Below are 144179 nucleotides of genomic sequence, written 5' to 3'. Positions count from 1 at the left end.
GATACGCCGTGTATAGTCAACTGATTCAAAATCCATTTCGAGACTAATAGCTTGTTTTGGGCTAAAAATAATACTGGGAAATGCGAGAATTTCTCACGCCATTACAATATGCAGCCTAGCGGTAAATGTGGTAGTTAAGTCTGTTGTTCGAGTCCCGGGGAAAGGACTGGCTGCATGGACGTTTTCGTGTTTTTTTCTCTACGTGTAACATAGACATGAGCCAGTTTCCCTTAAAAAGATCTCCACTGGGCATCCGTCCCTGGTCGTGTAATGTCTAACGGCGGAGCAAGTAATAAATAAAAGAATAGTATAAGAAACTTCAGCGTTTCACTTTTACTTATTATAGAAAACCCTCTCTAAGGGTCCTATCGATATGCCCAAAAAAGGATTTTGAAGGGTGATAATATACACACAATGAAAGGGACACGGAAAATTAAATACTGATTATTACTGAACACCTTTTCTTCAAACGTAAACAAGTCTCTAGGCTAAAAGAGGAATTTGTCTCGAAATATTCTTCCCATTGGTAATAAAGAAATTTCTAGCCCAGCCGCAAAATTCAACAGATGTAGTCACCAGGATGTGTAGATATAACTTCGATAATGCTCCGAGACGGAAGGGAAAATATATCTATAAAAATCATCAACTAAGGAAAGAACTTAGGCAGGACAAAATAAAGGGAAAAAAGAATTACCAAACTATCGAAAAAAATATTCAAATTCTTTTTCCCATTCGAGGTCGGAACGTGACGGTTTCATTCAATTTGCATCGAGAAACGAAAGAAATGTTTAATTCAATCTTGGTTAAAAGAGACAATCTACGATAGAGATGTCGTTTCCTTGGGTATATGTCCTTTTTTCTTTCACTAGTTGTATTCTTATCATCTCTTCGTTCCTTTATCTAAAGTTTCTTACCATCTACGTGCCCAGCATATCAAACGGGGGAGGAGGACGATTGGTTTGGATTAATTCCTTTCTCTTTTGTGAAAGGAAGCTATTTTAGGAAAGGAAAGATCTGTGAAACTAATAACCTCTGAAGAGTGGTTATATTTGAGAAACCGTTTGGATAAATTAAATTATTATGAAATTTTTGCTGGTTTTATCAGTGTCTCTTTGAATACGAAACTATTCGAGGAGTTTGATTGTTTAATATTTAGTTTTATGGAGCGATTAAACTATATTGAAAGAATTTCTCGACTTTTTTCGTATTAGTTTCATATAGTAATTTTATTGTTGTTAAGAAATCATTAAGGAATATCATATATAATGTTAAGCTAAAATTTAAAGTCATATCGTATTTAATCTGAGGAAAATAACTTTTCAAAGTTTAATTGTAAAGAAATGAAATTTTATAATACCAACAAATAATAAAAACAGTTTAATAATTAACATAAATAAGTAAACATTTATGGTTTACTTGGCGCAATTATGTATCATGATTAGCACATCCGTAAGAAACAGATAGCACAAATAAGCAAAAATTTGTCACTTGAATATTAATTAGTGCAAGTAAGTAAACATGATTTGTTACTAGAAAAAATAAACAAAACTTTTATAGATATATAGTTATTAACACAACTAAGCAAACACTTATAGCTTACTTAGTAATCAGCATAAATAATCAAACCTTTCTCATTAAAAATTATTAACACAAATAAGTATAAATTAGTCACATAATAATTAGTATACAAACAAAAATGTATTGCTAAGTAATTTTTAGGAGATTTTCATGACGTAGACACGGAAGGTAGGCACGACGATGTGAAAGAGCTTTTAATGAAAACTAGCTCGTATTTACGTTCCGTATAGAGAAAGCATGAAAACTTCCATATAGTTATCTCATTTAATGAGATTCGAATATTAGTGTTCATCGACATTTTAAACTGGCAGCTAAAGAGCCTATTGTTAGGTATTAATTAGCTCAAACAGGTAAACATTAATCGGTCTTTAGTAAATAGCACAAATACGCTAAAATTTATCGTTTAGATTTATCGTCAGTGATAATATTTTGCTTAATTATTATGCTGAACATTTTCCGTTAATGCAATAACATGTTTATTGGAATAATCTGAGTATCTTTTTCCTTCAAAATTATTTAACCAAATTTAGGATGCAAGATTTATTCGAAGGCGTAAGATTCTTCCAAGGAACACTTTATATAATTCATTAAAATAAATTATTTGAGTGTGTCAAAATGTCATCAACTTTATGAGCTAAATTTTTCTATTCCCATCTGGAAAACGTGTATTTCGGAAATACTTTGAAAACAGATGAAAAGAAAGAATAAGTAACAAGCATTGTTCTTTACTTATTTAGGATAGCAGTTGAAGACACTAGAAATAAGGTTGCTATTAATATTTAATTAGCCTTATAAGTAATTAGAAGTTTGGTGAGTTTAATCATCTAAATAACTCATGTAAATATCAATGCCTAATCTTCAGAGTATTATTTGGGGGTGCGGATTCTTACCCTTAATACAATATGTTACATTATTAATTAGGTTGTTTTAAAATTTCAGTACAGTTATCACTTTTCTAATTTCAAATTACAGAAGAAATATTCCTATTAAAAAACCATATGCGGGTATTCTCGGCGAATTATTTACCAAAATTTATAGCATGGTAAGTTATCAAACAAAGTGATCCAGGTATGAAACCCTTATTTTTAGGAACTACTGTTAGAAAAATTAGAAAGACATTAAAGGAAGATTGCGAATTCTGTTGCGGAAGAACTATTTAAAATCGCTTGTTATTAAACTTTACGAATGATAATAAAAGAAGTTGACCATAATGCGGCAATAATGCGGTTGACCATAATGCGGCTATAAGGTGGCGAATTACGGCACCTGCTAATGATTGTTGTAAAACACAAAACAAAATTAAATTAATTAATTAACACGAAACTTACTTGTTATAGTAAACTAATAGTAGTAAGGAAACAAATAATGAGACTTCTCGACGAATATCAGCTGTAGCGAGTGGCTAGGAATCTGCAGGTTTTGGTGGATTCAAACAAAAATGCACTTAGTTTCTGCACTATTAACCTCTATTCTGAGTTAGTAACCCGACGAAGCAAGGCATAAGGCATATTAACGTAAAGTCAGCTGTAAACAAAACATAAATCATAAATATCCAAAGATTACACAAGTAGATTTTATAATAAATGTTCTAAAGGGGAGCTATCAGTAGTATCGCAAGATATTTATCAACAGCGCATTTTCGACTTGGAGAACAGTAATTCCATTTCCAAGATGCTTAGAGTCCTGCGAATCCTTGGATGGCATTTGGTAGTTATGCTGTTTGAACTGTCTAGTGAAACAGCCGAATACTAATATACATCGAAGCTAATCGACACATAAAATTATAAAATAGATTTAAATAGAGCAGACCATTCCATGATAGCATTAGACAAACCCAACTGATGCAGTATGCGGAAAGTGAAAATGCTGCAATACTGCTGGAAAGTGGGTAAACACTCCAGCTTCAAACTATTTGCTTCAAAGTACAGCAAGTGGAACATCTTCCAATAGCAGTGGTAAGTCATGTTTCCATAACACCATACATTATGTGCTTCAGAGTTAGCGAGAGAAACATATCTCACTAGCACCGGTAAATCACATCCTAGGCGCACCGTAAAATGCTTATTTCAAAGGGTAGAGAGCGCAACATCTTCCAGTAGCACCGCTAAATCATATTAAAAAAACATACATTAAGTGTTGCAAGCACAGGGAGAGGTATCTAATCTAGTATTATCATAAATTATGTACTTAAGTGTAGAGAGAGGAACATTTTACAGAGTACTTGTAAATAATGTCTGTCAGTAGGCGAGCAACGTTCATAGCAAAGAGGTAAAGTATGAAGAAATTGCAATTAGGGTCGAAGCATTCTTGGTATTGATTCTGGACAATGGTTTGGTATTATCCATTTTAAAGTTGACTGATTGTCTGATTAGTTAGATAGATTGTTTATCCTCTCCTGCTGGAATTGATCTCCATGGATAAGCAGAACGCCGATGATAAAAATGAAAAACTTGCATATAGTTAGAAAGGAATACAATAGGTTTTCACGCCTTCATTTGAAATGGAGAGGAACCTGCATCTTTAAGTAGACTATTGTGTACAAAGATTTCCAAAGCTTCTATAAAATTCAAATGGAAAGGCCCCCTTATAGCGGCTTTCGAAAAGCAGTAATTGTAATTTGTATCCCAACACTGGGGCGGGGGGAACTGAAAGCCTTTCTACTTACTTTTTTATGTACTTAATGTAGTCCTTCTCTCAAAACTTCAAAGATCTGAGAGTTTTTTCATGCTTTGTATAAAGCCGGGCAGGGAATGCGGGGGTTGCGCCCGCGAGGACGAGGTGCCCTGGACCATAGGTAATCCAAATTCCGTATGGGTCCACAAGTCGGACCTGGGTCGAGGATCTATGATTGTCTGCTGCGTCTGTATATTCAAGAGTAATTTTCTCTAAAATAATTTTAGAAAATGCTCCATGAATGAACATTTGGAATTTCGCCTTTTACAAATGAAAATTTGATTTTATTGATAAGAAACCTTTAAATAAAATTGTAACTTTCAAGCGCTTTGTAATTACGTTGTGAGTTATAAAATCAATTTGTCACTTTCAACTTGCACGTGAAGCATTAACACTTCTACTGCTTTTACCGTAACAGCAGTGCTTTGTCAATGTTTTACTAGTTTCAATAAAGTTGCAATCAGCAATATTTTCCGTTTATTTGTAGTAAATTTTGTCCTGATTTACTTTTTATTTACTTTAAACTGCACAATGTTATTTTTCTTAAGTATTTAGCATTCAGAGTCAGAAGGAAATTTATGGGCATAAATAACATTATTTATGAGCAAATAACTTTTAAGAACTTACTCGGGTTTAAATCAAAAGTACCCTCAATAAGATACCCTCCTTAATAAATAAAAACTTGTAATTCTGCTGAAAACTACTTAAGATTGACGATGTTTTGTTTCCGTGTACAGCAATCTTAAATTTTTGAAGCATTATTCAGTTTTTTTACAGCCATTGCGTTTTCCCTTTTAAATGTTTTCGCAAATTAACCCACGTTAAACACGTTCGGGTGCTCGGAGTGCTTGGTACTAAAAGAAGCCGCTCATTCTATATTTTTAATCACGATTAATTCGCCGAATGATTTTTCGGCTTTGCGGGCTCTCGACACCGAGACTTTCGATAATCATGCCACCGATTCTAACGTGAGCCAAATTACCAGTATCTTTTGGCTGTTATGAAAAAACATAAAAGGCTCTGACAAAATAATTTTACTTCAGCAAAAATCATTTAAGCCCAAAAAAAACCATGTTTCCTTTGTGAAATATAGATTTTCTATTAGAACAAAGAGGTGGAATTTTCTTTATTAAATAAATTAATTAACTATTATTATTGAATTAAAATTAATAAAATAATCACCAAGAGAGAAAATAAAAGAATAAAAGATACAATAAAAGGACCGTTAAATTTATGTAATTAAGATTTCCATTGTAATCTCAGGAGAATGCACATAAGAGACAAATTTTATTTAATATAAGTTTAAATTGTAAACATAAGATTATTTTTTAATTAATTAAAATAATGATTCAGGGATACTTTTAGTAATATATTACTGAAAAAGAATTGCAGAAAATTTCATATCTAAATTTTAATGCCATCTCCGGCTGAGAAGTAAGTGTATCATTAAAATCTAAAACTTAGTACTGAGTAAATGAATTAAACAAATTTTAAGAAAGGAAAATAATAAAGATGCATGGCAAAAGCTTGTTATAACTATTTCTTACTAATATTTATATAACCTTGGTAAGAAATATGCTGCTTTTAAAATATGTTTTAAAAGCAATTTCAAATATTTTAAGAAATTGACTTGTTTAAACATTGTTACATTTTAAAATTATAATTTTCATTGTTTTACTAGTATATATATATAATACTAAGATGTTTTTAAACGTACTGCTTTTCAAAACTGCAACTGTTCTAAAGCGGTACCTAATGTTGTAAAAAACTGAAAACTGTTGCGAAATATATATGAATAAATAAAAAAATGGAACATAACTGTACAATAAAAATTGAATATTGCATGTAGAAGAAGTTTTAATGGCTTCATATTTTCTTTTGACAAGATGTTTCAACAAGCAACATATTGCGGTTTATGGTAAATTAACGGTGAGATAATATTTATAATTTTCATCACTGTAAAATCTATTTTTCTTGTTACTTGCAATCCAAGACGTAGATGATTCCATTAGTCGTAACGTATCGTATCGTAATGTACTTATTTGGTATCGTAGTCGTCTCACTGCGCTTTGCTACTTATATAAACCTAGTATACTATAACGAACTACGAATTTTTTTTTGTGTGTGTGTAAAGGGGATTGTGTTTTAAGTAACTATGGAAACCACTGATGTAGTGCATCGAACTGCGTAGACGCCTATCATGGCAACTAAACCAAAAGTATACGATAAGACAGCATGTTTTTTTGGGAATGAGTTTCTCATGGCATTACAAACAAGTTATCAAAACTGACTTGACGCTGTGAGTAATAAGAAAGACTGGAACAACAGATCATATGACGTTTGAAGTGACTTGGGAATAACATCTTGCTAATTAATAATTATGGATAACGGATTAGAGTTATACTGCTATCAAAGCACATTCCAATCATGGTAGCGTTGGATCACGCTTTGAGAATTTCGCCGTCAGTTTAATAATAGACAGCATGGTCATGTTCCATCAGCACATAGTATTAACACAGAGTGTCGTAAGTTGAAAGATATTGGTTCGTTTCTAAAAAAGAAAAATGTGGGGTCATCGAAATCTTCTTTTACGCTCGATTGTATGGATGCTGCGTAAGCTGTACACAAAAAAAAATGATAAAACATATTTCCAAGATGAGGTGGCAGTTCATATAGCGCAAACATGGTAAAATTTACCTGCGATGTACTTGAGTTAGAATTTGCTAAATCAAAATGCCTACTAAGCGTTTTTGACTTTTAATATGCTTTCCATATATCTTAAATAGCTATGATGGACACTTTATTAACTGAAGCTTTACAGAGTTGCCCAAATTTTTAAAGGAGTTTTGCTACCTGTTTACGATTCATAAGATACGAACTTTACTCTTACCAACATACTTTAACATTTTAATCCTATCTGTTTTGCAATCGTGTTAGAATATCACGGAAATCCTTTCTTCCCTTCGTGCTAAATACGTTTTATACATATTTTATGAACTCTTCATTCGCAAATAATAATAATAATAATAATAATAATAATAATTTCGAATTGCTTATTTTTCGATTGAGGCAGGCCCTTGTGCCCAGAAACTCGGCTGTCGCATCACCTTACATTAGATTTGGAAGCACTAAAACCATTTAGCATCTGTAAATCGTTTCATTTCAAGGAACTGTAAAGTAGCATGGCTAGCAAGGTACTTGACCTCCCATCATGCGATTTCTTTTTGTGAGGTGCTTTTAAAATCAAGATTTATCGTACTTAGCCTGCTATGATAGAAAACATATCTGAGAGAAAATTGCAAAAATTCCTAGCGAAATTTTTATACAAATTAGGTGATACCTATATTACAACGTCCTATCTCAGCCAAAAAATAAACAATTCAAAATTATTTCCTTTTGTGAATTAAGAGTTCGAGTTCATAATATATTTATAAAATTGCGCAGAACGTATTTTTGTCTTTGCTGTCACATCAATTTTCGTCGGGATTTTCAAGATGCAGGTTAGTAATGCATATACGTGTATAAGAGCAGAGATCCTGAAGTGAAGGAAGAGTTTAGTTCGGGCGCCACTGTGCCATCATTTGGATTGTTTTGAAGCAGGGGACATGAAAAATGAGCAATGGCCTCGAACCCGGATCTATCAAATGCGGGCCGAGTGTGCTACCGTTACACCACGAAGGCATACAGAAAGGAAGGAGACAAAGGAGACAATACCTTATATGCTCCCCCCCTTCGATTAAGGGCACTTGGGGATTAGGGGACCCAATCGCCAAATACTGTTGGTGACGAATTATTGTCCACCACCTTTTAGTTCGGGAACCACTGTACAGTCATTAGGTTATTTTGAATCAGGTGTACATGAAAAATTAGCAATACCCTCGCCGGGAATCGAGCCTGGACCTCTCGAATGCGCGCCGAGTGTGCTACCGTTACACCACGATGGCATGAGGAAAGGAGGGAAGAATACCTTATAAATAACTTTTGTGAAAAAGGTTTCAGCATGCCGCTTTTCACAGAATTATAAATTAAAATATGTTGCAAACTAATAAATCACAAAAAATATCGTTGAACGCCATATCAGAGAAAAATCATCCTCGAATTATTTTAATTTAATTAATAACTGACTCCTGAAAACAGATGAATGTAGATCTAGCAGTTTTGTGAAATTAAATATGACCCTGTTTTTGTCGTATGGGAGTATATTTTCTGTATTTATGATACATTAATTTACAAAAAAAAAATAATGTAAGTCTTCAGTGCTGATGCAATTGTGTGTAACAAGTTAATAAATGAAAGGAAATGTATTAACAAGATAATTTGCCTTAGGAATACAACAAAATACTATGAGATGCACAAATTAGTTTCTATAAAAGATGTTTAATGTAATTCGATGTAATTAGATATACTAATGTAAATATATTGTTTGTATCAAGCACAAGTACAATATCCGATGTACAATGTAAGTTTGTATGATGTATGTTCGAAGAGGTAATAATGTTATATTAATCTGCCATAATCCAACTTTTGTTAATAGGTTAATTTTTTTGTAATAATTGTATAATGTGCTTTTGTAATTGTATATTCAATACGTAAGTCTAGTATTAATGTAAAGTTTCTATGTAAATGTCTTTTTAGGCTGGCATCCGATGCGGGCCAACCGAAAGCACAGCGGGTACAGTAGTGCGGCGGAGCAATACCTGTAAAAGTCACTGACGAAGTTCTGGTGCTCCGTCATCTTTTCCCTATCAATGTCCTGATCATTGTATTTTCAAATGCCCGTTAACGGCAGTATATCACAGCAACCTCTCAGAGACTTGACTTCCTATCTTTCAAGAGGTACACTGCGAAAAAAAAATTGCACAGTTCTATATCTCTCGTTCTACTGGGCTGATCGAAGAAATTCAACTTGGCGTTTTCATGTCTCGAAAGCGCGACTTAGGATATGTATTATATTTATGTATAGCATTGAGCATTGTTCTAATAGCGGTATTTTGACACAAAATAAGACTTTTTCTGAAATAACATACCAATTGTTTTTCCATATTTCGGTTCTACAACTCAACTTATGCCAAACTACCAAGTTTCTTAAAAATCGCACGAGTAGTTTTTAAAAAATTAGCTCTCAAAATTTCAGCTTCTCAATGTTAATTAATTCGATTATATATATATAGTTTTTTATATTTTTAATTAGAAGAAATTGTTTTGTCCTCTTCGATCATTATTGCTTTTTAATATACAAACTGTACTTTTCATTTTTTATTAAAACATAAAATTTTTACAATTTGTAGTTAATAATTTTTAAAATAACATTTGCCCTCATCATTTTTTAATAAAAATTTGATTTGTCTTCGTTATTTTTAAATTAGGTTTTTCATCATCATGTTTTCCGAAAATCCGAAAAAATTACTAGTTTGTTTTCATTTTTATGCGTACTTCTTTGATTTCTTCGAAGGTATCCTCATTTATAAAAAAAATTTTACAGATATTTTTAATACTTCATTTTCAAGGCTTTTTTATTAGAAAATTTGAATCTGCCTCAGAGTGTCCTCACTCGGGTATTAATGATTTTTTTAATACGAGTACAGAATTTATTCTCGTTATTTTTACGGATATCTTTAATATTCGTTTTTATCAGAAAAATCTGAATTTCTGTCAAAGCTCTAGTTTGAAGGTTTGAGCCTCTAAATAATGGGAAATTTTGAAAATCATCGAAATTGCTAATATTTGTTATTTTTTTATTTCTTTTGTTTGTTTTCTTATTAGAAAAATTAGATTTCCTTTTTCTTACCTTCAAAGTGTCCTGTTGCGGGTATTGTCGTGTCCATCATTTACACAGTATGAATCTCGCGCTCCAAATGTTCAGTACGTAAATTGCAGAATTTACGTAATTGTCATATCGGAAAAAAATTCTTGAAACGTTTTTGGGTATGTGTAACTAATTAGTTTTGTCGTTTTTAGAAGGAATTATTGCAAAATTATATTTCGGTCCAAAATTACGTCTGAAAGTAAGAAAATATTTTTAAAAAAAAATTAATTTCTTTAGAGATGCAAATAGAAATTTTGAATGGAGGAAAGGCATCTGAATTTGCGAAATATTTAAATTTAAATGAGGCAACAGTGAGAACTATTGAAAATGATTTTGTTTTTAAATGTTTTCGAAGCGCGTCTCCACATTTAGTATTGGTTATTCATTTTGTATATGATAGTATTTTGTAGGAACCTATCAGCGGTATTACAAGAGGGATACTTGTATTGGTGAACTTACTTTTGTGAAGGCCTAAATTAAAAATGTGGTCAAATCTTACTCTAAATTTATACAAAACCTATCATTTCAATGAAATCTAAATGCCTTTTTTGTTGCTCACCAGGAGACGAAATACTGGTAATTCAATACGGGTTTAAATTCAGTGAAAAAAAGATTCATGATTTTCTCCATGTGTAACGTAAATAGAAGCCAGTTTCTCTCAACAAAATCCTCCACCAAGGCAATCCTTCTCCTAAGCTACGTGTACCGTTGCCGAAGTGCAGTCCACTCCAAATCTTAGTACCCTTCGAGATTTAAAGAGCTCATATTTTTAGTAAAACTTTTTATCACTGAAAGACGCTGTGTGTCGTTTGGAAAAAAATTAACATTTTATTCTAAAAGCGAACGAGTTTTCTCCTTGTTTCCTTTTAGATTTCATTAATATCAATTAATCTTTAAAACTTGTTCGAGCGTAATCAAAGATTTTCAGGAGCGTTTTGGAATTCTATTTCTTTAGAGCATCTTCTTTTGAATACCATGATGAACTAATAAATAAAGCACTTTGAATAAAGCGCTTTGACCAGAGAGATTTAGTTCCCGAAAGAACTAAGAAATATTTACCAAATGTTGGACAGAAACAACTTCAAACATTCGGAATTTTAATTAAAATGCCTTTCAAAGGACAAATCATTCCTTGTATATTTTTAATTTGAGAGGTCAAATTTACTTCAGATAACTATTAGAGTTTGTGAAAATATGTACCTGGAAATAATGTGATGCTGTGATGTCTGAATAAACTAGCAACTAAGAAAAAATAGCCCTTGGTGAGAAAATATTTAAATACATACAAAGTAAATATTTACTAGGAATTCCAAATCCTTTTTTTTTTTTTTTTTTTTTTGCAATTTTTTTATTAACAGCGTCCCACATTTATGTTTATTTTGGGGAAACAATTTTTGTTTTTTTGAATTAAATGTTTTATTAAATATAAGTATATTTTGTTTAAGGTAACTCATAACTGCAGTTAAGTTACCAGCAAACCTTTTACATATTAAAAAAGGGATAAAATCTTACCTTTCTTAAAGAAAAACATGTTACTTATACACACATACATACGCATTATTTATTCTTAAACAGTGTCTGTAGTGTTTCTAAAATATAACTTTAATATATCATCAACTAATAATACAATATTTCTCAAACTATTAACCATTAGTAAAGTAAATAATCTAATTTAATTTAAAATCATCAATAAAGAATGAAAATTTTCCTCATTTCATAATTATAAATGTATATAATAATTACATAGGAAAATGTTTTTCATGTTATATAAACATCTTAAAGAAAACAATCTTATAAATCTTTAATAAAATATATTAAAGAAATATATATTTGCAGCTGGTTAGCAGTCACATTTACTAAAGCCAGTATTTAGGGATTTTAGTTTGCACCAGTAGATACTGTTTAACTTCCAGGCCTTTTTACTTTTTTTTATTTCCCTAAAGTATTCCTAAAGTATCTTTCCTTTCAATTATAACGCAGCCAGCTTAGAAGTATAGTTAATTTCCCAATCTGGTTTAACTTTGTCCCAATCTGAAAAAAAAATGTGATGTAGACATAATTTGACTTCCTTGTACACTTATTAAATAATACACATTTTTTTCGGTAATTCATAAAAACTTATCTCACTTTCAAGTGAGATAGGAGATTCAAAATACGCTTTTGGAACTGCCGATTGCAATAAAAAAGAGAGGTGCCCAATTGGATGTTATAGCAGCCATATATGCAAAGATTCAACATTCTACTGCTAATCGTTTTTCAGTTGTGTGAGATATGTATACGTATGCACATATATCATGCATAATCTAGTCAGAAGTCCAAAATACAAAATTTTTACATTTTTAAGATGAACCATTTGTGAGCTATGCAACATACATACGGTCAAATACATACGGGAACGGTCAAAACTGATATTTCCGTTCAAATTTGAAAACCGAGAAAGGAAAATATTTTTAATTTACTATCAAATATTTAAATTAAAGTTTATTATTTTAATATTATTTCACGTTCCAGCTTATTAAAGCATTTAATTGCTTAAAAATTAAATTTTGAGAAAGGAAAAACGCCAGGTTATTTCTTCTCTACAAATCTTCAGAGCTATAGTTATATTATTTTTGTTATATTTTCTGAAACTTGAGCATTACTGGAATTAGTGACGTTAGTTCAAACATCGATCGTTTCATTTTTCCTTTTATGTTCTCTAAAAAATTCGATGATACGGCATACAAAAGAGGTTGTGAAGCAAAACTTCATGTATACTATTTACATCAAAATTCCTCTCTTTCTTTGCACCTGTGAAACGAAATCTGCTCAATGTTTCTAAAAAAAAAACAAGAAAAGATTAAGAAGGGAGCTTATTGATAGTATTGGACGGACATGCAGGGAACAGATGGACATCCTGAACATAATACTGAAGAAGTTCCCTATGATTTATCAGTACGGTTTCAAACTAGAAAAGTTAAATTCTGAAGTATTTAAATTGTAATATAACGCCTCGAAGAGTGGTTTGAATTCCAGAAAATGCAAAAGAATATAAAAATAAGATATGAAAGAAAAAATGTCTAAGAACTTTTATATTTTAATGGTCTCCGAAACGGTTTTCATGGTTTTCTATACTCTCGCTGAGCTTGCAATCTACTAGACTGCTGTTGCACCCCCCACTAACCCTCGTTTTTGCCCTTTTGGCTTTATTATTAAGCAGCAGTTTCGTCGCACGTACGACATGTACAATTCAACAGCAAAACCACAAAAATTTTAAAATCTGCATAGCTGCATATTCAATGTTAAGCTTTCATTAAGCATTGGCATACATTTTTCCATTTTTTTCAGTCTTTTCTCTGGTATCAATGTTAAGTTTTCTTAGCAAGATGGCTCACAAAACTTTTTTTTTCTTTTATTACCAACGTTTTGTGTGCTTACTTTATTTATTAGATATCACATTCTTCTCATTTACTTCACATAAAATTCTATTTAACGTCAAAGTCGCAAAATATTAAAACAACAGCATACTTTAAAATTTCCAATAGACAGAATCGCACACTGGAGATAAAAATGTTTTATTACGTTGCTACTGCTGGCTTTCAAATCGTTGAGTTTGTTAATCAAAAATTTATTAAAAGCTTACAAAATATGAAATAAATAAATAAAAATATATAACGTCATTCCATGAAAATATTGAATATTGTATTTAAATAGATCATTAGTTTAATGACGTTTTATTATTTAAATAAATCCGAACAAAAAATACGAATCAAAGAAAGCAACGAATATTCTTAAGAACTGAATTTATTGCTTTCAGATAGCTTAGTTTGTTAATCCACTAGAGGTAGATTTAGTCTGAAAGATAAATGTCTTGCATTTTGCCGAATGGCAGAAGATTCGAAAGATAGGTAAAAAGTTGCATTTATAGTGATTAGACGCAAATTCCATTTAAAGACTTATAGTTCCTTTTGGACTAAAAAAGAACCTTTTGTACGTACCATATAGTGTTAAAAACTCTTCAATAAATTAAAAACCAAATTACAAAAAATTATTAATTGGATGCGTCAAGAAACAACTGCTTTTTTTAGATCAGTGAGATTAAACAGTAAAACAATATAGTTAAGAACTGCGGTTACTGTTTTTAAACATAGCTTAGTTTTTTAAGCAATAATGGGCGGTTTACATTTCTTCTTTGCAGAATGCTAACACACTGCCACCTTGAAGATAAAATAATTTTATTTGCATTGACGCATTGCTTTTGAACAGCCGTGTTGGTTGATTAAATTTGAAAGATACCTTACGCTTTGCTTGACTGCAATGTATTCATGGGCAGAAGATAAAAATGTTAGTTCGAGTAGTGATGACATGTTGCTTTAAGAACGCTGGCCCTTTTCAATCAAATAATCATTAAATGATCTAAAAATGAACAATGAACGTATGTGTTCGGATGAAGGATTAATTAAACTCTTTCCTCAAGTTCTATAGTTTCATCTATTAAAATACCTCTTTATAAAATGCTACCGTGTTCTAGAATAAAATTATAGCTTATTAAGAGAAAGATATTTTTGATTAAATACTGTATGTTTTACTCTTATGTAATTTTTCCGAAATCATCTTTTCCTCTCGTTCATGAACACTTTCATACTTCCATACTTTTACTAGAATGATATCTGTCTCTAGTCTCATTTACTAGCTGTTATGGATGTTTGCAGCTATTTCTCTCTATGCAATTGATTCACTGAGGTACCTACGAATAGATTACATTTTCACTAAATAATTGTCCTCCATCCCATCAATCCATGGATTTACGAAGATTGCTCCCAAAGTCTCATTCGCGTTCTTCTCGTAATCCAAATCAATTTCCTGGACTTTTCTACTTGATAACGAAACTGATCCAGAAAGGCATTGTTGTTTTCAGTTAGGTGAGAAAAGCTGTTAGTTACCGAACAGAATTATATTTACCGAGTTATGCGTTAGTTTTCCCACAGGTTTGTAAGTCTAATTTAAAATGTATTATATGAAACTAAGAAAATAAAATTCTTTAGTACTGGAGAAATTTAAATGTTATAGTTAGTATTAAGATAATTAATTCCTCTTCCTTTTCGAAAGTTTTACATGAAAAACTCTCCTTTTTCTTTTTCTTTTTTCCAAATTTTTCAATTCTACATGATCGTAAAATCGTTAATTCTTTGAGTAGGTTAAGTTATTTACTAATTCGGGAAAAACACACATGGGCTTTCTGCTAATGGGATGTGGGATGCGATGCATCCATCGAGGATTTCCTAATTGGGAAAATGGGCTCTTATTCCCATTATATGGGAAGGGAGACCATGAGAAACCGCTACGAAAGCAGACCCTACGTCTCGGTTCGAACAACGAGTATTAAACGTCCTTAACCACTTCTTTGAATTGGAGATAATTTTGCGCAATACATTTCCGACGCTATTAAACAGGTAGTAAAGAGGAAGCATTCACAACTAACTGAAAATCTGCGCAAAAAGAGTCATCATGTGTATTATTATTAACAAAAAGTACTATAATTGTAAATTTCACATAGTAAGTCCTTTCAATAGCACTGTGTTTACCTTTTGTGTATTGCTGTGATACTTTATATTGTTTTATTAATTTGTTTGTTTGATTGTGTCATTTTGATTAATAGCTTTAAGATTTATTTTGTGTGTTATTAAATTTCGGGCCATTTGTATTGGATAATTGTAGATCTTTCATTTGTGAATTCAACAATACTTAATACAACACTCAATACGTAAAAACATGCTTCTGAGGAGCATCGGCGATATTTGACGACTTCTCACCAACTCGGTGATTTTCTAAAATATTCTGAAAAACGCATGTTTGAAGCTCTAGAAACTATTTCTCTGCAGGATCCCGTGCAACACTATATAGCCACGAGTTGTTATTATTTGTTTGTTCTGAGAGTTTTTTGCTCAAAGAGAATTGAAAATATCATGAAATAAATTTTTACTTATATATACGCGATCAAAAATGTCATTTATTGAAAAACGCAACAAATCATTACATATTCTGTAGTAAACAAATGTACATATAAGTACACTGATGGAAAATCTTAAAGAAATAACCAACTCAGGTAACTTGAATGATTTCGCAACTAAGCGCATGAAACTTGAACAAGATCTTCAATTTGTCACGCCTGGCATAACTTCAAAATGCGAAATTCCCTGCAGCAGGAATTTAAATAAGAGCGTAAATTTAAGTATGACATAAAGTGTAGTAGGAAAAGTTATTATATCAAGTTTTTAGATATATATATATAGAGAGAGAGAGAGAGAGAGTATATATATATATGCCGCAGCAGTGTTGATGCGTAGTTATGCTATATTGAAAAGGAAATATCCTGATTGCGTCGTAAGCTAATGTGTTGACTTCGTAAATAAAACTTGGCAGTCGAGGCGATTTTAATTCCATTTTTATTTCCAATTGACATTATTTGGCCACAGATCCCTTGGCACCCTAATTGGGCCTTTCCACAGAAGATTTACATTTTTGATATTGTTGAGATAGAAAGCAAGCCAGCGGAATTACATCTTAGCACAGTAGAGAGCAAAGCTGAAGTGCGTAGTTATGGAATTTGGAAGCACGCGAAGAAAAAAGTTTTGGTTTACAATGGTAGTTTAAGTTCCCATTTATTACATCATCAGAGCTGCGCAGGTCATAGAATGATCTAGATAAGTTATTGCGATTTTTAGAATGGAGAGGGAGAATTAATGTTTTACCGTTAGTTTAAATTATAATTTTGTTTCACATATTTTTTATCTTACACATATATATATATATATATATATATAGCTGTAGCTGATCTAATAATAAAACTTCAGTCCTATAATCTTACTAGATAGGTAGCAAGTAACTGCTGGGTATTAACTGAGTTTTTAACATCTAAAGATATCTAAGATTTGTTCGATGCAGATAATTAAAACAGTCAAATAAGGTTAAACTTTGATCAGCAGCCTAAGAGTACACACTTAAATGCTAGCTATTATCTGGTTCAAATAAAATAATGGCGAGTAAGTTTAAAGTATCGCTTGAGAGAGCATATAAGGCCGAGATGATTACGTTTAGCTAAACCTGGCAGAATTCTGACAACGCTGCAGGAATGCAGAAACTCTCTTTCTTTTTTAGGATCCAAAAGTTTTCAGCATAAATACAATACAAGCTATTTTTCATTATGGTAAGGGAAAAGTAAAAATCAAAATCATAACGGCTGGCTGTTTTAATATAAGAACTATACCCACAGAAACACGTAAGAGTATGCGTCAAAGATCTTTGACAAAGATGACTGTCAGAGAGTATCTCCTGACAAAGATGCAAACTATGCAGGGATTTTAATGCTATGCATTATATTGTTCAGAGTTCCTGTGGTAACGAAGCGTATTCACAAAGAATATAGACTTGGAGGGTGCTAGGTGGAGTCCGTAGCGATGAAAGTCGGCGTCCTGAAGTTAGATTTAATTATGCTCATTAGGAAAACGCTATTAGAGATTGACCCAAACATTTGCAAGGTTTATCTATTTATTTTTAACTAATAGTTCATTTAAGTTGAAAAGCCATTCCTATTACTCTGGTTTCACCCAGGCTTTTCATGCAAGAATGTAAATGAGATAGCGAGAGGTTATTCAGATTAAGGTAGAATGAAATGCTATTTAGAGTTTGGATGTTAATTTTAGAGCATGTCTGCCTATTCCAGGCCACGTTGTGCTATGATTATTAGTGACTTGCGTTAGAGGCGTTAAGAGTTCTAGCCACTGGACTTGTTTCGCCGGTTTACTACAAACCAGAGCTCTTCGTGCGCATTAAGTCATTGTTAATTTTATGTTTGAATAAAAGGGTCTTATACACCCTTCCTTCCGATTTTTGTTTTCCTTCACAAGGCTAGAAGATAATTCTTAATAAGTCCTTTTAAAAGTTTATGTTCGCAAAGAGATATAGACTTTACAAACTATTTGATATAACGATCACGAACCTCATTTGTGTGTTTCAGCATTCATAGTTGCCCTGGTAATATGTATAGGTAAGTGCTGGCATTTAACCAGCCCATACATCGATATTACCTTTTTAACTAATAATTTTTGAAGGATATTTTCAGTTTTACTGCGTGTGGGGTTTCTTACACCATACTTTAGTACATCTGAATTAACTTACATGAAGAAAGAGACTCATAAGTAGACAGATCTAGGCTCCCGTTCGTGGTATCCAATCACGATAATCTCTGCAATCGGTCTCATCTCTCAGCCAAAGTCAGTGGTTCAGAAATCACAGATTTCCTTGCATACAGTTTTCTTTTACGCAAACTGTCGGTCATGGTGTATCTGGATAGTAGAGTTTCTCAACCTGTAGCGAACTGCTTTGCAGTCTGGGCTGACATCAAGTTTCTCTTTCGTTTAGCAATCGTTACTAAATAATGGCTCTTAGAGTCTGCTATGGAACATTTTCAGTGTGGATCCGGTTCGCTGTATACGTAACTAGTCACTTTAAACCGTTTCCAAATCCCTGACACGAACCTTTTGGCTACTTTAGGTACTTCATGATCTGTGCCAGTGTCTAGTCTGCTTCCCTCCACCTCTTTCACGATATTCTCATAATCCGTCAAATGCTCTCCCAACGACAAGTTCCACCTTCCACAAGCGAAACGTTTTTCCACGTACTCAGTTAATCGTTGTAATTAGAATTTGAAATATGATCTTGCATTCCTTTCCACACGTATCGAAAGAATAGGGGTAACATTTTGCAGATTTTTGTGTAACGAAGGTGAATCTCATTGGATTATATGATAACGTTGACCTTGAGCTATTAGCTTATAGGATCTAATCTTCTTTGGCCACACAAACTAATCTAGATCCTATTAATGAATTAATGAACTGGCGATTTCTTGCACAGGCGTTAAATAATACCAGCACAGAAGAAGGGTGAAAACGACCCTTTATTATTTTCAACCATGAACAGAAAGGCACGTACTTCGTGCTTTATAATAACACCTATCACTTGCGGTGGAACTTAAACGTTATAATATAAATCAATTAAATCTAATGGAATAGTACTGGATTAGCATGTTATGTTACAGTTAACTTAAGTTGACTCGACAACCCAACAAGCGGGGTAATTATTCAGGTGGCTAAAAGGCGTATCAGCGTAACAGCAAGGTCAGAAAAGAAACGTGCGCTGGCTAGCGAAAACACGTTCTGAATAAACTCTGAGATTTACTCGTTTAAATACTCACTTCACTTAACTTTAAATTTACATCCTGTCGAGGAAATGTGAGGGTAAGTTGAAGAGATCAGGAAAGATAACAAAAATTTGAATAATAGGTTAAATGAACTAAGGCAAACTCTACAAGCTAATTAACTTATGCGTAATATCAACACATAACAATTAATAGAATTAATAGAAACATATTATTATTGTTGTTCCTTTAATTTTCTCCGGCAGTATAAAAGTAATACATAATTTTATAAAATATATAAACACCAAATAAACAATGCAAATATTTATATAAATTTAGAATATCATTAAATAGAATGAGCATTTTGAGTTTTCTGTAACTCAGAAGGAACCGAGACAGCCATGGATCTTGTATAACTGTAAATGCTGCTACACGACACAGGTATCATAAATGAAAGAAAGACATTCAGACACAACGAAAAGGGATAACAGATTCGTAGCAATGCATTCGTTGTAATTTTAGTTTTGGTGTTTAACATTTGTGTGCATTTAATAAATGTATGAGTACGTTTAATAACATGCTTTTGTATGCATTTAATAACCATAAAGTCAACACTGATGAAAATTAAAAATTACATACCACACACCGGTAATCATAAAATACGATTATTTAAGCATACAATAGTCTTTATATTAATAAAAGGAGAATTTCACATTTATGACAAAAATATTAGTAAACACTTACTTAAATACGAAAAGATATAAATCGCAATCTGAAAAGACAGCATTTGCTGTTAAGTATTAGTTTATAACAAAAGCATAACAATTATGCATTTTGTAGCTAATATACAGATAAATAATTCGTTTAATGATATTCTTAACCACTATTTATCTTATGACCACTTTTATCTGTATTATTATTATTATTTAAATATATCTTGTTAAATGAGAAAGAAATCATTAATACTCTTATTAATAATATAAACGACAATACAATTAATATCCTTTCCTTGAAATATTTTAAAATCAGAAAATTGAGGTTAACGCTCTGTGAGTCTAAAACGAAATTATGAAGAAAACTCCAAATTAAAACTTTCATTTCCAATATTAAGTTTCAGAGGCTTTACACCCAAAATGTAAAGATTAAGATTAAAGCACTTTAAATTTCAAAAGTATGTTTGCTAAACACTTTGCTTGTGTAGTAAGCTTACAAGCAATATACAGGATTTCCGAAAACCTTTGAAACTGACAAACTGAGAGTGTGTTTAAATTAGTACGTTTTTTGATAGCTTATACAAGTAACGATATATTAACTACAGCTTTTATCTTTGTCAAACGGCGATAAGATTAAAGGGAAATTTTAACTTATACATTGGAAACGATAATTCTGAATAAAGGAAGCCTAAATGGAAAATTTTGGGGAAAGTGAATGATTTATAAAATGCTGTTGAAGAGATACCGACATCGTCGCTAACGCAATACAACGAATTATCTCTGATGATTAAGTATTATAAAATTTTTTCCAATATTTTTAATTTTAATTTTGTTTTTAGTAAAATAACTAAAATATATCTAATGAATAATTCTTAGAAGCTTTTGTAAGAACGGAGTTGATAAGTAATATAGCATTTTAAGCTTGTCTAATGTTTGTTCATATTCTAAGAAAAAACAAACCATTGAATCAGAAGAAAAGTGATAAATTTATAGTAATTTTTAAATTCTAACATAAACGGAATCTTGTTTATTCATAAAAACAAATTTCCAGATTAAAAAAGTAAAAATTAAATAACGGATGACGTTTAGAATCACATATAGCCTAAGCGTTTCAATTTTCAGTCATTTTACGTTACCTTACCTTTGCATTAATCTATCTTAATGATTAGTAAGTTGAGCGATGCAGGTTCGAGTCCCGCCGAGCATTGCTCATTTCTGTCGTATCAAAATAAACTAATACTTTACAATGACGCCCTTACAAAAAGGTTAGAATGATGATTCTTCACCACCAGGATTTGGCAACTGGGTCCCCTAATACCCAATCACCCTTTGAAAGGGGAGTATATAAGGTATTTTCTATCTTCTTTCTGCATGCCTTCGTGTTGTAATGGTTAGCAAACTCGGCGCGTATTCGAGAGGTTCAGGTTCGAGTCCCAGCGAGGACATTGCTCATTTTTCACGTCTTTCGTATCAAAATAACCTAATGAATCTACAAGGTTTATTCCAAACTATCACAAAACAGGAGCAATACCTTCTTAGGAATTTGAAATCTCTATCTCCAGATTCTAGCCAACGTGCTTCCAATTACACCACGAAGGTCCGCGATAAGGAAGGAGAAAAATCCTTTATAAATATGACAGATTGCAACAATATTGCGCACATTAATGTAAATAAATTTTATCATTATAGTATAATAACTTGATATATTTCATAATATATTGGTCGGATAATTAAAAAAAAATCCACACCGTTGAAGCAATTAAAAAAAACACATTTCTAAAGAAATATATTGTTACAGAAAAAATTACATTGACTTGGTGTAATACTTACTGCCACATTTTTTATCAATTGCAATAATTTTCAAAATGTTTTGAATCATTATATATATATTTATATATATACACATATTATAAATACAATATTGTAATATCATTCATCGAAAACAAATTAAAAATTTTAATTATGCAAATTCAATTACAAACAAAATAAACTGATTAAATTTTGCTTCGAACTATTTTGCAATATCATTAAATTCAGAAAACAGAAGTAAATAAAGAGCAAGCATGTAAAGCATTGGCGCAAGAGAATTATTTATTTTTACTAGTTAGTTTTTAATGAACATACATATAGCCTCTGAAGTTATGAGGTATTTCTCTCGCCTTCCTAGCGTGCCTTCGTGGTGTACTGGTTCTGCACACTGGGCCGGTATTCCAGAGGTCCGTGGTTCGATTCCCGGCGAAAGCGTTTGCTTATTTTTCATCTCTCCTGCTTCCAAAAATACCTAATGTTTCTATAGTGGCTTCGAACTAAAAGGGTGTTGGATGAGGTTTCTCCACACCCAAGATTTGGCGATTGATTTCTCTAAAAACCCGTCGCCCTTTAAAAGTGGGAGTGTATAAGGTATTTCTCCCGCCTTCCTAGCTTGTCTTCGTAGTGTAGTGGTTCTGCACACTAGACCGGTATTCCAGAGGTCCATGGCTCGATTCTCGGTAAAGGAGTTTGCTCATATTTCATCTCTCCTGCTTCCAAAAGTACCTAATGTCTCTACAAAGTTAGTGCTCGTATCTCCGCAAAAAGCGATAAGCTTATCCATGGAAAGATTTCAAGAGCTATCTTAAATTAGGCGGCGATGGGTTCATTATATTAATTAAGCCCAAATTAGTAATTTGGTCTAATACCTATCGTTTTCACTGAAGAATTATATTCCCAAAGGAACATCTTTTCAAACATCTTTTCAACATTATGGTAACTGGCATCCGTAGCTGTTCTAAAAACCCATGCCTCATTTAAATCTTTTGGAATCAAAACAAGGCAATTCCCTAACAATATTAATAATTGCAACCGTGTATAAAATGTCTAACATTGTAGCAAAAGCAATCAAAATTATGTAATCAAAAAAAGTAATCAAAATTATTATAAGAATTCATCAGCAGAATAAAACCGAAAAATAAAAAGGACAAATGGTAAAAGAAATAATAATAATAAAAATTAATCTCCATTGCATGAAACCCTAATTCAGAACTGACCAGGGAAAAATGAGTTAGTTTCATAAAGTCGATTAATGTGTCTCGAATACATGTTTCGTTCTTCTGAATCATTTGAGATCAAAAACCGTTAAAAGGTTAAATTTTAAAAAAAAAATTAAACCTGAAAAGTCACATCTCAAATGTATTCAGAATTTTTCCTACACGTATTCGAACTCTTGGAAAAAAGAGAAAATGAATAAAAAATACTACAACTACATTATGCAAAAAGAACTACTCTAAAAACAAAATAAGCTTAACGTACATTAAATGCAAGTCAGACTTTTAAAAGCAATTACAAATTAATGAGTAAAAGAATTTACGTTTAAATCAACTGCTTAATGTAATTACAAAATTTTGAAATGGTCAATTATTTTATTTTTACGAATAATGAAAATTAACATCTTAAGTAACATATGTAACTGATGTAATTAATAATGATTTTAACAGATGTAATTTATAAAAATATCTAAGGGATATTTTTTTATAAATATTTCCTCTTATTTGTAAGATTTATTTTAATTACCATGTTATCTCTAATATTTCCTACATTTTCCAACACATTCCTTTACAACTGTTTCGTGTTCTCCACCAGAATATGTGAAGGAAATGTGTTTGATTACGAGCGAGAATGAGGAATTTAGAAATTTCAAGGCTAAACCCTGAACGGTCGGAGGATTAGACTTGTGTATGAGTTTACTACTAGATAACCTGCTAAGTATATTAACTTACTGCTGGTTAATACGTTACCTGCTAGTGCTATGTATAGTACTGATGTTAGGGCTATTGTGTTTATTATTACTATTAAACTACTAGTGTTATGTCTACTATTAGTGCAAAAATTACTATGTTTAGCTTAAACAACTAATATTTAGACTAATTACTAGTTACTACTAGTATTTAAACTGCATTATTTACTGCTATTTAAGCAATTATTGTGTGTTTTTTACTAGCTAAACAACTAGAAGTATGGTAGTTTATTAGTAATTGATATAATAGAAGAATGCCAGTTTGTTTTTTGTTAAACTATTAGAAGACTATGAGATTACTGTTCTTTAAACTACTAATATTATGAGTAATTACTAGGTACTGCTAGTTAATCTCCATTTACTCTACTACTATGGTTCATATGACTATGTTTACTAACAGATAAGCTATTTAAGTTTAGAGTGCTATTTAAACTACTAAATGTGTAAAAGACTGCAGAGACATTAGGTTTCTTTAGAAACAGAAGACATGAAAAATGTGTAATGCCATAGCCGAGACTCGACCCTGAACCTTTTAAATACAAGCCGAATGTGCTACCGTTACACTGCGAAGGCATGTAGAAAGAAGGGAGAAAATTCCTTATATACTCCCCCTTTTAAAAGGCGACTGAGGATTAGAGGACCCAATCGGCAATACCCTGGTGGTGAGGAATCATCAGCCACCCCCTTTTCTTAATTTGGGCGCCATGTAGAGTCATTAGGTTTTTTTTTAGAAACAGGAGTCATGAAAAATGTGCAATGCCCTTGCCGGAACTCTAACCTAGACGTCTCGAACACGCGGCGAGGGTCCTACCGTCACACCACGAAAGCATGCAGAATGGAGGGAGAAAGTATCTTAACTATTTAACTTAAACTATTATATTAACTATAAGTTACTGCTATTTAAAGTACTAGCAATAAATTACTAGTAGTTTTAAATTAGCTTACTACTGTTTAAACTACTAAATTTCAGTCTAGTATTAGTGTTGAAATTACTCTGTTTGCTGTTAGCTAAGCTACTCAGTTTAAACTACTAGTTAAACTACTAGAGGTGTGAGACCTTATTGCTAGAAAAGTACTAATATTTAGACTAACTCATGATTAAAACTATTTAAACTACTGGTGATTAGTTTAAACTTCTATATTAGTTCTTAAGCTACTGAGTTTATTTCCGGATAAAAAACTAGTATTTAGGCCATTAACTCTTCCTCGTTGCCATCAATTACATGGGAAAAAAGCTTTAAGAGTATGTATTTATTATTAGATAATAAATAATTAGTATAATTTATTTGTTCTCATTGTAGAAAAACTGCGAAACCTAGAGCCACCAAATTTTGAACCTACATAGTCCTCCACCCGAACATGTGCACCGTGACACTTCGGTAGTTGCAAAATTAAACAATTCTTTCTTCTCACATATTCGGGACCTCTGTCAGTCGTACATTTGTAATGTGAACTATGTTCGTTTGCGCCCACTGCGATACGTACCTAGAATGTAAATTTAAATCGCTGAAGACCATCTAAAAACTAAAAGTCGAATTTTGAATTTGTTCTTTTAAAGGTAGTGTATTGTCACTCAGAAAAATATAAGATATTGATCTTGCTAATTTTAATTAGAAATCTCTACGCTAAAGAAATATATTGCCTCTTTTAGCGAACCATAAGATGTTTTTTTGTTTATCAAAGTTTCAACAACCTCGGCGATTAAAAGAAATGAGTTGCCACTGTACGTGTTGGTGTATTTAATTATGGCAAAGCACACGAGGGCTATCTGCCTAAAGGGAGGGATGCCTTTCGTGGAGGACTTTCTAAGGCAAACTGGCTCGTATACACGTTACACATGGGGAAAACCACGAAAACGCCCATGCAGCCAGCCCGTTCGCGGGATTCGAACCTCAGACCGAACTACCAGTGTTCAGCGTCTTTACCGCTCGGCCGCTGGTGGGCCGCCACTGTACGAAATAAAGCATTGTTATCTTCACTGCCCTGCGCCAAAGTATAAGATATTTAACTTTCTTTTCAAATTCTTAAATTTCATCCATCTTTTATTGATTAACAAACTAAGGGTTTTAAAAGCAAATAAATGCCTAAATGATGCTACCTCTTTATTGCCATTAATTTCTAACTTGACATTATATACTATTTTAGGACTTTAGTAATGTAAACAATTCCCCATTTCTTTCTGCCGATGTATTTAATGAAAATGTTATCATTAAAGAAAGATTTGCTGCTCACTTTGATTCTTGATTGTATTTTCACATGGGATATATGCAATTAAGCGATATTCTTCATATATTAAGCTTCATTGATAAAGCTAAAATGAAATCGTATATGCATACTCTATAGAAAAGCTTTTTGAATCGTGAGCTTTCTAAGTGGTCATGGCCAACTTAACAAAAACAAACTTTCCTTTAAAAACATGAACGTCTGCGTCATAAAAAGTAGTCAATAAATGGATACGTAAGGGCACAGGATCAAATGTTTTCCCTTGAAATAACAACAGCTACTGCCGTTATTTATTTCGCCAAAGCTGCGGTCTATTGCAAATCAATACCGAAGCACTTCTCTGCGTCATTAATCGAATATGATCTAGTAATTGCTCATACGTTAACGAATTTATTTTACACTATTACTAGAATGTTGACAAGAATGGTACCTGCTTACAATTCTAATAACTCTCTAGGCAGCTGAAAATAAAATCGATTATGTACATAACGACTTGCAATTGCATATTTTTAACACTTATTATTTTTATATTTTTGGTTGTCTTTGTTATTTTTGAGGAGAAAAATAATATCGATTAATACTTCTTTGTTTTGGAAAAATGATAATATTTTGTATTTTTAAAAATTTTTAAATGAAGCTTCCGAGTACACTTCTCACATCTCACATGTTTAGAAATGTGATTTTGGCAACAATTTTCCTTTCTTATTGTTGTTGATAGATTTTTGATGAAATCGCACCATTTTGAATAGTTTCACTCTTTTAGAAATATAGGTTTGGCAGCAATTTTTCATCGTATTTCTTATTGGCATATTTCATTGTCATTTTTACTTCCTTGTACGAAGTAAAAAGGAAGTATTGTAATCGCGAAAAGTTTCAGGCAGCATATTTCAACGAAAATATCCATTTTGACCGCTATCGAATGCAATTTAACGATGTTTTTGCGTGATATCTGTACGTAAGGACAGAATAAAATACTCTTTTCCTTCAAAAAAATTATAAAACTGCTTTAAAATTAATTCTGAGGAGAATTTTTCGTGGCGTCTGTACGCACGTACGTACGTTCGTACAGAATTCGTGAATTCGTTCGTGAATTTTAAAGAATGCATTTATTCTATTGTGGTTTATGCGCTGTCGCCGAAGTAGATTTAATTCAATCCAATTTAAATGAAATGCAAGAAAAAATGCGTATAATTTAATATTCCAATACAAGAAAGTCATGTGGTGTACACATCAGAATTTTTTTAGATATATAATGCCTTTTTTTAATATATATATATAGAAAGTTATTCTGCAGAGAATTCTGCGCGGAATTTTTTGTTTTTTGAGTTTCATGTTATTTTTTGCTTATTTCACTATTTGTAAGATATTGAAATGTATTGCCTGATTTTTTTTCTTCAACGAAAGTTGGTTAATTTTTTTTAGGATAATTAATATTTGTATTAAGGGATATAACGTATTTCATTGTAATTTTTTTCTCTTGAAAATATAAGATAAAATATCATTAATTATACTTTGCTTTTCAGAATTTTTTGTTTTTTGTATTCTTTTATGTTATTTATTGCTCATTTCACTGTCTTTAAGATATTGAAAAGTTTTGAGTGATTTTTTTAGGAAACAAAGTTCTTAACCTCCTTTATACCATTTGAGTTCTTAAGATTTTGCAAAGGGAAGTTGGTTAATTTACTTATTAGGATAATTAATATTTGAATTAAGGAATACTGCTTATTTCATTGTAATTTGGTTATACGTAATAACTTTTTTTTATGAAGTTGTTCTGCAGAGTAAAATTCTACGCAGTTTTTAAATTTAACGTTTGGTGCTCCCTTCAGCTATATTTCCGGTACATTTAAAAGCCAGACGAAGGCTGGCAGCGAAGCTGCTAGTATGTGTATATAAAACATAAAATTAAGCAAAACGGCAAGCTCAGCTGTGTGCAGAATTTGAATAATTGACTGTCTAATTTTGATTTTTACACTGGCATTTTTCATTTTCAATTTGATATAAAATATATTTTTATATTAGACGGTTATATATTTTTTAATTAAATTAAATAGTTTAAAATATTTTTGTTTTATTATCATAATATAACCAAATAGAAATGTAAATAAAGTCGTGGGGCCCGCATTTTAAATTAAAAATAATTTATTTATTATTTATTTTGTACTTTGCGCGAATTTTGTCAAATTTTGGTTAATTAAATGATTAAAAAGCAATGTTTTTCCATTCTACAAAGATATTTATGTTTAAAATTTAATAATAAAATTCAAAGATTTAAAAGACGTGTATTACCATTAGGCAAATTATAAGATATTTGCTTTTCAAATTTCATCAACAAACTCGTCGATTTAAAAATATGCGTTGCCACTGGTTGAAATAAAATATTTTATCTTTCATGCCTAAATATGTTGCCGTTCGTCAAAGTTTAAGGTATTCATTTTTCTTTCAAATTCTATCTGTCCTTTATCGATTAACAACCAAAAGGAAAGTAATAAAGGCAGTTCTTCTCTATTAATTACTAGTTAGACTAATGAAACTACAGTAATTTAATTTATTATAATCATTAGATACTTTACCTTTTCATAATAATTACTTCGGGTGCCTGTTTGTCTAAGCGACTAATTTAAAATAATTAGAGACAATTAGAACATAACTAAAACGAAAACGAGATTAAGTTGAAAATATTTACGATCATTTTCAAAGAGCAGCCAAAAGGATTAGCATCAACGCAATCAGGTAGTTTTGTTAAGAGCTCTGATCCGACAATAGTGACAATACGTATACGTGCCAGTAGGGAGGACATCAGGTGATCCAGGCGTCTCTTCCTACTAACTGTCCCGAACAACCTGCACACTTCGGAACAGAAGATGATTGTGTCATACCACACCGGGCACTACAACTGCCAGCAGCATATCTGGGGGTTCAGCTGCTTGTCCGCGGTGGTTGATTTATAACTGTGAGTAGTTAGGTTATCACATGTACATGGTTATTACGTTTAACTAAGAGACATAACTATTATTATATTATTGTTACATATTATTATGCCACATGAATTAAAATTGTTTTCACATTTTGTGGCATACAGTATTTTGTGGATTCAAGTTCTACAGTTCTTTTAACTAATTTTCTTTTATACACATTGCGTGTAAGCAATCGTTTTTACATAAAGCACATTTTCACATATAGTTCCCTTAAGAAGTACCACTTTTGTATACGTCTTATGTTAAGTTACCTAACATATATTTATGATACATGCTGACAAATTACACGTAATATGTAATTAAATAGTTTCCTGTAGTCCCTGTTATTACAGTTATACCTTAGTTAATTCAATTTTACATTTCATTGTCATGAATATATTATAAGGTATTTCTGCCGCTTTTTTGGCGTGCCTACGTGGTGTGGTGGTCTGCACGCTCAGCGCGTAATTGAGAAGTCCGTGGTTCGATTCTCGGCGAAGGTGTTGCATATTTTTCATCTCTCTGGCTTCCAACAAATTACCTAATGTCCCTACAGTGGCGACCGAACTAAAAGGATGTTGGATGATGATTCTCCTCACCCAAGATTTGGCGATTGGGTACCCCAGTTGCCCTTTAAAATGGGGAGTATAAAAGGCATTTCTCCCGCCTTCTTAGCGAGCCTTCGTGGTGTAGAGGTAAGCACAGCGCAGATCCGAGGTTCGATTCCCGGCGAAGGTGACTGCTAATTTTTCATCTTGCCTGCTTCCAAAAAATACCTAATGTCTCTACAATGGCATTCGAACTAAAAGGGTAAAAGGGTGTCGGATGATGATTCTTCTCACCTAGGATTTGGCGACTGGGTCCCCCCCCCAAAAAAAAAAAACTAATAGCCCTTTAAAAGGGGGAGCATATAAGGTATTTCTCCCGTTTTCTTGGCATGCTTTCGTGGTGTGGTGGTCTTCACGCTCAGTGAATAACAGAGAGGTCCGTGGTTCTATTCCCGGCGAAGGCGTTGCATATTTTCATCTCTCTAAATTAAAAAAATTACCTAATGTCTCTATAATATATGCAATAGTAATTATGCATTGTTTATTATAGTTTACGCTTGTCTGAGTAACTAATTAATACATACTAATTTCTATGAACGTCATTGATTGACATTGAACGACATTTGATTGCTTTATGCTTCTTTAACATATTTGTGGGCTTCCGCATCCCTTTGTGTTCATGCATGTGCTTTTCCTCATTTCAACAGTTATGTTATTTTTGCATTGGCATTGGGGTTTCGTATTAAAGAGATAATTAATTTTTAACTATAAGAGGTTTGTGCGCCTTGTTTCCAACTGCGTAGATGCTTAATAGTGAATCTGTTTTGATTTTCACTAGAAACAAGTTGTTGTTGATGTTATAGGTTATTGCTTCTTTGATGGCTAGCGCGTTTGCTTGAAAATCTGTGCAATTGCTGTTTAGATGATACTGCGAATTACTGATGTTATATATATATCTAATGGTTGGTGCATTTGATGTATTACTGTTACACGACAAACTCCTTCTTCACTTTTACAGCCATCTGCGGATATTTTCGTATTGAATACTTTTTCGCCTTTGTGACTGAATCTTAGGCGAACATTTTGTTCTGCAGTAAGATGTATTTCGATAGCCAAGTCAAAGCCATGAACTATGAACAACCAGAACACCCATCATGAAAATATGAGTCTTTGAAACCGATTGAAAATATTTTATTTCTGAAAAGCACATTGTTAATTGAATTACAGAGTGAGATAAACAAAATCTCGGGCCCATTTTTGACATATTTGTGGCTTTCGCAGAGTTATGGAAATTCAATTGATGAAAGAGAGTTGAGCAGCGACATGTTGTCAGAGAAGCAAGCACAGAGCAGAAATGGGACTTGTCTAAGGTGAAAACTTTCTTCAGAATAAATTGGTTTCAGTTCGCATTTAATCGCCATTAGCTAAATAAAATTGTAGATTACAAGATTGGAAATCATTAATGGCTAAAGTTTAATGTAAGTATCTTCGGTATGATAGTTACGTAAGAATAATTAGAGAAGAATTAATTTTTAACTGATGCAGTTAAATCGTTTTATTGTAAGCTTTTGCTGCTTTCAGGGTGCAAAATGAAAAATACCCAAATTAAAATGGAGAGATAAGGACTGTTTAAACCTAAAAACAGAATTTTGCTGTATATACTTTTTATCTTACACGCACATGCGCATACATACACACACACACACACACATATATATATATATATATATATATATAATGGAAACTTTGAGCCTATAGTAACTGATGGTGATTTAATAATAAAAGCTGGAGTTTTCCAAAGTAGGTCGAACATTACTTTTCTCTGGGTCTGCGTTTCATCAAAAGTACAATTAAGACGCGAGATATGTGTAGTATATTCCATAACTGTTAGCTTACTTTTAACATATTTACAGAACTGTGATTAGCGTTCGAATAGAGAAGTAGAGCAATACGTTAGCAATGCAGATATGTGCGAGAAGAGAGCGAAGACTGATACTAGATAAAGAATAGGGAAGTTTGTGGTTCCGTTTTGCTTCTATTGTTGGATTGGATTTGGATTATTTAATTATGGCAAAGCACACGAGGGCTATCTGCCTAAAGGGAGGGATGTCTTCGTAAAGAACTTTCTAAGGGAAACTGGCTCGTATACACGTTCCACATGGGGAAAACCACGAAAATGCCCATGCAGCCAGCTCGTTCGCGGGATTCGAACCTCGAACCGAACTACCAGTGTTCAGCGTCTTTACCGCTCGGCCGCTGGTGGTCTGCTTCTATTGTTGAGTTAAAGTGGTTTTTTTTTTTTTTTTTTTTTTTTTTTGTAGATTTTTCATTTATATTGAATAAAGGACTTCACTATGCATTTACAATAATTAAAATACTTGCGTAGTTAGCTGAGATTAAGTCTGAAAAGAGAGAATTAATTTTGAAATGAAGCACTTGTGAAAGATTAGTACTACATAAAGCAAAATGGAAAAAATTAGAAAAGTTAATGCAAATTCAAATTCAAATGTTATCTTACATACATATTATTCGATGGAATCTGAGATAATAAATTTATAAGCTAAGTGTTGATGGAAGAAAATGAGCTTACAATAACTCTGGGATTCGAAACTCTCACAAAACTGTTTAATGTTTTTAAATCTCTGTCTGACGTTCGGTCGCATAATGCAGATTCCAAACAATTACTTTTAAAAGCTTGTCTTTTAAACATCTTAGGTTATTTTCTGACGTCATGCTTTGATGAAAAGGTCAAGTACTGAGTTGGATTAAACTGCAACATTCATGGAAATTTATCGAATATAGTATATACTCTTACTTATATTCTTTATTTGTTTCATAATCCTTAATCACTTTCCATTTAATACGTACTGAAGTCTCAAATGATTATTTCATTTACATTTTTTAGATCAATAATCTGCAAAATATATTGGCAGATGATGTAGAAAATCATTTAAGTAGTGGAGAGAAATAAGATGAGAATAGGATAAAACGAAATATGATGATTTGATGCTGAGGAACGATATAACATATTTTCAAATTTTGAGATCTCAGCAAATATTCAAATATAATATCGGCTGCAATCGCTTCGAATATTAATATAGCTACCACATATTTCAGAATATGTCGAAAATAAAATTTAAATGCAAATGACATAAATGAAATTAGTAAAAACGTCCAAATGTATGAAGAATAGAATTCATGCAGAATAGAAGGAAAATCTAATACTTACGTGTTAGTAAATATGTTTGTCAGTGAAATTACATAAATTATTAATAATGTTGACGGGTGAAAATATCATAATCATCCACTGATTTACTTTCGGAACAAAATGAAATTAATTATAGAAAATAATGATGAATTATTTTCCCCTTTATTTCTCTTTCTTCCATTATTTTAAACGGATCAGTCTTATTTCACAGCTATTATTAATCCAGTTATAAAGTTGAAAGGTTTAAGTTAAATAAACAAGCTTTGCTTGCTTCTGCTGTTGTTTGCACCATGCTTGAGATCTAACTCACTTAAGTATGCAGATTTAATAAGTGGTGCTACGCTGTGCGAATAGATGCTCTCGACTTTCACTATCTATACCAAACATTTCATTAAACTAACATGTAATGTGAAGACGCAGTTAAACCTCTGCCAGAAGAGTTAATTATAAAGTTGATTTATAGAGAATATTTTAATTTTCGGAGGCGAAAAAAAAAAGAAAAGAAAATTCAACTTGCCTCACTAATATGCGAGGAACAAATATTCCAATGTCTAGTTAGATTTTCTATTAGGTGTTATAAACCTTTACACTACAACAACATGTGTGAAGAATATATTATTCCTTTTATTTTCCTCTACGTGAAGAGCGGCGGGATAGAGGGTGAGGCAAGAGATCCATTGGGCGAATCCATGAGACGACGAGTTATCATCGACTATATACAAGCATCACTCTTAGGACAGTCAAGGACTTGTGAAGAAGAAAACGTAAAAAATCAATTGTACTTTCTCCAGGATTCTAATCACAAATATCCCGGCTGCGCATTTTAACTACCTCTGCCACAATGGGCTCATAGGAAATGACATAATTAATTACATTTTATCTCAAAATGAGCAAGGACACTAAATACAGCAGAGAAAGTTACTTTAGGAGTTATTAAGTATTACAGTTTTAGTTCATGCACCAATGCGAAAATCATTAGGATTTTGCAAAACAAGGAAACTTCAAACATCAAAGATAACTTCCTCGAATTCGAACCGTGAATGTTCAAACTTCTAACCGCTTACACTAAAAAAGAGGAATACGATATCTCCTTACATTGCCCCCTTCCCCCCGATTAGCTACCAAGGAGACTAAAGATCCAGATGGCCAGATCCAAATGGTGACGGGTTATCGTTGCTTCATTTTAGAGAATATTATAATTTATAGAGCGGGCTATATTACAAATCAAGTGTACTTTGACCCCAGATATGAACCAGGATCTTCCTCACTTTCGAGATCACAAACGATGCGTTCGACATTATCAGGGGGAACACGCTTGGATACAGGACTGAGGCGCAGGATTTGAGCCCGCCATTTGTTTACGTTGAGAGGAATATATAAACATACATACACGTATATAGGTTCTCCATTGTTTAATAGTAGAGACAGTAACTATTTGCAATCATTATGCGTAGTATTTTTATCATAATATAGGAATTCAAAAATAAGCAAACCCAGTTACATAATATTAGAGGTTAAAATGATTAAAACTTCCGAGCTAAGATGTCCAAACACGAAAGCCGGCACTCTGCTAAAATGGAGTTTCTATTAATAAATCAGAGAACTGCTATAAAAATAATGAATAAGTTCCTAGCAAGCGATGGTAAAAATACAAGCCTCCCTTGCTAAACAAACTTCATCTAAATTAAATTAAGGCGCTATTAGTAAAAACATTTGCTATAGAGTTAATTAAATCTTCCGCTAATGACTATGGCAAACTTGCGAAGCCTGATAAAAATAAATTGTCTGATAAAAATAATAATAATAATTTTGTCTGATGAAAATAAATGAAATGAAAAATGCATCATGTTTTTACACAGAATAAGAATGAAAGCTTTAATGCCGCAACAAGATAAAAAGGAAAATAATAGAAATTAGAATGCAATTACATAAAAAATAATACGATGTTAATACTAACAGCAAACCGTTTTTTTTTTTTTTTTTTTTTTTTTTTTTTTTTTTTTTCATTTCTAGTCCGGGGTTTTTAACTAGGGATTCAAAGAGTACTCAATTTCTGGTTTAGGTTGATAGGGGCAGCAGGATATATTACATATATGTAATCTAAATTATTCTACTCAAACCGTGTTACGAGGTGCTATCAAAACGTTTCGAGACCAGCTCTGTTTACCCGTCGTAACACACACCTAATTTTCGTCATCGGTAAAGATACTCGATAAGAAGGACATGTCATTCATGGAACTCTGACGGTTTTTGGTTTTCTATGATTATGTCAAAGTCTCGAGGGCTATCTGCGTAAGTGGAGGGATGCCTTCGTAGAGGACTTTCTAAGGGAAACTGCCTCGTATGCACGTTACATATGAGGAAAACCACGAAACTCCCAATGCAGCCAGCCTGTGCGTAGGACTCGAACCTCAGACCAAACTACCAGCGTTCAGCGACTTACCGCTCGGACGCTGGTAGGTCTGCACTCTGACGGAGTTTTTGGCAAATTTCGACGCTGTGTTCCTTCTGCTTCTAGATCAGCAACCTGGGAACAAACTTTAGAGCTACACGGCACATATTCGAATCATATGAAGATTGCCTGTATTGATTCGTATGACATAACGACAATGACAGCAATGTCGTGGATTGTTCTCCGACACAACAACAACCACAATAATTCTCATGCATAAATCACCGAATGCTTTCGACATTTTCGGGTGTTGTGCGCGTTGAAGTTTTGTGATTTTCATCGCCTTCCAGTGATGTTCTTCCGATCTTGAAGCGCGCGTATACTCAATATACCTCGAACGACTCATTGCAGCATCATCGTACACATGTTGAATCATGTTAAGCGTCTCTCTGGTGGAGTCTCCCAGTTTTACCCAGAATTTCACGCTCACTCATTTTTTTTTAAAAATTGTCTATACATGATGAAATCTCAGACGTGGTAACGCACGTGATCAGAATAATACCAGTTGCACAGCTCCCTATGTGCACAGGAAGATGTCTCTTGGCGTACTGTCTTAAGCCGGTGCTTTCAGTGCCTATGTATGTAGACTTGTGTTGCTATCTGTTATCGTGTAACAGAACTAGTCTCAAAGTGACCGCCACGTATGTCGGTTTGAAAGAGTTAATTATACACCGTGTGAGATTCTAGGTAAGTTAAAATTACTTTGTTGGCTAGATCTTTACTTGAACTATGAAGCAACTATTCGCTAAATTCAACTGCATCAGTTTTCACTCCTATTGCTTACAGGGCCAAGTCAATACTTTGAGCCGCAACTAAAATAGAAAAGTAAAATTAAAATTAAACCTAAGTCGCATAACCAGCCGAAGCTGCAGAACGATATTTAAAAGTGTAGACATAGAGAAACCATTGACATAGACAAACAGACAATTAATATGCATGAATCTTAAATAGCAAAGAAACAACGTGACCGAAAGGCAGAACATGCTGTGTCTGAAGTAACCCAGACCCCAGCTTCAATGGTAGCTTTTACCCTACTCTTGTAATATGCGCGAAATTGAAATCTCATTCTGGCACGAAAGCATGGGTTGATCATAAGGGCTATAGGAAAAGTTGCCTCCAAAATAAAAATAAGTGCTAATTAAATTAAGCAAACACAAAGGTATCTGCATAATTTTTCATCTGGTCTTTACATTCACAGATGTTAGGGTAGACAAATATTTCCAGTTCCAAAAATATTTTCAATGGCTCAAACACGCATGTTTGGATATTTTTAAATTTAAAAAAATAGCTTTTCAAAACATTACAAAATTTAAGATTTTACACATTTTCCCTATCCTCCATACTCTTGTTCAGGAAAATAGCATATTTATTACAAAAAATAAAACTCAAATGGTATGACTCTTTCGACAAAAAATTGACTGAAGTATTTCGTTTCAAATTCGGATATCATATTAAGCGAGCCTGCAGAGAATAAAGAGCGAAATGCTTCAATTTGTATATAATTAAAAGCGAAATATCAGTTTAGGAAAACGTTTCTGTTATTAATGATTAAATGACAAGATTTTCTGCCAAGATTACGGCGAAAAATACTGACAAATATATATTTTTCCGAAAAGGAGGTTTTATTCCCATAATCTCGTAGAATTCGTGTTTCGTAAAACGCTGGCAGCATACTGAAAATAAAAAAGTAGTGAAAAATAAATGGCAGTTATAATAGACGATGTTATAATTTGATAGTTGTTCTTATCCACAACAGCAAATAATTTGATAGTTCGTAACAGGAAATACAAATACTGTGCTGTTAAGAAAAACGGCTTGTTTTGCGAGAGTTTCAGCCCAATAATGACTATGTTCAAATTCTTTCCAAATATTATTCTTTAATGTATTTTATTGCTTAGTTTCTTTGTTTCTATAAGCAACGAAAGAAAATATTCTCTACAATCAGCTACTTTAAAACACAAGTAAATTGATAGAAGTATCTTCTTATTAATAATAATACGGGTTATTTCTCTTTCCTGTTTTTTTAAACTGCTATAGTATTAAGTGCGCTTCCCAGTTAACCGTGGACGTCGTGTCTGTAACCGTGGACCGTGCTATCCCGGTTAATAAGGAGTTGTTTTTTATGGAATAAAAATTTATTTTTTTCATTTTGAGCGCCCATTTACAGTGACTAAAGCGCACGCTTACTACAGTAAAACTTTCGACATTTCCAGGGCATTCGTAGCAAATTGTCAGACATTTTAAAAAATTGCAATCTGTTAATCAGGAGCAGATTTCAGTTTAATATCTGAAACAATTTCTATCTGAACTATAAGTTTTCCTGATGGGATCCAATAAATACGGCTCATATGTGCACGATAAGATACATATGCTTACGATAAGCGTAGTAGTTAAAGAATGAATACCAGAAATTCAAAATAGTGAACATAAAATCATACAAAGTGGTCTTAAAAGAACTTCCCGATATATGAAGCTTTAGCGCTCCGTCCGCTCAACCGATCAAACTGAAATTTAAAATATTGTTGTTTGAAAATATGCGCTCAACATTGTGATGATTTAAAACAATAGAGCTTTCACAGTTACGATTACTGTGAAAACAATTTGGAAATTTCGAACGGCAACCACATTTTTTCTACGCAAATTGATCAGCGCAATTGAATAAATATGCAATTAAACAGAAACTCTAAAAATTTTGAGTTCAAGAAGCCCTACTTTGTTGTAACTGCAGTGCAATATTTCCCTTAAAATGTCTGCGTCCAGTGTCTGTTTTTCTTGCTGTCGAATAAAGCATGTCTTTACCTACAACACAACACAACAACAAAAACAAACAAACGAAAAAAAAACTGGAAAGAGTACTTTATTTTAAAAGCTCGAGCGTCTGCTTCTGAATTTGATTTGCCAAAGTAAGAAATGTAAATAAAATAATATCAAAACAGAATTGAAAAATACATTATCTTTCAAAAACGTTAAAGAAAGAGAAATGTTTTGGAATCTACAGATTACCAGAGAATTTTACGGTTGCCTGTAGATTTCACACTGCTGGCTATGAAAATTGCAACAACATGAAGGAAAGCAAATGCAAAAATATATGCACGTAAACAGTATGGCATGAAGACAAAATGATTAAATTTGTCTTCGTGCCATACTGTTTAAGGTTCACAGGGGCGCGAAATTAGTAGAAACAGCTGCCACCCCTGTCAGCAGTCAAACTGGGCTTGAATGAAGAAATTGGGAACTCATTCCATGCTGGGTTAAGTCTGTACCACACTTCATCAACCGTGTTAGCTGGAGAAAGGTGGCGGTCCAGTCTCTCGGCGACTCATGACCAGATGTTTTTCAATGGGTGACAGATCTGGAGACCGTGCAGGCCAGGGCAGCAATCGAATATTCTGTGTATCAAGGAAGGTGCGACACGACGTACAACACATGGTCTTGCATTATCTTGCTGGAACATGGCATTTGGGGGCCTCGAAGATAGGGCACAATAACTGGACGTATGATACCAGAAATGCAGCCATCTGCGTTCAAATTATTGTCGATCCGAACTAGAGATGTACGTGTCGTGCACACAATAGCTGCCCAAACAATTACGACAGGTGCAGGGCTTGTATGCCGATATCGAATGCATGCAGGCGGCGTGCGGTCTCCTCGGTCATTCCAGACACGCATGCGGCCATCAGAATACTGCACATTGTTTAAAAGGCGACTCGTTTAAAAGGACTCGTTTAAAAGGTGACATTGTGCTACTCCTGTACCCAGCTTTGTCATTTGTCGCACCAGAGTCGTCGTCTGTCGCTAGGATGCATTGCAAACGGAAGCCGAAGTAATGGTCACCCTGCTGATAGTCCACGCTCCTGCAAACGTCGACGCACCTTACGAGCTGATACTGTGCTCGCTACAAATATGCCCATTTCCTGACTAATGGTCCATGATTTGGCCGAAAGGTTTTGCAGGACTGATCTCACAATATGTCTGTCCTCTCTGGCGTTAGAAGGCGTTGAGATTCTGTATGCTGTTCAGTATGATCTTCAGCAATTCATTGATTCTATATTTACATGACAGTGGTTGGATGTCGGCCAGTCCGACCGGCAATATCACAGAACAATAATCTACACTTTCGATCGGCAAAGATCCTGCCTCTATCGAATTTCGAAACATGCTGGTAAACATTTCCTCTTCTTTCTCGAGACATAACACGATATTCTGAACAAATTCCAACCTTACAAAGCATTACCGAATGAGAAATCCACTACACAACGTTTCCTTTTTGCAGTACTTCAGAGTCGTTTCTCCTTCCTGCGAGCGTCTAAATGACTGAAATACTAATCATTTGCATATCCCAACTTGTTTTTCCTTTCATGTAATTTTGACGTTCGCCAGAATATTCCTTCCTGGTGTTGCAATTTTAATGGCCAGCAGTGTATTTTGGTGCATACGAAAGTGTAACAGGACACAGAACTCCTGCAGTCGGGATATATATTATGAAGCGCATGGAATAATTTTACTAATTATACTAATGGTAAAGAGTAAGTAACACTTGTTGCAAAATGTTATTAAGAATTCAGTTTGCTGTTAAATAATTTACTTTGTTATCCTAATGAGCCATGGATTTTATAAAATGGAAAACACCTAAAAGTCTTTAGGCTGTTCTCGATTGGAGACAGTTATTATTTTCTTCTTCTTAAAGTGAATATTTACTTTGCGCATAGCGCGAACATCATTAACCGAATTCAGATCTAAATGTTTTTGTGTTGTTGAGACTGTTTATCAGCCTATCTGCAGGGATAAGGGGCATCCTGATCATTATATTTTTATATGCCCGTTAACGGCAGTACATCACACCAAGCTGTCAGAGACTTGACTTCCTATCTTTCAAGAGGTACACTGCGAAAAAAAAAAACCGGTCCGATCGACGAAATTCAACTTGCGTTTTTTATGATCGAAAGCGCGACTTAGGATATGTATTAGATTTATATATAGCATTGTTCTAATATAGGTATTTTGACACAAAATAGAACTTTTTATCACAATAACATACCAATTTTTTCCCATATTTCGATTCTACGGCTCAAATTACGCCAAACAACCAAGTTTCGTAAAAATCACACGAGTAGTTTTTAAAACATTAGCTCTCAAAATTTCAGCTCCTCAATGTTATTTAAGTTTGGCATATATTTATTAATCTGTCTTTTTTATTAAACCTATTTGATTCTTCCTTTCACATTTGGAAATTTAGGTTCATTCCAAATAAGATTCACTCATTTTTTATATTAATTTTTTAAAATTTACATTTTTGTATTATAATCTAAAAATTTTTACCATCATCCTAAAGTAGACGTATTTCTAAACATGCCTGCAAAACATTTATAGTTTGTTATTCAAAATTTCCGAAGATATACGTGAATTTATATATATTGGTGCGCATATTTGTTCAAATTTGGCATATTTGTTGAAAGTGATAAAATATCAAATGTGGATTAGATACTTTTGTAAAATTATTTGGAAGTAGAAACGATGGAACTTTTTTTCCACTCCTGCACAACGTAAAAAAGGTAGGAGCAAGGTGCCTTTTTTTTCGCTCCAGCATATTGGAAGGGAAAGAAAAATTGGTTCCTACATATTAAGAAGTTCGCCAAGTGAATTTTATTCTTGGCAAAAACTTAAAAAATTGTGCCAAGATAAATGTTTGAATTTCTCCGTAAATTTCGCACTAAAGTTTACAGAATTTAATATATAGGCATAATTTAAGTCGTAGAATCGAAATATGGAACGAAATTGGTATGTTATTTCAGAAAAAGTTCGATTTTGTGTCAAAATACCTATGTTAGAACAATGCTATATATAAATCTAATATATATCCTAAGTCGTGCTTTCGAGACATGAAAAACGCAATTTGAATTTTGTCAATCCCAGTAGAATTGCCCAGTAGAACGGAAGATATAGAGCTGTTCCGTGGGTTTTTTTCTTTTTTTTTTCAGTGTACCTAATAGAAACCAAGAAGATAAAGTGCAAAATAATTAAAATAACGACCTTTCTCCAATCCTAAGGCACTGAAATGTATCACTCGTAAACATCATTTAAACAGCTCTTCTCTCATCAAACCTATGCCGCATTCCTTAGAACTTATTTAATATAATTCTTAGTAGTAATAACAATATTTAACATGAACGAATAAGTGTAAAACAAATTGTATATATATATACTCCGCCTAACAAAATGAGAAATTTTTATATATAAAATCTAAAAGTTTTCAGATTTTACGTTACGTCCAAAGGGCCGTTTTTTTAACGTTTTCTGTGCTATGTTTATTTATTAAATAATATGTTCTTCAGAAATAAACCATAAAATTCAATTCAACAGCAACATCGCAAAATAATTTTAAAATGAGCATATCTTTAGAATTTCTGATACACAGTCTCGCGCGCTGAAGATAAAAATTATTTTTTTCGGTACAGTGTTGTAATTGCTAGCTTTGAAACGTTGAGTTTGTTAATCAAAAATTCGCTCAAGTGTTACAAAATATGAAATCGATAATAAAACAAATTCCAAATTCAGATTGGGGCTTCTAGATGCCAATATTCGTTGGAAGATTGCGTTATTCAAAATTGGATGACTCTAGGTACCGTTGTTTTATCACAATGCGAGAAACATACATACATTTATGCAGATTCTTCATTCTTCAATTTCTTTAAATATTATACAGGGCTCTAATATTTGGTGGCAACAATTTCAAAAGTGACTTTTGCACGTTGAATTTGAGTTTGTGTTTTGCACGTTTTCTTTACTTTTACGATCCGGGAAAGTTCAGAATATTTTCCCATCTGAATTTTAAAACCACTGAGATTTTTGAAACAGGAAACACTAAAAATCAATTCTCTTCTTACGAGCAACTGAAACAAAGATTTTCAAATACTAACTTGACATACTAAGTGCAAAAGTAGTATACGCGAAGCAATGTGATAATTCCTCTCATTTCCCCACACCTAAAATGCGACAGTTAGAGGTACGAGATCCAGTCTATTGAATTCAAGTGGTGACAGGCTACCATCAACCCTAAGTTATTTCGGTAACCACAAAAAAGTCAATTAGGATTTCCAAAGCAGAAAACATGAAAAATTAACTGTGCCCTCACAGGGAATTGAACCACCACATTCCACCGTTAGCTGAACGCAATAACCACCTATATTATGAAAAATCATAATTCCTCATATAACCATTAATTCCTCATATGCTTCTCCAGTTAAAATAAGACTGAAGAGAAGCATGAGACCCCCCCCAGTCAACCAAATTCAAGTGATGATGAATTATCGTCCCTCATATTTTTATTTAGGGCGCCATTGCAGATAGTATCACAGTTTGGGAACCGGGAAACGTGGTAAGCATTCAGCTATAATCTCAATGAGATTCCCATCATATATCTGAAATTTGCAAATGTTCTCAATTGGTTCTTCGGTGTCGGTTCCTTTGGTTTTCGCTGTACTTTCCGTAGAGCGGCAGAAACATATATCTAGCAAATTTGCAATTGTTATCTAGCTCTTACGATATAAACATTTAGCAATAATCATATCAAATTTATGATGAATTACATTCAGTATTTCCTTCATTAAAATGGTGATTGGTTTAATAATTAAATTTCTTCAAATTTAGAAAACAATAATTTGACAAATGAAACATTTTTCTAATTCTCTCCTTGTTGAAATATTTCTTCTTTCTTCTTTCATCTCCATTTGGTAACATTTGTTGAGAACTTGAAATGAAATAAAACAGAAATTAAATTACCCCCCCCTTCGCCGAGAGTTTATTGAAATTATAAAAAATAAAAAGCAAAGGAAAGAAAGATGAAATGTTCTTTTTTTTTCTTCAAAAGGAAAATAAATTATTTAGATAGAGTTTTATTTAAATTCTGGCTAAAATAAGGTTGCTGATTTGTTCAATTTTAAATTTTCTATAATGTTTAAAATTAGGCAATAAAGCAGTCTTAGATCATCATAGAATTTAAAAGAAATCCTGTCAATTTCGATGGCTATCAAGTACCAGTCTCTCGTTTTTAGGAACGAAAGCAAGTTTGCAAATTTATTTTTTCCTCTGAAGAAGAAGGACCTATATCTGAAGGCTTTCGAGATCCACGAATATGTTTTCAAAATCTACTTTGATATCTTTTTTGCCTAATTTTAAGTTTTAGAATGGGTTATTCGCTTTCAATCATATGCTTATTTTATACTATTTTTATAAGATTGTAAACTTAGCAAATATAATATAAAAACTCTGTCGTATCATTCAAAATTTGAAAACTTTGAACAAATTATTTCCAATGCATGCTTTAACTTGGCAGTTTCCAACTAAAAAAATTCTGATATTATAATTATCACGTCAGAATTTACTGTGTAATTTCATCCTGTTTTACTCACGCTAGATAAATGTCAGAATTTATCCGATAATAACTTCTTATTTTAACAAATCTCATTACAACGTATTCACGATCTTAGATATCAAAACAATATTTAATTTCTTTTACATTTCATGATCACTGTCCGTAGTTTTGTAACACTGTCGAAGCTGATGAACTATGCAATAAAAGGGAAAGGACACCAGAATTTAGCGGAGGCGGAGCCAGGAAAGCCTTGTTTCACTTTCTATTGGACAAGAGGAATCCGTTACGTCACAGACACTTGAGAAAACTCTGGTTAAATGAACGAGATCAGAGCGTGGTCTTTTCAAAGCTGACGGCAAAGAGCAAAGCTGATACAGGTCTTTGGAAAAATTGCAATGTGCAGAATATCACTTGCGGTCATTATTTTTTGTTTTCTTGTCACATTAGTATCCTGCCACATCAGGTAAGCTAATAATTTTTGTCTATTACGTGAAGCTGTACTAAAATGCTTTATGATTAATTTTTCTCTTTCGATAAAGCGGAACAACAAATAAAATGAACTGCAAATTTTCATTTCTACACAATTTCTAAATTGTTATATGTCATTGTATTACATTGTCATGTAAGGAAATTACATGTTTGGTTCATTTTATGAGTATTGTTCCTAAAAAGAACAATACGTATAAAATTTAGATTATTCCTAAGGATTGAAAGATACATTTTTCATGCTAAAAATCAGCAATCAGTATATTTAAATAAAATTATATAACTGATATTATTTTTCATTACAATATGATTTTATTACAGATTTGCGTCAAAATTACACATATGTTCAGGAAATAATAAAAAATAATCCAAAATGTATTACTTTTCTTGGGACTATCTCTTTGGTAAGAACAATAAAATGTTCTAGGTGGTTCCGTCATACCAAAGATACAGGTTAAAAATACAAAGATATGTTGGACCCCCCTCTTTAATCATGTAATTATATTGAATTAATTAAAAATATCGTCTTAATTTTTATTTCCATAACAATCAGTCAAGTTAATAAAAATTATATTAGTTAAATTTTATTTCGGCAGTAATTAATCAATGTCATAAAAACCAGACAAATTCTTTAAAAATAAGGAAAAAATGCTTCATTTAAAAATATAATTTGATACCATACGCCGTAACAGACGAATATAAAAATAATGAAATATGCTACTTTTTGACAGTATTTTATTTTTCAGATACATACTTAAATTGTTTGGATCTATGTTAGTTATATTTTATAAATTTTTGTATTGACATGTGAGAAAAAGGTATATTTTTAAGGTGTAAATCGCATAAAAATGTAGTAATTCCCATGCCAAGTATGCTAATATTTTTTACAAGAGCACCTATTTATAGGTTCATCACTTAGAAATTACAGTTGGTCTTATATGAAGAGGAAACTCTAGACTATGATAATTATAATTTTCTTAGTTAAAAATGGCAAAGAAAAGAAAATTCTAATTTTTTTAAACAGAGGAAGCTTATGTGTATTTAACGTTTTCCTCATTTAAAAATAATAGAAATAATTAAATTAAACTACAAATTTACCTAATTAACGTTGTTTTATTATACACTTACGTCAAAATAGCTGATTAGTATCATTAAAAATCTTTTTTTTTTTTTGGATGACTTCCTGATCAAGAGCAGGATGAAAGGTCTAAATGAAACCTTATACTGGAAATAAAGAAAGAAAATTACAATGTCGTTTTATACTCCTATTTAATAATTTTATTTTTTTAAATGTATTAAGTTCAAATGCTTACCTTTACTTCGATATCAGTCAGTCTGGAATCATAAAAATGAAAGATAAATTGGTTAAAACACGAAAATTATCCTATCTAAATTGTGTGATCATGACATTAAATGAAGTTTAAGTTTACGAACTCAGATTGTTTGGTGATATATTTACTAAAATATCTATATTAATAAAATAAGTAAAAGATAAAAATGACTTATTTTTTAACACATCGCTCGAGTTCTTCTAGCGCCATGACTTGGCGCTAACTTTTTTCTACTTCATTTAACGAAGTGAAGTACGTACGTATGTCTGTATCTCGCATAACTCAAAAGCGAGTAGCCTCAGAGAGTTGCAATTTTGTATATGGGACTTCTATAACATGTAGTTGTGCACTTCTCTTTTTCGCTGCACTTAGCTTTATGCCCTCCGTTTTTTTATTCTTATATGTTGGTAAATTGTGCATTTTGTGCTTTAAAAATGATTGAATTCTGTTTCTCTTATGTTCCGCTTAAAGGTTTTATGCCTTTAGTTAATCTACAGGCAATAGTTGCAAAAATTACCAGCAATTTAAACGTGATGCTAAGCTTAAAGAGACCACCTTTTTTACATTTGAAATTCTTAGTAGAGTAGTAATTTAAATCATATGATACACCAACTTCCGTGTCTTTTTGCCCAGTGTGACCAAAAGCTAACTTTCAATTGTGTGCACCGAAAATTCCGTCTTCCTGCCCGCTGGCCGAGTTGCTTGTTCTGCGTTAAAACTCTAATTTTAATTGTAAAAAATTTTGTTTTTTTAACTGTATTTGGTATTTTAAGTTTTCCTACATTTTACAATTTTTAATGGAGGTTCAGTGTTTATGTACTTTTGCTTTGCCGCGAAGTGAGAACTGAAGTGCTTAAATTAGAAATATATCTCTAATGAAATTTGAGGAAATAAGTTTAAATGAAGAACAGCAAAAAAGGTGCATAATTTAATACGCCCTACAAAAAGTCATGCGGTGTCTACATCAGATTCCTTCTTTCATGTACTCCTTAATGAGGCTTTCTAATTATGAGATACCTCTAACCTCCCTCACCCCCTGTAGTGTTACGGCAACGGCAGTATAGTTTACTTTTCTTAATACCATTAAATTAAAAACTGTAATGAAAAGTCAGAAAATGTAATCAATAGGCTGTTTTTTCTCAAGCATTAACACATTTGACGGTGCCTTCAGTAAATTATTCAACCTTAAATTCAGTTGCCCTCGTCACTTCGTTTGACAGAAATAATTTTCAAGAGCTTTGAAATCGTTTTAGTGCATTATTACATTCCTTTCACTTCATCACTTCATTTGTAACTTGAAGATCATTTTGTGACAAGATGTTTTAAAGTACATCAAATATTTCCCTCTAATTTTTCTTCTTAACACCTATTTCCAAAAGTCTAACTTTTTGATAATAGATTCAATTTGTCAGGCACTTTAAAACAATTATGGAATTATTCCATAATCCATTAATCTGAGTCTGTGAGAAAATATATATTTTAGCAACTTATTCATTTTTGTTTAAACACTTTATTTTTACAAACTTTAAACGAAAACAAAGTAATTTAAAACAAACTCCACGCTCAGACTAGTCTGATAATCACAGTTGCAAAGAAATGCAGGCTACAGCGAACTCATTTTATAACGAACCGCCGGATATAACGAACGACCGTTTTGGTGTCGTCTTAATTTTTTTACAGTTAATGTTATTTTGTATGGCTATAGCGAGGCTCCAAATATATGAATTCGGATATAGCGAACTATATGAATATTTTTGAGTGAAACGTTTTTTGTAATTTTCCTAATTTTGTCCAGAATTTCTGCAATTTTTGACTGAAATTACTAGCCCGTAAAATCATCCACGTTTTTGATGGTAGGATTCTATACTTGTTAGAACAGCAAAAATCGTTTGTACATCGCTGTATACATGTAGTTCTTTACCTCTTTCATCCTCATCTTTCTCTATATTCTAAACAAAAGCTGGACGAGGTAGCACTTAGATCTTAGAGAACCAGAACACGCAATAAAGCACATTTTAGGGTATCATATGGTTTGGGGAACTAATGAGACCGTAAATATGTTCTCGTATTCCACTAAAGGTTTTCTTGTGAACTTTTAAACGCAGCTGTGTTCAGGGCTGATTGTTTTTATAAATCGTTGGAAATTTTTAAACGGCAATGTATGACGTCATTTTTGCTATTCACGTGTTTTTGCTATTCACGGATTGTTTGCTATTCATAGAAAGCGAGTTTTTTAAATATTTTTATTTAAAATTTAATATGCACATTTAAATGTACTACAGTATTTAAAATTCTTTTAAAGTTCTATCTTCGAATGGAGAGATTTGCATTCCTTACATCTTCTGTAAGATTTATAGTACTCTTTATAATAGTTACTGCACTTTTGCTTTGGCACTAAATATCTTGCGTAAAATGACTGAATTTTCATTGGGCATTGAATAGAAAAGACTAGTGACGAAATTATCTTATCTTATCACTCTTTTTGTGAGAGTGGAACGTCACATATTCTTTTACCTAACTAACTCACTTTACACTGAACTGGGGAAACTTTTGGTGTCAAATGTACATCCGAATGCCAAGTATAGACGTTTAGAATTCTGCATTCAAATTAAAATGAGTATTTTTCGAAAAACGCAGAATGGATATAGCTAAATCTATACCTCCCAGAAATGCAGTTTATGCAAACCTACCCTATGGAAAAACCGAAATTCGATTATTTCTGGCCATCGAAAAAAATTGGATACGAGAAATACGTCAAGATGTGGCTAGTTACTTCTAGTAACAATTCATTTGTTTTTATAAATTTCATTATAATCATATTTATAAATTTGTTATAAATTATAAATTAAGAAAGGAATGTTTCTAATAACATTCCTGTTTTTTAAAACTGACCAGTGACGGTAACACCTGTAAGTTTCATAACTGGTCAGTAATGGTAACATCAGAAATCCTCGCAATTGCTCTCCCGTTTATTTATTGACAAATTTAACCTTTCTGGAAACTTTCCTTTTTATCAGCATTTATTACAGCATTTTTGCTCCTATTATGGATAATTCTTTCGCATACAACTGACTAAGTCAATGTTATCATTGTGCACAATGTTCACAAATAATCCTGTAGTCGAACATGTGCAACTTCAAGCTTGAGTTTTAAATTTCGAATTTGTTTTATTTGTTTTATATTTTGCATGAATGAAATTTTGATAAATAAATTCAGGGGTTTAAAAACAACGCGATGTAACTCGGCAAAAAGAAAGATATATATCTTTGAAATTTAACCAGAAAACTTTAAAAGATTTAAAAGAATTCATTTTAGCATTCTGCAAAGCGTAAGATATTCAATTTGTAGGGTTGTCGTTGATCGGTTGATATTAATTAGTCTAAAAGCTCTAACAGACATAAAGCGAATGGTCTCTATGTCTGAAATATTTATCAGTCAGTAGAAGGTTTAAATAAACATTTTTATTTAAACGGAATTTAGTATATAAACCTACTATCTTGTGGTGCAATAGTATCAGCCACAGCCCGTGGTGACGCAACTAAGTACAAGAGCTAAATTTACATCAAGCATGAACAGCAGGCAAAGATTACCCAATTAAATATTACTATATGCTGGCTCAGTAGGCCTACCGGAGAGTCAAACACAAAATGTCGCTAGTGATAGAGCGTAAAGCTATCAGAGCTGGCAGGAAATTAATATGCAGCGTGCAAGCGAAGGCAGAAACAGTCTCAGTCTCAAAATAGAAAAGCCTCAGTTTAAATACTGGCTACATCTTTTGCATTCCAGTGAGGAATACGGAAAGGAATAATTATAGTAAAGACCAAAATCATAATAAATGGATAATTTAAATCATAATATTACAATTTTTTCTCGCACATTCTGTCTATCTGTTACTGATTAGCAAGCCAAGCTGTATAAAAGCAACAATCTCAGTTCTTGATCTTTAGTATTATTAATTACTAGTTGGAACCTGACACTAGCTGTGCTCATTAAAATAAGTGTATATTTTTTCTTTTCCTAACAACTATTTTAGATGGTGAACAGGACTAGCGGCTAGTAATTTGAAATCTATAACGATAAAATGGTCTTCAGCTTTTATAAACCGAACTGTGCACTTCCCTGACCTTTTAGAGTTTGATCTTGTAGCTTGAAATATTTCTTCAACTTCTATTATTTTTACAGTTTTCTTCTCTTTTATCGCAATCAATGCTTCACAAGCTCTTACCAGAGTAGATTTATTCTAAATTTCCTGAGAAAATATGATCTGGATAAATTTTATTGCAAAGTTTATTGGTGCAGAACTGTTTACGAATCTAGAATGCTAAAGAAGGACTTCTAAAAAGACAAAACAATGGCCAAAGTTTGCTTGTTTTAGAAGCAATGTAGGGAAAATACAGTTTCTCACCATATTTATATTTCTAACTGTCAAATGAAAACATATTACATATCATCACTAGACGAAGAAGTTTTCAAAATGAAAGCGTGAGAATTAAATAAGCACAGATTCTAATGATGGACATTTCAAGATGCGTACAGTGATTTCATAAGCAATTGTTGTCTTCTATTAATTTGCTGTTACTAATTGCGGTAAAGCTTTCTGAAATATAAATGCTTCGGAATTCTGAATTTTTGTTGCATCAATAGTTATACAATATCTAAATTTGAAATAAAACAAAAAGTAGCATCCCAGAGGTATGTTGGTTAAAGAAGGGATTGCCATTGTGTGGGCGAAAGTGTGAATCCCGGAGGAGCCATGGATATTTGTTTAAATCTTTACAGTGTCTCTGTGGCATATGGGAATTGAAGATCCTCGAATTAAAAACAGTTATAGAGAGGTTAGTAGTAAAGAAAAACGTTCGGATTCTTCGCGCGAATTTTTATTGATTGAAATTTTTAAATTTAGTTCGTCAAGATCTATGTCCAGGAACGCTTCGACCATGGTTTTTTTTTTTTTTTTTTATGAGGTTAACCTGGCAGAATATGAAAAATAATAAAAAGAAGAAAGAAAACATTAGGGAATAATAATATTTATCACTCCTCAAAGCTCCCGGCTAATCAATATAACAATACATATTGTTACTTTTCTCAATCAATCTAATATTAACTTTTTGCTGTCTGTATTAGAAAAATAAGACTATTTTAAAAATCTTATTATAAAAGTCAATAATATTTTTACAAATTTCTTCAAATGATCTCCTTTGTGAATATGTAAAGCAACCATAAAAAATATTTAACCTTAAGCTTTGACCATCTTACTCGAACAGTTGTTTGTTTTAGTTACAAGTACATTTTATCTATTATATTGCAGTTTTTAGTCAATATTTTCATCCCTGCAGAGAATGAATATTTAGTTTTCTTATTCTTGTAAAAAAGGTGTATTCGTGCGGCTGTTATTTAAATTCTTTTCAATCGAAAATATCAATAATAATAATAAATAAAAAAGATTAACTTCCACTTTTCGGCGTGCCCTTAAGCTCTATTTGTTGAATAACCCTTGAATGCACAAATTCTGCTGCCTTTAATACCACATTCTGCAATAAGACACTCAAATTATCGAGTCCCACGAATCTCGATCCAGATTAAAAAAACACTGCTCTTCGTGCTTTTTTCATTTTTTAAATCTTTCAAATCGAAATCTTTAAGTAAAGGGGAAAAAAAGAGGAAACGAAAAGGAGGAAATACTTAAATAATAAATTAACAACAAAAAGTAATTAAAACCCAATCAATAATAATATTCATGTTATAAATTTTCTAGCCACGGAATTATTTTGAAAGAAAAGATTATAAGGTATTTTCTCTCCCCTTTCTGTATGCCTTCATGCTGGAAGCATACTCGACGCGTATTCAAGAGGTCCAGGCTTCGAGTCCTGGCCAAGGGATTGCATTTGTTTCACGTCTCCTACTTCAGAAAAATTTAGTGACTGTACAAGATCATATGCTACATGCAATCGCGGAAGAAATATGACGTTTGTCCAGACATTAATAGTGCCTCTGTGGCATATGGTCATTGGAAATCTTTCGGCCTGATAATTTCATAGGGTTGTTGATGGCAGAAGAGGGCTGCAAGGGCCTCGGATTTTTTTTCGCGAGTTCTTTGCGAGTTCAAAAGGCTATACTGTGAGAACTATGCGGTTGGCAAATCTCAAAAGTTATTAGATTGATTTATTTAAATTATAATCGTTAAATAAAAAAAATAAAAGAGCTATCTGCTTAACGGAATCGGTGCCTTTATGGGGGGGGGGGGGGACGTTTTACAAGAAATTGCCTCGTATGGATGTTACAAATGGGAAAACTACAAAAATCCACTCAGCTAGCTCATTCGTTTGGATTTGAGCCCGGGTCTATTTATAATACATTAAAGATTCTTGGAAGATAGAGCAAATAGAGGAGTACACAAACAATATTGTTTTCTTAAGAGACGTTTTGTCAGAGCGTGAATATATCTTGGATAACTCCCACGGCGAGCGAGATTAGATAAATACTCTATTCGCCTTTTCTTAGAGCAACGTCCTAAGATATGTACTATGTACAGCCCCTAATTTCAACTGCGATATGGTGGTAATTCGTTCGGAAAAGGTTGTGATTGACCAATTAAGTTCAGGCCTAGCGTCGGTGCATAAGAAAATGGCTTCTAATTATGTCTGAAACACAGAAAAGATTTTGTCGGTAAAAGGGCTTTTAGAGACGATTTTTTTTTATTTCGTTTAGCTGGATCAGCAATTTAAAAGCAATGTGTTGCACTTCTAAGAAGTTAAACATTTTTATCTTCTGCATGCCAGTATTTTGCTATATGGTAAAGTGTAAGATATCTAACATTCAATTTAATAAACTTGGCTATTTAAAAGCAATGTGTTGCCACTGCTTAAAATACAATTTTTTATCACATAAATAACTTTAGCTGTCATATGAAAGAAATTGCACAATAAGCTGTAGTGCTCGCACAGTTCATTGCATAATGTCTGTCTCATGTAAAATTCCGGATCGTTGATTCTGGATAATTGATTCAGTTAGCGGAGTCAAAAAAGTAAGAATTATGGTTTTTTATTAAAATCAGTAGATAATTTTTCGTAATTATATTATTTGGACTCAATAAAAGCGCACTAACTAGAGTTAGTGAAATTATCATTTTTTTTTCTTTTATATAAGAATTATTTTAGGGAGCGCCTAGTTAAAAATAAATTGATAAGACGGAAGAGGCACAGTAAAATGGTATTGCCGTTCTCAAAACGGATTTCATGCTCGGTCAACTATTAACCTAAAACATCATTAGGTAAAAAAGAAAAGAAATAAACCATTTACTTGAAAGAAATGGTTAAATTTGAAATTTGCTTATGTTTCAAACTATTTCGTGCTTATCTGCATAATTAAAAGAATAGGAAAGAAAAGAAGAATCCGAAGAAACTGAAGTTAGCATAAAGCAAAATCTCCACAACGAATCGAAAAATTACACAGCAAATGGCATACAATCTAATTAATGGACAACAATCTGAGAGGGAAAAAGGAGCCTCTTTTATCTCAGTCCAGATTTGTACACCCACTCATAGACATTCCTTCCAAATGGCATAAGTCAGTCCTCTTCTTTTGCATATGGCTAATCATCCCAATCAGGTTTGACTAATTAGTTAATTAAATAAATTATTGATAAAAAAGCAAAGTTTCAATAGTCTTTGCACTTTTTATCGATAATTTAGTTAGTTCATGCTGTGGTAATTTCTGTACATTTTTTTTACATGCTTTCGCATTTTTTAAACATTGGAAGGATAACGGTATCACTTATTCAATCATTACCCTTTTTTATAGTTTAGTTTATGATGATTTTGAATTATGCCATTTAAAAGAAATTGGTGTATATTGAGACATGTTAAATTTCTATAGCTGAGGGGAATAAAATTTTTGAATAATTAGCGAAAGTAACTTTGTTGAAAACAGTTTAAATGAAACTTTCTAAATATCATCTACGTAATAAGCATATAATAAAAACGGACAAAGTGCAACATTTCACCCTCCTTTACATTCCAACTAATAGACTTATGAATACGGATAGACGACGTGCAGTCCCGTCTTCCTTCTCAGTACTTGTTAATATATCAGCTCCCATAAAATTTCCAAATAAACGTTTTTGATACTCCAGCCCAACGTTACATGAAAGAGATAACAATAACAGAAAATCTAATCTCCGGAGCTTGCTTAAAATTCAAAACAAATTGAAATATGAAAACATAAAGTTACACGCCCCTAAATACGCATTGATTAGGCCTCAGTATTTTCAGAAGGCAAACATAGCTGGCGAACTAAAGCCGGTAATGAAAATCAATAATCGCAAGAAGTAATAGAGTAACCCTTCGATGGCTTTTTCCGAAACTCTAAGATTTGGCGCTTATACATATTAAAAACTTTTTATTTTAGTGGAAGTTGGCGAAAATGTAGGTATAGGTGAAAGTAAAGGTAAAATAATAAAATAACTCGCTTTTTTTAACATAAAATTTCTACAAAAGACTCGTGATTCAAACTTCATGTACACAAGCAGATTTCTATGCTCAAAATATTTCTTTAAAATCCAGATGATCAGACCCATGTCCTATCTATAGTAGACAATTTTCGTCTCGTACATTCATTATTAGAGGAACTTAAACTATATCCAACTTAACGCCAGTAAATTTACATTTACCGTCATTGTAAATCCAATTAATTTCAATATATCCAAAGTCTACTACTTCATCATTGGATTTGTCTCAGAATGATGTCCATCTATGCCAGTAAAATCGAATTTGGGGCCACTGTTAAATATATTTCCAATCAGATCTTTTTTTTTTCTAAAATTAATATATAATTTCTAAAATTATTTCTAAATTTTCTAAAATTAATATAAATTCTATATTTAAACATTCTTTTGGCATACTACTTCTAAGAACATTATAATTTAAAGAATGTTGCACAGTTATAAATCACAAAAGAATCTCATTGATCGCCTTTAAGGGGTAAATAAACCTTCAATTATTATATTTTATTTATTAACCGAACCTTTGGGCATCAAATATAAAAATTTTGAATCTGAATATTTCAGTCAATTTTTACCGTATCTCTCTCGAATTTATTTTATTTTATAATGAATATCCCATTTTCTTTTCCTAAATGTAAGAGCAGCGATCGAAGGATCATGTAAGAATTTAGATATCATAATGTTTCAAAAAAATTTGTTAATTTTCAGTTTCAAAATGTCGAAACGTGCTTCTGTATGTGATTAAAATATTTCTATTAGAAGTACATATCTACGACAAATGATTGAAAACATAAAGGCTGGAATACGATTTTTAGGGACCCGGTGATGCCCATGTATATACACTCACAACTATTGGAATTATCCGGTTCCAAGCCTAAAGTAACGTCCTATTATCAGCTTGTTAAACTAACAGAAACTTCTCCGACATTAAGATCCCATTACAAGCATCGCCGAGACGAAGCCGCTTTCTCACTACTAAGTATGTTTGGTGAGTTTGTTGTTGAATATACTACAAGAAACTGCTGATGCCCCTCCGCACGTTGGAACACCGCCAACTGCTTGGTGGAGGGCCCGTTAGCCTCCACCCGTCCGAGGAACGTTGCTACCCTTCCACGGCGCCGAAACGAACCCGCAGAGGGGACACATTTATAAAATGAAATCCAACAGGAAGAATATGACTCCAATCAAAATTAAATCAATTAAATTAAATTAGTCAAAGATTATGATTCTGGTCAAATTCCTGGCTTTCGGTGAGGAATCTAATCAAATCCTTGACTACGTGAAGTTTCTGGTAGTTTATGATGAGGCACAAATAGTATCCGTGAAGGGGATTCTCTTTGGCATACCTTCGTCAACAACTTTTTAAAAGGAAATAAGTCGTATCTAGGATATACATGAAAAAACCACGAAACCTCGAAAGCCGTGATTTCAATGCAGTTCGAACTATCAGTGTTCCGAAGTTTTATCATTCCATTGCTCTTGGGCCTCCCAGTGTACTTGTCGTATTTAATTTTAGATATGAATAACAAATCTGCCAACCTTGAAATATGAAAATTTGGCACATTCTGGCACAAAGAAAGGAAATTTTGGGGACATATTTCTCTCTAAAAGGAGACGCCATTTCAAAATAACTTGAAACTGGCTTATATTCACTTTATGATACATGATTTAGGTTTTAAAATTATTTATGACATGAATCTGATGTATATTAGATTAATATTTAATTCGATATTCGAAATTGTATGTTCTTTGGCTAATTTCATACTGTAATATTTTTACATATTTATGTCACAAATGTCCTAAGTAGGGAAGTAAAGTTTTAATTTATGAAATTTCTTTCAAATACTAGGAAAATAAAATTAATAATTAATGTACATGTTAACTGTGTGAATATATTTAGTTGTTCACTATTTGTTGATGCAAAACAAAATGAAATGCAACTATTAACGGATTAAACATGAGTTGAATCTTAAAAACAATTCCTACATATGCCTACAGTAGACTTAAAAAGTGGCAGATTAAATAAAATTTAACGAAATAATAATGCTCAAAATCAGTAGAGAGGGAAAACTAATATGTACAGTTTACATTTTATTAAATCAAAACATTTTATTTATTTATTTTTCGTAAATATTTTCCCAAGTAATTTTTCTCAGTAAATGTTAAGGATTAAAAATCGGAAGATGTGATGAAAAATCAGGAGAGTTAGCAGTTATGTGCACGTAAAATATATTAAAGTGACATCACTAAGATTCTTATTTTAAACCCATCTAAAATACACTTTTTGAGATAAATTAATATAGTATGAATTTGCAGAAAAATTATGACTGCAATTTTTTTGCCTCTTAAATATCTCCAATTCTCATCATTGAAAAATTTTAAAAATAAATTATAATTAATTCCCTAAAATTGCGATCTAAGACGTTAATGGTATCTTTTAAAAGAAATAATAACGACATCCATTAAGAATATGAGTATCTTTGCCCATTCATTTAATTAGAGTGTATCTAATTAGCTGATTGCATTGGTCTAATCCTTTGATTCAACCGTCCTGCATGAAGATATTTAATTAGAAATTGCTACATTAGAGAACTAATTAATGAAGCTATTTTTTTAAGTTGCCGATTAAAAAAATACATACGGTAAGTAATAAAATTATTTATATCCTTTTGTGGACTTCAAATGCAATATATACTACTAATCGGCTTTTTTTAACAAATTCTTGCAGATCGGATGCCTAACATTTTTCTTTCTGTTAACAAAACTTAAACGACTCGAAATTTTATTTGTTAAAAAATACCTGTTTGTGTGAATCGAATTTATTATACTTAATAATTTAACAATGCTTCAACTTAGTTTCGTAAAATGTAAGACACTTAATAGAACTGTTTGAATTATCTGTCAGAATATTCTAACAATTTTAAAGCCATGATAACAATGATGGTAGCAATATGACATATCGAAAACTGTATGCACACATCCATAGCTTTAATTATATCATTTTAAGAAATAGCAGTGCTCACACTAAAGAAGTTTGTGATAATGTTTTATCAAAGTTGATAAATTAATTACTTAATTCACTTTTTAGAGAAATTGTGCATCACGCAACTTAATAAAGAATGCGAAAAAGTAGCTCGAATTAAAATGTGGTGGCCCATTATTCACCACTACCTGTATCTGGCAATTGGAGTTTCTCCCTCCCCAGACACCTTTAAACAGGTGGATATAAGGAATTTTCTCCCGCCTCACTTACTGCTTTTTTGATGTAAACCGAAATCTCATCTGATTAGCAATCGGAGGTTACGAGTTCGAATCCCGGGGAGGACATTCCACGTTTTCGCTGTTTCCTGCTTCGAGAAACCTAACGATTCTACAATACTAATTAAATTACTAGCGCTTAAAATACTATGGTTATTACGAATTAAACTAGTAAAGTGTTAATTTACTACTGGTGTTTTATAACCTGTATTTACTATTAGATAAACTTCTAGTGTTTAGACTACTAGCGTAAGATTCTGAGAAATGTGTGAATGTATTATTCTTTAAACTACTAATATTTACAATAACTACCAGTTACTGCTTCTTAAACTACTAAATTTAAATCTATTACTACCATTTGAACTAATAAGTTTATTATTAGTGCAACTACATTCGTGTAAAAACGTAAGAGAATTTACAAATTATGTCTACTTTTACGAAAAGTATCGAACCAAGGTAGTAATTACACCGCAGAAGATTTATACAAATATTCAGAGTCGAATACGTAAGCGTGTGTGCGGAGCTGTGATTGGGGAGGACATAAAAGCTCAAGGAAGGTTCTAGGTGATTTGTGTTGTTGGTGGACTGGAGGCTACAGCGCTCAATGTAACGCCCAATGTCATCTGCCCAGTGCTGTGGAAACAGTTTCAAGACACTGGATCTATAGCGAGAGGACCTGGACAATATTGAACCAAATCCACAACGACGAATGACGATCGTTACTTTGCACTTTCAGTGCAGCAACGCAGGACTGCTACAGCTTCACAGCTCTCGCATGAGCTGTATGCTGTCACTGGAGCTCACGTTTCACTCTCCACAATTGCTTGAAGGTTTCATGAGAGAAGGATGTATGCCAGAATACCCTGGAATGTGATACCACCACTCTCTTTTCCGAGGAAAGGATCATTACTGTGGTATAGGTATAATGGTTTGGGCATGCATTAAATTGGACGGCTGCATAGCCCGCTTGCGTTTGAGTACAGAGAAAACATCTTGAAGCCATATGTTACACTTTTCGGAGGCACAGTTTGGTCCTGGGTACCTGTCAATGGAAGACAAATTTCATCTACATAGGGCTCAGCTGTCTACAATTACTTGGAAAGTTAGGATATTAACCTTATGGATCGGCCAGCCGGATTTCCTGACCTTAACCCTATAGATCATGTCTGCGAAGCTTTTGGGAGAGCAATTTCATTTCGACATGTTCCTCAAAAAATCATCTCGGAGTTGAAAACTGCCTTGCTGCAGGAGTGGGATCGACTGCCAGAGGGCTCCTCATCCACCTTCTGTCTAGTATGACATCAGGCTGAGCGACCTGCCTATCTGTGAAAGAGGACCATACTTCATATTAGATTCATTTTCATTTTGATATCACAGCATGAATTTTGGACATCCCTGCCCTATGAGCTTCGCTTATAATCATGCGTACATGGCGTTTGATTAATTCAACTCTTTCTCTGTTATAAATGCATATTCATGCTAAATTTTATTAAAATTTGTCCATTAGTATTTGAGAAATTCGACATAATGTGAAAATTCTCTTAATTTTGCACAGGAGTTAATGTGGGTTTACTACTAGTGCTTGAACTACAATGTTTATTCTAATTAAATTCTTATGGTACGAGTTACTACTAACATTAAAAAACTACTCTATTTGTTACTATATAAAATAGGTTTTTTAAATTCTAAACTAACTAGTGTTTAGACTCTAAGAAATGTGCGAATTTACTATTAGTTAAATTTCTAATATTTAGGTAAACTACTAGTTATTAGTATTTAAAATAATAGTGTTTATTCTTCTTCTGATGTTAAGCTGCTATGTTTAGGATTAATAAATTTATTAGAGTGTGAGAGTACTACTACTTAAACTACTAGAAATGTGTAAAATATCAATAGAAAGGTCTGTAGCACTGCTTCTTGTAAAGACATCACTGTTTCCTCCCGTTTATTGATTCCAAAATAAACCTAATGACTCTGCACAACTAGCGTCGAATAGCTCTTACATAGGCAGGGACTAAGCTGCCACCCTGGTACGAATGGCAGTTAAAAAATGCTAACTCTTATACGTTGGACCAGGCTACAAGCACCGGGAAAGGCATAGATATTCGTATATGTGTAGTTCTTTGCGGCGCGGAGGTACTTAAAGTACTGATGATCTTAAAACCTAGTTGAGAGCTAGACAAGGTAGGGAAAAAGGGATAGAATGGGGGGGGGCCTATGGGCGGGCCAAGGTCAACAACAGGCGCTGCCTCTCATTTTTGGCCCTTATAAAATGTATGAATCAGTTATAGGTAAGTTTAAAATCAGGAACAACAGTAAGAATTAAAGTAGAATATTATTTATAAGGTACATATTTTTAAAGAAAAATAAAATAGCTAATTAAATCAAAATGATTTAATGAAAACCAATAGAAGTGCTTTTAAATACGAAAACATATAACCAATAATTATTCTATATACTTATTACGTAGATAAACTTGACAATGAACCCTATATTGATGTAAAACAAAAATAAAATTCAAATATTATCTGATTAAACATGGGCCAAATGTTTAGACAAATTTCTATAAATGTCTGCAGTAGATTGAGACAAACAAGATCAAATAAATAAAAATAATTATATTGAAATTCTCTACGGGTAGAGGAATGAAGTTTGAGCTATTAACGTTTCATCAATTCCATACATTTTATTTAATGCTGATAAACGTTTTCTTCAGTAAATGTTAAAAACTAAAAACCCATGAGATTCGTTTATGTACTAGGATATGTGATGAAACACCAGGAGAGTTGGAAACTGTAGGTTAAAAGAGTTCTTATAGAACTGTTAAACAGACAGTAAACGAAATTAATTCGTGAATGAAGGACCTTAGAATCACGTTTGAGTTCGACATTTGGATTTCATATGAGCTTAATGACGCTAATCGAAGAAAACGTGTGAACTTTGCGCTGCCATTCATTCACGTGAAAAACATTCTGTTTTTATGAATTGTCTGGAAACTGATGGTTCGAAAACCATCCGGCAACTGAATAAGACCTTCAAGACATTTTCTGAAATAATTCGGTAAATTTCTTTAGGAATGGCATAAAAAATCTATTACAGGAATAGAAGAATATCATTGATTCAAAAGCAGAATGTACACTGAGGCTACAAAAGCCAGCCATGTGAGCTCTATAAGAGAAACATTGACCGATGTGTTTTATTCCAGAGTTGAAATTCACATCCAGAGACCCTACGCGAACTGAAAATCGAAATGTTTGCATTTGTACGCAACTAAAAATAAAATATCAGTTAAGGGAAAGGTTTCTGGTATTAATAGATTATGTGATGAGCATTTCTATGCAGAATGTTTTGAAGAATTTTTACCAATATATGTAGAGATCTTAGTCACAGAATCTTATAGAATTTGTATTCTAGAAAACACTGTGGCAGTCTGCAGTATTGTCAGATGGACAATTCGAAACATTATTTTACCTGAATTAAAAATGAAAAATAGTGATAGTTTAATGAATTTTGTTATGAGTATTAAAGTATGATTCTAAAGTAGCAAATTTTAATGAAAATATTAATAACATATTTTTAGCGTTGGAAAACTTATGAACTACTTCTGTTGAAATTATTTCAGCTTGCCAATTCTTACAAACTTATCAATTAAATACTGTTACATATTAATAAATCAGTAAAGAATATCAATGTATGGCACTCGAGGTGGAAAAATGAATCTCGGATTATCTTACTTTTTTTTTGTTAATCAACCTCTCAAGTCAAATTGAAAATGATGTCATATGTCCAAAATTCTGAATTAAATATCTCTATCAATTCTTGTCAAACGGGGACGAACATTTTGGTTTTTTACCTTACATAAAGCGTATAAAATGTTTCTGAATATACGTATAGGGATCCAGAGATCCATGTAGGTAATTAGATTTCGTATTTTTTATAAAATTGACTTTGATTTAGTCTACAAATGTAAAATTTGAATATTTCCATCATTTAAATTAATTTTGTTCTCAGGAGCATATATTTATGACAGCTTTTGAGAAAAAAGAGGACGGGTAAGGAATGTTAAGGACATTGTCAAAAAGTTATTAAATTAATATCTAACTTTTTACTTACTATCAAATTCCTGCTTCCAAAACGGCATTACTCATGGGATAATTTGATTGCAAAATTAATTTTTCAACGATCGGTTTCTTTCATGACTTACGAAACACTGGGGAAGTAACTGCTATCTGTTTGTCTTTAAACCGAAACGTAATAGCAATGATTAACATTAATTCCAATGGTTTCCAACTTCTTGAATTTGAGACCAGTTTTGGCTCCGTCTTAGAATATGATTACATAAATTCATAACAATAAGCGTAAAAGCAATTCAGAGATTCATTTGCATTTTTAGTTAAAATTATGATAGCTAAACGCAAACATATCATGTTCTTTTGTGTACCGAAAGTACAACAACAGTTCAATTATTTATAAAGCAAATATCAAGTTGAAGACTAAATACCAGGATCTTTTGGATATTCTTAACAATGCATGAAAGATGGAGGAACTCACCAGCAATTAGCACAAATTTACACTACTTACAATGAAAGACAGAGCCCTGCTAGTCTAAGATATTAATCCTCTCCCACTTAGGTTCTAGGTGGTTATTTAATACCACTATGAACTTCTGATTAAGCTTATGGAAAGCAGAAACTAAGAAACTGCTTCCCAAACTACGAAGCTGAAGCTCTTCTTTACGTTAATAAAACGTAAGGAAATTAAGAACTGAGTATGGTGCTTGCCGAAAACATACTGAGGGAAGTAGGCAAGTGAAAACATCGTCATACAAAACATCTTGGAAGAATAAAAGGCAAGAAGAGAACATCGCAGTTCAAAATATCGTGGTAGATAATATCACGGTGAAAAATAAATCACTTGAAAAACGTTGCAATATAATAAAATCGTAGACATGGTCTCTAGAAATTTTAAATGCATATTCGCACTACCAGTCCAATTTTACAAAAGCGACTATTACTAATTCAACTTTATAAAAGAAATTAATTAAATACTAACGTTTAATCTTTAACTACATAAGCTTAAAATTATATTAACAGCCAAATATAGCATACTCGTTTCCAGTTTTTAAATGGTTAAATTTCCTTCTGCTTTTTCAGTAAAAATTAATCAGTTAATTCAAAAATAAGAATTTCAGAGATAATAATATTCTTCATTCCTTTTAGCTCTCTAAGTCATAAATACGAACTTTCATTTAAAACTTTTAAAGACAGAAAACAAATGCCTACGATATTCTTACCATACAGTGATTTCTAAGTGCTTTAATTTTTCCCACAATATTTTCTACGATTTTAAAACTGCGAAGTGTTTGAATCGATGTATTTTCAACAATGGGGTTTTGTATAACGATGCTTCCTTGCTCTATTTTCTCTACGATGTTTTCTTCCGCAATTTTTCGCTCATAATCTTGATCATAATATATGTTACGTAACCATTTCTAGCAAATTTAATCAGTAATTATTTGAGGAAATATGAAAAAATTGGCTCCTAGCTCTTCAAACATGTGCTTTCTAAAAATTTTCAGAATGTCGCCAAGTTGGCATTAAGTCATCAACACGACTCGTTAGGAGAATTTTGAGCTTCTAATTGAGCTAGCATTACAATTCAGACATCGATCGACTCAGAATAAGGACTTTCTTAATACGATACACGAGAAAAACCTTTACAATGAGAGTAAGTAATTGGCCATAGATTTCATTAAACAAAAATACACAATAAGATTATTATATAAAAGGTCCTAAATATATAAATACTCAAATAAAAAGAAACCATAACTATACAATTTTATATAAAACATAAATTTAAAAAAAGTAAGCACACATATTTGCCGAAATATTTTACAAATACCGAAGGCTAATCACATGAAGGCTCACGAATACGAACGGCTTATAGCCACACGAGTGATATAGGCATAGGCACATTCAATTTTTCTTCTGATTTTTGGATGCATGGTAAAGAATTCGGTTCTAAAAATTCGTGCTTGACGCCACTTTATCATAGCTGGCGTTTTAAGCATGTAGAGACATTAGGATTTTTTTTTTTTTTTTTTGGAAGCTAGAAAAGTGAAAAATGAGCAACGCCTTCACCGATAATTGAAACAAGAAGCTCTGAAATACGCGCCCAGGTGCAGACCACCACACCATGGAAGCGCGCTAAGAAGGCGAGAGAAATACCTTATATACTCCCCCTTTTAAGGGATGATTGGGGTTTTAGGGGACTCATTCGCCAAATCCTGGGTGTGGAGAATCATCATCCAACACGCTGTTAGTTCGGGAGCCACTGCACAGATAGGATTTTTTTGGAAGCAGAAGAAGTGAAAATTTAGCAACGCTTTCGCCGGGAATAGAATCACGCCCAGCGTGCAACCACCACACCACGAAGACACGCTAAAATGGCGGCAGACATAAGCATCTTCATTAAAATGCAAAAAGTGCTAAAATTAAACTAATTTTTATTATAATTATTTGTTAATTAATTAGTATTAGAATGTTTCTCATGTTCTACAATGTGACTTCTATCAGTTACTTACTAAATTTCATACCGTACTTTTCGTGTAAGCAAACTTAAGTCAAGCGTGTATTAAAAGAAAGATGACATTTAATATAAAGTCCATGTCTAGACAGTTCTTTGACTATGACCAAAACTTATCTTTGCAACATGACAATCATTGCGTCATGCCAAAAACAGCCATACAAAGGTTAACGATTGAGCTTAACAAATGCTTAGGTGTCTAATTAGCAAAACATAACAAAGCAGATTCCTTCTACATAACAAAGCATATGATAGTACGTATATAGTTGAGACAGCCGTTACATATTCGAGATAAAACATACATATTTTAAACCATATAGTCATTCATTATATCAGTACGTTATTACCGTACTCACAAGAAAATTTCCAAAACTTACGCAACAAGTTTCATATCGATATATTCTAAAATTTATGTTTTACAAATGCTTTTAATATCTTACGTCTATTATTAAATAAAGGAGAATTTGTATGTAGGTATGCATGTATGTATATATGAATGTCCCTCATACTGTAGAGAAATAGCGGCACTTGTATCCACCATATTTTAATTTACCTCAAAGCCTTAATTTTGAATTTAGAATTTTTTTTTAATTTATTTAATATTTTGTGCGAATTTGATGAAATTTTGATTGGCAAATTGAGCATTTTGAATGAAATGTATTGCCTCTTGGCAATAAAACATTTATGATCCAAATTTAATCAACAAATTCAGTGATTTAAAAGAAACATGTTACCACTGCTCGGAATAACATATTTTTATCTTTCATGTACTAGTGAGATTCCCTTCGGTAAAGCGTAAGATATTTAATTTTTTCCCACATTTAATTTGCCCGTTATTGATAAAAAACTAAGTCTTTTAATAAAAATAAAATGAGTAATTTATCTGTCATTACTATTCATTAGTGGCTGTTCTGTAAAATAACATCATAATGTTTTGAAAAGACAATTTTTATACGAAATCTAAATTTTTATACAGTCTGTACGATCAATGTGGTTATAATTAATAAATATTTATACTCAATGGAAGCTAAAAATATTTTATATCGGATACCTTTAGAATTCCCGATTAAAGTGTTAAATTGTGTCATGTAGTTCTTATATGTTCGCTATATCATTTCTTTAAAAACCCAATGCCATTACGATGGCAACATCCTTTTATTTGTGATGCTATAAACTTTTTATGTTAGCTATATTATTTCTTTAAAAATAATACATAAATATAATATTTATAATAATGGATGGCCACTACATTTGATGGCAAGATTTGAAAGTGATATGTGCAAGAAAAGAGGTTTGAGTCTAATAGCTCCTCTGGTGCTAATACAAAATATCACTTCAACACATGAAAACGGCAGTTCAATCACAATGATTTAAATATTTACAGAAATTTGCAGCTATAAGAATATTTGTGCCATCTAAAACATTTTTAAATTAAAAATACATATCCTATGATTAAGAGGTTTGAAAATAAAAACCACATAATAACATTCCCGCATACTATCTAATAAAATTCAATATGATTTTATTTTGTGTCATAAAACAATAGATAAAAAATTACCAGAACTAACATTTGAATATCAATGAAATTCAAAAAGTATATGCATTACACAAAAACGCACAACTCATGCTTCAACGTATTTTTCTTTAATTAAGTATTCATTGAGTTTTAGAGTTCAAAGACCGGCGACTAATTTATTAAGTAATTTTCAAGCTTTTTCTCCTAGCACTGGAAGGTAAAGAAATTCTTTGTCGCGTTAATAGGCACGTGGGGATTAGAATAGATTAAGTGTTTCTTCAATGTCGTAGTTAACCCTATTTTTATCAAATGATTATCCATCTGTCTTGCCTTCCAAAGATCACGAAAATTCATTATGACACCAAGTCTGAATTCCTGGAAATTTGCCCTCGTATACGATCCTTATCATAAGAATCTATAATATGGATACAAGCATCGGCATTGAATTAAGCCAGTGCTTTGTCACAGGCGAATTTACATATTTTAATGAATTTCACATACCCGTTATTTAGGCGTCTTTAAAAGTAATTAAAGTATCAAAATACTATTATAAGATACATGAGGTGATGTTATTATATTATATTAAACTGTTGATTATTCATTTTAATAAAGGCTACTAGAACTGGATGTTAAGGCGCATTCCAGAAAGGGCCTTCTGTGATGTAAAAATTGGATTCGTTTAAAGTATAGAAGAATTATTATTTAAAACAATGTTTTGTTGAAGAAATTTAAATTAGACTATAATTTAGTGCTCTCTATGATTTTTATAAACTGATATGACTGCGCGGATATGAGACGAAATCGTCATCGTTAATTTAATGAAATGAATGAGCGACTCTCTAAAAAGGTGAAAAGATGAAAACTCTTCTCTTTAAGTATATTATAGTATTCTTGAACACAGTTTTAATAGGCACAATACATGCACTCACAACATACATATTCATAAAACGCTAGAACTCAGTTCCGTCATTTTATTGTCTTTAGATTCAACAGATTCGTTTCCATGCTGCGGGGCCTAAAAGACATTATTTACTTATTTCTTATTTTTTAAAACAATAGATAAGCGATAAGCAACGGAGGACGTGGGCACTGTCCCTTTACCAAAAGGTTAATCGGTATAGCACCACGTCCACCTATATCTAGAGCCTAAAGAGGAATCACAAGACGCCACGCTCCAGACGCCCAAACCCAGAGCCAAATTCAACCCTGGGGCAGTCCAACAGACCAAATGCCGACGAAAGACAGTCCCAACAACCGCCCAGGCCCCACATTTATTAAATAAAATAACAAAAGCATTCGGGGCCAAAAAGGGCGAGTTTTAACAATAAGCAAAAATTTTACAAAGGTGTAATACACACAAATATAGAATATACATAAGCTAAAGTACAGTCTGATGTTGGGCAGCCCAATAATATACAATGAGTAAAATATAGACAGTAGAATTAGACTTAATGACAATATAACATAAAAATAGAGAACATAGTGACATAATGAATGTAAATGATTACAGCAATACACAGAGTATATACCAAAAGAAATAAAAATAAAAGAATACAATAGCCATCAGTGTGTGACTGGAAGTACTGATACATGGGAAATGCGTAAAGCATTCAGAATTCGACTTAATTCAGAAGACTAACAACTGGATCGGGATACATTGCATAGCCAAGTACATATATTTGACAAAGCAACATATTGAAAGTCAGTGTAATAAACAAGATATTCGCTATGACAAAGTCATGTTACAATACCGCAGGTAGTGATGTGATACAGAAGAAGTAGGTAGCGTACAATATAATTTGATCTCGGTACGCATTCAATCCCTATAGTACAACAATAGTTAGGAAAAAGGAATATGTTATACAAAATATATTTAGCATGCAACTGTGTTTAAGATATACGAAGGTCGATACATTGGTTACTAGCAATTATGGTACAAGATTCGTACCAAACTTAGTAACAGAATGCAATAGCGGTACAATACAATTGATCACGTGGTATTGTGGGAAAAACATGCAATAAGGCTAATTATACGATTATGAGGAATAAAAATAACATATTTAGCCTGCATAAAAGTTAACGAATATAGGATACCATACAATACTATACAATATTACAATACAATACAATACAAAAAAAAAAAAAAATAACATGTTTAACCTGTACTAAAAGCCAACTGATATAAGATACTATACAATACCACAATACAATACGATACAGTAGATACAATACCACAATACAATACGATACAGTAGATGCTATACAATACTATACAATGAAAATACAAAATACATTCAGTGTTGGTGACACAAAAATAATACATTTAAAATTGTCATGACACTAGTGATGAAAATACAAAAAACAATAGATAGCTGTACAAGATCATAACCTCTAACTTTACAAACAATACGAGAACTACAATTTCTATTTGCAATGCAAAATACATTATAGCTAAGGCCCACCAGCGGCCGAGCGGTAAAGACGCTGAACACTGGTAGTTCGGTCCGAGGTTCAAATCCCGCGAACGGGCTGGCTGCATGGGCGTTTTCGGGGTTTTCCCCATGTGTAACGTGTATACGAGCCAATTTCCCTTAGAAAGTCGTCCACGAAGGCATCCGTCCCTTTAGGCAGATAGCCCTCGTGTGCTTTGCCATAATTCAATAATCCATTCCAATTCATTATAGCTAATTTTCCTTTGAAGATAGTTAATGACGAATAAGTGCTTGTATTCTAATTCTAATGTAGATGCATTTGGTTAAATAAGCCTAATTTAAAAAATAATACAATTTTTAAAGATTTTTAATTTCGTATTCTAGAAAATTCTATTTTTATATTAATTCTATTTTTATGATTATTATTAACATCATCACCATTAATATCGATATATTACTTTATCAACAAAGATGGCTTTCTTTGGGACATTGTGAAGAATAGTCTGCAAAGGCATAACGCCATGGAACTTGTAGGATTGTATTTAAACCTGACAACGTTGATTACACCAGACTGGTGATCTGCTAATGTTAATTACAGACGATATTCTGAAGCAAATGCAAAGTCATGAGGAGGTTAAAGCATTTTTATTAAAGCAGAATCTGAAACACAAAGACACCCTCTTGCGCTACAATATCTTCGTGGTGATGCAACTACATGGAACGTTCAAATTTAAGTTAAACTGAGAACTGTACTGTCGAGGACTAAGTAAGTTAATATCACTAGAAGCTGTCTCATTACTCTACAGGGGAGTCAAAATCAGAGTGTCGGCAGTGATAGAACAAAAGGCCGAATAATTACAACTCTCAGAGACAGCAGAAAATTAACACTTATCGTGAAAGCGAAGCCCGAAACGCAGTCTTAAAATCCCAAAACCTCAGTTTAAATACTGCCTACTCTTTTGCCTTCTGGTGAGGAATACGGAAGTGAGAAGCTATAGTAAAGATGGAAGTCATAATAATTGGTTTAATTTAGAATAATAACCTTACAAACTAGAATTCAGTTTGTTGACTCTTCGGTTATGACTTCTAAATTTTATTAATATTATATTTCTATTACTTTGCGAATAATGATATCGTACAGTGTGAAATATATTGTGCAGAGATGTGATATCATGAAAGTCGAGTTTTTGGTTTTCGTAACTTAATTATTATTATTGTTATTGTTAATTATTATCATTATCATTATATTACTGTATGAACAAGGAGGACATTTTTGTTGGTTAATATGGAGAATTTTGACCAAAGTTGTAACATAATCAAACTCGAATCAATTTCTTGATTCTTCAGTTTGTCATCTTTAAATTTTATTATAGTCATGATGATCATGTTGTAAGATCTAATAACTAAATTTCGATCCTATAATGAACCTGGCGAATTCTCGCACAGGCGTGAATAAATTACCAGCACAGAGGAAGGGGGAAAATAACCCTTTATTTAATTCAAATAATTAACAGGCATAATTAAAGGCACGATCTTTATACTTTACAATGGCACCGTCAACTTGCAGTGAAACTGAAACATAGAATATAATTTAAGTCAAAATCTAAAATAAAATAGTGCGGTTTTAGCACGTTAAGTTACGCCTAATAGGTTGATTCAACAAAAACCTAACAGGCGTGACGATAATCCGAAATGACTAAGAGGCTTACTAGCGTAACAGCGAGATAGCGACGAAACGAGCTCTGGCTAGCGAAAACACGCTCTGAATAAACTCAGAGATTCACTCATTTAAATACTCACTTCACTTTAAATTTACATCCTGGCGAGAAAATGTGAGGGGAAGTTTAGGAGTTCAGGAAAAGTATCAAACTTAAAATAAATTTGTTGTGCAAAATAAAGGAAAGCCTACAATGTTAATGATCATTACACTAAAATTTCTTTGTGAGCAATCATGGCTATATAGATCGTGAATTACAAATAAAAGAAAAAGAGTTGTGCTTTTTTGAATGCCAACATCAGAAAAAAAGGATCGTGAATTGTGAATAAAAGAAAAAGAGTTGTGCTTTTTCGGAATGCCAACGTGAGAAGAATGTTCTAAATGTCTAATATGAAGTTTGATACTAGTAGTTATTATTACGTTGGAGGAGTCCTACGTTTGTGCTTTCAAGAGACTAAATAAAATTAATTAATATTACCAAAGATACGTTTTTTTATTGACAAGAGCTGAAGTCTCACTTTATCGAAGTAAAGTGCGGGAAGATCAGTATGAATTACATCTCAATATGGAATTTTAGAAACAAGAACGTTTTACTGTGACGTTCTTTCGAGCAGTGTAGAAAATCCTGCACAATTATATTATCATGAAACAGAAATTAAATTTCTTTATTCTTCAATTTGCAATCTCTAAATTTTCTTCCTATTATTATCATCATCATCATGTAATTATCATTATTATCATTTTGTAAACAATGATGATATCCTTTTAGATAGCATTATGGATATTGTCCAGTTCATGAATCTCAAATCTAATGTTTCGATTCTTCAGCTTGTAGAGTTTAATTATATTATAGTTATTATTATCATCATTATCAAAGTAATATTTATTTGTGAACAGTGATGATATGCTTTCTTCAGTATAAAAAGTATTTCGTAAAACTATAACTATATAAAACTCGAATCCAATGTCTTGATTCCTCAATCGGTGACATTTAATTTTATTATCCTCATCATTTTAATTTACAAATAGTAGTGATATTGTTTCGATCACTACTGAAAGTATTACTAAAAACATCATGAAATTGAAAAAATTTTCCAGGCCTTTGGGGATGATGCCATTAACGAACGAACCGCTAAGCAATGTTCCAGGAGTTAAGGTCAGGGGATATGTATCTTAGTGATACACCACGCAACTGTCGGCCACAAGTGCTGGACGATGAGGCCCTGAGAGCAGCCATAGAGAGTGACAGTAGCCAAGCATGTGGTGAGCATGCGGCACACTTAGAGGTATCTGATGAAATGATCAGATTCTATTTGAACCGCATAGAGAAGGCATACAAGCTGATCAAATGGGTGACCCACTCACTGTCCGATGCAAACAAGTAACAGCGTGTCGCTGCCTCTTTGTTATTGCTTACTCGGCACCGCAATGCATCCATATTTGATCTCGTACTCACCAGCGATGAAAGGTGTGTCCAGTGTGACACACCCAGGCGTTCCAGACATTTGTTGTCACCACAGGACATTGTGCCTCACACTGTGAGATCTTCTCTCCACCTACATGCTCTGTTCCTGTGGACTTGTTGCCAAATGGTGCATTATGAGCTCCTGCAAGTGGGCCAAACCATCACCGCAGGCCTGTACTCGCAGCAGTTGGATTGTGTGCATCAGACACTGATACATAAAGACCTAGCATTGGTCAATCGTAAGGGTATACTCCTCCTCCATGAGAATGCGAGGCTACATGTGGCTTCGGAGGCCACGGACACCATCCAGGGACTGTACTGGGAGACACTACCCCATCCACTATACTTCGCAGACCTCGCACAAACAGACCGCCACCTTTTCCATTTCCTGGACAACTATTTTCGTGAGAAATCCTTCAGCAACAAGCCAGATCTCGAAAATGCTCTCACGGACTTCTTTGCGTCCAAGACTCCTGGGTTTTACCGCAATGGCATCGCTCAGACAGCCATTCGTTGGAAAAGGCGTCGGATGCCGATGGTGATTACTTTGAGGATTAGTGATTATTACTATATGTTTTATGACCTATTTCTTCCTGACTGTCCAAAACGGCAAGAACGATTTTGGTTACCTTGTACTATTTTAACATGAAGTGTAAATTAAAAATGTTATATTGTGTCGAAGGTAAGATTTGAAAACTGACTATTCATTAAGCTGAACAGAAGATAAATAAAAAGGTATGTCTGTTACAATGCCACTTGACAAGCTGAAAAATGATAAATGGAATAATAGTGTAACGCAAAGAGCGTGTGTAAAGAGTTTGGGAGGAATCTGAGAAAGAGGTTATTTAAGTCAGTAAAATATTATTTAAAATTCAGAATACTATACTATACTCTCAGTATTACTTAAGATTATTTGCACTGTATTTCACCGATAAGTAGTTATATTTTATTAAATGTGGTAATTTCAATCAAACGCATTTAAAGTAGAACACAATTTTTGTTTACGTTTAAGAAATGATTGCTACAAACTTAAATCAAACCACTTTTTATAACTTTCGGTATACAAAATACATTTGCCAGAAAAATGAAAGAAACATTTATAAGATGATGCTTTATATTTATTAAATTAAGTGAAATCTACCAAAAAGTATTTAATTCATAGCTCATATTATCACTTAGTCTAATGGAGTTCACATTCACTGCACAGAAATATGCAAGTTTTTGCCCTCCCTCTTCGTCCATTCTTTCGACTCACGTGGAAACGGGATAAAAGTGAGGTAAGTCAAATTTAATTTTAAGGATTGTAGGAATATCGCTTGTGGAAGATTGAATATATTACTTGAAAAACATCTAATGGACTGTGAAAATGGAATGCGATTGGGAGAATGCAAGCAGGACCAGTTTTACAAGACTCTAAAGCTATATAACTAAACACATCATGTCATGAATAAGGAAGCAGTTTAGAAACCACTGATGCTGTATGCAAAAAACTATGTCTGTGTCAAAATCTACAAGAAACATACAAAAGAGGACAAAATATACTCTCAGGACTATTATTCGACCGAGTGCTAAATTGAATAGATGACTGAATCATCTAGATTACACGGAAATTCGATATCGCTACGCGAACTTGACTCTTCAGGTATACCAGGACTGACAGGCTGCATAACAGAGGACAGTATGAAAGAAACTTGTGATTTGCATGTCATTAACTCGAGCTACCAAATACGCCCGTTTTGGAAATCATTGTCATTGAAGTACAAATGAATGTCGTTGAGTTCTCTATACTGATGAATCTCTCTCTGTATGTTTTTTTTTTTTTTTTTTTTTTTTTTTTTTTTGAATGATTCCAAAGCTTAATGACAGCTGGAATCTAGAGGCGAGAAAGCACAATAAGCTTGAACGTATCCGTCAAAGACAGCAAAAATGTTTTAGAACCGTGGAATGCCAATGGATCATTATAAATGACGCACTGACTGATAAATTTTTATCAGTGCAACAATAAATATTGAAATATGCAGAGATGAGGTTCTTAATCCTTATGACAAGTTTCTCAGAGATGCAACTGGTAATACCTTTTCCCTAATGGGCGATAATAATCGCTTCAAATGCATTAGTAAAAGATAATCTTGAGGGCGAAAGAATCCAGCGGATTTAGTTATCCTAATATTCTGTGGATTTAAATCCTATAGAACATGTGTGAACATCGGTATCTGTCGCTGCAGCCCCTTAGCACTTCTCTGGAGCTTCAAGGAAGTATTCATCATGAATGCACTCACCAGCTTTAGCCTACTCCATTTTATAAAACATATCCTATGTTCTTATCTAATATTTGTTTTCAGAAAGTGAAAAATATGCATATTGAAAATATGTATAGCATCAGAAAGTAAAGATCATGTGCATATTCCATTTTCTTAGCAACATTCAAATACATGCGTTTTTGTTTGCTTAACTTTCCAGACTAAACTTCTCCACCGCTTACTAGTATCTATAAAAGGTAAAACCTGCTGTCAAATGGTACAACCTAAAGATTTATATCAACACCCGCATCTACTGGAAGTCATAAAATAAAATATTCTATAAAATTTAAAGCATATATTTTAAAGAAGTTGCTCTCCATTAAAGTTTATTGTTTTCCCAAGCCCAAAATCTGCTTTACAACCTTCATCAAATGCTCGTAAATTTTCATTGAATTCCTTTTTATGTGAAGGTTCCATCAACGGCTGCCACAAAAGCAGTCGAAATTTCGAGTTTGCGAAATAGTGGGGATTTAGTAAATACGTAAAAGTTTCCACTCATTTTGAGGCAAGACATGCTAGGGTTTTAGATCAGAGAAAGAAAAGCTAAAATTAAGCTAATTTTGAGACTTATAATCATTGAAACAGCTAATTTTTAATTTAAATTAGATGGACTTCGGGCTAGTATTTCGTGTTGAATAATTTATTTATTTAGTCTAATCTATCCTAAAGATTATGATATAAAACTTGTCCATTCTTGATTAGTTTCAGTTTTCTCAAAAACATTTGTCTAGATTACGCTGCACAGGTAATTTAATTAAAGAAATAGTAATTTAACTAAAGAAATAATATATAAAACGACTGCTTCGGAATCACTTGTATACCCTATTAACAAATTCGTCAATGAAATATAAAAGCCAAAAAAAAATAAATTAAAACAACCAATATTTGAGCTAGCATCAGTAACACCAAAAGATGTCGAAAAATAGAATAATATACCAACAATAATATATAGTTTGGAAGACCTAAATAAAATAAAATAAATAAGTTGATCTACATTTCATTTCTCCATATGTAATTGTTAAACAATAAGATACTTTTGTACACTGAAGTATAACGTATCTAATATAACGTCAAATTATCGTAAATAAGCAAAAAGTATTTATAAGCTTCTTTTTTTTAACCAATAAAGAACTATTGAAGAAGCTTCTTTGAAAACTGATTTTTTAATCCAAAAGGACTATTCTCGATTGTTTCAAGTTTCTTTCAAATCTGTTTCTTTCGGAAAAAAATAAGTTATTTGCCTTCAAATTTAATCTGTCTGCAGTTGACGGACAAACTAAGCTATTTAAAAGAAATAGATGCAATTTGTAAAAATAATGGTCTTTATATTTGAATATACTTCAGTCAAATAAAAATGCATTTAGTCCATTATATAATTCATTGAAAACATTAAATACTTTTATATACTAATTATATTTTATATGTATATAATTTTTTCGCCAAAGATTAGTAGTGTCGAAACACTATTTTGCGTTGTTTCACTTTTCATTCGAGTCTGTTGCCGTTTGATAAAATTCAAACACTTAGCTTTGAAGTTTAATCTGTCTGTTATTGATTAACAGACTAGGTTGTTTAAAAATAACTGCTAATCCGAAAAATATTACATTTTTTTCCCTTTTAAATTCGATCGATTTAAATAAAAATGCCTTTAATTCACGAGATCTAATTAAAAACATTAAGTATTTTTTTTAAATAATCTTACATAAGGTATTTTCCCGCTCCTTCCAGCAAGCTTTTGTGGTATAACAGTAGTACTCTCGGTGTGTACTCGAGAGTTCTAAGTTCGATTCCCAGCGAGGGTATTGGACATTTTTCACATCTCTTGCTTCAAATTAACCTAATGATTCTACAGTGGCGCACGAACTAAAACGGTGGCGGACGATAATTTGTCACCACCATGATTTGTTCCCTGATCCCCAGTAGTCCTTTAAAGTGGGAGTATCTCACGCATTTTCTCCGTCCTTCCAGCATGCTTTCGTGGTGTAACTCGGTGCATTTCTAGAGGTGCAGGTTCGAGAGCATTGCACATTTTTCATGTTTTCTGCTTCAAAAGATTCTAATGCTTCTACAAGGGATTCAAAAGTTTTCCAAAAATCGAAAATTCCTAAGCACTAAACAATATAGTTTAACCTAAAAAATAACTACATATTTGCTGAAATACAGAGAATTTCCGATAAAACAGTGTATTATCAGGCTCACCTTCCCGATTAATCTAAAATCCCATTTTATCTGAGTGTAGAGTCCCGTTCGTTTTGGGAGCATAAAATGTAGACCCTCCTGAAGACGAAATAGCTAATGAAATTTAAATGTCTCGCTATGTCCTGAAAATAAAAACAGATAAGTGCCGACGAAGGTTATAACAACCTTTTTATTTTAACTAAGCAGAACATGCACTCACTCGATGCCCACAATTTTACCACCACTTATACCACTAAGCATCTTAACACAAAATAGTATATGCAGTCAGAATAAATTAAATTTTAACTACACGACTGGCTCCTACTTCAATCTAAATCCGCTTTATCGGCTGCGCACAGCAAGGTCGAGTCTAGAATATTAATACAAATCAAAGTAAGTGGATAGTACAAAATATTCAGTAACAGAGCTACTTGCAAACACGCAGCATAAACTCGTAACTAACTCTTCTACCACGAACTCTTAAATTCTGCTATTTAAATACTATTTCGGAACTCACTTAGATTTGCATATACGTCATTTAAATTTGCATTCTGGCAGGAAACGGATATCATTAGGGAAAGCAAAATTTCTTAAAATAAAAAAATAATTCATTAGTACAAAATAAGGTCTTTACAATATTTCCCGCCAGAATTTAAATATTTGAAAATAAGGTCTTTAACGAACTAGTTGAAAATATTATGTTCTAACCTAAATTGAAGAGCCAGCCTTACAATTTAATGCTATTAAATAACCCAAAGTTTAAAATTTTACAATACGAATCAACTTGCAATCTTGACTAACATGTTTTGTATGTTAAATCTCATCTACTTCCAAAGTATCCGGAAGGGAAAATAAATCAGCAAGAGTTTCTAGATAATACATAGATAATACATGCATTTGCCTAGACAATTAATCGAAATCCTTTTACATTCCCCACAAGTTTAATTTTCCACCTCTAGCTCTCCAGCGTATGCGTATACCGAATTTTTAACATAAGTGAAAGAGCTGTGTTTTCACAACAATTTAACCAGCTGAGTGACAACCTACATGTTAAAAAGCTCAGACACGCTAGACCTCAACAGACTACCTATATTCAAACTCATCCTAGTGCGCTAAGTCAAAAGAAAAAAAAAAAGCATTTAACTTTGTGTTCAGCCGTAAAGTCTAACTAATAATTTAACATCACCTAAACTCCCCCTCCCCCTTCGCTAGCTTTTCTTTTCATTACATTTTAAATTTCGATAAATTTATACTTTCAATTTCTACACATAGTTATAACTAATTTTACAACATTACAACACGCTTTACATTAAACACAGTTATAAAAACATTACACATTCGCAGTTAATACATTAAACACAGTTGTTTCAGTTTTTTTTATCCAAACTAACCAAAGCTGCTAGCAAACAATTTCGTGAAATACTTTCATGAATATTCGCCAAATAACATGAAACACTCTCTTGACCAAACAGCGTATTTCTTGCCGCGAAAGAAATATTTTCATTAAAATAAAAAATTTTCAACTTTAGCGTATTCGAGAGCTCCAGGTTCGAGTCCCGGAGAGAATGTTGTACATTTTTCACGTCTCCTGCTTCAAAATAACTTAATGAATGTATAAATGTTTCACTTTTTAAATATTAAAAAGATATATAAAATACCATGTGTGTCTAAATTCATTTTTTCTAGGATTCAGTAAAATGTTCCATTATTCTACCTCAGCCATTTTACTTGATAATCTCTGCAGATTAACTATATTAAAGCTGAAAAAAAGCGCTTTGGCTGATCGTTTAAATCCAAAATTTTTTCTACTTTTATTCTGAGTAGTTTTCAAATTTTAAACTTCCAGACTCAAGGAGGTTGTAAAAATAGCGCGCGTTATTATAACGATGTACGTGAGGAAACAGCAAATGCATTGGTTTCATAAATCGTTTGAAATGTAAAATTCGTTAAATTCACGAAGAATATAAAATAAATAGTAAACGAGTTTGTAATTCAAATTTTTACAGGCACATGAGTGCAGGACTACGTGCATTCAAAATCTACTGACTCGAATGTGCTTCAATCCGAACTGCGATGCTGCTACGCGAAAGGTTTATTGTCACTACGTTTCCCCAAAATCTGTGAGCGTTGCCAAGATGTACCTATTCTTTGAAGCTGATTTTATACAATGAAAAGGTTTTATTCTATGAAATCGAATCCTACCCTTAAAATAGATAGAGATAATAAGTATATTCATATTGTATCGTAAAAGAAATAATATGTAATATTTTGCTGTTTTACATTTTTTCATCTACGCCAATGAAAGCTTATTTTTTGGTTTAGTATGAATTTAATAAAACGAATAAAGTCAAATAAAATGTCAAGATTTACATGCTGAATATTTAGCCAAAAATAAATAAAGCCTGTTATGAAACTTGTGCATTGTGATGCTGTTTTATTTAAACGCGTTCTGCAATTTTTGTGTGAGACAAGTAATGCTAGTTGTGAATATTCCGTAACAAGCATGCCGGTCATACAATTCGTACGATTAACATCTATCGAATGTTCGAAATGCTTGCACTGTGCGCATAAGTAAACAATTTTATCATGCTGTTTCCATGGAAACGGCGCACTAACATGACAAATTAAAAGTTGTTTACTGAAAACGATCTGTAAATATTCTTACTGACCAAACAATTTCTTAGTGATGCCTCTGCGAGGCCAAGGAATCAACTTCCGAAAGATGAAATATTTTTGCAACTGTAGGAATCAATCAATATTTGAAGAAATTCGGAGATATCTAGATGGTTCAACTTTTTGTCCTTCAGTCTTACTCTGAAGGTTAAATGGAAATAAGCTTTGTCTTCTTTGCATATTTTGTTATTTTCCCATGCTAACTGGTAGCAGCAGCAGCAAGTTAGATGAAGGAAATTGTGTCTGAAACTTTAGTGTATATTAACTATCGTTTCGGGAGCGAACAACTGCATCGCAATTGTATTAAAATATTATTTAGAGCTAGCCGTCAAGAGTAGTTATTATAAAAACGAAAAATTGTAACTACTCGTATAACGATTTTAATAAATCCAGCTAATGTAATTTTAATGTTATGCTTAATAATAATAGCGATGAAAAGTGCTGTTATTGCTTTTTATTTACAAATTTTTGTTAATCCATAACAGATATACGAAATTTCCAGCTAGTCTAATTTCATAAATTTATTTCACGATTTGAAGCATAAATACGTACTTGATGATTTAAAAATAAATCAGAAGTGCCTTTGTGATTGCTCTAACTTTATCAGTCGTTCCCATGCAACGATTCCATATTTAAACCAGTTATTTTATGTTTTGGATCTTTACTGTCATTTTTCCCTTCCTTTTTCCCGTCAGAATGCAAATTTAGTCCACGTACATTTAAGGTTAGGATTTTGGATTGTAAGACAGAGCATGTTCTGTCTCTCAAGGCCACGTTGCTAGGATTACTAGATAAGATTTGCAGTCTTTTGCATTATAATTGCCGATAATTCATATTTATACTGGCTAAGTTTTGAATCAAGTTCGCGTTAAGTGATTTGTGTAGCCTTTGGCTATTAGTTTATTTGAAGTTAAATTTTACGTTTGACTTAATGTTATTTTATGTTATCTCACCACAAGTGCTTGGCTGATCTGTAAGCACAAAGTGTGCCTTTTTTTCTTATTCAGTTTTAAATAAAGGGTCTTTTACACCTTTCTAAAATTTCAGTTGTTAATTTAGACTTAGCGATAATTCGTTTAAGGTCTGCTAAGAGTTGGGACACTTTGAAGGTTGAAAAGAACAATTAATTCTATACAAAGTTTAGTATTAAATAAATGTTGGTATACAGAAATACGATACTTCTTTCCTGTCCGCCTTATTATTGGTGCTTCAATGGGTTTCTCTTCACCACGATTGTAGGTCTCGTACACATCAAAAATTATAATTTCTGCTATGTTTATTGTAACAACAAGTCTTTGACAGATGGACTAGTTCCAGCGAAACTGCAGTCAGCAAAATATTTATTCTTATTGTGCTAATCTTTAAATTGAAAATGTTTTAGTCAGTTTAAATTTTACAAATTCCCTCAAGTATTTACAGATGTTTAATATATTCTGAGAAGAATTTGGAAAAAATATAAGGCTGTGTAAGGTCTGGCGCGCGATGACTGTAGTTTAGGAGGAGGTCCTTTCCGTTGACTTGGTTTCCATAACCACATCTTGTCATCTATGTTAAACCGATGTACTGCTCCTCTCGTATCATATCGTAACTTCATCTTCTCCGTCACCTACTTTCCTCACTGTCATGCAAAATCGTGCATCACTTCAAAGCGAACATGGAGATACCGAATGTATTCCTCAGGCGATGACGACTAATCTGGACAGCGAGCAACAACAGATCTCAAACACAGGCGAAGGTAACAATCGAAGAGCTTCTGTTCTAGGAAATAGCGGGTTGTCTCGTGGACAGTATTGCGATAGGCTAGTAAGAAAAAAGGCAATTTCTGGTCATCAATTCCAGATGGTGTCTTGAAACCATCAGCGAGGAGATATTGAGGATGGTTCTACTAAACCTCTCTACCATGTCGAGTGACCGTGGATGCAAAGATCTCGTCTGGATTTTGTTTGCGCCGAGCAGTTTACACAGTTCTTTAGTTACAGCCAAGATAAAATTCCTTTCTTGATCGGAATGTAATTATTAAAGATACTCTCTTAACCTGGAAATCCAATGCTGTATCATTACCTCGGCTACCATGACAGTCTCTTGATCAGGGATATTACACGTTTCACATCAGTTTAGGGTACTGTTATTGGATACTGTCAAGAAATCAATTACAAGGAGATTGTTGCCATCAGAAGTTTGTATCACAGAGTTTAAAGGATGTCGAAAGCGATGCACTCAAAAGGTGCACTGAAGTTCTAACGGTGCAGCAGCCCTCGGCAGCCTTTCTTCGGCTTTTTCTGACCCGCATAGTCAACGTAAGATTGACACCACTTTTGCACGTTAGCTCTTGTTTACGCCAGTAGAGCAGCTCTCGAACTCTATTCATTATTACAAAGCGGCCTCCTCTCGGACTGTAATGCAGGACGTCTAGAATCCGCGGTCCTTCAAGACATCTGCGATCTGGGAAGGCATTGCTATAGCAGCTGATACTTTAGCTGCCATAGCAATGTCTTATATCATACGCGATTCGAACTTCCTCTAGAAGACGTAGTTTCAAATAAGAAGTGAGTCGAAGAGAGCTCAGTTTTGTTGTGGTAGTTTTATTAATCGAAATTCACTGTCAGGTAGGTATCCAGTTTAAAGAATTCATTAAGGCAACTGTGAGCTTAATGTCGCCGTCTTCCAACTGGTCTTTCCTGACATCATATTCACTCTATGGATCTGGGGCAGACGATGTTGTAAGCTAACTTGCAACCGGCTTAATCAGCTTATACTTTGCTTTGTCTGTTCACCAATATCGCCAGCTTTCTTGGTGTTCTAGACAAGGCATCAGCAGTTCCGTATGACCTTTCTGATGACAGATAGTGATGTAATATTCCTGGGGTGTGTCTACAAATTTTTGTATTTGTCCTCCCGATTCTTGAAATTTAAGAGCCATATCAACGATGCACGATCTGTGCTGAGCAGGAATTTTTGCCGTAAAGAAAGGAGGAAAGTTTCCTACCTATTTATTACAGAAAGCCACTCTTTCCTCAGTGACAGAGTTATTCTTCTCAGGTTTAGATAGACACTTGCTCCAGTATGTTACAACATGTTCTTGAACGTTTATTTCTTGGAGCAAAATGCACTGATAATCTTATTGCTCGAACGCGTGTCAAAAATAATTTTTTTTCGAACTGAGGATACATCAGGTTTGTCGCTGATGTTTCAATTTGTAAAATATATCCACGCATTATTTCGCCCTCAAAAACATTCGCTTGTTAAGTGGTCTTGTAATGGAAAAAAGGTCCTTCACAAATCTCCTAGAGTAGGCGCAAAGCCCGAAGAAACCCTCCAGTCTTTAACTGCCGACACGTTTTTTGGATCCAAACAAACACCTTCAGTAGGGTTGATAAGATAGACTTGTTCGCAAGCTCTATAAGGGCTTTTGGAAGTTGTTGGCGTATTGCATAGTCAAACAGCATGACTTTGAACCAAATTCCTTATCCGATAGTAAAGCTTGAGGGTAGCTGTCTATTTTTTATCCTGGTTCAACCGGCGATAAGCAACGCAAAACATAGTTGAGTTATCCTTCTTTCTGACCAGGACGATGGGAGGGGCACAAGGACTTGCTAAAAGCTCAATAACATTGCTGTCTTGCATGTGCGTTAGAAATTTTCTAATCTCTTCCTGTTTAGCAAACGGTAGACCTCTTGGATGTTGTCGGATTGGTGGATGTTTCTCGTATCAATTCTATGCGGTTTCAAGATGGTTTGACCTTCTTCAGAAGATCTATGGAATAAGACATCTAGAAATTCTTGAATGGCACATTCGGCAGCATTCCTCCCTTCATCGCTTAGATGTGCATTTTGCAATACTCCAATGTTAGGTTCTTCAAAGATGCAAATATTGGCGGACTATTGGGTTATATAGCATGTATTGCTAGAGTACATGCTGCAACAATACCCCCTTTCCTAATTACTTTGGCCTTATCACTTACGTTGGCAACTGTCACCGGGATGACGGTCTCCGATAGTCTGACGGGTACCACGGATACTAGTATTCCTTTCGGGCTCTTACAGTTCTTAGGCCTTGGGGAATTCTGTATCCCATAGAGGGCGCGTCCCCGGGTGGCGGATCGGGGAATGCTTCTATTGGTTTTCCAACAGGTGAAAGAAGGGAAATAAAATACCTTCCACGGACCAACAGGCAAAGAGGTCTATTCAGCCCTTGTGGTACCTCGCCTCAAGTGGAGCTCCATATTACTTTTTGCCATGGACTAACCGGATATTATTAATTGGAATACAGCATCGCCCGTCTCGCAGGATAATCCGGGATGCGCTCAGGATTTAGGCAGAGAGTCCTGTTCGCCATGGAAGCTACAGTCTCCTGGTAGAAAAAACTTGACTAAGAAACTTCGTATTCTTCAATGTAATATCAACAGTCTTAGCACTGAAGCTACTAGGGTAACGCTTGATCAAATTTTGGAAATGGCAGATAGACTCCAAGTTTAAATTATAGCATTACATGAAACAAAACTTAACAAGCAGCGCCTTTTGAACATTAGTGGATACAATGCAGTCCGAAAAGTTAGAGTTACAGGAGGAGGTGGTCTCATGTTTCTTATTAGAGGAGTACATTATGAGAAACTACATGATATATAGACTTTGCTTCCTCAGGCCTTGAATATCAAGGCATTGCTATACTTTCTAAGGATCGCAATACCTTCAGAAATTTATACGACCCTCCCAATAATCAGAAATTCAACACTGTAATAATGGAAAATTTGTTTAATATTAACCACTGTGATCCTAGGGAACATCAGTGCTAAGCATCTTACCTGGGGAAGCACTACTACTAACACTAGAGGCTTTCATCTTGACAATTTGATAAATGTCAAGGACTTCTTATCCTTAAATGACGGTACTCATACTTAAATGACGGTACTCATACTTAAATGACGGTACTCATACTTACCATTCTCGCATCTATGGCACAACTGATGCGCTGGATTTAACACTAGCTAGCCCCGGCTTATTTCCATACAGATTCTGGAGGGTTCTCGAGAATATCGGTAGCGACTACTTACCTATTTTAACTGAATGTGATCTTAAGATAAATACTGCTGGAGTAGGGGAACTTTAGGAGGGCTGACTGGAAACTGTTTGAAGACTTATCAAACGACCTTTTCTCTCAAGAAGCACTGTCGGATGACTTGGAAGGAGAATGGTCCAGCTTCAAGTGCATCATTTTTAAAGCCACCAAGGCTACCATCCCTAGAGGAAAATATAAAAGAATCCTAAACTCGTCATGTGCACAAAGAAGATCTTATCCATTCACTGCGTGTCAAGAGAGATTGTCTATTAAAAGGAATAGCTCGGAATGGCGGTATCGACAAAAGAATTCAACTTAAACTAAATGCAGAGATTAAAAAAAAACTATGTGATAGTAAAAAGAACAAACTGACAAAATCTGTGCAAAAGATTTCCAAATACTAAACTATGAACTTGGCCAAAACGATTGACCAGTTGAAGCCTGGCAATGAGGATACTAACGCCATTATTGATGATAACGGCCAAGTCTCGGTGGATGACCGAGAAGGGGCAGATGCACTAGCGAACCATTATGCCAAAGTTAGTAGGCTGAACTTTAATAGACCTAATAAAATTCTAGCGAGTATCGCAAGAAATCAAATTAAATTTTGTCGCGACGTGCGAGCAACCAATCGGCTTTTCAATGGAGATTTCGCCTTATCTGAATTATCGTTTGCCCTTCAGAATTTGGACCCTTCTAAATCACCCACCTCACATGGTACCACGAATATTTCCTATGCCATCTTGGTACCTTGGGCAGGGAAAAACTTATGCACATACTTATCTTGGAGAACAGGTAAACTTCCAAGGCAATGGAAATCAGCCATCATTATACCTGCATGCAAACCAAACCAGCACGTTCAAGAGTTTGCAGACATCCATAAACTTAATTTAATGCTTCCATATCCTCCAGCTGCCTCTTTAATACAAACAGACATCTTTATAATTACTCTCCTGGCATTTCTGTAAATAGAGTACACTTGTATTGTAATAAACACCCTACTTATCTTGGATTCCCTTTGGATCCTGAAATACACTACAGTAAACATATAGAGAAATTGACTGATAAAGCAAGAAAAAAGACTTCGGATCATATCTCCTGTAGGGACTGGGGTTTTGACGCCTCTACCCTTAGAATAACCTACATCACCTTAGTTTGCCCTGTCCTTGAATATGGTTACCAAATCTATTAATTGGCCTCAACTACTAACTTGAGGTAATTGGAGATAGTACAACTCAGTGCGGCGAGAATTATCGCTGGCCTTAGAAATAGTTGCCCAAACAAAGTGGTTCGCTATGAAGCGGACATCCAGCGTTTGCCAATGCGTTTTAAAGTGAATTCCTACAAGTATTTTAAGAAGCTCTAGAGCTTCGGTCCTTATAATCGGAACTCAGCATTCATTTTAAATTGGACAATCAATAAACGCCTAAAGCGAGACAGCCCACTTAGTTATGTAAGGAATTCGAATATTATCAATTTTATGTTGAGACATCTCTACCTGCTAGTCGTTATGCTCCAGATACTTCATTTAATCATATTAACATCCCGGAGGACTTGTCGACTTATATTGTCGAGTGCAAACATCATGCGGAAATCCTCAGGCAAATGACTCTTGAAATCATAAATGATATTTCTACTCAGATACAAAGGGAAGTAGATCAGATAAGGGTAGAGAGTGGTATTTATAGTAGCACCCCAGAAGGAGATATCAGATGCAGCATCCGAAACTCTGATCATTGCTCCGTCTTTAGATCGGAACTTATCGCCATCAGCAAAGCACTTGATTGTGCTCTCTGTTCTACTAGTCACATTATATGTATTCTGACAGACAGTAAAAGCTTCATTCAAAACCTTAAAACTGGTCTAAGATTATGGATAAGAATGGTCAGAATATATTCAAACTTTTTGAGCCCGGAGAGCTTAAATCAATATATCTCAAGTAGATATCGTCCCATGTTGGAGTATATGGTAATGAAATAGTTGACGATCTGTCAAAGAAAGGTTATGATCTCTCTACCTCCCACTTCCACTAATTTAAGCCCAACTAAAATACATTTCCACTGCAAAAATAAAACCAAAATGGCGTGTAAAATTTCTCCTGCTCGCCATTGGTATACCACTGAGCAACCAGGCTGTCACTCCAGAATAAAAGAACTAGATCTCTCCAAACGGCCACGGCACGATTCAGATGCATGAAATTAAAAAGCTTAGATGCATGAAATTCAACGGGAAGGAAAGAACCTTCCCCTCGTGTACCTGTTCCATGCCTGTCTCTCCCGCTCACCTACTATATTGTATAGGAGTGTCCCTGAGACAGCTGTCAATTGAGCAGGATGGTGTCAGCGATTTACTTGTGCTGCAAGGTTTCTTAGACTTGATGGTGGCTTTTCTGTCCCAAGGGGATTAGCAACAACAACAACACAGCATATTCCATTATGCAGTATCGGAAATTTATATTTTCAGCTAAGGATACAGATAGTAAAAATTCTGTGTTCTCTTCTGTGGTATCGCCTTGAGCAATTATTTGGTGGACGGAGTTAACTCCTTTACCTTTAATTTCGAAGGAGGTTATGTCCTCAGAAGACGAATGCAGTTTGCTATTTTTAAAATTTAAGGAAAAATTGTATTTCCTTAGAAAATCTAATCCAGGTATGCAAGGGTTGGTAATGTTTGCTACCCATGCAGCGTGATGGTAAGCGGCACTCCCAAACGTAATGTTAATTCAATAACATCAATTCCCATCAGTTTCGATTTTACCACTGGACAGTTTGGAGGGCTCTGTGCGTCTAGATGAGTCCAGATGAAAAGCGGCGTCCAGTTAAGTTTACCTTTCAACTGTTGATCTTCTCAGATGATGGTTACATTGGTCTCGTTATCGATGGAAATACTGCACGGAAATCCTTTGATATGTACCATGATGAAAAGTTCATTACTGCCTCCCTTCATTTAAAACATCTTAAATGCTTCAAAATGAAGGTCCTCAAAATCTGGGGAACTCCTCTCCACGAGATGGCCACTAATTTGTTTCCTCTGTCCGTGCTGGTAAGCTGTCTTATTTTTCGTGCTTCGGGATGTTCTGCAGTTCTTTCGTACTTGTTCATCACCACCGCACCTCCAGCGATTTAGGATCGGTTTATTGCTCCTCCTGTTCAGCCTAAAGGCTTTCGCTTGCTTGATTAAGCCGTCTAGACTAGCTGTCAGTCACTTGATCCACTGGTTCCTGGACTTAAGCAGCTATGATTATGTGGCGGTCTCTACGAGTTGCTTGCTGGGCTTTTTCTAAGTAAACATCTAGAGACCGAAGGAACGGAGAAAATGTTAGATTCAGCATTTTCTTTTTCAAAACTGTCTTTTTTAAGTAAAAAATAAAGAAACCTAAATACTTGTGCAATCTAAAGCAGTTCTGTAACTAGAATTATAGGTCTACGAGCAACGGTTGCGAAACTAAAGGCAGTGTAAAGAAAACTAGGTATATACGATAATGGTCTGTGCGATTTTAGTTATTGTATTTGGATAGTGCAATTATTCATTAATACGGTACTTAATTCTTTTCACTCATTCTTCTATTTCGTTTATCAAAATACACTTTATAATACTCTACCAAGAGTAAAAGAAAGAACCTTTATTTTCGAGTAAACAGAGTATTATATATCCTATCCTTTTGTGTTATAATTTTTTGTTTGTGAGAACACAATAACAATACAGTCATTTAACACATGCTTGTTTTAAGCACTTCAACACCAAATACCATAGGTCGAAATGCAAACGTAAAAGTTTTCAAAGGTAACTGCAATCTTATCTTCACAAATAATACAATAAATAGGGAAGGAACAACAAAACTCGTATTTCTTTCGCAGTATGGAAAATTGAAATGCAGGAATATAATTACAGCCTACTTCCTATTGAATTTCAGCTGAATAGGAAAGCTTCATGAAACTAAAAATTTTACGTTGCCCCTTATTTCAATGACAATGCAGGTATGGGGCAAAAACGTCAACTTCGTTCAGTAACAAAGAATAATGTGCGCAACAACCAATTTCCTTCTAATAACATTCCTTCCCGAAGGAATATAAGAAGAGGAAAAAAACTTTGGAAACAAGATGTAACCTTTACTATACAGCATTATATTTATATCATGGCATGCAAGGTAGATATAGAAAACTCTATAATAAGATATAGAATGCCAGTATATTCCTTTTAAAAGCTCTATTTTCGGAGTTTAATTTACTTTATTACATTAAAATGCACACCTTGATCGTCGATTTCAAAATTCAATATTTGATAAATTTCTAAATGTTTAATGAGTTTCTAGTTTAATATTTTATTTACACAATTTTCTTTCGAAGATTAGTTTAAAATCATATTTTAAAATTTAATATCGAAGAGATGTATTTATGGAAATGAAAGAACAGATTTTTTTAGCTAAAGATGTTATAAATGCACTTTTCGACTCAAATTAACATTTAGAAGTATACATGTACGGACGTTCTTTTATTATAGCAAGTTTCAGTGTAAGCGAAAAGAAGAATACAGTTTATCTTGCAAATTTAAGTACACAAAACATTCTTTTGTTCTAGGAACCTTACACTACATTGGGAATTTTTTTATTCATAAATTTTAAAGTATCTAGGCTTTTATCTGGTTTTGTAAGTTTGCAAATTACCTGTTTCATTTCAATTTAAGATGAAGTAACGTGAGTAAATGTTCGAAAAAAGTACTTAAAGATTTGGAGCATTTTAATTTTTGCTTTTCCTACTTTTGATGGCCCTAGATTATTCCTGCGGAACGATTTAAAAACCGAAGTGTTCCAGTGAATTTATCGGTTTTTGTTGAGTCTAGACTGTCGTTCTCTGTTTTTCTTTTCTTTTATTAGTTTATGTAATGCTTAATTAACTTATTTTTATAAGCCAGTAGTGCACATTGGTAGATTACGGAAGGTTTTGACGTGATGCATGCCGAAGCAGTTTGTGAACACGATGTAGTGAAGGAGCCTGGAAGTTATTGCTTTTCAATATTTTTAATATTTAAGAAAGATTAATTTAATTCTTAAGCTAAATTACTTCTAGAATCTGAGTTTTTTTCAGGCACTAATGTTAAAGTTAATAAGTAATAACAAACAGCGTCATATTCTTGCGGTAATTGATTAAAGAACGTACAAATTTTTCATTTTAAAGTCTTTAAGTTTCAATTATAATATGAGTTATGAGGCACACAAGGAAAAGATTGTCGAATATTCTTTATGTGGAATGCAGCATTAAGGCATAAATATCATAAGATTTATTTACATGTTCTTGGTAGTGAAAATCTTTGCCATCTAGAAGCATTATATCACGAAATATTTTGTTGTGACGGTTTAAGAATTAATTATGGACTCTGTATTCAAAAGCTTGAAATTTATAACTTGATTATGAGTGACATTCAAAAGTAATAAAATTATTAAAATATTATTTTATTTTAATCACTAATCAATTAGTTTTAACAGCAACAATATATGCCGAGGTAATTTAATTACACAGAGTGTAATGTCATTATTTTAAGGTTCTAATGAATTATTGCACACCTTGTGTATACTCTTGTGGCATTAATGAACCATTTTAAAGAAAATATTGCATACGTTGTTCTAAGGAACTATTGCATACGTTGTTCTAAGGAACTATTGCATACGTTGTTCTAAGGAACTATTGCATACGTTGTTCTAAGGAACTATTGCATACGTCGTGCATATTCTTGTAGTATTAGTGGAACACATCCAGCCAGAATTTGAAATGCACGTTCGAATCCAGGCAAAAAAAAAAGGTTGATTTGTTATTTGTTTTTGCTCCGGAAAACGAACTAAATTCCACAATGATGACCAAATTAGCTTCCACAGTGGCGTCCGATCGCTCATTGCTATATGTTGTTTGCTGGGTATCAAATAGGAAGAAAAAAGTGACAACTAAAATTGATTAAATGAGTGACATATTTAAGAATTATTAATTCTGAATTTTAAAAAATTTCCAAGCATTTTAAAAAGAATTGTGGTATTTGTTTTCATAGACTGAATAGGTATGCCTTGACACCAGTCCAGTTACACCAACCTTTACATCATTCTATATCCCTTTCAATAAATTATAGAAATTCGAAATCGATTTTAGGAAGTATATGTTTATGGGGGGGAAGAGGAATGTTTCCGTAAAAGAAAGAAATGGTCGTAAAAAAGGAAATTGTAACTTAAATCACTGAAAAGCAAAGCGAAAATAGTGATTTTCAGAGATTTTGAAAACAGGTTTCCGCACATGCTAAATTCTGAGTTTTAGCCATTTTTGCTTATTCATAAAATTTCGAGTTTAGAAGTTTTCAGCTAGGATCTTTTTCTGCAAACGGGAAAATCTCACATTAGAAAAGAGGAAAGTTATATTTTAAATCATCCAACCACTTAAAAGAAAAGCGAAAATTTAGTTTAAGGAATTGTGAAGAAACTGCTTTTCTGTATACACAAAATTTTGAATTTTTACAATTTTTATTAACAAGCAACATTATAAGTTTAGAAATTTTGGGGCAGCGTCACGTTTTGTAATACCAAAAATATCACCTTGAAGCAGAGGAAAATTAGAACTAAACCTCTTAATTTCTGAATAGAAATTTAAAACATTGATTCAAAAGTAATGAGGAAAGCATTTAAAAGAAGTATTTTGAATTTAGGAGCTTTTGGGCAGATTGTCTATTCTGTAACTCACGTTGTAAAAGAAGAGAAATTACAGAAATTGCAATTTAAAGCATTCGTCAGCAAAAAAGGTAAAACAAACAAAAAAAGCTTGATTTGAGGGATCGTGAAAGAAGTGAATGAATGAATACATTACGAGTTTTAGTAATTTTTAGCGATATATAAAACTCTAAATGTGTCTAGTGGGGAACTATTTCCATGATAAAAAGAACTTACATTAGAAAATAACAAAATCATGATCATTTTCCGAAAAAAGGGGAAAGCAAAAGAATCATATTTAAGGCTGATAAGAAACTTTAATGTCCATACGAAGAAAATTTCGTGTTTCAGCAATATTAAGAGTAGAAATCTGAAATCTCTAATGTATTAAAGACTTTCTAAAAAAAAAGCATATTCTAAAAATTTGCATCGGAAATTATTAATTAGAGAATGAAATGTTTAGAAACATTTGCATTTCGTTCCAAAATATATTTTCACTTAAAATATCACGAATAATTTTGATTGTATGGAGATAAGTACTAGTTTCTTATCCACGGTTATCTGAATCACATTCTTGAAAACAATTCTTATTAAAAAATAATTTTTTATGGAATTCGTTTAAAATGTTTCTGAGCTGCATATATTTTTGCAAAGATAGTAGGGAAACATTGATCTGCGAACAGCCATGAAAATAATAATTAGTTTTCCGGGCATTTGTTTTAAACTTATACTCTATATTTGAAAATATCTGTCATTTTGTATTCTGAGTAAATTTTGATTCCAAGCAAAATTTAACTAGATTGAATCTGAAGTTATTAATTTTGTAAATTTTTTTCTGCAGATTATTCCGAGAATTGTTATTCCTTTGAGCTATTCAGTTTCTTGATGTATAATCAATTCGTATCAGTTTCAATAAAACAATCGTCGGTAAAATCTCGTACAATAAGCAAAAGCACGCTTTTTTATTTGCTAGCCGCTGCCAGCCGCTTAAGTAATTATTTGAGTGATTTAAATTTATCACTCAAATATTATTTATTTATCAATTATTTAAATTTATTAAAGTAATTATTTGAGTGAGCCCATCTTATTTAATTTCACGAGTTTATCTAGTAATTAGCAATAATGGAGATAAAGGACTGAGTTTATTATTTTTAACTCGATTGTTTCATTAGTAACAAGAAAGATGGTATTTGAAGGAAAATTAAATATCTTTTGGTTTGACATAAGGAAACAGACTGCTATAAAATAATTGAGATTGTTAATCAAAATTTTATTAATTTCGCACAAAACGTAAAATTTCTAAAAAGAAAAATCAGATTTCAAAATTCGGGCTTCGAAGTGCACATGTTAAGGCTAAGTGTGCTCACAATGTGATGGCTTCTCTGGCCTTTTTGCCCGCAGTACGAAAAACATACTGTTGCGTGCGTACAGGATCGTAAAAGATTGAATGCACATAGAAGCGATGAGAGCTGGATAAAATTTATTTTATCCAAAGAAATAATTGATAGTTATGGTTCCACAAAAATATTCATGCAGCTCTTCACAACAGGGATGGAGGAAACGTTCCGGAATTGATTCAAAGAACCGATTCATGTTACTGAGCCAGCGCTGCAGCGAAAACGGAGCGGCAGTTCTTTAACAGCTCATGGAGAGCTCTTGTTGGGAAGTGCGCCAAAACTTTAATTCCTCTTAAGTAAACACTAAGATTCTTTCCTTTGCTGTTTACCGGAAAAGCCCTGACCCTTATAATGCTTATATGTGTGTCATGCTTTAAGCTGTCATCTCTCCGTCTCTGAATCTCCAGTCGCGGATCTGTGTCCTTTGGAGTGTTGATTATTCGCTCTTTTCATCGCTCCTTCTCCTAATCGCGGATCTGATTCCTACGAAGTCTTTATTATTCGCTCTTTTCATTACTCCGGTGCTCCTTCTCTTGCAAATCTGGCTTCTTCCATTTTCATTTCGCTTTCTTTGAGTTTCATTTCGAATCTTCGAATACTGCGTCAGAGTACAGCTATGTATATTAGGTATTACTTTTTTTATACAGTACTTATAGCATTTATGCAGAATAATAAATTATATTTTATTTATTTACTTATTTTACCAACGTCTTGTACTCAAAAGCTGTGAATTTCTCTTTAATCTTCTTTAGAAACAGTATATATTTAACAACATAAATTTTTCCATCTATGTATTTTTTCAAGGTTGCAGGACAAAATGTCGAACCTACCGCACAGAATAACCTCGAGCGACATTTAATATAATTTTCTCAAATTAGATAAAAAAAAAAAAAATAAAATTGCCTCATTATTTTCAGCGGAAATTTTCTGTTATCTGGATCAGCCTCCAATCTGAAAATTTATCTTTACACTGTGCTTTGGAATACCAAGAAAATATCAATTATAGTAATAAAATAATGTAATCTTTAACAAAAATGAGTTTAGTTTTCATTATTTTTTAACTTTTTTAGCGTTTTCTTGTTCCATAATTTTATTGTTGTTCTATGTAGAAACGCCTTTTTAGGGAATCGCAATAATACAATTGAAAGAAATCAGTCCAGGGAGAGGGCGGTTTGATTGATTCCACTGATCCAACTCCTTGTTCGATTCTTTCTGCTTTTCCCCCTAGCTGTTGGTTCACGTCTCTTCTGAGCGAATTCCTCGCGGTCATTGTTAATGAGCGGTGAATCGTTAAAAAGAACTGATTCACTTTAGTGAGCTAACGGTTCCGATCTGATCCCTTAAAGGAATGGTTTTACCAATCTCTACTCAATAGTATCACAGTATAACCAGCAGTTACACTTCAAACTAAGAACGTTAAACGCAACGCAGTGCAAAGCGCATCTAAAAGACGAAACTCACGGATATCTCCATACTCCCAAGTCACTTTAAACTAATAACTACTCGGAAATTGATGCTCTTTCCAGTTTTATATAGTTTTCTACCATCGCCAAATAGCTATCGCCAAAATACAAAGCTCTAGTGCTTTTTTAAACTACTTGAAGGCATATGAGAGCCGGATATGATTACAGCTGCGTATGGAATTAATTACTGTCATTCAATTACAATTCCCTTTATGGTGATACAGGAAACGAACCAAAATGTCGCCAAATGGCTATATCGCTTGTTGTCAAATGGCAACCAAAATGCCAATTTTGATGATTTCTTGCCAAATCTGTCGAGAAAAAAATAGTAACAGCGCATTTACACCAAAGTATAAGAAATCCTTTGCTTTTGTATCAAGCAAAATGTGTTGCTTTTAGGATGAAATCCAAACACTCCCTCACTATATTCAGCACACTACTGGAATAGAACGGAAGGAGTTACTCGCTAGAGCTGCCGGGAATGATGATCCTTTTTGGTATGAATGTTATGAAGCGAGGTTCTGAGACCAAGGATCAGCCTAATTTGGTTCCTTCATTTGAAGATAAAAGAGTCCTAGGCTACATATGTGAAGAAGATTCCACAGTTGTCAACTAGATGTGGTTCCATTGAGATGAAGCGAAGAGATGTGCTTGTGAATATATGTTCAAATTAGTAGATTCCAAACCATTGTAAACAAAACTTTTTCATTTCATGTTTAAAGATGGAAGTGATTTAACAGTTTAGATTTCAATATCTAGTTCCAAAATATAACGTACTGGCGTCTTATAGCATTAAACGTTAATTAAAAAAAATATCATGTTTTCAAGGACTGCACTTTCCGAGCAGTACAATCTCTGGACAGGAAATATACCTACAACTAAGGAAAACAGTGCAGCTCTAAAACGATAATTTCAAGTCAAACACTGAGTCAATAAATAAATAAACGCATGAATTTACAGATTTATGTACAAATAGAACCATGGTCTTAGTATACTATTTACATTATATACAATATAGAGATTACGTACTATGGCCATAAGGGGCTAGCCTGTCGTAATGAAAGTCTTTAGGTTAGAATTTGATGACTTACGAATCCCAACTACGACGTTGTTCAACACGTTTAGGACTCTGTAAGGACCGGCACAAGGTAACTGTAGTGTAGGAGAAAATCCTTTCCGTCCAATCGGATTCCATAACCAAATCTTGTCATCTTCGTTGAATCAATGTCTTGTAGCTCGCGTGTCGTATCCGGTTTTCATCTTCCACCACTGTCATGCAAAACTGTGCATCACTTCAGACCATGCCTGAAGATCTTGAATGTGATCCTCAACCGATGAAGGCGCATCCGGAGGGCGACAATACAAAAGATCACATGCCAGACAAAGGTCGCAGCCGAAGAGCATCTGGGATAGGCAATAGCCTATAGTCACGTGGACAGCACTGCGATTGGCCAGTAAGTACAAGATAAGCCAGAGGTTATTTGGTTGGTTGCCCTTTTGGTTTCTAGGGCCCGCCAGCTTAAGATTATTAAGGATGATTCGATTAAACCTCCCTACCATGCTGTCTGAAATGTATAAAATGTGTATACGAGCCAGGTTCCCTTATAAGTTCCTCCACGAAGGCATCTCTCTCCTCAGGCAGATAGCCATAGTCTGCTTTACCGTAATCGCAATACATCAAACCATGCCGTCTGACTGGGGATGTAAAGGCGATATTTTTGTCGATGCTGAGTAGCTTGCAGAGATCTTTAATTACAGCCGAGGTAAAATTCCTTCCTTGATCGGAATGTAACTGCGTCTGCTTTCAGAGAAGTGGGTAGATAGCAGACTTTAGCTTCTTAATCCCATCTATTTGCGTTCAAACAGAGACTTGTTCAAACTTGTACACTTACCAGGAGATCTTTCCATTATATGTGGATATCTTTAGAGAGCGTCGGGATGACGTATGGTTTAATTTAAAGGCGTTAGATTTGTGACCAGCTGTCGTTAGATTTACGTTAAGTTACGTCGTTAGATAACAAAATTTATTTAAACTTTCAACTTCCTTGACGACAATAGCGAAATCCTAACATCAGTTTGTTGTACGATTTGTTGTTTGACGGTAGAAACTCTTTCTTCAATTTGTTGTTTGACAGAAGAAATTTTTTTTCAATTCTCCAACTTTATTTTCAACCGTGTTTATTCTGCCTTCCATAGCCTCGAGCTTGTTCTATTATCGCAGTTTTTTCTTTTTTCATACCTTCTTAACCTGCATCAGTCTTTTGTTGAAGTAATTTGATGGCCCGTTCCATCTTTTCTTGAATAGTTTCATTTCTTCCTTAACATATTTTTGGTCCTCATAAATCTCTTTTTTTACCTTCTTTCACCTCTTCTTGGCTCCCTTTTCTCTCCTCTTGGCCCGCTTTCATCTGCTCTTTGAATGAAGCAAAGACTGCCAAGAGCTGTCTTAGTTGCTCCTTTCTCGCTCTTGTAACCAGCATTCAATCCCACTTCTGACAGAAAAAAAAATTGGTGCTGCTTGTATATGGATTCGTAACACATTAAATGCACGCAGAATCGATGATAGCTGCATTATTCTATCTAAAGAAACACTTCACAGTTCTGGAATTTTCCACAAAAATACTTGTACAGCTCTTCACAGTATCACAGAGTATAATCAGTAGTTACACTTCAAATTGCTAATAACGTTAAACAAATGGAAAACGTATCTGAAATGCAAAGCTGGATATTTAAATACTCCTAAATCACTAAGAGCTAACAACTGCTACTGATGCTATTTCCTGTCTTACCTAATTTTCATCCAGCCGATGAGAAATCTGTAGCACTTCTCGAAATTCCTGGAAGGAATATGAGGGTTGGATACGGTTACAGCTACATTTGGAATTAATTACAGTTATTCAGTTAAAATACCGATTAGAGTGGTACAGGGTCTGGCCCAAAATGTCGCCAAACGACGCTAAGTGTGGCGACTTTTAGCGACTTCTCGCCAAACTTAGAGATAAAGTTTACTCATCGAGACCATCGTCAGCTTGGTGATATCTCGCCAGTTTAGCGAGAAACGATTTCCTCAGTGTTAAATAGATTTGCCCCTGTATTCTTACGTTTCCGGCAAAGCATCGCCTCTTAATATTTCAATCTTACATTGTACCAAAACATGCAACAATTTCATATGTAATTTAACGAAAATTATTTTATTTCACGAATTTTATATTATATATAAAATTAGAACAGTGCATTCATACATCTTGATTATTTAATAAAATTCAATCTTCTTGATTATTTAATAAAATGTAAGAGATAAAATCAAATATAAATCTATAAATAACACTGAATAAGCTAAAAAAGCACATTGCCTCTGAAATATCGATGAATAATTATCTGTAAATCCCCAGGAAAGTCGTATATGGGCTTTCAATAAACTAATGAAACAACAATCTATACCGGAAACAAAATTGTGAACCGATTCTTTGTAAAAAAAAGTTAAATAATAATAATAATTCGTTTAGAATTTCCCAGAATATAAGTTTTAATCGTTTAGGAATTCCCAGATATTGCATTCAGGTTTAAAATACTAAGACGAAGTATTTTGCTTTGGGATAAGTATCATTTACATTCTTTTAGGTAAGATTAGAATACAATAAAAAACATACGGTATTTGAGCTGCCTCTAGTCTTTCAGTAAACTCTTTTGTTGCATTCTGAGAGAGAATATCTTATTTCTCAGGATACTGTATGATGGTATAGCGAACAAATCTTATTTCTTCCTTTTTTTTTTTTACATCATATGATTGCAGGGTTAGCAGGATGTTGCCAGATCGATGGCGAAAGAATTCGTCTTACATATTTAAAAGATAAATGTTACTTGTGTCCATTTATTTCGGTTGGTAATCAGTCACTTTTTAGGAACTCCTAGCTCATGTCATTCAAAAAAAAACAAAAATTTATAATTCTTTAAAGAATACTTTCATATCATTCTTGATCAATAATATTCAATATTTATTATTTCAAGTAAGTAACGTTATTAAGAATCGGAAAACTTTCTTGCAAAATTTAAACATTTTTTATTCAATGGTGGTTAAATATGTAATTTTGCAACACGTTTTTTGTATTTTTACTATTCAAAAATTCTGATAAATATGCCTAAAATTAATGAAAAAAATCTTAAAATTCGAATGAACAGTTTTATTAATCCACTGTATTTCAGAGTTATACTGTTGTATTCTCTGTGTATGTGTATAAGGTTTTTTCATGTAGGATCTTTATATATTCTTTCAGGAAGTTTTTTTTTTTTTCGAATGAAAAGAAGCCTTAAAACATCTGAATAAAAATAAACAACAGTCTACCTTAATTCGAATTGTTAGCTATTTCATTTTCAATGGAAGGCTAAACTTTAAAAAGAAAAAGGATAAAAAAAAGATATTTATAAAAAATAAAGAACGTGCATTATTCATTGAATTAATATATTTCGCTCGCCGTGCATGCTAAGTGATGTATGTGTACACATCCGATTCGCAACTGGAAATCCGTGGTTCAAATCCTAGTTTAAACACAGTTGACAAAGAAATATTCTTTTGAGAAATAATCCAGGAAAACGAGAAACAGAATTATTACACTATCCATGCTTTGTACGTAGCCCTCGTTTTACGACTCTGTTCTAGCGGTTCCGTCATAAGTCGGTTCTGACATAAATCGGGAGTATATTTTTTTTGATATCTTTGATAAAAGTTCTCTAAATTAAAATTTTACTTAGCGCATAATGAGTTTAATACTATATATAAAGCTACAAACCAATCATAAGTAATTTATTTGTATTCCTAGACTAATGCATTATGATATAAAAATCTGCATGTAAGTATGGATGTACGCTCCTCACATTGTGTGTGTGAGGAGTGGGGGGGGGGGTATACAGTGACACCTAACAACCGCTAAGTTTTGAATTTATCTAGTCTTCCACACGAAGAGATGCATCTAAAACATCGAATTTTGATTTTCGAATTCGTATTTTTATTTATATTATACTTTGTGCGAATTTAGTCTAATTTTGATTAGAGATTTAAAACTCATGTCTTGTTACTCCCCGAAACTAAATATTATTATCTTCAATGCGCCAGCGATTTCCCATTCCCCAAAGCACTGAGATATTTGTCAGTGCTTTGAATTTAATCAACAAATTTTGCGATTAAAAAGAAATGCGTTGTAACTAAATTTTTTTTAGCTTCTACGCGCTAGTACATTGCCGTTCCTCAAAGTTATAAGGCGTTGCGATTACCCCAAAGTAAAACATTTTTATCCTCCGGGCGCAAGTGCGTTCCCATTCAGCAAAGTGTAAGATTTTTTAATATTCTTTCCAGTTTAATCTGCTTGTTACTGATTAATAAAGTAAGCAGTTACGCAATTGTTAATAGCTGTTATCATTACATGTGACATTACATGTGCGTGTATGGAATTAAACAAACTGCATTCATTAAAATCATTATGTACTTTTTTCCTTTTTAATAGCAATCTGAGGCGGTGGCCACTCAAGCAGCTAGTATTTTATGAGATTTGCAATATTGTTCCTTTGAATTAGTTAACATAAGCAAGAACACTACATATGTACTGCATACATACGTACATACTGGCAATTCTCGACTTATGACGAGCTCCATTGCAGAGATCTCGTCGTAATTCGATTTTGACGTGAATCGGGGATTTATTTTGTTATTGATATGGTTTAAAATATTTTATAAATTAAGACATTATTTAATATACAAGTATAATGGTTTACGAATAAATACTTGTAAAAAGCGTTCACTAAAATATAAACGTACGTAACAATTGCTTATAAAAAGCAATTAAGTTGTATTATATGCATTGTCATGCACATACTCTATGCTACCGACCAAACCTGCCGGAAGAACAGACTTATAGCTGAAAGCCAACGACTTATAGCTGAAAGGAGAGAGGAGAAAATCTGGCAACGAAAAGAAGAAGCGTGCTTGATGCGAGAAGGACGGCATGCTCGTGTGAAAAAACAGTTTATCTGAAAAGAGAGGGGAAAATCTGGCAACGAGAAGAAGAAACGTGCTTGATGCGAGAAGAACGGCATGCTCGTGAAAAAAAATTTGAAATTAGTTTGGCTGTATTCCGAGAGAAAGTTAGCTTGTTTTTTGTTAAGAGCTGAGAGATGCAATGTATTACTTGTGCGTTTGATGTAAATATGAATAAAAGCAATACTTTGTGAAGTTAAACTGTATTTACAAAATTAAAATATAGCTCATGTTATTGTTAAACCTGCATAAGTGTCCCAGTTTATTTCCTGCAAATAGAGTTGACTAATAACATTCATAAGTGGATAGAAACGAACCGACAAAGATGAATTGATCAAAGGATCAGATTATATGACATGCATATACATCACATACATGCATATTTTATAAAAGTAACACATATCCTTCCTTTTGTTAGATACATATATGAAAACACAAAATTTTATAAGCGATGTAGTTAATTAAAAATAACACCGGAGAAATTTTGAATCTTTTTAGTGATCCATTGTTCTTAAATATGAATTAAAAGATTTTTAATGTTTGTTCTTGACTTACAAAAATCGAATCTTTGTAAGTCCAAAGCTACCTGCAATCCTATGAACCTCAGAATCAGTTTTAATTTACTTTCTAATAACAGCTGCTCCGGAATAAAGAATAAACTGCCGCTCGAAAAATTCTTTATATATATATATGTACATAAATATACAGAATTTCGTAACAACACGGAAACGTCGAATCAACAAAAACATTTCTGAGAACTTATCACCTGAACCAATAATCGATAAAAGCCGAACTGAGTGCCCTTTCATCGGAAAAGAAACAGTTTATTTAAGAATTATGATGCGAAATGTTATTTTTATCTCTTCTGTGCTGTTTCTTCCGGAGGCATTTACCCGATGAACGGAGTATTTATCTGATTCGTCTATGTTTCGCGGAAAAAGGGTATATGGGATTGAGGGTTACGTTTTAGAATTGCATGAATGAAATGTAGCGGCTGTTTATTCCTCTTCATTCCTGTTTGCATTGGGTATATGGAGATAACAAAACGTGCTCGAAAGCGTAGCCTACAGACAGTTTTATTTCGCTAAATATTTATCCTAGACATATACTTTCAGTCGTAAAGTTTTTAAATTAATTTTCAGAATATCAGGAAAGCAATTTCTTACCGGTGAGTTGCAAAGATATAAACTTCTATTTCATCCTCATACAGAAAAATTCATGAGTATTGAAATATTCCTTTCATTTAATGGGTTAAAAGTTTCATACTTATACAGATAAAATTATCAGACGAAAGGCTATATATACCCTTGAACCCGGATTCAAATTCTAGAGAAGGCATGGATGTTTGTAAGAATATAAGGCAGCATTTGGGTAGTGTTAACACATTATGTAGTATATATGTGTGTGTCTCTGCTTATAATAATACCCTTGAGCCAAAAGTCCTGTCGAAAAGTTGGTCGAAGGGGAAGACCGGCATAACTGTGTTGTGCGTGCGTGTCTGTGGATGTGACGATCCGGTTCGGTTATTAATCTGTTGACGCCGTTTATGCAACCTTCTTCTAGTCCTAGACCCCTAAACCATCTCCCAATGAAGTCAGAATGCCCTTGGTGGGGAACTAATTGCTCAGTTCACAATCTTGCTTTCATTATCCAAATGATTCTTCCACTCTTGAACTCTAGCATGAGATCGTATTGTTTTCGATGGTAGTGTAACAACTGTAAGGATTTCCTCCATTTTTTTGCATGCCTTCGTGGTGTAACAGTTAGCACACTCGGTGCGTATTCGAGAGGTCAAGTGTCCGAGTTCCGGCCAGGGCATTGCTCATTTCTTCAGTTTCTTGATATCAAAATAAACTAATGTCTCTACACAAGTCAATATGATATTTGGCATTGCATTTCATAGACCATTTATTTTATAATTAGAAGAATATAATTATATACCTGCTCGTAAGCAATTATCAAGATGTTCATCTGTAAGTCGAGATCTGTACTTAAAGGGTGTCCGCCGAAAACGTCACGGCAGAAACATCGCGAAGAAAACAACAAAAAGAGAAAACGTCATAGTACAAAACATCGTGGGAGAAAACATCGCAAAGAGAAAAACATCGTGGTACAAAATATCGTGGTCGAAAATAAAGCGGTTCAAAAAGTTCGCAATTTAAAAACATCGTCTTCAAAAATATCGGGGTAAAAAATAAAGTACCTATAAATCATCGCATGACGATAGCATCGCACACATGCGTTTTCAGGTTTTGAAAGTTGTAAATGCATGTGCGTATAAAGATCATAGGGCGCAAGAAGGAAAGAGGGATTCTTTTACTTTTATATTTCATATATTTGAACAAACTAACAAACTTTTGCTGAAAGAATAAGAAAACTTTAACATTTAAAAATTGAAAATGAGAAGAAAATTAATGCAACTTAAAAAGCTTAATCGAATTTGAAATTTATTTAGTTAATTAAGAAATGTCATTAATAAGTTAAGTTTTTTTATAAAGTTTAACTGATAATTTTTCATGAAAAATACAGTCTAAAAGTGCTTAGCAAAAAGAAGATAAATAACTGCATGAGGTTACCTCTATAAAAATTGCTTAGTTAATGATCAAATTAGTTTCTTTCACATTTGCTGATCTGATATTGTTTTAATGAAAATTGCGTATTTTTTTGTTTCCGTTTATTCTTAAAGTGTCGTGAACATTTTCATGTATATCGTGCAATCAACTTTTTGGATGTCGATTTGTTAGTCATAACAAAAGTCAGTTACATAATATGTCACTATGCAATTTGAAAAACGCATGTATGCGATGTTATCGTCATGCGATGATATGCAGGTACTTTATTTTTTACCACGATATTTTCTATGACGATGTTTTTAAACTGCGAAGTTTTTGAACCGCTTTATTTTGGTCCACGATATTTGGTATCACGATATTTTAGAACTGCGATGTTTCCTCTCTGCGATAATTTGAACCACGACGTTTTCTCCTTGCGTTATTTTCTCCACAACGTTTTCGTCCGCGATGCTTTTGCCGTGATGTTTTCGGCTGTAACCTCTTAAAGATGCGTGATATTCGTTTTTGAAAACAATGATCTTTGACATTTTTAAATTTTTGACAAATAACTGGTCAAAATAACGTATTGGCCGGGATGCTGGGATCATACATTCAAACTGGGCAATCTCGATCAAACTGAAAGTCACGTCTGGTAAGCCTATTTAAGATTAAAACTATAATTATAAGCAAATAATTTTAAAGCAAATACGCTTATTTTTCTCTAATTAATTACTATATAAAACATTCACGTAAGATTGTATTGAAAATAATTTAACTTATTTTCAATACATTGTTACTTAAATATTTTTTTATCATGATCCCACGGTGGCGAATACACATAAAACTGTTGACGACCGCAATGTTGTCCGTAGGCATAAAGTTTGGAGACTGTACTCCAGGGTAAACAAAGTTCAATGGTCTCTGGTATTATTACACAGTGCTCAATCATACTGTATTTCTAAACATTAGCATGTCTGCCTGATTCATGTCCTCATTAATTATCGATCCGACAATTACATCATGGTGAGCAAATATTTTTGGCAGTGAATGTAATTGGCCAGTTCAGCTAGCACTTGGAAGATCCATAGTTCGAATTCGAGGGTCCAAGATATTTAATTGTTATGTACAAATTCGTTTTGTGTTTAATGGAATACTGAGTTACATTTGAGAGATTTTATCAATATCTTTCACTTTAAACGATGTCTTAAAATTATTTAGTGGACTTATGTGAGACGTTTCTTAACAACACATGCAATGTCTATGTCGCATTTCAACCCTCAAGGGAAATCATTTAAGTATAACTTAAGAAACACAAGTTTCAACAGAAAAGGAAGCTTCGATTTAGAAACAAATGCAAAAGTATAATATTCTTGAAATCTCTGAATATCTTAATGCACTTAAAGTAATTTTAAATGCACTGGGTAATATTTTCGAGCACGATACATTAGCCCTAGAGAATATATTGTGTTCCATTTCGAGTTTTTATTACAAAAGGGATGGCATGTGCAACAAATTGTTTTATGATATTTTTTTTTGCATATATTTGCAATGCTTCTGCTGAGAATATTTCTTGAAATTCTTTGAAATTGCTAGAAGCCATCAAAACCATCTCATGAATTCGAAGTCACCTAATATTTATTCTTTCATGCCTAGCACAATTAAAATATGTTTCTAACAGAAAATGGAATAGGTTGTTTTAAAAATTAGATAATTTATTACTTCTTATATAGTATAATTTTATTATAACAGTTCTTTAAATTAAATTATAAGATTGTAATATCTTACTGCACTTGAATGAAGAAACAAGAACTCACTCTACTGAATTCTGTGCAGTTTAAAGTAGAAGTAAATTCAAGGCAATTAATTCAATATAAAAAGTAATAAGCTTCATAAATATCTGTTTAATAATATTATCTGGTTGTAGAGACATTAGGTTATTTCGAAGCTGGAGATGTGAAAAATGAGCAATGCCGTCGCCGGAACTCGAACCACGGACCTATCGAATTCGCGTCGAGCGTGCTGACCATTACGCCACGAAGGCATGCTAAGAGGGCGGGATAACTACCTTATATGATTATTTATTACGCTCGGTTATATAATTCGTTACAAACATGCATTCAAGTGATCTCTGTTTTAAACTGCACAGAAAATCACCTTCGAGATAGGCCTTTAGGCAAAATAAGTTCTATTTGCATGACACTTAAGAAAAATTTCCTATAGGGTTTCTGTCCTATAGGGTCTGGTTTTTATATAGGGTATCTGTCACTTTTGGTTTGACAGATTATGGCAAAGTACAGAAGGGCTATCTGCCTAATGGGAGGGATGACTTCATGGTTAACTTCATAAGGAAATTGACTCGTACACACGTTACACATGGGGAAGCAAAGAAGATTGCCATGCAGCCAGCCTGTTTGCCTGAATCGAATCCAGGTCAGAATTATCAGTGTTCAGCGATTTTACTGCTCGGCCGCTGGTGGGCCTGCCAGTTTTAATATAAAATATACCGATAAACAAATATATAAATACAATCGATACATAATGTTTCAAAAACTACCTGAAATTTAAATGCGATCAATAAACTCAAATATTTACAAAAATGCATACAACATGATCAGTAGTCTCATGCCTGCCAAAATTCTGTTTACAGTAAGTTTCGAAATGAAGATTAGGAGAGAAATGAAGAACAATCTTCATTTCGAAGATTACGTTTCGAAATGAAGATTGTTTTGAAATGAATTACTAAAAAAAGATAGTAAGTGAACAAACGTTCATCAAGAAAAACATACTAAGTGAACTAAAGTTTAGTCAATAATACCATAACAAATGAAAGTTTCTTGAAGAATCGAATTTCATTTAAAAAAAGCAGGCATTTGAGGGCGCTTGAAAATTCTCCTTTAATTATTAAATTTAAATATATGATATCACATTTGAAATCTTTTACTTAGTTGTCATCTGGCAATGTATATTTTCTTGTTGCTAATCTATAATTATTTATGGAATCATGCAACCGTTGAGTGAATTGAAGGCCCAGTTTTTATGTTTTTTATGATATTGTACAAATTTTTGAACGCTACCTAAAATACCTAATATTTTTTTTTATTTTATTAATTTAAAATATGTATTTAATATTCTTTGAGTGCATATAAGTCTAAAAAAATATATTAGAAAAAAATTTTTAACATAAATTTTTATTTTGTATCTTTTTTACTCCTCCATTAGCAACAATTGGACAGATTGAAGCTAATACTTCTAATCTAGTTTAGAGTTATAACTGAAAAGAAATCCTCTACTTTAAAAGTTTAAGATTGTGAGGAATTATCATATTCCTCCGTGCTTCCGTACGGTGTGAATGGTTAAACAAATCCAGTTAGAAATTCGAAGATCATTAGTTCGCATCTGGGCAAGGGCACAGTTGATTTACCACGTGTGTCGGTTTCGAAAACCTCTACTCTACAATGGCGCCCAAACTAAAATATAAGAGTCAGCACCTTCTGCTAGATCTTGGGCTTCTCCCTTGTCATGTTTTAAGCAGAGGAGACCGTAAAGCGTCATTACATTCTCCATGCGTGCTGTTATGGTATAAATGTTTAAGCACGTCCGTATAACAAGCTGGAAGATTAATGGTTCGAATCCCTGAAAACGTACAACTAACTAATCATCATGATCCCTGGAACAATTTATTTACTGGCCTCTATAAACTAATAAGTAAATTGTTCAAAACGAATACATTTCAGAAAAATTAAAGATAAATATTTACTGTAATTTTTACTCGATTCTTAATCCGACTTATTATTCTTAATCACAGTGGCATAAACCGACTTATGCAACAATTCTTAATCACACTGACATAATCATTGCGATTAATTCTTAATTACAATGACGTAATCCTAATTCTTAATCAGAATAATAGATAATCAGACATAATCCGCTGTTAAAGTATTTATATGTGGCGTTCTGGACGATTTGAAAATAAACATAGATGCTCGTCTTAGAGGAAGAAAGATGGTTGAAGAATGCTGTTTTGAGCACCGCAGCATAGGTCAATGTATACCATAATTATTCATGTATGTCTAACATAATTATCTAGATAATATGAATTTTAATGGTACTTCCAGGTTTGCGTTATATTCCTCAATAACGACAGGCGGTGAACGGCTTTCAACCATGCAGTTTTCGTCTCTTAACATGGCTTCACAACATGGATTTCCTAACTAAGCATAGTGGAACATAATATTAATTCTCGGTGTTGCATTTTGAAATTATTTAATTTATTATGCGTCACAGAACTCTTCTACGTATCTTGCAAATTGTATAAGCAGTAGGATGCTCTCTAAACCAGCACTCCAGTAATGTATTGACAACTCGAAAGGATGTTTTTTTTTTTTTCAATTACTGGATCAAATCCTATCCATTCAAAATTCAGAAGGAATTATTGCTACTCAAAGTGGCACAGGATCTCCATATTATGCAAAAATAGGTTTAGAATAACAATATAAATATGTTTTGAAAATAATCTGAATTTTTTAATAATATTTTGGAACATATATTAATTTGTACCATGAGGAAAACTAAAATATGTATCTAATTCCATGTATGTTTCCCATTCTTTGGATGATTATAATATGTTTAATGAAGTATTTATATTTCTTGTTCAATGTAAAACTAAATATAAACAATATATAACCTGATATAATGTAGACAAATAAATCACTAGCCACCAAGACATGTTTTAGAAGAATTCAAATTAAATTTTACCTGAAAAAATAAATGTAATTTATAAGAAATAAATTTTGGTGAAAAAGCCTTATGCTAAACTTTACAAAACATTGAAGGCGAGCGCTTGAAAAGTGAAATTCCAAAAATGAAAAATTGATTAAACAATTAGAAACTCTTCTAATACTTTTCATCGGGGACTATTATAAGCTTTTCTCTTCGTATCATTAGGAATTTTTCTAAAACGTTTCTGTTATTCCTGATAGTTGAAAGTTACCTTAATTTGCTATTATTTAAATTAAGGCTTCTTTCAAATATATCTCTATTAATATAAACATATCTCTATTTTTCGGAATCCTCAGTAGAAAGAAAAATTTATTATTAACTTTCAAAATCTGATAATTTAAGCTGAACGTTAATATTAAAGGACCTTGTTAAAGGTAGTTTAGGACCTTGTTAAAGGTAGATCAAAAATGCTGATGTAAATAAAAGAAATGCGTTAAACATTCTCTGTATTAAAAAGTCACAAAACACTGAAAACTATACAAAAGGGTACATAGTATACTAAATCATTAAATCACGTCAAAAATTTTACAGATGAACAGTAGAAATAAGGCCTGCGTGCCTTTTTTTATGTGTCAAAAGCACATATTCATTAAACGCGTTATGCAATGAGAAATGGGGCTGCGTTTGTAATTTGAAATGTGTCTACCAGTCAGGAGAAAAATAGGCGAAAAATCTGTAGGCGTCAAAATTAATGACGAGAAAGTGTTCTGGTGTAATTTGTAGATTTTGCAAATAGCAAAATCTTAAGCAAATTCTGGCATAGAAAGTTACGGAAAAAAAACAGCAACAAGAAAACCAGACAGACAGAGAAAGAGAGGAAGAATATGGCAGTAATAAATCTTCACACTAATCGGGGTTCCCGTAGTGTCTATTAGGAATGGAAACTGGCTTGTCAGTCGAAATGAAGTCGCCAGATAGCTGTTTACATAATTACATAAACACCAATCTAGGAATGTTAAAATTATGCATCCTCTATCCTTCTTTCGTTTTCGAAATCGAGCTTCATTTAATAAATTCATAAAATTATTGGGAATATTATTTAATACTATTGTTTTCTTAAGTATGGAGCTGAGAAACTTCTATACAAATATTTTTAATTTTTAAGAGCTGATTCGAAATAGTAAAAAATTATGTATATTTGCAAAATTTGTAATGTATTTTTCTGGCAATTTGATTTAACTAACTGGTCATTTTCTTTTCTGAAAGTCGCTATGTAACCAGAAGTCTCTTCCCTGTTCCATTCATACCTTTTTGTCGCTAATAATTCTAGTTATGATTCTGAATCGCCATTAGTAACTTCGCTTCCCATTCCAATTTTCAACTAACTTGCAACTTGCAACAGTAGTTGTGTTTTTGAAAGCAGCGAGCTTCAGGGTAGGACTATATTTTTTAATGGCTTTGGATTTTTATTAATTTTCAATATATTTACTGATGCAATTTTAACTAAAAATTTTTAATTAAATATCCATATTGTTTGTATGTAGTACCTTTTGCATTTGTGTATATTTTTCTATGCACTGCAATCCTCTATGTATCTTTTCGGTCGCGGACATTTAGACGACAACCACTTAGCCGACGAGACCCTTAACTGACAGGACATTTAACCGACACGGACACTTAGCCGACAAGGACATTTAGCCGACAGGACATTTAGCCGACAAGGACATTTTGCCGAACGGACAGTTAGCCGACAGGACATTAAGAAGACATTGAGTCTCGCTCTTCTCATTGCTTTCGGATTTTTAATACTTTCACATTTTATTACTACTTTGCTCAGTTCATCATTCTACATTCATACCCGTAAAAAGTCGTTTCGATTCTCCCACTAATGAAATTTCCTTTCCCTGTCAGGAAGTAGAGTGATTCATTCTACTCCTCGCCTCACTGGAACTTTTTTCTTTTTTTTTTTTTTTTTCGAAATGCTATTTACACCCTCAGAATGCTATTTACACGTTAGGCACCATATATTTTTTAATATGAGATACGGCTACGGCCAAGGAATTCGTGCCTAACAGTAGTAGGTTTGGTTTCTGCAATTATGGCAAAGCCAGAGGGCTATCTGCCAGAGGGGAGAGATACCTTCGTGGAGGACTTTCTGGGGGAAACTGGTTCGTATGCTTGTTACAAGTGAGGAAAACCACGAAAACACCCATGCAGCCAGTCCGTTTGCGGGATTCAAAATTTGGACCGAACTACCAGTGCTCAGAGACTTTACTGCTCGGCCGCTGCTGGACCTAACAGAAATAGAGTGTTATAAAACAGCATATATTAGTTAAAATTTAGTAAAACAGTATATATTTACTTATATAACCAGTCTCTTCCAATGAAAATTTCTTTTTAGGCTAGACCTTTATAAATGTGTTGCTAAAAAATGAGAAGTATGTTCCAAATTTGAATACCGAAGTAAAATTCACCATTATTCATGAATTATGATTTTAAAGAAAATACGGGCTGTGGAGTGTTAGATTAGCAACTCTGTTATATTTTATTATTAAAAAATGATAAAAAGACATATGGGATCTTTAAGAATCTACGAATTTACTGATAGGTGAAAAAAAATGACTTGAATATTGAACTTAAGGAGAAGTCGAGAAATTTTGTAATGACGTACCCGTATCTGTATTTGTACGGACCCGTATCTTTTAGGTATTTTGTCACGTTTACATTGCGAATTTAACACGCCACAGTATGTTTTCCAATTTCATTGGTTTATAATTCAAATGGGCACATAATGTAATAAAAAATGGTTACTTCTGATAAATTAAGGAAGACTGTAGCGTATTTGGAGTACCAGATGCTAGCTTATTGATTAAGTTCAAATTAAGCCAACCCCTGAAGACGTATATATTAATAATAAACCTACATCAATTTTTGGTTTAATTTACTTTTAGTAAAAAATTTTGTTCTGAAAAATTTCTACTTACATACTGTTACACTTAGTCAAAGACAAATGACAGTTCACCGCCTCATTTTTAGTTTAAATTTTCAATAACGTTTCCATGTTGCTTAAGATTTTTACATAATTTTAGCCTTAATTTTAAACTGAATATTGTCTGGATAGTTATAATTTATTAAATGTATTAAATGCCTCATTGTTAGTTACAAATTCTTTCAAAGACCAATTGAGACAGCTTCGAATGCTATCACCTTGTTTGTAATGGGGAACCAGTTTTCCCTGCGTTAACCCCAAAGCGATCTGTGGTGATTGGCTGTTGTGACAAAGCAGAAAAATTGTTCCAAACAGTTGTTCTTCCGAAACAAACCGACGTGTGATAGCAGCCTAAGGCAAATCTTAGAAAGATTTTATATAAGAAAATTTCGTATTATACTTTCTGTAAGCACTTTTAATACTGCATTGAGATATTTTGGGCAATTAAGTCATTGGTGAAACTTTATATTGTAAAACTTGTGTAATAATTTAACTATATAAGAGTTTTGTGAAATATATATTGTAAAGTTTACATAAATAATTTTTCAAAATAAATTCATAAGAAAATTTAGTGTCTTTTACAGGTTTCACAATATAATTTAAAATTAAAGTTTAATATGCTTTAAAAATTTTACCCTATAATTTAATTCTAAATTTTAACATCTTCACAATGTAGTAGAGATTATTTTAATAATTTCACAATAATTTATATCGTAAAGGTTATTTAATGATTTAATTATAATATAACTTGTAAAATATATAAAGTCTCAATAAATGTACTATTTTTTTATTTTGAATCTTTTCTATTCTTTGACTATTTCGCGTACTCTGTCAGAAAAATTGAAGTTAAAAATGGTTAAATGATGAACAAGAATTTAAATTTACAGAAAGATCTTTCTCGGTCCAAAATACAATGATTCTGTTTCTTCGAGCTGTAATGATTATCGGTGAGTTTATTTTGAAATCGTTGTTACGCTAGAAGGCGTATTAGCATATTAGCAGTAGAAGTCAAATTCAGTTTATAATTATTTTTTATTTATTAGCTCATTATTATTATTATTATTATTATTATTTGCTGTCACTTCAACTTTCGCCAACTTCCAACAAAAGATAAATTAGTTAAAAAGGTATAAAAGCAGAGTTTTTGAAGTTGAAGAAGAGCTCTTGGCAGTGATCGCTGACCTCCGATCTAAATTTTGCCATTTTTGAATTGGCTTAAACCTCTGATAACAACGTTTTGCTCTCGTGATTACAGGTCCTTAGCCAAAAGTGTTTTCTAAAACATTATCGTCTGAATTTACTCTTTAATTACTTAAGTTTTACCTTGACTTTACCTTTCTACTACATCCCGCAAGAAGAGGTAACTTGCTCTGTTAACTACACGAACCGTGTAAGTTTAGTTGATGTTCTAGTAAAACGGTCTATTTTAAACTTTCTTCAAAACTTGGGTTTATTTTCATTAAAAGATTTAAACAGGGAGATAAGTACTTCATTATCTACACGGAGCCAAAATTTAGCATTGAGGTAGCTAAATGTCGTAAAAATTCGTACAATTTGATTTGTAAATATCAAATTACTTTGTAACGTTTATCTCAATTTCTCTAACAGTTAATTTTTAGTTAAAAGTTACTTTTCTGTCCTCTCTGAATTTCAACTTACAACTTCCGGCCAGGACGTATATTCAGAATCGCGGTCAAATGCAAATGAGGAGAGAGAGTATTTAACTGTCAATTTCTACTGACTTCGTTCGAGAGCCAGAAATTCTACGCAGCGCGCGGTTGTCTTTTAGCTATACTCTCTCTAAAGCTATTTTTACGCTCGGCCATACTTTAGGCCCTTGATAGCTTCGCCGTTAGTTACCGTTAAGGGGCAAACTCTGCTAGAATTTTGATAGCTTCGGCTATACCTTTTTAGTTAAGATAAGTTAAGTTTTATTTCTTAGTTTCCTGAGTTCAAGCCCGAGTGGAGTCTTTAGTGTAAACTCCAAGAAGGTGTGTTCTGTTAACTTTATTTGAAATAATAAAGGCTATTTACCCCTTCTTGAGTATCTGATCTCTGTCTACCGAACTACAGCGATTATTCGCTTATCATTTCTTAAGGTTCCTCAACTTTAGCTATAACTTAAAAGATAGGAATCTTACAACTTAATATTAGCAAGACAGCAAGATGTGGAAATTTAGTTTGTTATTCTCTTTATTTTGTAAGTTTGAATTGTTACGCTATTTATAGTAAAGTGTCAAACGCAAATGAGTAACTGCAGGATACCGTTGGACGAATTTCCATCCCGTCTGATTTCTAACTAGAAATAACAAAAATAAGATAAAAGCCAGCCAAAATGTATATTAACACATCGACTTGACAGCTACACAAAGTGAATATTGGCAGAAATAAAACTCGGTTGGATTATGGGTAAAAATAACAGATTTCAACCAGGATTCAAAATGAACAAAATATATTTCACAGTATTAACAAAGCCTAATGTAAGGCTTCGTTCCTCCTGACTCATCCATCATTGCAAACACACAGCAATCACAGCAGATCCAAAACATATGACTGCCATATAACAAAACTTAACTAAACTATTTAGTATTAAAGTCAGAGATCATATTTAGCAGCCGTACACAAATTGAAAAGCGAAATGCTTGCCTGTGGTGCATCTAAAATAAAGTATCTGTTTTTACGATTAGGTTTCTGGTGTCAAGAGATTAAGGGACAAACTTTTCCATGCTGACTGTCATGAAAACCATTAACCAATGTACATATTTTCGAACTGGAGATCTTATTTGCAGATATTACAGATTTCTTATAGTGTTCTAGAAAACACTGCCAAGCCTCAGTACTGGCACGAAGCCAGCTCATAATATTATGAAATGAAAAATGAAGATTTGGATTGACTGGTGATTAATCATTATTTGAATGAATATCTTAAAGAATTTAAAAGATTTGCTGAAAAATGTTGTAGGAACTTTAATGAGTTTTTTGCACAATTAGCAGATTGTGATTTAAAAAAAAGTTTCAAGTAACATGTTAAAAAAGAAGTCTAAAATATTAAGATGGCTTTTTTAGACTTCCCAGTAGTTCCGAATTGTTGTTGCCTTGAAATATTATCGACCTGAACTGCTTTTAAAGAAATTAAATAATGAAGAACGTACATGAACGTATGCTTGTTTCTCGCACTGTGAAAACATGACGATACCTAGAGTGTTCAAATTTTGAATAACATAATCTTTCACCCGAACATGTATACCTGGAATTTATACTTCATATTTTGTAAAACATTAATGAATTTTTAACAAACTCAATGGTTTGAAAGTGAGCAGTGGCAACACTGTGCGGATTAAAACATTGTTATCTCCAGCGCATGTATAGAATGTATATCGAAAATTCTAAAGATATGCTTTTTTTAAATTATTTTGTGATTTTGATATTGAACTGAATTTATGTGGCGTAAGGGCAAAGAACATCATATTTAATTTATAGATTTAACACATAAAACGTTAATAATAAAACGACAAAAACGTTTTGCAAGCCATCTTATTAAGAAAACTTTTACGTTGATATGATAACCTGAGAAAAGACTGAAAAAAAATTTTTAAATGTATGCCAACACTATGTGGAGAAATTAGGTATTTGGAAGCAGGGAAGATGCAAAATAAGCAATGCTCACGCCGAGACTCGAACCATGGACCTCTCGAATACGCGTCGAGCGTGCTGACCACTATACTTCGAAGACATGCTAAGAAGGCGGGAGATATACCTTATATACTCCCCTTTTAAAGGGCGACTGGGATTAGGGGACCCAATCGCCAATATCTGGTGGTGGCGAATCATCATCTACCACCTCTTTTAGTTCGGGCGTCACTGTAGCTTCTATTTCCGCAGTTATTGCTGATTTACGTGGCATAACAGCATTTACTTTGCTGCCACTAGTTTCGAAGCGGTTTTAAGTAACATGAGTTTTCTGAGCCCTGTAACGTGATTTCTATTACTTAGTAAGATCTTTGACTTTTTTTTATTTCAGTTCTTGTGGCTTGAGTTACCGCCCAAGTCAGGAGTAGTGTGTTAGCGTCAAGTGTGAATTTTAAAGAATTTTATAAAGGGTACTTTAACCCTTCTCCTGTGTAGTTCCTACAAGAACTTGCTACACGTACAATTGTCACTTAGAAGATAAGCAAGTGGTTCTCACAACTTAATATTTCATCGGGAATTCGAAACACATGCTGCTTTTAAAATTGTTACAATTTTGCTTTTGAACTGCATAGGGCGTAAGTGCGAAGTAAATGATGCTTAATGATAAGGCTGAAAGGACCAAAAAGAAATGAGTCAAGGTGCGTTTACATTTTTCCGAGTGACTTTCCGCGAGTCCCTCGTAATGGCGTCTCGAACCGAGTGAACGGACCTGTAATCTAATAGATTGTTTACACCAATCAGAGCTGGACTGGTAACTCGCCTCCGTTTGTTTGCAAAATGGATACCAATATGGCAGTTGCAGAGCTTGAAGTTTGCGAAGCAGTTTCCAACGAATTAATTCCCGTTCTAGGTAAAAGAAAAAGAAGAAGAAAAGGAAATCAATACTTGACTGGGTAGCTTGTCGTGATGAATTAGGAGCATTAAATCAGCTTTTAAATGAACTTCGGGGCGAGAATATCCAAAGTTACAAAAACTTCATCAGAATGGGTGAAAGGTAGTTTGAAACTTTATTGGAAATGGTCACTCCACTTATTTAGAAAAAAAAAAAAAAAAAAAGAGGTTAGTTCGAAATGCTCTGCCAGCAAAATTAAAACGCGGATAGCGCTTCGGTTTCTGGGGACGGGTGACTCCTACCGTTATGTGCAATATTTATTTCGAAAGCCAAAATGCACAATCAGCAAATTTATTGCAGAAGTGTTTGAGACCATTTTCTGTGTATGAGACTGAGCGAAAATTATTAATCTTTTGCTTGAACTCTCCAACTCCAACACCCTCAAATTTTAACGTGTTAATAATATCCTCATACGCTTCCTGTCGGTGATTTTTATTTTAATACTTCCAACTGATCGTTTGTAAATAAAATCTAATTTGTTGTTCAAATAAAAAGGAAACTCTATAAATCCAAAATTTTAAATTATTTTTATTAGATAGAATTGGACATAAGTAAAAACTATTTATATCAGCAAAATCAAATGTTTGTCCTTTCATTTATTTTTTTAATTGAAAACTGTATTTTATTGAATAGTTGAATAACATATCATTTAATTTTTTTATTGAAAAAATTCAGAAACAACTATATTTAAAATAAGTATTTTGAATCCGATACCCTAATTTAATTTTCTTCTATGTTTTTTTACAATATCAAAAATCTATTTTCATTCCGATCAGTAGATATATGCACGTTATATTTAGGTATTAGTAAACAATGGTCGTAATATTCAGGTAGTGAAGTATCCCATAATTCTTCATAAAATGAATATGCATAAATAAATGCCATAGTTAGATTATCGCTTTATCTCGGCATTTTCACCATGAAGGAAAAATTGGGTACGACGTCTCTGCGAACACTGCTGAGAGTTGCTACTCGGGTAGATTTTCAACTGGTTCGAAAAAGGAATGAGATCGCTGACTCATCTCCCGTACGTTTCCTATTCGGATGAAGCGAACGTTTACATTGCCAAAGAAGCCGTAACGTGAGGTTCGCTGCGGGTCGCTAGGAGAGGTGTAAACTAACCTTTAGTGCGAGTGAGTGCAACAGCAGATTGGTAGACTGCAAGCTCAGCGAGAATGTGCAAAAACCTTAACAAACCCTTTTGGCCAACCGTTAAAATCTGAACCCTTTTAGATTTTTTTTTAATTACTTGTTCCTATTTTTAATATTTTTTCCCCTTTTGCAGTGCTATTGTACATTTGTTTATATTTATTTTGCTAGTGCTATAACTTACTTGGTTTGGTTTATTTGACTACCGCAAAGCACTCGAGTGCTATCTGCGTAAGGGAAGGGATGGCTTCGTGGAGGTCTTCCTAAGGGAAACTCTTTCGTATGCACGTTACATATGGAAAAACCATGAAAACACCCATGCAGACATCCCGTTAGCGGGATTCAAACCTCAGACCGAACTACCATTACTCAGCAACTTCACCGCTCGGCCGCTGGTGATCCTATATATAACTTAGTTGTATAAGGCTTGTACTATGTTGAATACGAGAAATAGAAATTAGAGTTACAAAAAATCAATGATTTAAAAGCAACGAGTTGCCACACGGGAAAACTAAGATATTTGTCTTATAAATTTAATCCACACATTGAGGGATTTAAAAGTAACATGCTGCCTCACGTAGAAGTGTAATATGTTTATCTTTTAAATTCATTCAGAAAATTTAATGATGTATAAGGTCGCTTGAATTTGTTTTTTCAAATATTTGTCTTTCAAATTTAATCACCAAATTTAGAGATTTAAAAAAATATGTTACTTCTTCTGAAAATAAAATATTTTAACTTATTTTACATTATTACACTACGCATTTATGTGTTGTCATTCGGCAAAGCGTAAGGTATTTTTTTAGGCTCCAAATTTATTATCTCTGATGGTGTATTTAAATGATTTATAAATAATAAATGTAATTCTTCAACTCTGTTGTTAATTATTATCTGGACCCATGGAATCAAACTAGCTGGAGTCATTGAAATCCTTATATATAGTTTCGTTATCATAATAACAATTTTAGGCAGTTGGCTGAGCAAACGGCTAGTATGTTATAAATTTCTGTAATCTGATGACTGTAGGTGTGAATACAATTATAAGGTCGCACACTAAATTTTCTTCATTTAAGCGCTGAGTAATTCTACTGAGCTAGCGGAAGAAACTTCGTGCTTTCTTAACGTATAATTCTATAATATAAACTAATAACAACAAAACATGTTTATTAATACTTCAGCTTGAAATTAAAACCGAGGATATTAATAAAACTTTGTAGAACTAATCAGATATTTTGGGGAGGGTGAGGAGAATCGAAAAACGGAGGAAAATCGGCTTTGTCCTCACCATGATTCCAACCTCCCAACTGCTAGGCGTCCGTGCTATCAATTCCACCGCGAGAGCACGTAGTTGGAAAGCGAAAACACCTTATTACTTAACTTCTTTTCTTTATGGCCTGATAATACAAAAGTAGCTCAATATTTACAAATCAACATATTGACGACTGAGAAGCTGGATCTTGTACTAACGAACCATCTCACGTTAACTGTAAATGAATGGTTAACGAAATTTAAATGAAAAGTCGGCATTCCAGTTGGAAGTATGCACAAGCCACCTCTTCTAGGTCTGCCAAAACTCAGTTTGAAAACTTAGGTTCCCTTTCGTTACTTGAAGTTTTCTTTTAATTTGATATGCTCATAAAAACTTTGTGATATATACTTCACATATATTTTATCATTGTAACATATATTATATAGACACCTTGCAACTAGAAATAGCTACAGTTTCCGCATTGGAAAATCTACTATTGGAGTTGTGATGCTGAGATATGTCATGCAATATGGAAAACTCTTCAGCAGGTTTATATAAAAGAGGCAGAGAAGAATGATCCTGAAAGAATAGCAATGGAAAATGCCACAATGTGGTATTTCCCAAACTGTGTTGGAGATTTTGATAACAAAAACTCAATTTAATTTGCTTTTTCTGGTGTAGGCAAAAAAAGTAGAAGTGAAGAAATGATTCAATGTTAAATACGAACTTAGTAATAAAAATAAACCGTTCAAAATTAAAATGATTATTTCAAAAAGCTTAAATATCATATCAAAACTATGAGCTTAAAATTGTTGCGATAAATGAAAAGGCTCTTTGAAAAATTTTATTTAAGCTCGCCTGGGTAAAAGTGATATATAAAAATAATTAATACTTTTTCGAATTTTTAAAAATTTGGTAGAATATATGAAATTTGGAATGACGTTTGCGTTGTTCTTTGCTACTCAAATGAAAAAAGATTGGCTGAGATTATATTACTATTTTATACTGTATATTATTATTGCAAAGAATGTATCTTCTATATGCATTAAAAGTATCTGTCACAAGTCCTAAGGTTTAAGCAAATAAATTCCCTTTTTTCGTTTAGAGAAAGTTTCAGAACTCAAACATAACTTTTTCACTTGATTGACTAGCAAATACTTAAATGTAATTACTGGCTTTCCAGCTGAATACCAAAAGAACGCAATTTCAGTTCTCAGTAACTTTCTTTATCCTTAAAAAGTTTTCCTTGTGTGTCTATTTCGATATAAGAAAGATGCCTTTGAATAAATTTCATATAAGCAAAAGACGATCTGCTGCATTTATAATTTAATTGAAAGAGGAAATGTATACTTGATGCAGTATATTTATTAATAACGCCAATCCATGAAGACGACCCTGCAAATTTTTGTATTTTAGTTTATATGGAAAAGCGCATAATTAGTATTAGAATTTAAATAGTAAATAATGTTTTATTTCCTTTTAGAGTTGTATAACTGACACTCGGGAACTTTATGAAAGAAAACAACAACGCCAGCTCATTTGTATGCAGACATTTGTCGACAAATTTTCGCATGAACATTGCTCAACAGAAAAATAATTATTTGTTTTTTAATGTTAAAATTCATTGTTTCGTTTTCGTTCCATCATTTTGATTCAATGAGCACAAATGTTTGGATCGTGCCTAATGCTTTGACAATTAACCGATTAGCTAAGTACTTTACGCATATGTTTTTATTTCATAAGTTTTCATCAATAATATAATGTAGTTTTTCAACATAATCCCCATTTAATTGGATACACTTATCACAACGAAACACTAGTTTTTTAAACTGCCCTCATAGAATTTTTCTGTCTCCTCAATTCACAATTCAACTATTTATGGCATAATTAAACTTCCAAATAGAACATATTTGCAAAGCTTGTGTATACACAAGCTTTGCAAATATGGAAAGGCTTTATGAAAAATTGCAATATGGAAAATATAGAAATGCTTCTCAAATATGGAAACAGAATATTTCTCGAATACCTTACACAATTTTTGAAGTTTTTCGCATTCTCTTTCCTCGCAAAGGAAATTATTGCTCTTCGCATCTTCCATGGTTGCAAAACGGTGTCACAAAAATGCACCTTTATCATTCAAACAACTGACTCGGACTGAACTATATTGCATGAACGTGCCAAGACTTGTCTCTGGCCGATAACGTTTCCTTTAATTTCTAGGCATTGAGCTCTTCTCTCGCGTGTTTTACCACACTCAGTTAATTTAACATAACATTGACGAGCAGTTTCCATGACAGTAGTCGAGTTATAAGACCGTTGAGCTATTTCAGCAAACAAGCTGTCTCGATGAGAGTTTTCATAGTTTTTGTATGTGTATCATTAATAGGAGCCAATTTCTCTTAGGGAGTTCTCTAGAAAGGTATCTCCCCCCTTAGGGTAATAGCAGTACTGTGCATTGTCATAATTCAGTTTAACAGTTAGGTCCCGAATTTCTAAGAAAAACTGTATAGAATTCCTTTTTCGTCCAAGCACTTAAACCAAACGTCCAAGCACTTAAACCACTTAAAGAACGTCCAAGCACTTAAACCACGGCTTAACATAACCATCACATGTCAAATATTATTTTAATGCAAAATATAAACATATTTCCATCAATAGTGTTTTTAATATTATGAACGATAAAAAATAATGTTATTAATTACTTAAATTATAACATTAATTATACCCCATCCTCTAACTATACACTTCCGGACGAAAAAAATGCAACGTCGTATTGACTCGACTGTATTGATATACAAATTTCGGGGAATGCATAGAGAAACAAGTCACGCAGATGATGTAAGATGCAAGTTGGTCATGTGATTATAGTGCGAGATAAAAGGAGAAAGGAAATGGAAAGGATGAATAAACAATCACTACTTTCTACTGCTTTTATGGATACCAGAATTTCGAGAAGTTTAACTTTCCACAAGACTCGGGCGAATGACGAGATCCCTGGACACCATAGGCAATTCCGGCAAAGAGATTAATGTGCCAAGATGTCAAATTGTAGGCTTATAAACGACTAGTTTGTCTTACCTTCGTATCGCTGCATAAACTCGCGTAGATGTATCCATTGCACACAGAATTTGGTTCAAGTCCATGGAGACGTATTACAAAATGCACAGATCTACGCATGCGAAGAGCGGGTGCAACCCCACTATCGACTACTATGGGGATTTTGAAGAATTTGCAGGAAGTTTTGGATGCTCTAGTGTCGTCAACGGATCACTTGGACATCTGAATGGCACAATGTGGAATTCAGCGATGAGTCTTGGTTTTGTTAGCCTGATGATAGTCACCAAGTAAGAATCTGGAGGCGTCGGGGAAGTAGAGCCAATTCGACCACAATTGCTAAATGCCACACCGCTTTTCAGTGTGGCATAATTGTTTGGGGTGCCATCAGTCATAATAGCACGTCATCCCTGTTACGCATCAGAGGCCCACTGATGGCACTATGATACGTTGATGTGGTGCTAAAGCCGGTTGTGTTACCTTAGCAACTGCGAAAGGAAAATTTTCTAGCAGGGCAACGCGACACGGCACGCGGCATTTGTTATTTGGCTAATTTGGAGGATATACCATTGCTTCCTTGGCCTGCAATATCGCTTTATCTTTCGCTGATCGAGCATATCTGGAGGGTGATTGGTCATCGTTTGTCTGCTCTGCACCAGATATTAAGGGAGGACGAACTGTGGAGAAGGTTTTAGCTGATAAGGCTTCCATGCCTGAGGACACTATCCGAACACTAATAGAATCTGTACCTTGTTAGAGTTGTAGCTTGCATCACCGCAAGAAGTGGTCATCCATCTTACTAACTCCATATGTATTTCAGCCCTGTATAAATTCCTCTTTCTATAAATAGCATCAATTATTTACATATGTATGCTGTATCTGTATATTAACAGGCATCATATTCTACCCAGTCTTTCACGATACTGCATTTTCTATATCGGGCGATGTATAAATAACTCTCATATGAAATAAAATTTTTGTTAGTATTGGTTTAAATTTTTCTTATTATTATTAGCCATAAAGTGCTTCTTTAGAAAACTAATTTTATTTAAATAAATTTACTTATTTCCTTATTCCTTTCTTAAACTTATTTTCATTTAAACTGATGAAACGATTTGTGAAATACCCATTTGGGAAGAAGCAGTAATTATTAATACACTTATCCCTTGGCATCTTCGCTAGGACTGCTTGAGAAAATGTAAACTAATGGTTTAAATAAACTACTTAAATTGGTGATGAATGCGGCCTATATTTTTATGGTACGGAAGGATATTTGATATTACTCAGAGTACACTCTGAGTGTACTCTGAGTTACACACATTAATGTCAATGTAAGAGCCTACGTTGACATTAATGTGTATAGAGTATAGAGTTGGTAGTAGAGTATAGAGTTGGTTGGTAGTAGTTGTAGAGTTCATTGTTCATCAGTTTTTAATTTCACTAATCTGTTCATTGTTCATTAAACTCATATTTAACCCATTCAGTTATTGAGGTATGTAGGTTCCATTCTGGTTGTTTTGCTAGGGGATGTCTCATTGCTCTATTGTATCGGGAGAAATTTGATAAATTTCCTTTCCTTATGAGTACCTTTATCTATTTTTTATCTTATTTTTGAGGTTGCCTTGTGCAATTAGATGACGTTTAAATGCTGAGTGATTGAAGACGGATGGCGTAGAAGAAGGCCTTGGATTAGTTAACAACTGAAGGCATAGTGATCGGCATCTCTCTGATCTCCTCATAAACATATATCTGTTGTTGTTATTCCTCTTTTTATGAAATATTCAGTGAATATTCAATGAATGACAGATTAGATGCGCCTAACTACGGGCCGAATCAGACAGTCTAGAACAGGGGTCAGCAAACTAAGGCCCACGGCTTGTTTTTGATCCAGCCCAAGGGATGATATTGTTTTTACATGAAAAATAAATCAAGTTACAGGCTATTTATGCAGCAGCCGATAGTTGAGTTGAAAATTTTGAATAATGACCGCGAGTGTCGCTACTACTGTAAGCTCTTGTTTATCGTTGCTTTTAAAGGAGTCCCAATAGATCAATGTTTGTGCAAACAGGTAAAAATCATAATTATTATGCGCGACGTGACTGTTGCGCAAGCGTGTCGACAGTTTTGCTATAGCAGTGGCGTGGTCTCTCAAGGTATTCTGCTATATATTGTCCTTTTTACTTTATTTTACACATTACCTACCTTTAGCATGTCACTCTTAAAATCAAATTAGGAGGAAAACTTAGACCTCGAATGTCGGGCTTTAAAAGCAGAATGAAGTGCCATTTATTTGACCATAGAACTAAATGACAAAAAAATGCAATGCCATAACAGCTGCGCCAAAAGAGTACAATACACGTCGCCACTACCAAACAATGCACGCGGCATGGTATTCAAACCAAACCAGAAAATGAACGATCATTAAAATTGGAAAATTTAAGACAGAATGCTTCATCACAGCCTAATTTATTCTTAAAAATGTAAAATCTGAATAAAGCAGCAACTAAAATCAGCTTATGAAGAGCTAGTTTATTAACCACGAAAGTAAAACCATTCAATGATGCTAAACCTATTAAGTTTGCTAGTGGCAGCCGAAGAAATGTGCACTAAAAAATAGATATATTTCAATCTCCTAGTCTTTCGGCGAGAATAGCTGTTTTTATTTTAAGGACATCGATTTATTTTAAGGAAAATTTAAGGACATCGAAAGTCACATCAGAAGTCTTTTATTCCCCCCCCCCCTTTTTTTTTTTTTTTTTTTTTTTTTTTTTTTTTTTTTTGTAAGGGTTAGTAAAATGGGAATAAATGTCGTATGAAAGTATCAATTTATAATAAAAAAAAGTAAATACTTTTTCTTCTCCATCAAAAAATTACCCATTCATATCTTCGTGTTTACTACTTGACAGGATAAGCCTAAAAGTTTTACAATCTGGTAAATTATTTACAATCCGTTTCTAAACAATCCCTGGTCTAAACAGCATTTTCAGGGATTCTCAACTCCCATTTTTATAAAGGAAAAATATGTTTATGAAAAATGATACGATAAGATGGACCTCAGGTTTTAACTTAAGCCTTGGGCAATCATTTGAATCTTTAACAGGTGTGAGCAGTACTATGAAACGCACAACAATGGCGGTTGTGATGTTTAGACCAGAAAATGTAAACGCATCTTAAGAGAAAAACTTTATGTTGACACCCTAAGTATTGATAGTTTCGCTCAAAGCTGCATTTGCAGAAAGATGTAGCATGATGCTGATGAAAAAAAAGAAGACCGTTCCAGACATAATGTAATGCAGCTGGAATAAAACAAGGAAAGTCAGCCCTAATTTATGATAAATTTTAACTCTTACTATAAATCCTGTATTTCAGTTTTAAATGAAAACTTTTGTGTTTTAAGGACTAGAGAATTTTACTGTATGTTTGAGAACACTAACTTTGCGCAGTTTAAAAGTAAAAAATGCAAATGTTTAATGAAACAATAAGCATAAATAAGGAAAGCTTTTATCGTTATTTGATGTTCAGTTGGAGTTTAATACAAAATTAATTATCAAAGAGTTGCTGTTACTGAGGTAACGCATTAGAAGAATAGAGCTTATGTGGCAGGTATAGTAATTGTTCAGAAGAAGAGAGATGGCTGCTCAGGATAGATTTTTACAAGTTTCTTTCCAGGGGCTTCAAAAAGCAGAAGGATTCGTGTTTCTTTTAAAGTTGTTAATATTTAAAAGTATCGTATGTGAAAGATTTTTATTATTCTTACACGAGGTATTCTGTTCCTTTCTATTTTATTAAATAGACAGTGCCATCGTTATTTTTAGCTGTGTTATTGTTATTGTGCAATTGTTATAAAACCTAATTTTCAGTTCTAGAAATACTAGACCTTCATTTATGGGGCATTTATAAAATTAATCTTGGATACGGTTTTGAGTATAGAACAAATTCTTCATTTCAGTTTCTGTCGGAGGCATGAAAAAAACTTGTACCTTGTTTCACTTTTCTTTTTTTTTTTTTTTTTTTTTTTTTTTTTTTTTTGACAAAGCACTACAACTTCCACTTCAAAGCTACACTGTAACAACAATGTTTTGACAAAATTGGACGAAGCTCCAATGAAATTCCTGTCAGCTATAAACTGTTTACTTATTTGTGCTAAATATTATATTGAGCTTTCTCAAGATTGATTGCTATTTACTATATGTATTCTTATGAGTATTTTTTTTCTTTTAGGGAAAGAAGAAGTGGTATTTCTGATCAAAGACTGGCAGAAATAGAAACTTTGCTGGCCATGGAAAATAGTCAGAGAGGACACAATAATGTTGCTTATGGACTTATCGATCCCTTGAGCTTGTAAGAAAAATTTATCTGCCATATTGGTCCGAAAAAATGAGCATTATTTAGTTTTATCAATAAAATATGTAACGAACTTTAGTATGCAAACTGTTGTGTAATTACCGGAAGAATAGTTTGAAGAGATTGAGAAAGAAGACGATCAAGCAGATATTAAATAATGGTTTTATTTTTATGTTTCCTTCCAATCTCTAACTTTTTAAATACCAAAATGTGCGCATAGTATAATTGATTACAAATTTCATAAATGAAAGATTTTGCTGGAATCATTAACTAAATGAAATAGCGTATTCTTTTTTGTTACTTTTCCTAAATCTTAGTTATTAAATTTATGTGTAAAAATATACTGTACGAACTCCAAAAAATATCAATTATTAATCAAACTGTAAGCTATATACCGAATCTTGAAGTAGTACGTAAACACTCAAGTATTATAAATTTTGTATTTCTGAAATTTAAAAAATTTTTTGAAACAAAATTGATGTAATAACTGGAGAATAAAATTGTATGTTTTATAATTTAAGTTTAAAAAATACTTTAGTCAATTAATGGGAATTTTTTCACTTTAAATTTTAAGAAACTGAATAGGAGACAGAACAATGACACTGTCTATTGAATAAATTAGAAAGGAAGAGAATACTTTGTGTAAGAAAAATAAAAATGTTTCACATACGATACTCTTAAAGTTCGCCCAAATGTGACGCTGCCCAATGGGGATAGTGGTTAGTGACTCCGAAGGACCCGGGTTCATATTCCGGAGAAAGATGGTTATTTGTAAAAGTATAGCAGTGTGTGCGCGGCATAAGGGCACTAAAAATATGCGGTGATGCGATAGTCCTCTCCATGGTTGTCAAGTGTGTGGTGCCCACGGCTCGACAGGCGCAATCTTACCTCTTTGACACGATGAATTTCGTGGGCCTCCTGTGATATCCGATAAGCGAAATTAGTCACAACGGCAACAAATGTAGCATTTTATAATTTTGTAATTAGGAAGAAAAATTTTAAAAACATGCTTCTGAATTCTGTCTGTATTACATTATTCCATATAAATAATAAAGCTGATTTATTAATATTATACAAAATTCTACAATCTGTTTTCTTATTTTTAAAAGCCTGTTGCTATTTATATAAATTTAAAATGCAGCAATAAGAAGTTTTGATACAATTTTTATACAAAGCGCTTAAGTTTTATTCTTTGACTGCAGACTTAGTATAATTTTTATCTGCCATTGTACGTGAGAAAAGGAGAAATTGATATACATTTTCTTTGATAAACTTGCTCATTCCTTAAATATTTATTTAACTTACTTTATTTCGTAATTTCTTGAGCTTAAATTGCTTCGTAATTATGCTTAGTTTCTTCTCAAGTTACTATAAAGAAACTTCTTCAGTTGGTAAATTAATTTTCCTTGAAGCTTTCATCTTGAATCAAATTTAAATGGCTTTTATTTCTGTCTAAAAAATTGCTTATGAATCTGTTGCTTTTCTCTTAGCCGCGCGCAATGCCGTCAAAAGTGGATTTTTTTCATTTTAGAAATACACAACGGCTTCCTTGATTAAAGAAACGAAACAAGTCATTTTTTAATAGTTCAAACACTCTCAGAAAATATAACAAACCTAATTTTCACTCATTTAATTTAAATTTACAAAAAGGAAACAAATGTTTTCCTGTGAAATTACTCCATAATTATGCCGTAAAAAAAATTTCATTCGAAATCAGCATGGGTTATCAGAAATTCGCTCGGAGAATATCGAGAAGAAATGGTTGCATTGCGATTGATGGCGACCGAAACAGTATTTGGAAGTTTGGTCACTTTAGATCGACTAAAGGTAAAGTACTAAATGTTTTGTCATGATTTTTGTTCCTTCTCATTTCACAAATGTCAATGTATTATAGTTTCTTTTCTCTTTTTAATATTTGAAAGCGATTCCGATTAAATAACTAAAATAATTTCTTCTGTGAAGAAATTTTATTTTTCGGTTTAAATTTTAATGAAGAAATAAAATTTTAGTTTCGAATTACAACATTAATTTTTCAAAACATCATATCAAGAATAGAGAATTCAAGGAAAAATGTACAACTACATAATCATTTAGTAAGATAGACATAGGTATAGGCGGAAGTGGACGGGATACCAAACGTTCATCATTGGTCTTGCAGGTATCTATCCTCCGCACTAACTGTGCTATTCCGATCCAATTTTGAGGGAGAACATCGCGCGAGGTACAATCCAAGGGTCCCCATCCTTAACATCAATCTCTCGAGAAGACTGTCATATTTTGATTGCGCTCTTGCTGCACAGACATTATTAGCTTACAAACATTCATATCTTCTGTGGTATACGAAACCAATACGGTACGACAGTCAGCATCACTAACCACTATACTGGCTTAGACATGCAGTTCCTTAAAGTTGCACATAGCCATGCTTCATAGATGCATGGTTTGATTTTCCAATTTAAGAAAGGCCCACCAGCGGCTGAGAGGTAAGGTTGAGTACTGATAATTCGACCTGGATCTGATTCTAGGAGAACGGGAATGGCTACATGGGAGTTTTCGTGGTTTCCACCTGTGTATTGTGGATATGAGCCAATTGCCTTTAGAATGTCCTCCATGAAGGCATCCCTGCCCTCAAGCTGATAGATCTAGCATGCTTTCCTTTAATCAAACAAACTTAAAAAACTAGACTAGTTACGAAATAAATCAGTTAAAGTAAGTTTTCAGAGTACGACATTATGATCATGTAGCAATTTTTAGTTAAAATTCGCAAAAATACATTTTTGCATGTGCTCCGAAAAAGAAAAATTAAAAGAATATTTTCCATAGTAGATTTAGTTTAAACGAAGCCAAAATGCGTGTATTTTCAGTTCTTTGTACCGCTCTCCAATCCATTTAAACGATATTTTTTTTTGACATTTGTACGTACGGAAAGAATGAAGGACTGGGCTTTTCAAAACGGATTGTAAAATGGATTCAGAAGAGATTTTTTGTAACGTCTGTACGTATGTGTATATTTCGCATAACTCAAAAATTATTATCCTCAGGACGTTGAAATTTGGAAATGGGACTGCTGTAACATGTAGTTGTGAATCTCTCTTTTTAATTGCAATCGGCCGCACCAAACTTATATACAGGGTGTACCGTAAATGTTGCGACAAACTTCTAGTGAAGGTAGGGCACATCATAAGGATTAAGAATTGCATGGGAACCTATACACGGAAATATCAGGGATAAGTGGTAGCAGAGGTAGAAGATGGGAAAGGAAATGAGATAGTGATTAATTTTAAACATTTATTGGACATGAATACAAATGGTGTTTCGACAGCTTGAATGTTACAGTAGATGCTCGAAGTTTGCACCCTCAGACGCCAAACGACACTGACGGACCATTAATTGCCGAACATGTTCAAACATACCGGGAGTTTCTTTGATTGTACCAGGCGAGTCTTGCCATTTCAGGCACAACAGGATCTATTTCAGGCACAACAAGATCGTGATATACACTTTTGATGGCTCCCGACAAAAATAATTCAAGGCTCGATAAATCCCGTGAGCGAGGGGGGGGGGCAGGAAACCGGTCCACCCCGCCCAATCTATCGATGCGGGAATGATCTGGTCAGATGGTTACAAACATCCAGTCCAAAATGAGCAGGCGCCCCATCATATTAGAATAACATGTTGCGCCTCACATTTGGTGGAACATCGTCAAGCAAGCCGGGAAGAGCTTAGAAAAAATAGAAAGATCAGATAATTCGCGGCATTCAACCTGGGTGGTAAAAGGTACGGCCCGACTAAGCAGTCGCAGACCAAACTCACCCACACAATTGACTTTGAAGCTTGTTGTGCCGCGTGGTGCCGCACACCGTGGGGGGGGGGGGGTTCTTAAGCCCACAAATGCTGATTGTGGTGATTGAACACGCCATCCCTAGGGAATGTAGCCTCCTCCCTGAACAACACATAAGCTGAGAAATTAACATCCGCTCGCCTTCTTGTAGAAACCACTGTGCGAAACGCACACGTTCAAACGCACACTGTGCGAAACACACACAGTAATCGGGAATAAGTAACTGAGTGATTTGGAGATGAAACCCGTGGAAGTACTCGGCGTTCAAGACGCTGGACACTGGTATGAGATATTCTTAATTGAGAGCCAATAGCACGTATGCTGGTCCTTGGATTACAACCCGGATCCAAAACACTTTCTTCCCTATCAACCGAGCGAGTTCACCGTGGCCTGCCCTCACTTGTCCTGCCACTTCTTAATGACTCGTAGTCACACAAATTTTGATGCAGACGTGCGAACAACTGTGGTGGGGTTGATGTCTGTCGGGGAAGCGTTCTCAATAAATGCGTGCAGCGGCTCGTCCATTATTCTCAGCTGTTCCATACACTAAGTGCACGTCTGCAAGCTCTCCGTTCGTATAGCGTTCCATGCTCTTGGTATGGTGCCTACCGCCCGAATGAGACATTCCTCACTTTCCACCAGCTCTCTCCTGTAGAGCACCTCCTGGCGGCGTACCGTGACGTTTCTGAGCATGGGTTCCTATGCATTTCTTAATCCTTGTGATGTGCCTTACCTCCCTTAGAAGTTCGTCGCAAAATTTACGGTACACCCTGTATATATAACCCCTTTGTTACCTGGCTTGATAAGCTCACTTTTTTTAATTCTTATACGCTGTTAAATTGTGCATTTGTTTGCTTTAAAAGTGATTGAATTATTCTGTTCTTAAGTTCCAGTTAAGATTTTTATGCCTTTAGTTAATCTGCATACGATAACTTTAGAATTATCAACAATTTAAGTTGTTTAAGTTTTACAAAGCCTAAAAAGGCGACCATTTGTTAACATTTGAAACTCTTAGTAGTATAGTCAATTAAGTCATCTGTGCACCAACTCCAGTGTTTTTTCCTCGAGTCGGACCAAAAGTAAACTTTCTGTTTCGTCCACCGAAAAATCTGTCTTCCTCCCCGCTTACCGAATTGCTTGTTTTTGCGCAGAAACTCTAATTTTAATCTTTAAAATGTTTTTTTTAACTGTTTTTAATTGTATTTTACGTTTTATGTGTATCTGTATTTTACAATTTTTAATGAAGATTTTTTGAGGTTTTTACCTTGCCGCGAAGTAAGAATTGAATTAATTGAAAAAGAAATATATCTCTAATGAAATTCTATTAAATAAGTATAAATGAAATGCAACATTTGTGTATAATTTAATAGGCTCTACAAGGAAGTCATATGGTGTCCACACCAGATTTTTCATAAAGGTTATGGCATGACCAGAATATGAAAGCTTACTTGATTCATTCCTTAAACTGGATCCATAGCTGTAAGATAAATCGCTTAAGAGGTACTTAATCGCGCAGTCTTTCTGAAACACGCAGTTTAGCTCCGAACTGTGAGCGAAGGCTTTTCCGCAACAGAATTGAACTTTTCTGAGTATTAGCATTTCTTCTGTAGCGCAAACATTCTCCATTCTGATTTCTTTTAAATTCTCTCTTAGAGGCAAGAGGAAACGTAGCCACGACAAGGGCCTTTTTCCCATGCAATTGGAAGAAGATTTCCCAGATGATAATCTTCGTGAATCGAGATTGAAGCCGCCATACTTCAGAGGCGAATCTTTGATGTATCCTCGACGTCTTCCAGAAAGGATATACAACAGGTTTAAAGTCAATGACTTGGAAAACAGAGATTTGCAGGCTGATGACATTTCAACTAAGTAAGTAATTTCATTTCAGGAAATAATAATTGTTAGATTACAGTAAAGAAAAATCTGGCGTCTAGAATAGATGCCATTTTCAATCTAGACGTTTTGCTTACACACTTCTATTTGCACTGAGATATTTTATTTTTAATAAGTTACAAGAAAAGAATGAATTTCACAAATTTTAAGAAGTATAAATTGTGCTGCTTTCCCCTATGTATTGCTTTTGTAAATGCAATTGTTAGTGTTTTAATGCACACTTATCAATAAGAATAATCGTCACAATTTACCTTTTTCTTGCCCACTAGCAAAAAAGCTTGTATTAGCAACTGCTATTTGAAATAGACATATATATACGTATATATGTTGTATGATCTTAAATTCACTTAGTGCGAAATCGAGTTATTCTACTACTTGCGCAGACTATAACTAACTATAGATTCACTCGTTTTTAGATAATTCTACTAAAATTAATCTTAGGAGATAATATAATCAATATTTCTTTAGTAAATAAATTATATATAAATATATATATTTAAATATATATATATATGGCTTTGGAAATGGTAACAATGAAGATTGTATTTTAAGAGCCGCTGCCGCAGATTGATCATGAAATATGTAGGAGACTCATTTAAATTGTAAGCTTGATTGAATAGTTGATTTGTCACTTTTCGTGCTTAGAAAAATCGAACAGAATTTACATCTTGTTACGTTGTATCAATTAATATTTTTATTTTTGCACCTATTATACGCATGATGTTTAGATATAAACAAATATTTATCAGTTAAATTTTATTTATTAAATACAATATTTTCTCCACCTAATCAACTTCTACTTCGATACATTTTCCAGACGCAAGGATTTTCTTAACTACAGAAGAATAAACTTTTTTTGACATTGCATTTCCATTCAGTCTATAAGGTGTTTCTCCCGCCTTCTTAGCAGGCCTTCGTAGTGTAGTGGTCTGCACCCTGGACGCGTATTCCAGAGGTCCGTGGTTCGATTCCCGGCGAGGGCGTTGCTCATTTTTCGAGACTCCTGCTTCCAAATAACCTAATGTCTCTACAGTGGCGCCCGAACTAAAAGGGTTGTGGATGATGATTCTCCACACCCAGGATTTGACGATTGGGTCCCCTAAAAATTCTAGTCGCCTTTTAAAAGGGGGAGTATATAAGGTATTTCTCCAGCCTTCTTAGCATGCCTTCGTAGTGTAGTGGTCTGCACGGTGAGTGCGTATTCCAGAGGTCCAATTCAATTCCCAACGAAGGCGTTGTTCATTTTTCAAGTCTCCTGCTTCCAAATAACCTAATGTCTCTACAAATCTTCCAGAGTAATCAATAATATGCTCATTAAAATTGTCTTACTTGGCCAGTTCATTCACACTGCCCTCTAAAAGTTAAGGAACTGCATGTTTTTGAAGGCTCACCATTACAAAAAATGTCAGTAACATTTAAATTCACAGATGATATGTATGATAGTAACGACGTTTAAGAAAATATATGCCAAAACAATAGACTTTTATTTCATAGAAAGGATTACTTACATAGGAGTTGGAGGAAAAAAAAGGCAAAAATTGTAAATTTCGTTTACGAGTGTTAATCTTCAATCGTTATTAGCAATTTCGTTAACAATATCCAGGATAGTTTATCAGTGTCCAGGAGAAGTCGTTTGCCCGATTCGTTAAAGTGGCGGGCGATCGAATGGATGGAAATAGGGATGCCACAAGGTGCTGCTGCTAGTGTCTCTCCGACTATGAGTCAGATTGAATCCGAGGATTCTGTGTCTGGAAGGCATGTTCTAAGCTGAAAAAGAGTTACAACACGTGTGGGAGAACGTTAGACCGTATTTTAGCTCTTTCGCTAGAAGAAGAAGCGACATTACTGTACCTCAGTTCATGGCAGATCATTTAGTGGCAACAGGAACAAGAATCTCAGCTACTACAGTACGCGGACGCCTGCACAATACAGGTCTGTTTGCAAGACGACCAGTTGTTTGTGTCCCCTTGACCCAAGGATACATAGGTGCCCGTTTATGTTGGGCAAGAGAACACTTCTCCTGCACCAGTCAAAAATGGGCTTATGTTCTCTTCACAGACGAGTCCAAGTTCACATTGAAGTGTGATTCGGGCTGTCAGCTTATATGGATGGAACAACGCACCAGATATAATCAGTCCAAGATTGTGGAAAGACATAGTTGCATAGGTGATGGAATAATGGTTTGGGCTGGGATCTCTATCGGTGGTCACACTTACATGTGTTCCATGGAGGAACTTAGACCGGTGTGAGATATCGAGACAAGATCCTTAATCAATATGTCCGCCCACATACCGCTGTTTTTTGTCCTGTATTTCTTCTGATAGACGAAAATGCGCAGCTAGAGTTGGACACATTCCTTATTAGAACACATTTTTTTACGTTACCATCCCATTTTCCCCTCAAAAAGCTGTGATACACTCTTTCTCCAAAACTAGGTTTCTCTGCCAAGAGTGAAATTTTTTGTTGTAATTCAAGTTTGTGTTGAACTTTAGAAATATTCTATGCCGTATTCATTAAAGAACTGTTTATTGAATATGTCCTCTAAAGTCTTGGTTTCTTTGTCGCTTCATTCCCAAATTAGACACAAAAATATGCTGTTCCTTAACTTTTGGAGAGCAGTGTATATTCGTTTTGACTCTGAAAAGAATTATTTTTCCAATGTTTCTTCACAGATTGTTAAAACCATAGAAATCTTGTCCCCATTCTTTTCATAGCGCTGCATGAGTTGCGCGGTTGGAACGAATCTTTCATCTTTGTTTCAGACCTCACTTTAAAATTCCTTCTCCCGCACCACTTGCCTATGCGGTGTAAATTGGAAGCACGTTCAGAAATAGATAGGTCCAGAGTTCGAATCATGGCTGGCTCATGGCTAATTTTGAACAATTCTCATCTTGAAATAAATTTAATAGCTTTGCTTGAATTATAGTCATCTTTAATTAATATGTACAAAGTACCAACATTTATTTTAGTTCCTTAGCGATTTCTCGGATAGCGATTCTCGGAACGACTTGAATTAGTGCATCAACAGCAATTCGTTGTCTTCATCAGCTATGGCTCCCGGCCAACGAGTATGTGGTTCATTTTCAGCACTTACGCGACCTAGACTTGTACACTAAATCAAATCATACATTCTAGAGCATGGTTCCTCAGTCAGACACTCCAGTTCATGGGTTCTCAAATCTTCTACATATTGTGCCATATAAATACGAATAGAAATATATATGCCAGCCTACCATCCTATACCAATAAATGTACCCAAGATGGCGCCATTTTTCATTCATTCTGAACATTCATTTAAACCTTTTTTTAAGAGTTGTGCCACCAAAAATAATGTAATATATCATTAGTGTCACATTTATAGCAGTTTGAAAATCCTTATTTTAGAGAGACGTTCATTTCTAAGATGTTTTTTAGGATCTGGGATCTTCGTTACTAAAACTTGAATGATGATTCACTGCACAACACTTTGGGGTGCCTCCTGCACCGACAATTAATAAAACTATCGGAGGTGAGAAAAAATGAAACTAGCACAACTACCGTATTTTCCCTAAAAAAGACCAGATTTTACATCTTCAAGTTTGCTTCAAAAGATGGATTAGGGATAATTTTCATGGTCTATCTTATTTGTTAATGCAAACCAATTAATATTTATCCATTTACTCATGTATTCAAGAATCTACACATATTCAATTACTCATTCATAAAAATTTACATTTATACAAGAACAATCATGTCGTTCTCTCTTGCAACATCGTCATAAATCTTCAAACCTCAGAAGAGTTTCTTGCGATTCTATTCCCTGTAGAACTACTGGCTCTAACTTATCATGTTTATCAACATAATTCTCCTTAAGTGAGCATTTGGTGTTCCTGTAGCTAACTCGCAATTCACTTACCAGAGATTTTTTGCCATGAACTCTTCAGCTAAGTCACGAGCTCTTACAGATTTTCATATTATCATCGCCAGTTTCGGAGATTTAACTTAATCTACAAATTTCTTAAATCTACAAATTTCTTACGCAAGAGTCCTGCATAAAGCCGCCCAGACGGTATAGTGGTTAGGGGAGCCTAAGAGCCTGGGTTTGAATCCCGGAGAAGGCATGGTTGTAACTGTCCGTCCCTTCATAGGAGGCAATGGTGGCCCACCTATTAGGTGCGTCTATAATAAAGAGACCAACACGTCTGGCTTTAGTATAGATTAATGTACTGTGTTACACTGTAACTGTTCACAATCTGCCATTGGGGGAAAAAAAGAGTCCTGCACAGTTCTTTTCTTGTGCTTTAGGGTATAGCTCTTCCTTACATTCATCTTGTTTAGGAATCAAAATATTATTCTTTTCAAATCTATTATTTTAAATCAAGTGTTAATCTAAGACTTGCAAAACAAAGTTTGTTGTACAAAGTAAAGAAGCAAAGTTGTTGTAGCAAAAATGTTAAGAAGCTGGCTACACAAAGCGACGAAAACTTAATTAAAATCCAAAACATGTTTCTTTATTTCACACGAGCATATTAAGTATGTTCTTTATAATACACAACCGATTAAATTACGAAGATTCTAATAACCACAACCGCCTCCATTTAGTATGAAGTGCATGCATGTGTTAAGTCTGTATTCCAACTGCTAATTCGGCATTAAGTCTCTCTGGCGATATTATCTAGGGCTTAAATTATTCTGAAATATCCTGCTGAGGCTTATTTTTCGATTAGGTCTTAGTTTTTGAAGAATACACTGGTGTGCAAAAATTAAGGACGAAGTCGAAAAATTAGCATATCAGCTGAACGAAGAGGCAGAACGGACAGAAAGACCAATCAGGAGATTAAGTAAGATGATGTACGGTAGCACATGCGAATATGCAGGTAGACGTAATGGGGGAGTGTCTGAGTAGTATAAAGCATGTTGTCGGTGTAAGATCAGTATTTCTGGCAAAGAGATTGCACGCCGTATAGCAGTTAAAATCACACCGAGTTGCTGCCTCAGCGAGAAATGGCGAATAATCAATCTGTTAGACGACATCTGGATGCTTTTACCCGAGGTCGAATCATTGGGAAGTTGGAGGAAGGCCGCAGTGAGACAAGTGTGGCTGCAGAGTTCGGAATTGCCCACAGCATCGTTTCACGACTTTGGAGACAATTTCAAACTACAGGAACAGCTATCCGGGGGTTTGGTAGTGGTCGTACACGAGGAACCACACCCGCAGATGACCGGTATATTGCCTCACAGGCCAGAAGAAACAGGCGGCAGGTGGTCTGTTTGCACGACGCCCTGTACGGTGTGTACCTCTAACGCCTGAACATCGGAGAAGGCGTTCTCTGTGGTGCCGGGAACACCGGAATTGGAGAGACAATGAATGGAGACGAGTACTCTTTACAAATGAGAGCAGATTCAGTCTGAGTAGCGATTCTCATCGCATACTCATCTGCAGAGAGCGGGGAAGACGCAATCATCCCTCGAACATCATTGAAAGGGACAGGTATGGAGGTGGCGGTGTTCTCGTTTGGGGAGGCATCATGATTGGTAGTCGTATAAAACCTTCACATGTTCGACGCAGGTTCAGCCAACGGGACCCGTTACTGTAACGAGATTCTTCTTCCATATGTGCGTCTTTTTAGAGGCGCTATGGGTCCTCAGTTCCTTTTCATGGACTACAATGCACCATGTCATCGCACAGTAGCTGCCGAACAGCTCTTAGAGAGTGAGGATATTGAACGTATGAATTGGCCGGCCCGATATCCGGATCTCAATCCCATCGAGCATGTATGGGATCTTCTAGGCAGACGCTTGGCAGCTCGTACCTTACCACCAGTAACGATTCCGGAGCTTCGATTGGCGCTGCAAGATGAAAGGGCAGCAATACCTCAACAACTCATTGACACCCTCATTCTCAGCATGGGCAGACGCTGTGAAACCTGCCTAGCAGACCGGATGTTTCTTGCTGGTCACCCATCACAGGGATGTTCTGGCCTTCAGTCGCATTGCGATCCATGCTACGTTTTCAATAAAGCTTCTTTTTATCCCTCTGATTTCTCTTTTAGTAAGTGTTGCTTACATTACTCATGTCCTGACGTATTGGGGATCTTACGGTATTAAATGTGTTGATTTGGAAAGCTTTTGTACAAAGTTATATTGAAAAAACCGTCTCGTCCTTAATTTTTGCACACCAGTGTACAGTACTCATAGTTTCAAACATGTGTTTATTTATTGAGTAATGATTATGTTAAAAAAATTCATTTTATATTTGAGCGTTTATACCGAGTATGATACATTTGAAAGCTATGATAAGAAATGCAAATATGTGTTTTTTGTTCTGGGGTAGTATTATATACCCGTGTCTCACTTTTCAAGATACTGCATTACTTAAAGCTCCTATCACGAATATTTTGATTTCAACAGAGATTTATAAATAATATGAATGTAAATACCGTTGTAATATCTAAAGCTAATATACTTTTTTTTTCTTTTTTTATACAGATAAGAAAAAAGCTTTGGCAAGGTCTACAGAATCAGTTTTTCGCAGTTTACAAGTGTTACTTCTATGTTTTAAAAAACTCTATTCTATTTATAAAGAACCACTATATTTATTATATTCCGTTTTCAAGGAACTTGCATTCTTTTTCCTACAATTGTCGAAAGCATTGTGATATACTTCAATGTATGTATTTATCACCGAAACAGCTCAGAAAATGTCAGCGCAACTTGTGTGTTATTTTATGTTTCTTTGTGCCTGTATTAGAATAAAAACTTTATTTCAACTGTATAATGCAAATGCCTAAAACATTTTATGACTATACATGAAACTTTTGACATCATAAATACAAATTAACATTCTACATTCAAAAGCAAAAGTTATAAATTTCCTGTTGCCTATTAGACAGTGTAGTCAACTCTTGATTAACCAATTTGCATATTAATCGAATTTCGTCTAATAAACGTTACATTTGTTTATTACAGAAATATTAAGTATTACTTTCATGAGTTATTAGTGTGAAACAAAACAGTCTATGGAAGTGGCTTTTACATGCTGAACGAATGCGCATTTAAAAGCGGGAGACGGGATTGAATTTATTTTTTTAACAAAATGAAACATTTTCCTGGCAGAATAAAAAAAATTAATAGAGTTTCAAATTTCCCTTACGAAATATATTTAAAAAATACATAAACAAAATTAATTATAATAACGCAAAGGAAAAATTTTAATTTATACATATTTTCTCTCTGAAATCTAAAGATTAGCAACTTTAAGAAATTTCGGTTGGCATTTTGTTAATTCCTTCAAAATTTATGTGCAATTCCAAACATAGGTATTGATATATATATGGTAGATATAAGAAGAAGTACAACACATAAAGCGTTAAAAATACTCGCCTTTGGGCTTAATATAAAATCTGAAATCTTTCAGATTTTATATTACTCCAAAAGGCGAGCTTTTTTTAACGTTTTATGTGTTACTTTTATTTATTATATATCATATTTTTCGCACTTAAACCACATAAAATTCAATTCAACAGCAATATTACAAAATCTTTAAAACAACATACCTTTCGAATTTCGAATAGATAGTCTCGCATGGTAGAGATAAAAGTGTTATTTTCAATGCAGTGTTGCCATTATTCGCTTTGAAATTGCTGAGTTTGTTAATCAAAAATTCACTAAAGTTTTACAAAATATGAAATGGATAATAAAACAAATTCGAAACTCGGGCGTCCATATGCCCATGTTCGGATGGAGGATTACCTTATTCAAAATTTGATGGCTTTATGTACCGTCATTTTCTCACAGAGCGAAAAACATACATACATCCGTGCAGATTTTTCATTATTTAATTACTTTAAATATAATACAGAGCGATAATATTTGGTGGCAACAATTTGAAAATTGAAACGGATATTTGTTGTGAAACAACACAAAATGCCGTTTTGAGACCAAGTGCCTTTTCAGCTACCGCCTCTTTGGGCTAACAAAAGCCGTTCTTTAGTTTGGCTCTAACTGTAGAGCAATATGAACTACGCAGCTGTGCAAACAGCCAATGAATTAGCTACTGTCTCAAGAAAATTGTACATGTGAATTACCAACTCTATAGGGAAAACTGGAAACACTAGAATACACTTCTGCTAACTCACTTTTTTTGTCTTGTGTAGACATTAGGTATTTTTTGGAAGCAGGTAAGATGAAAAATGAACAATCGCCTTCGCCGGGCATCGAACCACGGGCCTCTGGAACACCGATCCAGCGTGCAGAACCACTACACCACGAAGGCAGGCTAGGAAGGCGGGAAAAATACCTTATAGTCTTTTTAGCTTTATTAAGCATCGATTTCTTTGCCTCTGTACCACATAAATTTCAAGAGAAAACTTACAAAATATTTAAAAACAGCATGCCTTTAGAATTATCTACAAAGTATTGAGGATTGCCACACATTCATAGTCGTTGTACTGTTTCTATGAAAATTAACCGCTCGAGCGGCCAGCCGCCGGAAAGTGTTATCATAAAAAAAGAAAAAGTATATAATGATTTTAATGAGTCCAGCTACTGTCATTTTAGAAAAATGTTTAATTTTCCTAATTAGACATCTCATGATTTAAATGCATTTTTATTTAGATCAATGAGACTAAAAAATAGAAAAAATATTTTTAAGAACAGTGTTTATTGCTTTTCAGTCACTTAGTTTGTTATTCAAGAACAGAAAGACTAAATTTGAAAGTTAAGTATCTTACGCTCTATTGAATAAAATAGCAACACACTAATACGTAGAGGTATAATAAATAATCTATTTGAGGCAGCGGGCAATACATTGCTTTTGAATAACCGAATTTTGGAATTAGACTGGCGGCCGATGGAGATAAAAATGTTTTATTTCGAACATTGTTCTCACTTCTCACTTTTAAATCGCTGAGTTTGTTAAACAAAAATTCGTTAAATTTATACAAAATATGAAATAAATCAAAAACAACTTCGGAATCGAAATTCGGGCTTCGGGGTACTCAGCATGTTCGAGTTGAGAACTACGTCAATTAAAATTTCTGTGGCTTAAGGTGGCGTCGTTTTTTCGCATACATTTAAATTCTTCATTATTTAATTTATTTTTTCAAAATAACACATAACATTTAGTGGCAACAACTTGGACACAAAAGACACAAAAGTGATAAGGACGAAAAGCGAATTTCCAGACTAATAGCACTTCTGTTATTAAGAAGGAAAATGCATTGTACAGCAATAGGGCCATAGGGTTGGCCAATATCGTTTTGGAGGTTATCCATAGCCACAAAAATACTTAATCTGAAATATAAAGGACTACATTCCTTAAAAATAAAAAATAAAATAGTATAAATATAAAACATTCTGCCGAACATTTTTACGCAAATTCAAACTTAATGACATTGTTCAAGCTATCTTTTAAATACTGTTTTTATGCTTATTAATGCTTAATTTCTTCATTACAAATTATGTTTTTACTACCGTTATTTACATCGTACTGTTTTTATTTTGAATGTTGACCTAATGGGCGCAATAAAATGGAATTTCTCTTTTTCTTCGTTAAACTTCTGAATCCTTAATAGTTTTTTCCCCTACGATACGATTAGCGACTACAAAATTAATTATTCCAGATTTGGTGTTCTCCTCCCTAAAGTCATCTGTTCTCCGAAATTCGAGATCTTTCCGAGTTACATAACGCTGCTTGAAAAAGGTAACTAAAACAAAAATTAACCAATCACAGCTTCGAGTATTTTCTGCATCTACTAGGTATAAATTTCTCCCACAAGTAACTACGTCATTCCTTTCATAGCTGGCCCACCAGCAGCCGAGCGGTAAAGTCGCTGAACACTGGTAGTTCGGTCCGAGGTTCGAATCCCGCAAACGGGCTGGCTGCATGGGTGTTTTCGGGGTTTTCCCCATATGTAACGTGTATACGAGCCAGTTTCCCTTAGAAAGTCCTCCACGAAGGCATCCCTCCCCTTAGGCAGATAGCCCTAGTGTGCTTTGCCATAATTAAATTAAATACACCTTTCCTAGCTTCCGCTACTGCCGAAAATCTCCCCGCTGGTCTGCTTGATGTCGCCCCCTTTTACCTACATATAGATGAGAAATTATTGAAATTCTTTATAATTAAAAAGTATATCTGAGGACGGTAGAGAGGGCCGTAACCTCAGAAAGAAAATGAGAAATGTATACATGAGTTATACGACGAATGGCTTTGTGGCGGAAATTGGTGGTATAAGATTGATATAAGAATCAAATAATAAGAATGGAAAAAAATCAAAAAGTATATTGTCTACAATGAATGATTCTAATGTGCCTAGAAATAAAGTTGGTAATTAGCTGAACCTGAATTGTATCAACATCTCCTTCCTGCCTTTTTTCCCTCAGCCATCACAACTACGCATTAAAAATACTATATATATATACAGTGGTGACCAAAATTGTGGACACTTTTGGAAATTTTTATGTTTTTGAACTTTGTATGCTTATAAAAAACGTTACGTTTCACAAAATGCAAACTTGTATATATCATTTTAAAGAGAATTTATTACTGAATTGAATACAAAACACAAAATTCAATTATTTGTAATACTAAAAAAGTTAAACGATAATAGTTATCGATATACATTAGATAGTGATGATTGCAGTGAGGTATCAGTACTTAGTAGAGTACCCTTTATTTTTTATTACAGCTTCACATCGACGTTTCATTGAGCTGACAAGAGTTTTAAGCTCTTCTTTCGTTATTACATGATGCCAGGAAACAATTATAGCCTCAATTAGTTCCCCTTTTATTTGATGGGCGCCTCATTCGGACAAGAGTTTTCAAACGGTGCCACAAAGTTTCGATAGGATTGAGGTCAGGACTGTTTCCTGGTCATGACAACAATTTAATGCTCTTTGTTGTAAAAGAGATCTCTGATAGAAGGTAGAAGTTTTGGTTCTAGAATAGTGTCAATGTATTTTCTGGCATTCAGTATCCCATCGATGACATGAAGGCGACCAATACCATGTGCTGACATGCATGACCAAATCATAACACTAACTGGGTTCTTCACAGTTGCTTGAATGCAGTCAGGATGTAGCTCTTCTCCTATTCTACGTCTTACATATTTTCGCCCATCAATACCGAATAACGATATCTTAGTTTCATCACTCCATATAACTTGTGACCACTGATCATCTGTCCAATTAATGTGTTCCTTTGCCCACTGTAGTCTTTTTTTCGTTGCTGAAAATTAAGATAAGGCTTTTTTTCGTGGAATTCTACCTTTCAGTCCAACATCTGTTAATCTTCTCCTGATTGTTCTTGAACTGACAGAAACACCAGCATCATTCAGATCACTTCTGATGGCCGCTGATGACATTTTTCTATCTTGGAGACATAGTCTTTTTATTCTTCTGTCATCAATAGATGTGGTGCACCTTTTTCGGCTTTTTCCTTCTTTGTTTTTTATTGAATTTGTCTCCTGATATCGTAAACAAAACTTTCGGACTCCAGATGTAGTCACTGAACCACCCACCTGTGTTGCAATTTCAGCATAGGAAAGACCACTTTCTCGTAACACAATAATAATACATCTCTTTCTAGGTGTCCAATCTACTCTTTTATTTGATGTCATTGCTTCTTGACTAAATATTAAAAATTTTTACAAAAATTCCTACTTGTAATTTCAGTGTATAAGAAACAGGTCCTCCTTCTACAGAACAAAGCAAAATAATGAATTGTTTCAAGTGTAAACATGATGTCAGCTTCTACTGGCGGTTACTAACATTTGATTGGTTCTCAGAACAAGAACAGTGATTGGCCAGGAAAGCTAGACATTACAAACCATTTCATAACTGTGTTTTTTATTTATATTAAAGTATATATAATTTTTTTGTATTGCAAATAATTGAATTTTGTGTTTTGTTTTGAATTCAGTAATAAATTCTCTTTAAAATTATATATACAAGTTTGCATTTTGCGAAACGTAACATTTTCTATAAGCATACAAAGTTCAAAAACATAAAAATTCCCAAAAGTGTCCACAATTTTGGCCACCACTGTATATAGCGATAAACTTAATAAACGACCAAAATGCATACCCGCAACTAAGATTAACAGCTGTAAGACAGAATAGCTTCTTGCGCTAACTAGCGAAATCAGGCTCTCTCTAACCTTCTCGTTTCGCCTAATTACTCACTTAACTTAATTTGAATCCTGGCGAGGAAATGAGAGGTGCAATAAGAAATTCAGAAAAGATAACAAAACTAAAATAATTAATTACGCAAACTAAGAGAAACTCTACATCTTCTCTTGCCAGAATTTAACTATCACGTAACAAGGCTCCAAAAGCCTGGATAAGATATTTAAATTCTAAACCTATCTGTGAGTCAACCTTTACAATTTAAATCTTAACTTTCTTAATTTTAATTTTACAGATGATAATCGTGACACATCTATACAATTCTTCTTTATACTTTCTTGTCTTGTATCGTTCCAGATATCTGGAAGAAGAATAGTTTAGAACGAGTTGGAACATTTATCATACGCATATAGCTTGCAAGGTTTTGGTCAATTAAATATAAATAGATAGACTTGATAAACGACCAGAATGCCTAGTAAATAAGATTAACAGCTGTAGGACAGAACAGCAATGTGCTTTTAACTAACGAAATCACTCCCTTTATAACCTTCTCGTTTCGCCTGCTTACTCTCTTCGCTTAATTTGCATCCAGGCTAGGAAATGTGACGGGAAATAAGTTCAAAAAGGATACCAAAATTGAAATAATTGGTTATTCCTACGAAGGGAAACCGTACAATATATATATATATAAGCGTGTGTGTGTGTATGTGTGTCATAAATGTGTATGTGTGTGTGTGTGTATGTGCTTCCATATTGAAAAGGAAGAATTCTGATTGCGTAGTAGGCTAAAATCCTGAATCCGTAGTAATTAGGAAACTTGGCAGCTAAGTAATATTAAACATTCATTTTTATTTCAATTGACATTTGTGACTACTGTTCACTTGGCACTCTAATCGTATTTCCAGAAAATTAGCATTAATAATGGTGCCATAGAAAGAGAGCAGCGAAATATCATTCAAGCAGCACAGAGGGCGTAGCTTAATTGCGCTACTATCCATTACGGAAGCTCGAAAAGAGGAAGGTTTTTGTTTAGGTTAGAAAGGTTTCGGTTCTCATAATTTTGAGTTCAGGTTCCGAAATAATCACGTCATTAGAGTTACGCAAACCAGGCCGCTAAACTTCTTCGAGAAAAAGGAATATTTAATCTGCCTCAGCTGTAAAGTTTGCTCTTCGTCATATATCAACATCTTAGTATCTAAGCAATATAAAATCCTAAATCATTACATTTAAGGCTACAACTTGCACAAACACACACGCAAAGATATATATATATATATTCCATTCATATTTTTATGTATTTGTTTTGAAAATACCTATTTTCAAGCATGAAATATATATGTATTTACAAATACAGTTAAATAAATTTTAAATTATATTGAAAAAGTGGTATAGATTAGAATGCACAGCAAAGTAATTACACAACATCAAAAAAATATTTAAAAATTTATGTTCTAATTACTTAAAACATGAAATTAATTTGAATTGGGATGTTGTATTGTTTAGCAATCTTTTATCGCCGCAAAAGCCGTTGATAACACCGCTAAATCACCTGTTATAGTATTCCAAAGATCAGCCCTCTATTTTTCAGAGATTAATTATAATTGAACATTAGTTTGTTTTGCTTGGTAAAATATACACGGATGATATTTATGTCAATCTATGTTTAGTTACACATTAAATACTAGATGGCAGCACTGTTAAATATGACAACACCTGGAATCCAGGGAAACATTTGGGAACATCTGGCTGTAATATCTCTTTTACTGCTGTAAAAGCCTTGGAAAAAATTCTTATCTTGTATAAGTTTTCTGTATGATTATCAATAATTATCCTATTGCGAAGTAAGATTTTAATATTTTTATGTTTCTGAAATTTATTCCTTTCTTCTTGCAAGTTTAAGAAGCAGTTCTTTCGTTTCTGCTTCATTTCGTTTCGTATAAGTTTTTTTCTCAATGAATAGTTGTTATCGAAACCATAGTAAAATATAGTAAATTCTGTCGTAATCGCTCCCTGTGACGATCATCCCCGACAGAGAGCAATATTTCGGAGTCCATTGACAAAAACCGTTATTCATCATGACTACTGTAAGATACTACAAGAGACCAATTTCATGTGGCGTGTAAGTGGTCGTACTGCCAGTTGGAAATTCTACGTTTGAAGTGAAGAGCACTTTGCTCACGTAGTTCGTACATTCATTAGAAGATGGCAGCACTAAGTAGTAATAGGGCCTTTCTATCCCGGAAATAATCCTTTCGCTTGCATAATTCTGATAATTCATTAACAAATGGCAGCTGGCAGCACCATGTAATAATAGTTCCTCCCCCTCCCTCTTAAAATAGAGTAAAGCTGTATTTCTTATCATTTCACGATGATGCTTTGCTTCGAGGTTATTAACTGAGTCGAAGTCTTGAAATAATGTAAGAATATTATACACCGTGTCCACAAAAGTCTATCCGGTCTTTTCAAAAAGTGTTTTAAATGTTAAAATATATATATATTTTTTTATGCTTGTTAGTTTTACTTTTATGCTTTTATTCTCTTGTGTTTCTTATATTTGTTATTCTATATATTTTTTTATACTAACTTTTTAGTTTTTATGCTTTTCTGTTATTTTTAGTTACAAATTGAGTAGCAGGCGACACGTCAGTAATTGCATTTTGTGATTGTTAGCTGTTTTTCTAATTTTAAGCGATATTTAAACAATTTTTAAAATTTGGATTTACTTGTTCATTTATTTTTCTTCTAGTCAACAACAATCTAATTCAGAAGTCAAACAACAAAAGTCAGCGTTATGTTTTCAAATTTTCACAGGACTATTTTTGATGGTTTTACCGAACCACCATCGTCAGCTGCAAAAGCGCAAATGAACGAGATAGGATATAATGATCAGATAAGATAAGAAAGCCTGGACAGAAAATAATCTAGTGCCGCCATCTAGATTATTTTGAATTAAACCAGAACTAAAGCATAATTTCTTTAAAGGCCGAAAGCAAAGATGGACTAGAATTAGGATCGTTAACTTGAACAGAAAGGTTTTTTTGAATGTGAAATGCCTCTAGAAAATCCAGTTCTCCAATGGAAGATGTTTTTTGAATAATTTTGGCAGCAGAAAAATTGAAAGTGTGATTTTTCGGACCAACAATGTTGGGCAACAGAATACT

At 33.6% G+C, this 144179-nt stretch overlaps 1 protein-coding gene across 1 annotated transcript; it reads left to right on the top strand.

Annotated features, from left to right (window-relative positions):
• The first annotated feature begins 43813 nt into the window (after window positions 1-43813).
• On the top strand, window positions 43814-135665 carry LOC118186966 (uncharacterized). Its single transcript, XM_035357130.2, has 4 exons — window positions 43814-43939; window positions 123058-123177; window positions 128675-128890; window positions 135383-135665. The coding sequence occupies exons 1-4, from the start codon at window positions 43872-43874 to the stop codon at window positions 135384-135386; spliced, it is 408 nt and encodes a 135-aa protein (XP_035213021.1). The 5' UTR covers window positions 43814-43871; the 3' UTR covers window positions 135387-135665.
• Window positions 135666-144179: the final 8514 nt, after the last annotated feature.

This window comes from Stegodyphus dumicola, chromosome 9 (assembly GCF_044657685.1).
Source record: "Stegodyphus dumicola isolate Sdum_Otavi_A_Nest chromosome 9, ASM4465768v1".
NCBI classification, from domain to species: Eukaryota; Metazoa; Arthropoda; class Arachnida; order Araneae; family Eresidae; genus Stegodyphus; species Stegodyphus dumicola.
This window is presented reverse-complemented; position numbering and strand designations above follow the sequence as displayed.

Bases quoted from the DNA above. Each gene is read 5' to 3' on its own strand.
- LOC118186966 (XM_035357130.2), top strand. From the start codon at position 43,872: ATGTGCAGAATATCACTTGCGGTCATTATTTTTTGTTTTCTTGTCACA. The intron at 43,940-123,057 runs GTAAGCTAATAA...TTTTTCTTTTAG, and splicing joins TTAGTATCCTGCCACATCAG to GGAAAGAAGAAGTGGTATTT. The intron at 123,178-128,674 runs GTAAGAAAAATT...ATTCTCTCTTAG, and splicing joins CTTATCGATCCCTTGAGCTT to AGGCAAGAGGAAACGTAGCC.